The following is a 143,453-nucleotide window of genomic DNA, read 5'->3' on the forward strand; positions in this document are numbered from 1 at the left end:
TGTAGCTCTGCAGTCAGCTAGCTTAGGTGACATGTGATCCACCATCCCCTCCACCTCCCGATGTCAACTCATACTACGTCACTTTAGAAACGTTGATTCATGGTTTGCAGAAGTGTTCAATGTAAACATTTTCATCTGGTAACTGGGCTGCCTCTGGCACATCCAATATGCATTCATGGACAAATACAGTTCCCATAGTGTGCAATATAATAACTGTGTGCATGGTGAGTAGCTGTGAGTGCAATACGTTTCATTATTCCCAGATAGTGCAACAAAACAGTTAGGCATATAAAGGCAACTGTGCAATCTACTACAGCAGTTTGACATTTCCTCCTTTTTATTTGTCTTTGTTGTTAAATTTGATATAGAGTAGTAACTTCCTATTTCATATTGTATATTTTGGCACAATAATATTATTTTCATATCTTTAAGTGGCTCGGCAGCTGATTGGACATCCAACTGTCATTAAAGTGAAGTCAATGACTATAAAGCTCTCCTAAATGACCTGAATCCTGAATCAATAGTCAGGGAACTGTTGAGACAAACTGGCCGGCTGACCTGAGAGCAACTGGTTATTGGACACTTGACAAAAAAGCAATAGTCTGTGCAGCTGAATCATCATTGAATTACATGTTGGCTCATTATTACTGCTCAGCGTGCATTGATTCCCTCAACAGAAATAGAAGATAAACAGTGGAGGAAGAATACAATGAGATGAGAAGCTTTCATTCCAGAAAACAAAGACATTTTAATGCAATGTGTATTCAAGAGGTGATCACAAATGTTCTTTTCTGTTTTTTTATGATTATGTTTTTGAACATTTTATGCTTTATTAGAAAGAGAAATCAGAATAAAGAGAGAGATGGGAAACTCATAGCACTCACAGTTTTTTGATAAAAGTAGTACTTGCCAGCTGGCAGTCATATCAGTTTTTAAAATATTGGAACTATTTTCTCTTTGCACAGTTTTTTAAATTCATTTTTTTAAATAATTTAAGTGAACTGACCCTTTAACAGAATCTGTCAGTCCAGCAATTGTTATTGACGCCATGTAAAAGCGTCCTGGCTGCGTGTGTGTTGGTGATAAGGTGTGTGTGTGTGTGTGTGTGTGTGTGTTGTGAGTGTGGGAAGAGGTGGGTGTTGGTGTATAGAGGTTGGTGGGAGAGCAGACAGGGTGTCCGGCACCAAACCACCTCCCAAAATAAACTCAGTCCCTGCGTCTCGGTGTCTGTCCAGTGGCAGACCAGCGGGCTCCCACAGCTCCAGCTGCAGCAGCGGCAGCAGAGAGGAGTCAGGGGCCCGGCGGCCTGTCACAGGAACAACATGTCATCAGCTTCATCGCTCCCCTAATGGCTCTCCTCTAGACCAGAGACAGTGTGTTGCCCCACCAAGGCGGCAGTTTTCTCTGTACACACATACACAGACACGGGTACATAAACATTCATGCACGCACAAACACTCCTGCTGCACACTCCCAGCCACTTACAGGCCAGCACTGGAGAGACTAGGAGGCCCCCTTATGAAAACATGCAGCGGTGCTGGAGATAATGTCTAGCCAGACCTCTGGACTCACGCCAGGCTGCCCTCTTAATCTGACGTCCATAGGAATCTCTGCACAGAAACACTGCCAAGGGTTAGTAACGTTAGCCAGCTAAAATATTTATCTGTTTGGAGCTGATCCCGAGTTAAAGGCAAGGCAAGGCAAGGCAATTTTATTTATATAGCACCATTCATACACAAGGCAATTCAATGTGCTTTACAAGAGAAATACGTTAAGATAAAACATTAAAGGAACAATAGATCATTAAAAACAAAAGCTAAAAGCAAGAAAAACAGTGCAGAAAATGCATTTAAAAAGCAAACATAAAGCAAAAGCAACAGCAGACAAATATAAAAACAATAGCTACAGATTATCCTAACAATAAGTTACATATCTAGTTCACTGGTAAGCTGCAGTAAATAGTAATGTTTTAAGCCCTGATTTAAATGAGTTGACAGTTTCAGCCGACCTCAGATATTCTGGAAGTTTGTTCCACAGGCGAGGAGCATAGAAACTAAAGGCTGCTTCACCTTGTTTGGTTTTGATCCTGGGAACACTGAGTAAACCTGTTCCAGATGATCTGAGGGGTCTGGATGCTTCATAACGTACAAGTATATCAGAGATGTATTTAGGCCCGAGACCATTTAGTGCTTTATAGACAAGTAACAAGATTTTAAAGTCTATCCTTTGATACACAGGAAGCCAGTGCAGTGACTTAAGCACTGGTGTAATGTGCTCCACTCTCTTGGTGTTGGTAAGGACTCTGGCAGCAGCGTTCTGGACGAGCTGCAGTTGTCTGATTGATTTTTTACTCAGGCCTGTAAAGACACCGTTACAGTAGTCCAGCCTGCTGAAAATGAAAGCATGAACAAGTTTTTCTGTATCTTGTTTAGACAGAAATTCTTTTATTCTTGCTATGTTTTTAAGGTGGTAGTAGGCTGATTTAGTAATTGTCTTAATGTGACTATTGAAATTTAGGTCTGAGTCCAGAACTACACCAAGATTTCTGGCTTGATTTGTAGGTTGTAGTGTCATGGCATCAAGGTGAGCACTGACTATTGATCTTTGTTCTCTGGGGCCAAAAACAACTATCTCAGTTTTTTCTGTGTTTAGTTGTAGAAAAGGAACAGTTCAACAATTTGGGAAATACACTTATTCTCATTCTTGCAGACAGTTAAATGTATAGATCGATACCACTCTCAGATATAAGGACAGTATCAATCTTTTCATCTAAGGCCCTGTCTACACAGAAATTTTGGCAATGGATATTTTTCTCTACATTTTGGCCTCTTGTTCACACACAATCAGAGTTTTATTTCACTGCAATGGAAGTTTTTGTCTGTCATGCAAAGTTTTCAAACCCTGGTTACTTTGTGTTGACACGTTAAACAGAGCATTTGGGAAACATGATGTCATCTCATGACTGTTGTTGCTTTGTGTAACGAGCATGCATCAGAAACAAAAGCAAACATGGCATTTAAGTTTTGTTAGCCCTAGCCCTGTATTGTAGGGTGACGCTAAGCAGCAGCTCCTCCTCCTCAACCGTCCACACATATTAGTCATAATTCGATTTTGCCATATCATCTTCAGCTGTGTACCAGACAGATGTTTAATAAAGAGGTAAATATGCATAAATACAGAGATAATTAGTTACTATTCTTTTTGATGTTTGATTTGTTTATTGCACCAAAGTAAAATAAGCTCACTTCCATGGATGTATAAAGAGAATGGGATACAGTGTTGGAGGCGGTGCCCTCTTCATTCCAACAAATTCTCACTCCGACCTCGTCACATATCGATGTTTGGTCGTAACTTTCCATGTTGAGATACAACGTGCAAGGAATCCTGGGTGTGTTGGTTGCTGATGTCCTTGGCCACCGTGTCAAGTTCTGTCTGTTACATGCATTGTCTGTTTTCAAAATACACTTAGGGTTTCACAGGAAGTGTAGCATTTGCCTACAGTCTCTTTCAAAATAAACGCACTCATATGCATGTTGGTACAAAATCGCACATTGATGGGGGTTTTTTACCTTTAACAACAAATGCCCATAGTTACATTTTGCCAACCTATGCACATTGGTTGGGTTTAGGAAATAAAAACAAACCGGGTTTGGCTTTACAATCATATGGGAAGCGAACATTGGCCTCATGGGTTAAGGTTGGTCTGCTCGGACTTCCACCGCCTTTACTTTCATTGTTGTGCCACCGCGTTTCACCGTGACACTGCTGGACGCCATTAAACAATAATGACGTAAGGCTGCGTATCATGCTGATGTGAAAAGACAGCTTTTTTGTCAGGGTCTGACGCCAGAAGTCATCAACCAAGCGCCAGATTGTTTATTCCTATGACAGTTGCTCAGTGGCGCATGAACCCAAAGTAGTTTGACTCCACAGATTTAGAATTACCAGAATCTTCCGCATGGAGGGGCCCATAGAGCAGGGAGTTACCTCTGCCAGCCAAGTGACTGGTTTAGCGCATTGCTAACTTGAATGGTAATAATGAGGGATAATTGGGATTTAATCATGCATCTTTTTAGACTTTCACAATGTTTTCTGACCAAATATATCAAATTCTGATTGTGGACTTCTTTTTCTTAATTGAAGTCTATGGGGAGAAATCTTTTTGGCCCCATAGCATTACAAGATGAACTCTTGTACTTACATGGTTTAGCCACTATGTCAAATTGGCTTCAAATCCCAAAACAGTTTCCAGGGACTTGCTCACTGTGTGTGCTCAGAATCTTCTCTGTTTTTTGAAGTATCACTGTCGTAGCCTTTATCACCACTGACTGGCCTGGTGAGCTTGTGGAGTCTTTTTTTGTGTCCAAGTGAGGATGGAGATAAATGGAGGTTGTGTGGTCGGAATTTTTTTCAGATAGAAGTGGAAAATATCCATTTTCAAAAATATCTGTGTACATGTAGACTTTCTCCACAAGAAAGCAGATAACCATATTCCCCAAAATGTTAAACCATTCCTTTAAATACTCAATTACAACTAGCAGCAGGTTAGCCTAGCTTAGCATAAAGACCCGGAAACAGGGAGAAACAGCTAGTCTGGCTCTGCCCAAAGGTTAAAAAAGTATGCATGCTAGCACCACTAAAGTTCATTAAAAAGTACTGTCTTTTTTGTTTATTCAAACATAACCAACATAAATTTCAGATAGAACCAAGCTAGCTGTTTCCCTGTTTCTAAGTAGTGTTTGTGCTAAGTTAAGCTAACCAACTGCTAGCTTTATATTTAGTTTACAGGATGAAAAAGGTATCAATCTTTTTGTTTGACTCCAAGGAGGGAAGCATTGCATTACACACGCAAACAAATTTGACCGTGGGAGATGTATTTCTTAGTATATTTTCTGTGGTGCAAAGTTTAATCAATATTCAGTGTGGTTGCAAAATATTCACCCTGCATGCTTCTTCCAAATCTTGCTGCAATATTTCATCTCAACCTTCAGCAGAATGAACTTCACGCCTTCAGAGAGCGAAAGACGTCAAGAAGCTGCCTGAACTGCTTTCCTTGTTAACAGGTCTCAGTTCAGCAGCACACACCCATCCCTGTCTGCTGGACTTCTGGCACCAGAGAGGGCGTAATCAAGCCTCGCTCTGCCCTCTCACTCACAGTTCAGCTCTAATGCTCCACCATCCCTTTGAAACTGCACTCAGCTACCCTTTCAATGAATTTCCAAGCACTTTTTTTTTTTCACGGCCACATATTTATTTTCTTTCCCTCTCTTTGTGGGTCCGACTCTTCTCACGCTCACCACTGGAGCTAGGCGAGCCGCTGGCTGCACTAGTTAGCTCATTAATCACTCTTCTCCCCCCTCCGTTCTGAGAAACAGAGTCACTAATTAATGGAAAGCACTTTATGACAGAACACAGGGGTTTCCTGGAAATTAACCATTAATCTAGACTTCCATTAAAGGTCTAATAGCATGAGGTGGGCGGGGGATGGATGGGTTTGAGACGGTGGAAAAGGGTGATGACAGTAACACGACGCTAGAAACAACAGCTGTGTAAAAAAAAGTGTGTAAAAGCTCATTAATGTTAATGCAAGCATTAGCCAGGTTAACAACTGTGCAGGTTGATGGATGCTGCGACACCAGCGGTATGTTCAAAGACACATTTCAGATTACTCAGGTGCACTAATGCAGACTCCTGTTGACTATTTTGGGAGAGAAACTAGGATACCATGCAGCACAGGTCCTTTTCTAAACTCACAGAACATTGTATTTACATACCATGTGCCACAGACCATTAGACCATTAATCAGTATCACTGGATGCATCATGTTTCCTCATGTCTAACAGAGTCGCCGGAGATTGTTCAGCATAAATTCCCCACCATTTGATATCCCATTTCACTCTGAGGTTTTATAACATCCCTCCTTATCAACCAATTCATGGGACACACTGTTGCTAGAAAACACACTCGCTTTCAGGGCACAACATTGCACACAAGAATACATTTTGATGTCAGTTTGACAAACGGCTATTTTGGCAGAGTTTAGGACAGCAATGAGCTCAGAATTTAAGACCTCCTGTAAATCTGTTGGTCTAAGATTAAACTCAAAAATGGAAATGTAGCTAGAAGTATGCTCTGTAATATTTGTTCTGACACTGATGTTCCCCAAACCTGATTGCCAGAAGAAACATTGGCATTGTTCACCTCTGCAAACCACGGATATGTTACATTTGTGCATTATTACGTAGTGGAGGTTATGTTTCTTTCTTCATGTTTCAATTTGATGTTGTGACAAGGCTGTGTTTGGTAAGGTTTAAGCACCACTTGGTTATGGTTAAGGAAAGATCATGTTTTGGCTTGAAAACATGGGTTTGGGGGGCACAAGGCCCACTGGAAAAACAGGGGTATAAAACAACTGCTTTTTGTGTCACTATTCCAGCAGGAAACGCAGGGATGTCTCGGTAAAAACCGACCACTTCTGGTAGCCCTGTCACCACTGGAAAAACACAGACGGGTCAACACACAAAAAAAACACACACGTTTGAAGACAAGAAAAGCCGCTGGAATACAACAAGGAGTCAGTTAAACACAACCAGTTTTGTTGTTTGTTCAGTTCAGTTCAGTTCAGTTCAGTTCAGTTCAGACAACTTTATTAGTCCTCAAAGGACCAATTCAGTTCAAGCAGTCACTGTACAGTACATGAAATAATGACAACAACGACAATGACAACAAGAAGCAGACAGACAGGAGTACAATATTATGTCAGAGACAACTGATCAGTACATAGCTAAGGTTACAAAAAGGATTAAAAAGAGAGATAGTCACTGGCACTTATACCACTGCACACCAAATGGTGTGGAGTGGCACAATTGTTGGTCTGGTATAGTCGCTTCAATGTAGTTTTGAATCTAACTGAGGTCATTTGTGTCTCTTTGAGGTCATTTGTGTCTCTCTGAGGTAATTTTGTATCTCTGAGGTAATTTTTTCGTTTTACTGATGTACTTTTGTATCTGAGGTAATTTTGTGTCTTTTTTTTTGTCTCTTTGTAGTTGTTTGTGTCTCATTGAGGTAATTTTATGTCTCTTTGATCTAATTTGTGTCTTACTAAGGTTATTTTGTGTCTATGAGGTAATTTTGTGTCTCTATGAGATAGTTTTGCATCTCTTCAAGGTAATTTTGTGTCTTACTGAGGTAATTTTATGTCTCTTTGGGGTAATTTTGTGTCTCCTTGATGTAATTTTGTGTCTCTTTGAAGCAATATTATGTCTTACTGAGGTAATTTTGTGTCTTACTAAGGTAATTTTATGTCTTACTATAGTGACTGTGTGTCTCTTTGAGGCAATTTTGTGTCTTACATAGGTAATTTTCTGTCTGTGAGGTAATTTTGTGTCTTACTAAGGTAATTTTATGTCTTACTATAGTGACTGTGTGTCTCTTTGAGGCAATTTTGTGTCTTACATAGGTAATTTTCTGTCTGTGAGGTAATTTTGTGTCTTACTAAGGTAATTTTATGTCTTACTATAGTGACTGTGTGTCTCTTTGAGGCAATTTTGTGTCTTACATTGGTAATTTTCTGTCTGTGAGGTAATTTTGTGTCCTACTGAGGTAATTTGAGTCTCTTGAGATAATTGTGTGTCTCTTTGAGGCAGTTTTGTGTCTTACTAAGATAATTATATGTGTCTTTGGGGTAATTTTGTTGCCTACTAAGGTAATTTTGTCTCTCTCAGATTATTTTGTGTCCTACTATGGTAATTTTGTGTCTCTTTAAGTTAATTTTGTGTCTTACTAAGATAATTTTGAGTGTCTTTGAGGTAATTATATGTCTCTTTGAGATAATTTTGTTGTCTACTAAGGTAACTTTGTCTCTCTGAGATTATTCTGTGTCCTACTATGGTAATTTTGTGTCTCTTTGAGATAATTTTGTGTCTTACTAAGGTAATTTTGCAGACAGAAACAATGCCAACAGTTTCTTCAGGCGACTGGGCTGGTTTCCCAATAACTTTTCCTGTTTTCAGTATCTCTGAGGCAAAGGGGCAGGAAACCCACTGTCATCCAGTTATCCTACCATCTCTGTCTTTCTGAATCAGCATGCTCACTTTAATTTTGTAAACAATAAACAAATGCAAAATTGAAACCATGTTCATATGGAGTTCAATTCAGTCCATTCTGTAGCACCCTGTGCAAGTATCAAAATCACACACCAAAACCCTGCCCTGGGATCCTCACAAAACTGGGTCTGGTTTTGGTAAAGGCCAAGGTTGTATGACATGATATTTGCACGTTTGTTTAGTTTCACAGTATTGTATTTTGTTTAGACTTCCACTGGGGGGAACAGTATCTAAGAAAACGAGGAAGGAAACGGGATGAAAACAAAGGAAGAGGAAGGGAACCCAGTGTGATGGAGCCTGTCCCTCACTGATCCTGGATCAGCCGGAGTCAGGCGGACAGTGGCGCCACCGCTGCAACTAATGGCTGTGGTCGCTCACAGAGGACCTTTTATTTCTTTTTTTAAAATGAAGCACAAACAACCAAACAAAGTTATGCACAGAGGGAGAATTGATGTGGCCTGTTGTAGATGTTATCAAAACTTAAAATCAGTCACTGATACTCAATGAGGTCAAGTGCCCAGGAAGAATATGTGGATCAACATCATCGGCTCTTACAATTAATATCAGCTCCACAGACTTCATTAAACTGTTGTGTGCTGGAGACATTTAAGGAATGCATTTATTAGAGAGATTACAATAAAGAAATGTCAGGAAATAAGAAGAGACGGGGGGGGGGGGGGGGGTGGATGCAACAAAGTACCAGATTGGAAAAGATAGCATTGTGGTTCATGGTTGGCGCCTTCGAGGCCACCAGGGTACCACACCACTTTTGTGTGCTGCTTTTAGAGAAAGCAAACAACAACAACAACAACAAAAACTTAGGTACTGTGGCCAAAAATCATAGCCTTTAGTGACCCAGATACTGTATGCAGGGGCAAGGGCTTAGTTTAGTTTCAACACTGGGGGGGATATAATTGAAATGGGGGGTTTGGGGGTCCTCCAACAGAAAATTTTGAGCATCACACATTTAATTTGTGGCTTACTGGTGAATTTTTAGGCACTGATTTGTACCTTTTCTGTATCAGTTTATGGTGTAAATGTCTTAAATTTTGTCCAAATAAATCCCTCTGCTACTTTCATTTTTACTTGGGGGGGACAATTGCATATATTCTAAATATTAAGGGGGACGTGTTCAGGAGCAGGAGTTTCTGAATCTAAGCTGCAGCTCTTACTTACTTAAATGATCTATCTATCTATTAAATTGACTTCGTCTTGAGGCCTAAATCACAAAATAATCCAGACACACAGAGTATGTCTTATTAACTAACTTAGTTAACTACTTAACTTTTCTTAAACTCACCGTAATATGTGATGGCCCCTGTGCTCAGTTCCTTTGCCGTTGCTGTGGCTGTGCTTTCTCATTTCAGGGCTGTAGACCATGATTGAGTGCAATCAGCTGCATGGGACACACCTGGGTCCGATGTGCCCTATGCACATGAAAGAGAGCAGTAGTCAGATGTGGTGGGCACGCCTTCTTACCATACTTTTTTTTTTCCCCCATGTTTTTACAGGACAACACCCGTACAGCACATTTTCACTCCTCTGCTTTCTACGCTACTGATTCTACATATTTCACTTATCTATTTGCGTGACTTGTTTTGTTATTTTTTAGTTAATAAAATAACTTTATGTGTAGATTTTACTTGTGTGTCGCACACTTTTTGTTCAGCCTCAGAGCCAGACTGTGACAAATACTATGACATGTTATTTCATCCAGGTTCTTTTCACAGTAACAGAGTTTATGTTACTTTTCTTTTTTTATTTAACCCTTTTTTCTGTCTGTATTTAGTCATGTAATTAGTGACTTAATTTAACAGCTGACATTGTAATCAGGAGGTGAAGGGGATGGAGGATGGTGTGTCGCTCAGGCTACCAAGCTGCACACCACTGATGGATACCAGCAAACAACAAAACTGGTTAATGTTTTGGGGATTCACTGATATGTTTCCAGCAGCTTTTTAGGCTCCAAACGTGGGTGTGTTTTAGCAACCTGTCTGCAGGGACAGTGTGGATTGTGTTTCAGGATTGTGTCCCCCAAAGGTGGGTATTTTAGGCCAAAACATCATCTTTTCTAACTATAACCCAATAGGGTTTCTGCCAAACCTAACCACACATTAACCACAGCAATGTTGAAACATAGAGTTGCAACATATCGGCTAATTAATAACATGCAAATGTAGCATATCTGTGGTTTGCAGAAATGTTCAATGCCAACATTTTTTCTGGCAGTTGGGCTGCTTGATTATTTATTTATTTAATTAATTTTTAACACTTTGGGTCACCATAGCAATCAATAATTCAATTGGACCTTATTTCATTAAACCCTATAAAGCATCCAAACGTTTGCCGTCTGTTATGCTGCGAGTTACACACTGTCCTCTTTATGAAAGGTCATGAAGCGCTGATCCACTTTTACCAATGAACACTCAGACATTTGAAGGTTTGTGTTTTGACCCTGAGGACCGATTAAATTAGATGTGCTTTAGCAAATGTCTTGACCACATGTAGAGTTAGTTTGGAGAGAGTTTTGACACAGTGTGAGCAAGTTATTACAAACTCAGAGTGTGTAAGAATGTAACACGTTCCTAGGTGTACTACAGTGAATTATTTATGATCCATTTAGCTCCACAGCAGAACATTCATCATCAACTTGACATTTCTGCCGGTCTCCTGATTTGTTAGTTTGCCCTCGAATCACCTCGAATTCATGCATCCACAAACAAAGCACCTCATGCAGATGATGTTTCTCAAGTCAAGAATAACGTGAAGCTAGTTTTCTCAGTCTCTGACAGCAAAGTATTTCATCATGATATGGCAGCTGCCTGAGGTTTTTGAAGCCAGAAAATTTAAATGTATAAAACACGACTTTCATGCCTTCAACTTTGTAACCTTCCCAGTGAGGATTTGGCAGAAAACAGTGAGCAACTTAATACAAGCGACCTGACAAGGCTGAACTGAGATTGATGAGTGAAACAAACCTTGAGATCCTCAGGATGTTTCAGTCATGATGTTCATGCTTTTAGAGGCCAGGTTGAAATCAAGAGTTTATCTTTGCTGTACTGATGCCGCAGCTCTGGAGTGATCTCTATTTCATATCAGGTCTGCTGGCACAGCCTTTGTCTTTTAGTCTCAACATAAACCCCAAGGACTGACTGACTGACATGTATCTGTTTGTTGTTTGCATGATAGTGCTTTGTCATGTTACTTGATTTATCTGTTATTTGATTGCAGACAGAATGACAGGAAACACTGGATGAGACAGAGAGACGACAGGACGACCTGCAACGAGGGTTACTGGCAGGAGCATTGCATTTATATATCTTAATCATTAGACTTCCCATACACCTTGCTGACCTTGTATATTTTAGTTGCACGTTTCCTGTTGCATCCTTTCGAGCATATTTTATGTACTGCTCTGACTTTTTGTGGCAAAGTAATATTGTTATTGCACATTATTTCCCTTAATGAAGAAAGCATTCTGTACTTCTTTGTGCTATTTAAACCCATTTATTCTCATATTATAATGAATTAATTTGCCATTATGCTATCATTTTAAAATGTAAGAGCTTTAAATGAAATATTACATCTGTAGCCCAGTAAACCACAAGACTTCCAGGTCTGCTGCATGTTCAGTTGTCAGTAATCACGATTTTTGACATGCATCCCAGATATTGTCATTAGCTCACACATCTGATTTTTAATGTAATAGAAATGGTTTTAATTGGCATTCACACACAGGTCAAATGGCTCTGCAGTAGTCATGGGTATTTTTTGTCTTCGGCTCTGATTGGCATTGATGGGAACACAAAACCCCAGTGAATGTGTTAACTTAGGGCGTATTCACACCAGGATAGTCCGGGGACTCGGTTCGATTGGGCAGGAAATGCCGAAAAATTTCACACTCTCATTTGGTGCGGTTCATTTTCACACTGCACTTTTTAAAGTGGACCAAAGCACCTGGACAACGTCATGCAGTTACAACAGCTGCTTGTTTGGGGGCGGTATTGCCCGAAACGACCACTGACCAGGAAGAAAAAAAAGAATGAAAAAGAGATAACCCGGCTCATCGACTGGCCAGGACTGAAAACAGAAATCCATCCCCTTCAGCTGGCTTGGTCACCACAAAAACAATGGAGCATTTCCTCACTACTACGCGTCTGCCCACGAGATATTTTCCAACTTTTTCTTTATTTACCTCTGCTTCTCCCGGTTCATGCTGTTGGCTTTGTTTTTTTTCTACCCAAAATGCACTGCACTCGACATCACTTTCTCTCTTTGGTTTACTTCCTCTCTTTGGTTTGCTGGATAGTCCATTTGCATTTTCCACTGTAAGCGAACTGCACCAAGGTTCACTTGCAAGTGAACCGAGACCCCCAGTTTTCAAGCGGATCAGGGTTCGCTCGTTTGGTCCACACCAGAGTTCAAATGAGCGTTCGCACCACTTGAAATGAACCGAACTATCCGTGGAAGTGGACCAGGGTTCGTTTAAAGCAGACCATATAGCGCCAGTGTGAATGCATCCTTAAGCTCCTATTGGTGAGACACAGTAAGACGCCACCACAAAATACCGTCCGTCTCCACCAAAGCAGCGCTCAAACATCAATCCAAAATAGTTTGCACAGAGTTTGAAAGAGAGACTGAAAAAGTTAGACATATATCAAAAGAAGTAACCACCATGCTCCTCTCTACTGTTTACCTGTTCTCCGGCCTGTCCATGACATCAAATGTGACACACCAAAGAAAAAACCCACACAGAAAGGCTTACTGATCTGCTATAGAGCCGGAGTCTATAGCCTATTCTTAGTGGGTTTATCAACCCAGTCTCACTCCGAAGTTGTCAAAATCTGGCGTTTGGTTTGAGACTCCCGGCGTCAGACACAGACAAAAAAAAGGCGTCCTTTCATGTTCTATTATTGTGTAACAGTGCCCAGTGGCGTCAGGGGGAAACATGGTGGGACAACACTGAAAGTTAAGGTGGCAGAAGTCCAAAGGGACAGTGAACATTAATCAATATTTCAACTAATGTAAATGCACCCAAGTTAGCTGAAAGACTAACTTTGATCAACAGTCCCTTTGCCTGATGTTATCAGGCGTCCTAGAATAATTAAAGATGCAAAATACTATATGGACAATAGTTAAAAACATACAACACTGTGGTAAAAAGACATATGGGCCTATAATACCATTAAACAACATGAGTGGATAAAATAGAAAATGATACAGGAACAGTACAAGTACAGATATTTTAAAATTGATGTTTTATCAGTGTTGACATTGTTTGTTCTCAACGAGTCACTTCTTAACATTATACTTAAATGAATATGAATTTTGAACTCTTGAATATGATGGGGACTCTCTAGTTAATCATGGTACTGGCTTCCACTGATGTGATGCTCTGAAGAAAAAGACGGTGTGGCTAAACGCAGGTTTTCTAAGTGAGATTGTGCGGTCCCTCCAGTAGGTCTCTGGGTTCGGCTGAGGACACAGTTAATGTCCTCAGCCGAACCCAGAGACCTACTGAGTGACAGTGACAGTTTTGAGATGAAGCTAGTAACAAAGTGATATTATGTAGAATATTTAATTTCTGTCACCTTAGTTTAATATTAACACAAGACCTTCTAAACAAAGTGTGGCCTTACAGTGACGGTAACACTCTGGCAGTAGAGCTACACTTTAACTACAATATAAAGTGCACTGTGTTATTTTTAATTCATGTAACAGGCAGATGACAAGAGAGATCATTCTAGAGAAAGTGTTTATGTGCAGACACTCTTAAAATATGCTGTAGTCCAAAAGCAGAACATGCCCCATAAAAAACTCAGGAGCGTCTCCAAATTCTAATGAAATATCATAAATTAATCTGCTAATAGCTGCAGCACATTAACAGATGAGACGGATGGTTATATTGATTTGTCTTCAGTTTGCAGTCGGTGACAAACAGGAGCAGATGACCGGCTGGCAGCGAGACGTTAGACAGAGGTGACAATTTCTGAGGACGGTGGAGTATTTGTCACCAAGTCTGACACACACACACACACACACAAGTCAAATGCAGCAGGAATTCTTGACAGCTTCCTTTTAAGGCTGTGGTGGGAGCTGTGAACGCTGCCTGGTTGGGGTCGTCTTTAAAGGGGCAGCATTAAGGATTTAGTGGCATCTAGTGGTGAGGACTGCAGATTGTAACCAGCTGAAACTTCTCTTGGTTAGTCTTACATTTTTCTTTCATTGGCTGCTAACCAACGCAAACACACAAATGTTCCTATCTACAGCCAGTGTTTGATTTTTTCATTCAGGCCTACTGAAACATGGCGGTACCACATGGTGGACTCCATGGATGAGGATCCACTTCCTATGTAGATATAAACCATTCATTCTAAGGTAACGAAAGCATGAGTCTTACTTTCAGGTGATTATACACTACAGAAAACTCCTAATTATATTATATTTCTGTCAATATATCCCCTTAAATCCTACACACTGGATCTTTAAGCTAAAGGATGGTGCTTGGAATAGTGAGGCTTACTTGCTATTAGTGAGAAACAACATGTGGATCATAAATTAAAAATCTGTGTCTTGTACTAATACCAGCCGCTCCTCCGCTGCAACCCAAACTCTGAGCAGTGCTTGGGTCAGTTTAGTTTGAGTCAAAACAAGGTCGAAACAGAGCAGAGATTATAAACTCGGAGCGGACTACACTCACGGCTCTGCCAAACACACTCAGAGAGCTCTGATTCTGTTTATACAGTGGAGGCTAAATGTTCAAGGGAACACACTCGGCATCGCATGTAATTGCTTGTGATTCTCTCTCTTCACTTCAAAGGCAGGGAGCGCTGTAGTTCAAGGGTCAAAGGCTCGACTGTTGCCCAAATGCCCCCCAGTTTCCTGTTTTGTCTGGCTCTGTGAGTGTAAAGGGGTTTAAAATGTGAAGGCCAATGGAGCCAGTGGAGCCAATGAGACAAAAGGCTCCACTTCAACTGTCTGTCTCACGTTGAATGTTACTTGTTAAATTATAAGTATTTATCCTACTCTTGGGTGATTCTACAACTATTGTATTTGGTATCCCTGTCAGAAAAAGGAAAAACAAAAGCACATTTCTTATTTTTTATTTTTGCCACACTTACTTGAAACCAAAAGGAATGCAGAAAATTGAAATGATAGATCAATCATTATTTTTATTATATAAAAAGCATCCTCATATGTGCATCTTTTGCTATTTTCTTTGTCCCTAAGACAGATTTTTGACATACAACAATGCATGATTTTGAATTTAATAAACACATAGGCCTAAATATGCATTTTTAATGGCATGTATCTTGTGTTGTAAGAAATATTAGTATCTTATGTCTTTTTTCAAAATATAGATTCTTTATTTAACTAGGTAAACGTCTCATTGAGATTAAAAATCTCTTTTTCAAGAGCGACCTGGCCAACAGAGCATCCCTCAGTGCAGTTTGTTCGGGCAGGTGTGAACACAGCAATCGCACTTGGGTGTGCACCAAAACAACCAGACCGAGACCTTTTTGAAGAGGTGGTCTCGGACCGGTTACAAATGACAAATGATCTCTCGAGTCGAACCAACTGCAGTCACATGACACATTGTTTGGGTTAAACATGAGCATGTTACAGTCCTGGAGGATTATTAATGTGCACCTCCTCCTGTACTGCCTTAATATGCACATTCAGCACATCCAATGCACCAAAACATTGTTTTCTAGTTGGAGCTGCACCTCGTTTTCAAACTGTATGGTTTGACTAAAATGAACAATGACAGCAATATAGTCCACGATGAGCAGCGCTAAAATCAACCTGCGTAGTTGTCCCTCCATTGTGACATTAGAAAGTGTCACATTTATCTTGCAAGTGTACTCTTCTTCATCGTTTTGTTTACTTCCTGGGTTTTTCCCACATGGAAATTCTGACCAATCAAGAGCAGCTTTCTGGCACAAGGCATTTTATCTGGTCCGCTTGTAAATGCTGCTGTGAGAACACAAACCAACTCTAGGCAATTATGCAGCTTTGTAACAAAATCATTCAGGCACAATAGCATGCACTAGGGCCCATTGCATCTACCTTATGCTACTGCACTGACCTGTCCTTTGGGGTCACTGTCATTTCCACCACACTGTACAAAATGCCAATTCAGGAAGAGCACATGGCTGGGGGACAGTTAGCTCCATGAGGGGAACTGAAACAAGAAGAAAACAAGGTTGATTTTTGTAAAATCAAGAATATGATGATTGGCTGTCACTTCCAAACAGCTTATATTTCTTTTGAATCTACAATAAGAAGAAAAACAACATTTCATATTGTGTATTTTGTGAATATTTAATGCTCATGCTAAAACTGACATTAGCAAGCTAACATAAAACTTATTTTATGTGACAAAATGTCCACATCACTTTTGATGAAAAAGATAAGGTAATGGGGTGGCACGGTGGTGTGGTGGTTAGCACTGTCGCCTCACAGCAAGAGGGTTGCCGGTTCGATCCCGGGTGTGGGAGCCCTTCTGTGCGGAGTTTGCATGTTCCCCCCGTGTCAGCGTGGGTTCTCTCCGGGCACTCCGGCTTCCTCCCACAGTCCAAAGACTAGGTTAATTGAGCGTGAATGGTTGTTTGTCTCTACGATAGTCTGGCGACCTGTCCAGGGTGTACCCTGCCTCTCGCCTGATGTCAGCTGGGATAGGCTCCAGCCCCCCTGCGACCCTCAAGAGGATGAAGTGGTTAGAAGATGAATGAATGAAGATAAGGTAATGTAATGACAATGCCAGTGAATACCACTGAAATAATAATAATAACCACTGAATAATACTGAAATGTTTGTATCAATACATTTCTTTAAATATATGTCAGATTTTCTAAAAGTTTCCAGACTATAACAGACTGTAGTTGAAGAATTACCCTCTTGCAGGTATAATGGGTTTAAATGGCCGGGTTTTTTTTTTTTTTTACACACAAAGCCTGGAAAATGGAATGCAGCTTCAACTCCCTTATTTCATCTTGTCAGGATGAACCCTTTTTTACTGCCATGGTAAACAAGAACCTCTCTCTCCCACTCTTTTCCTTTTTTTTCCTCCATCTTAAATCAGCAGCCGAGACAGGGACTCTCACATGCAGCAAGTTATTTTAGGAGATACTTCTCTGTTTTGTGTTGCACCTCAAAGTAAGAGCAGAGACAATGTCGTGTTTGGGGGAAAAGAGAAAGTTTGCATGTGAAAAAGCTTAAACAAAAACCACCATGTGTCCTTTTTCCAGCCACAAGGTACATTGTTTTAAAGCTTTCACATGGGGAGTTTCTGAGTGGACATTTGGTTGAGATAAATATGTAAAATCAACGTTTCTGCACATCTTCCTATGGACAACAACACAGCTAGGAAACACAAAGTACATATGTGAGTTTTGAGGGGGTGGGGTTACATGCAAGTGAGTGGCCCCAGTGCTAAATTACACTGCAACATGGTCCCTCTCAAAGCCCACATCTGGGATTAGCCCTGACAACTGGATTCCGTGCTGCTCTAATTTTGGTTACTTTGTTTATAACCCTATAATAGAGACAGTACAGGACCACAGGGCAGGAATGAAGGAGGGCAGGACACAAAGTAAAAGCAGTCATTTTGAAAAAGCTTCTGGGGATTTAAGGAAGAGTATAAAGTTCAGTAAATAAAAAAAGAGCTGTTTGAATTCCTGTGTGTATTAAATTAAGGCAAACACTGTTAATACCTTGCTGTTTTCTTTCAACTGGATTCACACCATTGCAGTGATTCCTCTTCAAACCTGGAGCCTACAGGTTGCAGCTTGTTGAACATGCATGAAACAAAAATAAGAAATCTGTAATTATATTGGGAGCAGATGTGGGCTTTGCCAGCCCACTCACTGTCTTTGGAGTCTGAGCATGAACATAATCACTAAATACGCTTTGTCAACACTAGATAGAAAATATAAAGTCACTTAGCAGGCTTGATAAAAAACAACATTTTTTTCCCCCAAGGACGAGGCTCAACTCATCGGATGGAGACAGAGACGTTGAATGTAGCTGCGCACCAAGTGGCTGACATCTCTTCAGTATTTGGGGATTAAACTGTCATCTGAGCGCTGAGTTGTTAACTCTAATCTTAAATCTTTAATCTCAAATATGTGAGGAGTTTCAAGAGCCACTGAAAATAAAACAGGTGATGATGTTTGAAATGTTGCAGCCAGTAACTTTAATGTGATGTTCCACTTAATTTGTCTGACATGATTTGAACCTGAACATATTTGAACCTTATAAAGGAGGTAACATTAGATCTAAATTAGCCAGTCAACATTATTAATAGGTCTAAATGAGCATTCATTAATATGTTTTACTATGTGGCGGTCACTCTGCAGTGGGCTCTTTATGATTATTTGGAACTTTAACTTTGCAGAGTTGGCAGTGAAAGCAAATGAGGCTGTCCATATACTGTTAAATTCTCACTTCACCTCTGAGACTTTTACTTTTTTGGATTTCAAAACATAGCTAGCCTAGCGAGGAAGATTTAAGACAAGTCAAAACTCTTGAGGTTTGGCAAGAATAGGAGTAATAGGTGCCAGGCTGTGGAAGTTTGAAGCACATTTTTGTCGATGAAATATTTAAACATTTTTTTATTTTTGGTGCATAGGTGCATAATTTGTTTAGGCCTACAAGAATGAGCCACTGGGAGCCACTGGAGAGGGGCTAAAGAGCTGCATGTGGCTCCAGAGCTGCAGGTTGCCTACCCCTGCTCTATTTGGATTGAGAACTTCATCTAAAACACACTGGATTATGGTCATTTAAAACTATAGTAGTGCTGAAGCAATGGCTTAATTAGTTAATCAACAGAAAATTAGACAACAGTTATGATAACTATAATCATTTGTTTCAGTCATTTATCAAGAAAAATAAATATATCTGGATGTTGGACAAGCAGCAACGTCTGAGGCTGAAGAATAAAGCCAAAAACTGCAGTTCCCTGAATGGCCACTTGAGGCTGGCTCCAGAAGCGAGTCAATCCCCTCCCCTAGACCTCCATAGACCTACAGCCTTCAGTCACAGCCACAAAAAATGGTTTGATCTCTATAGCTAGTTTCAACATACATGACAACTGTGAAGGGGAGGAATTAATTTTTAACTCTGCCGCTTGAGTGACAAGCTGTCTGTGAGGTGTAGCTACAGTCTATGAATCAGCTCCACCCTTTCATCCAAATACGAGCACTTCTGGCTCCAAAAACCAAGATGGCAACAGCGGAAATGCTGAACTGGAGGCTTCAAAATGGGAGTGTACAAACCAATGGCTGATGTTGTGGTAGCTACGCCCATTATTTTATACAGTCTATGGCTACAGCCCCAAAATGGCTAAAATGTTAAAAGTTTAAACATTCAAGTGTCTTTTTGAATCACGTTGTACACATCTTTACATGGGTAAAAGCATGCAATCATGCCATCACCACTAATCCTGACGGCTCCTCATAAATGAAAGGAAAACCAGGACACCAAATCAATGCATAAACCAACTCTAACCTCTGCTGAAAAAGTGTACATGTCCATATAGATGAGCGGACTGTGCTATTGTTGCCAAACCAAAAAGATGGCCCCGATAGCAGTTTTCATAGGATTGTTTACACTTGAATAAAAATGCAAAAGATAAAATGACGTAATGATGTAAAAATAGTTAAGTGGTTAAGAAAAGCAAATAATTAACTAAGATCAATAGCTCAAGCAACAGAACTTAACTAAGTATCTTTTAAAAACATAACTATGATATGTTACAACTACTTATAGTTGCCTTTAGCGGAAAACATGGATGCTCCAGTGTGAACTGCCATGGCCTTAGCGGTACACTTGATTTTAACTTTGACTGTACATTCCTACTTGTGATTTAGGAGGCTAAAATTCCACATTTCTGTATCAAATTACATTATAACTTCTAGTAGTATGTAAGACCGAGCCATAAACAATTGTTTCCTATGCTCTAATGATTTAATTAGGACACTACAAGCACATTTTAGCCTCCTTTGGATAAAATGAAAATAATTGCTCAGTATTTTTAAGAAGCTTTGTGCACATCAGAGCCCACAAGTTGTGTGGACACAGATCTCAACATGGAGGAGGCTGAGCTGGTTGCTAACAGGTAAGAGTGCTAACTCCATAAACAGTGCTGATGGAGCTAACAGCATTAACCGAGGGAAACCTGTGGGTGGGTGCTACTCTTCTGCGACAATGCCATCCCGACATCAGCGGTAACCATGATATGAGCAAAAGACAGATCGGTGGTGATGACACACACACACACAGAGGTAGCGTGATTTCATTCTCTGCTCAGGACATCATTACTCCACTAAATCTTTACATAGCAAATAGTGGTTTGCTGCTAACCTTTGCACAACCTTTAAGTCATGCCTGAATGCCGAACATTAACAAAACTGACACACAGAAAAATCAAACTATTTGAAACACATGATCAACTCCATACACTGGAGGAAGATTTTTATTGCAAAAAGTTATTTTCCTATTAAAACGCCATTTATATCCAGTTGATTTTTATAAGACTCAACAGGTCACAAACAAAATCAGCTCTGTAATGAAGGCTCGCCGACGGATTCTGTTGCATGTGAAACATTTTGGAAAAATAAAATTAGATAAAAAATTAAGACATGCCATGAGAAAAGTGGCACTGACAGAATAAATTCAGCTGGCCATGGTTCTGACTCCGTTACGTCACTGGATCGTGTGGGTAAACAGGGGGGACGTTTGAGGTAAAACTGCAGGGGGCAGTGCCATGAGATTGTGCAACAGCAAAAAAACTTATATCTCTGCATGAGGCGGACAAATGACATTTGGACCATGACATTATCTAAACATGGAACATTTCGTATTTGTGATTTGGGGAGAAAATCGGATTACAGGAGAAAGCAGGAAGAAAACAAACATGGAAAACAAGATTCCACAGTATCAGATTATAATTGAGTTTAATTTAATAACAAAAATTTCTTCCTGAATAACTTATCAGTTCCTCGCTATCTGTATATTAGATTCTATAAAAATACTGCTCCGTCTGTCCTGCAGCATCAGAATCTCTTCATCTGTCTGCGCTCTTGTCTTCTCTGCTTTTTCTCATTCACTTCCTCTGGTGCCGACGGGCTTTCTGCCATAAACCAGGGGCCCAGGAAGTTCACCCACAGCAGGTGGAGGGCTCGGGCCGGGGCCTGACACACACACACAGGAGCAAATTATGAGACGTGAGGAAAGCAGAAAAGGAAAGGAATCAAGCAGAGAAGTAACAGCGATCTCATAGGAGTTATCAAAGACACAGAACATCATCTTACCAGCAGCCAAAGATACCAGAAATAAGAGGAGATTGTGCTGAGGACTTGTACTATGGCTGTGAGCAGGATGACGTCCTTCAGGTGCCTACAACCAGAACACACATGCAATAAATTATCACCAAAGAGTTGCATGTTTCTGCACACACACAAGAACTTTTTGCTCTTCAGCAAGGGTGTAGGTTTAGTTTCAGATGTTTGGGGACAAAATGAATTCAGTGGTTTTTGAACGAGACAAAAAAAAAAAATAAAAATGTGACTGGTATTTATTTTCATACTTTTAGATTAAAGGGTAACTTCAATTTTTTTTCAACCTGGATCCTATTTTCCCATGTTTTTGAGTCTAAGTGACTAATGAGAGCAAGTATTTTCAAAATTGGTCCGGTATTGAGCAAGACCACTGCAGCCAGGCAGCAGAACAGGCTGCAATGTAATGTTAATGGACAATTGTGCATCCTCACTGTACGTCCACTAAAGTGCTGTTTTTGACACTGACAGGCTCAAATTGTTTGAAGTGTCTGACAACATTATGGAAAGGAGCCCTGCAGAGACAGACCTCTTTGTTAAAATGTAAGATCCTACTTGTTTAATCAGATACAGCACTGAAATCGCTATTGTCAAACCCACCAGAATAAACAGTTATTTTATCATTGTAAAACATGCTTCATTCAGAGTCGGTGTAAACAACATAAAATTCACAATACTGCAACAATCACCAACTCTGGTTTGATTTAGTGCTGCACGATTTGGTAAAAATGTGCGATTGCGATTATGGTGGACAATATCGCGATTTGCGATTGCGATTACAATATAATTACAATAAAATGTCATAAATAAATGGTATCATGAGTCTTTTTGCTTGATGTTTCCCCTACATTATATTAGGGGGGCAGTGACCTGACATAGTTATTGTTATGGACAGACAGTGTGTCAGTGACCATCAACAGACTGAGCACAGTCAAACACGCTGCTCACACAGCAGCGCAGCACAGAACTGTACACACAGTGGAGCTAGCATATGTTGCGTTCAGGCGTTGTCACGTAAATGACAAATTCCAGCGCCATAGCACAACACAGCAGCATGTCAAGTGGGCCGAAACCTAGCAAAATTGCTCAATTTTTCATTTGTTATGGAGTCCATGATTTCCCTGTGACACTTACAAATGTTTGCTCAACTGTGCTTGGATGTTGTTTTATGAGGCTCTGGCGGCTTTCAGTTGTCTCATTGTCTTTAACGTTACACGGCTTGGCTTTCTCTCGCATGCACACTCTTCCTACTTTTCCCTGTGCTGTCTCAAGTGTTGATATAGATTGGTCGTGTTGCCGCGGGACGTGGCAACTTTAACTTTTACACTTACACAGCACGTCTTTCTGTTCAACGTCGCCGTACCTAAATCCAAAGTATCGCCATGTAACAGACGTTTTTTTCGCCACCAACTCAGCCTGTTCATGGTCGAGCTCATGCTCTTCTTCAGCGTCTGTGTTGGTCACTGTTGCACGCCGGCTGCATGCACCAGGATAGCTTGTGGGTGTGATGTCAACAAACTCCACACACTACAGGAGAGGCAGTCACGTTCACAGGCACACACGTTAACATTTATTTAACCTACATTAAATCGCAAATCGCAGCCTTTTATGCGGTTATGTAATCGCACAGCCTGACATCGCGATTGCGACTGCTATTAGATTAATCGTGCAGCACTAGTTTGATTTAAAACAAACCTGAATATAAGCCCACATGCATGCCCAAGTTGTTCAACATATTCACATTGTTTTCATAGACGGAGCTTCTCTTCCCAGTATATTAGAGTTCTGTATAGATGTGAGGCGTAACTTACTCTGCCATTCCCTGCTCCATGTTCAAGTCTATTCCTCCATCCAGTAGACTTCCATCCTCAGCAAACACTGGCTTGGCCATTGCAGACATGGAGCGGTAACTCCCGACATACACTGCTAGTGCGAACCCAAGCAGCAGCTACAGGAGGCAAACAAGGTGTTAGGTTCGGGTACATTAGAGCTGTGGATGGTGACATTTTAAATAATCTTGATTAAATACACTTACCCATGTCCAAAATGTCGACGAACTGTAGAAAACCATAAGATTTACTGCAGCATATATTGCCTGCGGAGGAAAAGCAGTATATTTGAAATGGGACTGGAAGACAAGACAGTATAATAGAGCTACAACAATTAGTCGATTAGTCAATTAATCCATCAACACAAAATTTGTTTGTTAATATATCAGTCATTCAGTCATTTTTCAAGCAAACACGCCAATGTTATTTCGTTCCAGGTTCTCAAATGTGGTGATTTGATTAAATGAGCCACTAACTTTTAATAAACTAAATAATTATACAATTACTCGATTAATGGAGAAAGTACTGGGCAGATTAATCAGTTATGAAAAGAACTGTTAGTTGCAGCCTTACATTATAATCCATCGTCTATACGATTTTTGTCAAAGTATTAATTTCTTTAATGTCTCTGGTAATATTAGGCCACTGCAAACCAATGAGTAGGACTGCATTATTTTTGTATGATGTGTCTTCATTGTTCAGGAAAAACACTGTTCACAATTGAATTTTGATAATTTACTGATTAAAAAAACGTATTTATTGTTATCACAATTAAAAATTATTAATAGAACTACACAACCAATACAGTCACGTGCCCTCAGGCCACAGATAAAGGTCACTCCAACTCAAGACCAAGTCGCCATATCGAGTTTTGTGCCTACTTTTATCAAACTCATTCATCCTTGAACTAACCTGTGAGCTTGTCCCGTATTTATTATTCATTTCTGAATATTTTTAGCATTATTAAGGGTGGACATCTTAACTTGCAATCTGCACAGTGTGATGTGAAATAATGTTTTATTGTTTGTCCGGTTGAATGTGTTGTGTATGCACTGATGTTTTTACACACATGCACAACTTTGTAACGGACTAACAAAGTTACTTTGATTTTATGTGATTTTGAATTTAAAAGTAAAACATTAAAACTAGATGTAAGGCATAAAGTAATGCAACACACCTGAATTATCAAGTGTAAAATTGGGTCTCACACACAAACATGACACAATACAGATTTGGGGCACCCAGTAGCTCTGTGATTAGAGCAGGCGTCTCATATGCAAAGGCAATTTCCTTGCCACAGCAGTTAGTTCGACTCCAACCTGCAGCCCTTTGCTGCATTTCATACCCCTCTTCTTTTTTCCCCTTTCACACTTAATACTGTCCCATCAATTAAAGGCAAAAGCCCCAAAAAAATTCTTAAAAGAAATTAAAAAAAAATACAGGTTTGAGGAACTGTAGTTTTTAAAACAATAAATAAACCTCGATCCAGTGAGAATAAGGTTAAAACAAACACATCAGTGAATGTAAATGTGAATCCATTCATTGGAGATGAGATGGACTACAGTGTCATTTAAACATTTATTTTGACTGAGACAACACACAAAAAGCCTTGAGGTTCTTACGTTAGCTCCGAGGATGACTCTGGTGTAGAACTTCAGTGTCGCCTCATTCTCCTCGTAGATCTGCTTCTTGCCCTTTGTGCCAACTTTACCTTTGGGCTGTTGGGCGAAACACAGAGACACAGTTCAGCATTATCAGGCATTCATGTGACGGTTTTAGCTCAATAACAGAAAGTGAGACCACACGTTACCCGCAAACCCGTAGATTTGTGACTTGTATGTGTCCTCACATTTTAGTATTTATTAATAAAAGACTTACAGCACATCAGAAATAAAAACCTATATAATCACATAACACTGAAAATAAAATCAATCAAAGTTGTATGAAGTAGTTGAGAAGTTGGTTCTCCCTTATTTACTTTCAGATCTAAGGTGCTTGAGTGCTAACACATGAACTACCCTGTAAACACTACACAGCTAAATCCCTTCAGTAAAGGTTATCGGGTTAGCTTTAAAACAATGCTGCATCTGTTGTGCTCCTGAATCTGCACAGGAAACATTTAGAGTGATGCTCTTCACTTATGGTTTTATTAAATTGTTAGAAGGGAAATGAAAGCAAATATTAACATGATCTCATTTCATTAAAATGGAAAATTGCACCTAAGTACATCTTGTAACTCTAGATCCACTTGGTTGTTTGAAAAAATGGACTGAATACAGTTTTATATGATTAAGTTTTCCAAATACATTTGAGAATCCTAACAACAGTACAACTTTATTTGTAAATCTGTTCCAGTGTATATTTACTGCGCTGCTTAGCTCTGTGCTGTTGGTCCTGTGTATTGTGTTTGTTGCTTGCATAGGTCTCATGGTAATCTAAGTTATTCTTGTTAAACCGCTTAACACTAATTCTTAATAGATAAATGTCCTGGAAGTGATGAAAAGCCTGCTCTCAGATCCTGTAAAATTGGTTCTTCTTCATTTGCTAAGATTCATGTCCTATTACTACTTGTCACTATCTCAGCGTCTTCTCTAGAGCCTTTGTGCTCCATTGTTTCTCAGGTTCCCTCGAATGGCGGCTGCACCTAGATTGTGGGTCGTGGTTGCTACGCTTGGATCACAGGTCGTGGTTGTGCTGCTGTCGTGGTCCTGCCTGATGCCGACGACTACCACTGTTATTATTAGTCATACTTCTACTATTATTATACTCATATGATTATTATTGTCACATACTATCATATATTAATAGATACACATAACATATATACTACCAAAATACTATCATTATTATTACAATATTGTACAACACCCACATTTTCCAGCATGCTGGACTGAGTAGTTTGTACTTTCTGTTCTATTAGGTAAATGTCATTTTTTGTTATTGTCTATGATGGTGTGTCTGCTCAGTACATGATGATTTATGCTAGTTATTGTCACTTGTGTGTTAATTTATAGTTTGCACCATTAGTGAGTTAGCTATCCCACTTCTGACACTATTGTGACAACTTCTACTTGTCCTATGTTAAGCAGAAGTTGTCACAATATTACTAAAATCAGTGTTATTGTAGCTTACTGTTTGCCGTGCATCTCTCCCTGTCTCTCCTTCTCTTAATGTATCATTTTGTCATATGGATTACTGTACATTTATTATATCTTTATTTGTAGAGCACTTTTCGAGCTGAAAGCACAGAGAGATCTGATCTGTTCTGTACGACATCTATTGCACATCTGTCCGTCCTTGAAGAGGGATCCCTCCTCAGTTGCTCTTCCTGAGTATTCTACCACTGTTTTCCCAATTAAAGGGTTTTTTGGGGGTTTTTCCTTATCTGCTGCAAAGGTCCAAGGACAGAAGGATGCCATACACTGTAAAGCCCTCTGACGCAAATTATATTTGTGATGTTGGGATTTATAAATAAAATTTAATGTAACTATAACTGTAATTCAGCTTTATCAAATATTATGTTTGTAGGGGGAAAAATCAGTATCACAAATCTGGTTTATTGCTGAGTAGACTTTCACATACTGGTACAAGGGCTTTGCTTTTGGGTATTAGTACATGACAGACACATGTCTGGAGAAAATTAATTAAACTGTAAAAGCAAGTGTTGTGAAAATCAAGGGACATAAACATAGAGGCAAATTAAAGTAGAAAATATTTAAAATACTATTTTAAAAAGTCTGTGAAATATATCGGAATAAAAATGCTGAGCTGTGCAGGTTTTATGAGTCTTAGATGTGTGTAGAAATTACAAAATATTGTCCAAGTTCATAGTATTAGATATAAAACAAATGTATGCAGTGTACGTAGATAATATAACCACATTACATGTATTTGTAGTTATTTATCCCTACACAGCTCAGTGTTTATCTGTTCTACAGCCAGTGGTGGTCTCACTGTATCTGAGAAGTGACTCAGTGAGTTGTTCCTGTCTCTGTCAGTGTGTCTCTGCTGCATGTGTGTGTTTGTCTCACCGCCATTCTGACCCGCTGCTGTTGTTCTCCTCCTCTGCCGCTTCTCTAACATCGACCTGTGACCCTCCGCCGCTTCTCTACGTTATTATTTATCACTGCATCAAATGAAGAGACTCACAAGTGTCCCTGCGGCGTCATTTCTTGTAACACATCAGCATTTGGTGCTTCTTCTGTTGGGGGACTCAATATATCCGGCGCACGAATATGACGACATCAACAGCCTCGTGTGGTGGTCGGTTGACAGTAAGCGGTACGTGAGAGTTGGTGACTGAGCACCATCTGCTGGTCAAGGAATGCAACTACCTACAGTCTTTACATGAGACTTTCTTATTGATGCACGATTTAAGATTTTAATATACTATTTAATATTTGTTAAACAGGCATAAGACTTCTGTTGGGGCCTAAAACCTGGCTAAAATAATGTATTTATTTGACTAGATTAGACTCAACTTTATTGTCATTGCACAGCAGGGGTGTAAATATAGACAGTGCAGGCAGTGTGATTGCACTGGGGCCCCTGGGGTGGAGGGGCCTGTAGAGAGAGTAGGCCCTTGCAAGTGATTCAGATTGCCACCTTGGAAATATACCTGTGTTCAAAGATGAATGACAAAAGAAGAATGTTACTGAATTAACAATTGTGCCATTTGCTATATATGTCCTCAAAAAGGCAAACTCATTTCTTTTTTTTAAATAGCCAGTAGCTATGTAAAACTAAATTATATGCTTTTTCTGAACTTTGAAAACTATAAAATTAAATTTATAATTTCGTACTTTCTTCAGATTTTTGTCATAATGGGTAATATTCATGTTGGTGTTGTCCAATGTCAATTCTCTATTTGTGTCTAGAGAATACATGTACGATAGCGTCTACTGGGGCCCGTCATAATAGTGTGCACTGGGGCCCGTTGTAACTTCCTTACACCACAGAGCACAGGTACTGAGAAAATGAAATGTAGTTTAGCATCTGACCAGAGGTGCAAATAGCAGTATTGTGCAGACTAGTATACAAATTTATAGTGGTAATATAAATAGCCTAATAAATAATAACTAACAGGTAGCTATGAATATGCTAGTAGGCAGCAAAGGTATATAAAGAAGTATTAATAAAAAAAACAAGTCTAAGCATTAAAGATTAGCCTACTTGTTGGATTATTAGTATTATTATTATTAGCCTAGATCAGTTGAAAGAACATCTTTAGGGGGTCTGGATTTAAGAATAACTTAAATTGATGTTTGTCCTCTTCCCATGGATGGATTACTGAATGGGCCCTCTAGGAACACTTCAAAAGTTCACTCTAATTACTGTAACATGCACCGACAAGGAAAATACTCAAAATGACCATCAAGAGATGCAAAGGAACTGCAAAGACACACAAAACAGCCACAAAAAGACAAAATGAGCTCAGATAGACACAAAAACCACAAAAAGATGCATAATGAAAAGCAAAACAACAACAAAGGGGCAAAAACCACAATGTCTGTGTCTTGCTCGTGGAGGAGTTGTGGTGGGGCCTTTTACAAATCTGTCCCCAAGGGCTTTTTGACTGAGTGTCTGTCTATGCCTCCTCTAGTGTCCTTGCTTTGCCTTTTTAGCTTAAAGTAATCAGAAATGGGCAAACTTACTTTTTCACTTGCAGACTTAGTGGGTTATTATAAAAACCTTTTTAAACTGATTATCAGCATTTATAACTGCATTTCTTCTGCACTCACTACTTGTGTAGCTTCACAGCTATGCAGTGAAACACACTTCCTTTACAGGCTGAAGACAGCAGTTGGCCTTTGAGATTTTTATTGGGAGTAATCATCAACCACTTAAAAATATATTGAAGAGCAAAGTGATTACAGAGACGGAAAAAAGATATTATAGCCTACCATAAACAAGAGTCACACCAAACATAATGTAGCCTGTTGAACTGGTACAACAAGGAAATAGGATTCATAGAAGTTTCATTTTTCTTCTTGTTATTTTTTTTTAAATTCTTTTAGAGCAGTGTCTAGGCCCCTTGTCACATTTCTGGTGTGTATGAGTTGATAAAAAAAAAATACCACTAATGAGAGACTTGATCTCTAAACTTCTCACATGGTTTAAAATAAAATCATTCAATATTGCACAAAAAGTAATAATTACAAAAAAATCAATAAAATGAATAGTCTACAGATTTGTGCAGGATATTTTTTTATTTTATTTTATTTTATCTATATATGGAGAAGATCTACTTTTTTCCACCAATGATTTTTTTTATTACAGCTCTGATAAAAGAAAAAGAAATGCAGATTAACAGTCAATACTATTTTATTTATTTATTTAACCATTATTTAATCAGGAAAAAAAAAACTCTTGACATTAGTAAATCTCTTTTTCCAGAGTGTCCCTTACCAAGACAGGCAGCAACATAAAGTTACAGACAGACAACATAGCACAAAAAAATATAATAATAATAATAATAATAATAAAAATACACAGCTCTAACACAAGCAAAATAAAACATCTAATGAGATTAATACAAGTACTAGCTGCTAAATACATTTTATATAAGGTATGTAAAGAGGGCTGGCAAAGAGACATCCGTTGGAACGCCCTGTTCCTGTATCTTTTTCGCGATAACCTATTTTGACCCTTCTCGGCTACCGTCGCCTGAACGGTCAGCCACTTTCCAAATAACAACATCGGTGGCTGCTGCTCGCTGAGCTTCTCGCCTCAGTGAAACTGTTATCAACGTATCGGTCGGCGAACACCGGCTCGTTTCACAGTTAATCAAATGACAGTACAGTGAGGAAGCGAGTCTCACTCTGTAACAGGTTAATGCTGCAAAATGGATTTTCTGCTCCAGGTGAAAATAGGCGCTCTGATCGGTTTGTTGCTCCTAACTCTTCTTTTTGGATTTATCCCTGCTCGAGTCAAATGGTTCAGAGACACAAACGGCACAGGTTGGTAAACATTATAACATACCTAGCTAACTTTAGCATTGGTGTTCTATATATCACTATTATATGCATATTTTAAAGAAGAGGGGACGTTAAAATCGCCTCCAATCTATGATAAACAATGTGGATCATGGCGAACAAATTCACTGTTTTACCTTCATTGGATGACTTGTTGCTTATTACACTTATGCCGAACTACAAAGGGAAAGCGACTGATTAATTTCCAGCTTTAATTACTGATATTTGGTATGAAACCGTTTGCAGACACTCAAATCAACCTTAAATTGCTTGAAGGTTTAATGGAGTTTGTTGCAGTGGTCCCGCCGAAGACGAGCGGAAGTTACAGGATCTCAGATAGCGGCTTCAGCAGCCGTCTGTCTCAATGAATCACATGTTTTAGCTGTAGATAGTGTTGTTAAGGCAATTAACGACTGTTGATGTTATCAACTGTGATTTAAAAGCCGTTAATTGAGCCATTACAGAGGGTGTGGTGGGTTTTAATCACTGATCATAAATCAAACACAGCCATCATTCTGTGTAAAAAAATGTTTTAATGTTTCTTTTGGTAGACTATTTGCATATGTGATGATCTAACATTGATTACTAATTACCGCCCCATTACATTGTCATTATCATTTATGCAAACCTAAATGTGTAGCCTAAGTTCAGTAATCCCCTTCTCCCTCTTGGAGTCACCTGACAGGGATGGAGCCCCAAAGACTTGTTGGCATGTGGTCACATGGTCACATTTAGTATGTAAAACAGTCAGAACAAGGACTTTCTTAAACGGAAGTGAAAGTATCCTTTTGTGTGTGTTAGTGCTCTGCTGAGTCATTTAGACGCCTATGCTTTCATACTCATGATGTAGCACATGATCCTTCAGCAGTTAGTTTAACCTTGGAAGGATGGCAGTGACTTCATCCATGTCTGAGATGTACCACTAATCACTTATAGGCCAATTCAGTAATAATGGTTTGTATTTTTTGTTGTGGATAGTAGAAGTTAAATAAAATGTAAAATGGCCCATTACTTCACAGAGAGACTCCTGATTTATAAATAGATTTTCTTCTGAGAAATGCAAGAAAGCAGAGAAAAACATAACTGAGGCTGACACCATTGTGTGTAAGTTCATGTTGAGACATAAGAGATGTTTTGTCTTTCCATTTGCAGAAACCCATCGCACAGTCCTGAGTCTGATCAGCTGTTTTGCTGGAGGCGTTTTCTTGGCAGCATGTCTGCTCGACATCATTCCAGATTATCTGTCAGACATCAACGCTGCGCTGGATTCTCAGAAGGTGGAGGTATGTCCACGTCTGGACTGGACTAAAAATGTTGTTGCCATTAGTCACCTCATATTTGAAGTAATTAAGATACTATGAAGCCATATGTCAGCATATTAATGAAAATATGATATTAAAGAATGCTTAAAAGCTTTATTACAGTAACCAGACAGAAATCTTTTTCTCATACCTCACAGGATTTGAATCTTAAATGCAACTTATTTGCTTTGCCACTGTCTCTAAAATGCATGGGCACACACGAGTAAACACATCAATGTATGTGCAGCATTGTCTGGTTCCAGTTCTGACTGTAACAGCATAATTTAATTATCACTAGTGCAACAAACATATAAAATATTTAAAAGAAAAATGGTTTTAAAGCCCTGACGAAGACCTGCAGTGGTCGAAATATTGGATCTTTTAATGATTTAGCCACTACAATAAAGGCTTTTTAATATTTCCTTCCTCGTTTTCCTATATTTTTTCAGCATGCCTGGATGGCCCTCCGGTCGTTCATAAAAAAATATAATTATTTTTGGTGTTATTGCTGTTTGCTGTCCCTATTTTTTTATATATATATTAAAAAGTGGTCTCTCAAAATGGGAGCCAATGGGAACTGTTACTGTTGAGCCCTGTATTTGTTGTATTTTTTTCTAATCTATTAATCATTTAGTCTGTAAAATGTAAGAAAGTAGTAAAAAATGCACATCTTAATTTCTTAGAGCCCAAGTTGACCCCTTCAGATGATTTATTTTGTATAACCAGTAGTCCAAAATCCAAAAGTGTTCAATTCACAATTATAGAAAACTGATAAAAAACAAAGCAACACATTTGAGGACCTGGAACCAGTTCAGTGTTTTTACTTGATTATCAAAAAAAAGCCAGACACTGGCAGACACTACAGAAACTTTGCAGTAACTGTATTCTTCAAAAATAAAACAGATTACAGTACAGTATGCACAGGATCAGTCATCAAAGAGGGGATGTCTAAAAATGTTACATCTAAAGCAAGTGCAGTAACTGTTTACAATCTCTGTGTCCTAATTCTTGACTTTCTTTTGGTATTGGTCTCGAACAGAGCAATTTCCCCCTCCCAGAATTCATCATGGCTGCCGGCTTCTTCACCGTCCTCATACTGGAGAGGCTTGTCCTGAACTGTCGGGAGAGGGCAGGGTCTCACGAGGAGAGGGCACCCCTCATACAGGACAACAGAAATGGACACGGCCATGGCACAAGCCCTGATCTGGAGAGCAGCAGCCACCATGTCCATGTTGACTTTCAGGCTCATTCCCCCTTTCGCTCCTTCATGCTCTTCCTCTCCCTCTCACTCCACTCGGTGTTCGAGGGTCTTGCTATCGGCCTGCAGAGCACTGACTCAAAGGTAAGAGGAGATTTTGCTTTGTGCATCAAAACTACTTTTGAAGTATTTTAAATCCAGCATTGTTGATATCCATATTTTCTCAGAAAAGTGCTGCACAAATAAAGTTGGAATCATATTCACAGCGCTCTCATGTTGCCAGAAGAAAGCAGCGTTTCAGTTTATAGCTTCAGGACGCTTTGACAGGAAAGGAATCTCGCTGTCATGAGAGTCAGATCTGTGTCTTCTGGTCACAAGACAGCCTGCAGTCCGAGAAAACTATCAGTGTTCCCTCAGGACTTTTCATCTACATGTAATTGTGTTATGTGTGTGTTCAGCTGGAAAAGTTCTCTGTTAAGACTGTGAGTAGATTGGTTGAATATAAAACACTAAAACAATGGGTCAAAGAACAGTAATATAGGTTAGAACAATCAAACAATAAACTATGAATGAGACATAATAAAGCAGACATCACTCAGATAAAACAAGTTGCAACCAAATTGCATATCTCTTTTAAAACATGGGAAGGAGGCAATGAGTAATGAAAGAAAAAATGATCAAAAAATTTACCAAGACATTAGAAAAAGAGAAAATTACAAGCAAGAAAATTAGTAAAAAAAAAAAAAGAAAGAAAGAAAGAAAGAAAGAAAGTTAAAAACAAACAATTAAGGAAATGACCAGGAAAGAGTGCTTAAAAATTAGAATAATTCTGGAAAATAATATTAAAATGTAATAATAATATAATAATTTAGAGTATAGTTTTCCCTAGCTTTTTCCCCCATAGTTTTTAAAAATAATTTTATTTGATTTATTTATTTAAAATATTTATTTATTTATTTTATGTTAGTTATTTATTTTTGCAGTTTCTTGGACATTTCTTACCAAGTTGCTTAGACACAGTTATCATGCTATAAACAGCATAGCAAAAATCTTCACATCTATATTATATTGTAGAATATATTGTCATATTGCCCTGTCCTATTTAACACAGCCTTTATATACAAAAACATTAACATTTGATATTATTTGGATTGTGGCGTGATGCGGGCACTATGCTGGATTGCTGTGGTGGAGAGGGAGCTGAGCTGGAAGGCGAAGCTTTCAATTTACTGGTCCATCTACATCCCAACCCTCACCTATGGTCATGAGCTCTGGGTAGTGGCGGAAAGAATTAGATCGCAGATACAAGCGGCCAAAATGAGTTTCCTCTGTGGGATGGCTGGGCTCAGCCTTAGAGATAGGGTGAGGAGCTCAAACATCTGGAGGGAGCTTGGAATAGAGCCGCTTCTCTGTCACATCAAAAGGAGTAGCTGAGGTGGTTCGGGCATATGATCAGGATGCCTCCAGGGCGCCTCCCATTAGATCTTTGTCTTCTCCAGGTATTAGAGATCTGCATCGCCATACTTGTCCACAAGAGCATCATAGTGTTCAGCCTGTCGGTGAAGTTGGTCCAGAGCGCAGTTGCTCCACTGTGGGTGGCTGCTTACATCGGAGTGTTCGCCATGATGTCGCCTATAGGCATCGCCATCGGCATCAGTGTGATGGAGGCTCAGCTGGAAGCTGGAGCGCTGGTCCAGGCCATCCTGGAGGGGCTTGCTGCAGGGACGTTTATCTACATCACCTTCCTGGAGATCCTCCCACACGAGCTCAACTCTCCCGGGAAGCAGCTTCTCAAGGTGCTCTTCATTCTGCTGGGCTTCAGCATCATGGCATCTCTGACGTTTATGGGCTGAGGCCGGTCGTCGTTTGTGACCTGGATGCTTTGTGGCAACTACCGCAGGTCACTAAGACTTGACTTTGTACAGAAAGACAATCTTTATCAGAAAAGAAGAAGGTTTACTGCTGCGCTGTTACACCCAACTCTGGAGTTTTTAATGTCAAAGGGTGCATGACAACGTTTTATTATGCTTCATATACTTTTAAAAAAGGAGGAGTTTGGATGATTTATGTATATGCCATTTCTTTTTAAGAGGATTTTATGTAAACAGGTACCATTTACTGCTATGCTAACTTTGAAGAATCATAGGGGAAAGAAGTGTCTTATCACTGAGTCCCCTCATTATCACTGAATGATGTTTTGAAACATGCTCTGGACCTGCAGAAAAAACAAACCAGAGCCACTGACCTTTGACACTATTGAGGAAACCACTGGAAACAAAGGGCCATGTTGTGTGTATATGATACCCTGTAAGCATGCCGGTATATCAGTAACTCCACATCTTTCATGTTTACATTTTATCTGAAGTCAAATGGGAAGCTTCTCTTTCCAAAAAGCACTCTTTGTGCCTTTTGTTGAAGTACTTTATACGGTACCTTCTTTACTACAGGCTCAGCTGCATGGCTGGCATATTTGAATTGTTATTCTTGTTGTTGATTCACTGGCATTTTAGTGCAATGCTTTTAGATATAGTTTCCGGAATTAGGCTGCTTTTATTTCTCATTATAAACTAGAATATCAATGTTTCATTCATTTGTCCAGTAAATTAGTGTAAATGTAAACTGACTTCCTGATGCCTTGAGAAGCTGCATGCTAAAACAAAGAATGGCAATGACGGGAAAAAATGTGGAACTTATTTTTACACTGTTTGCACTTTTCCAATCACGAATCAGTGACTGTGTTTACATGCACGCTAATATTTCACTGTTATTCTGAACATGACAGAATTCAGAATATGGTATGGATCATGTAAACAGCATATTCTGTTTGGATGTTTCGAATTACGGCTATTTCTGAATGAAACATTTTCCGATTAAGACTTGTATAAGACATGTAATGTGTGTCTCAGTTGGGGTTTTTACCGCAATTTGCAACACACAGCCTCTTGCCTGTTTATGGTCAGCTCTGTGTGTTTTCGTGGATACGGTGAGCACAAATCAAAAGTTTGCAAGGCTAGGGTAGAGATGCATGCCCACATTTCAGGTCAGAAGAAGAAACACTCCTACCTTTAAATATTATGAAAGTCTTTGATATGAACAGTTTTTTTATATGCACAAATATTGCAACACCTAACTTTTCAAGAAGGTGGTTGGTGGAATGAAAGAGGGAGACTGTGTTCACACGGTCAACCAGTGGAAAGATGCAAAATAGGACGAGCGACTCTAGCGCTTCCATTTTTTTTCATATTTTGATGTGATAAACAGCATGTTAGGGCCGTAGACCCTAAAACTGATTGACGTAGCCTCTATAACGACACCGAGGGTTGAAATTAGCTCCAGTCACCCGCCAAATGCTGGTAAAATAGGCAAGTCGCTGCTAGATTTGCCTCATTCACCAGCCAAAAAAAGACAATGGTAGTCTACTAAGTGGCTGGTAGAGTGTGGAATCCACCAGCCACAGTGGTAGGTGGAACAAAAAGTTAATTTTAAACCCTGCCGTCACCCATTAGTCTGTGGACTCCTTTGAGGCTTCAAGGTTTGGCACTTAGGCTGACGCCATCTTGTTTTTTTTTTTTTTTGGAGCCAGAAGTGACCATATTTGGGCGAGAGGCTGGCACTGTGGAGGAGCGAGGGATGGATCTGACTGAGAGGCTGAGGACACTAGAGGCAGACAGCCTGTCAGTCAAAGCAGCCCGCCCTTAATTATGTGTAACTCTAAGCCTTGATAAAATATAAATGCGTGAGTTATTAAAAAACATACACTCCCTGTACAGTTGTCATGAATGTTGAAATTTGCTATAGAGACCAGAACCTTTTTTGTACCAGGCTGTAAACATGTTTATTTCTGCTGTTAAATTGCATTTTAACATGGGAGTCTATGGGGATTAACTCAAGCAGCCATTCAAAAAACTTGTGTCGGCTTCATTTTTCAGCCCCAGAGGTTGCCGCTTGGTTATGGCACGTTAATTGAAATATGCACGGCTGCATGTAAACGAGAATATTAGTGGAATATTCATTTTCATTAGCCATGTAAACAGCTCAGTAGCAATACTGTGTTTTTCAGAATAAGGGCAAAAAAACTGAATATTTTGTGCATGTAAACATAGTCAATGATTATCTTCACAAATGGGAATTTGAATTAAACATGGCTTTAAAATGACTTTAAACAACCAACTGTTAAAACCAGCTGATCACTGTTGTTTACATGATGTTGACCTTTGTTCCAGTTTGTTCTGTTTTGACACATTATCTGTACTGCTTCTTTGAAACACTTTCTCCATGTATAGTGGTTTTATTTCTCAGTTTTGATTTCAGATGATACAGAAGCTTTTAATATCAGCACAAAGAGAGGTACAAGATAGAAATCAAACCAAGCAGGAAACCACAGTATGGCACATTGGGTACATTAATTCAGTCTTAAGCTATGGTGCAGGCCGAGAGCCAAAACTTGTATTGTACGTTGTCCACACGTGTTATATATGTAGAGTAAACAAAGCAGGTGTAAACTGAGGAATAAGTAAAAAACAATACATTTCAAACAGTATAGCAGGCAGTTAAAAAGGTCCAGTATCTGTGCTTTCAGCCTGCTTACACTCCAAATGAACCAGTATATCAAGTCCAAGTATGAAATCATAGTTGTAAATGGTGTCTTGTTCAGTTAGAAGTCAGTCATGTGAAGATCAGATTGTTTCCTCAGCAAATAGGAGGAAGTTGGAAGGTGTGAGTTGGTTGTCAAGAAAAACTTGTGCATGTCAGCAACAACAGTTTTGCCAGTGCCACTTCATCATATTTTGGGCAGATGTGGAAATTATCAACTTTTTTTTTGTTGTCAAAAGTCTGACTAAGACTAATGCAACTGATAACTGTTCCCAAAAGGAATGCCACAGCTTTCACTCCAGTGTTGTTAATGCATATTTTTGTTTTTGTTTGTTGTCAGAATACCACCTGGTGCATTATAATGTGTAAAAAATAATTTGTTCATACGCTACAGAAACATCAACTGTCTTTTTATATGTAAACCTACATATATTATTTTGTGCCTTATTAATTTCATGGGAGATGACTCTGTTGTTTGTTGTGTAAACTTGATCAGAGTAAAGATAAAAGAGGAATTTTCTGCCTGCTTGTTTGTGTTGTGCAAAAGTTGATTCTACTTGATGGAGCTGTTCTTTAAATACAACTTCAGTTTACTCTAATTACTCTCTCTGTAACAATATATACATATTCAAAGTATTTTAAACCAACATTTCCTGTATAATAACACACAATATAATCATTGGTGTCTATACAATATTAGATCATATAATTTACATGTTAAAACTATTACATTGATTCACTTAATTGCAGGTTATTTGTGTCTCAAAATAGCATGGTTAACTGCACATATCTGTTATATATAGTACACTATGTTTAATACTATGTCAGAAAAATCACACTTTAGGTAAATTAATCATGAATTGAAATGTACTAAATACACTAATATGTTCATAAGGGCAGTGTGTAATCACTGGGGATGAAATGTGTGATCAACCTTTAGGTGTTGGTGCCAGTGAACCTGTTGTCAGTGCACCATTTAAATTGATATTTCACAGATTTTACTTCCCTTACTCTACTTTCAAACCAAAATTTAAACTGAATTACAGTATTAACCCGCTGCTGAGTGTTTCTGATGAGGGTTTGTGGGGGCTTTGATTTCATGTGGCAGCAGATGACTGAAGCCACTAGGTGGGAGTGTTGATAGTCAGATTAATCGTCTGTCTCAATAAGGACAGTATTTCACAGAGGAAAGATTGGAGGACTAGAGTAATATTTTTAGTGACATATTACAGTTCACAATAACTTTTCAACCCTCACTTAATTTCTTCTTTTACGGGGAAATTAATTGAGGGTTGTGGCTGACTGGGACATCATTAATGATTCTTTTTCTTTCAATGTAAAACATTCTTCTGATTTTAAAGGGACAGTTCACCCAAAAATCAAAAAGACATAAATTTACTCTCACTTGTAGTGCTATTTATCAATCTAGATTGTTTTGTTGTGAGTTGCTGAGTGTTGGAGATAGAGATGTCTTCCTTCTGTCTGATATAATGGAACTAGATGGCACTAGATGGCTTGTGGTGCTCAAAGTGTCAAAAAAATGCATTTGAAAAACTTAACAGCAATGTCTCCTTCTAGAAATCATGACCCAGTTACTCAAGATGATCCACAGACCCTGTTGTGACCTGTTCAATGTAGGAATTTTTTTCTCTCCACCATACTACACCCACCAACCATATCACCACGCAGAGAGAAGCGTGCATCGACTGCTAGCTCACTTAGCACTATTGAGTTAGTCTGAAAAATGTCACATGGGACTGAGGGACTATTTCTCTGACAGCCCGTTATCCCCAAGACAAACACCCATTGCGCTGAAGTCCCCTTTCTGTGAAAATACACCCTGCAGTTAGTTTCAGTCTCCCAGTAACGTTTGAGCAAACAGTCCCAGGCGTTTTTCAGCGGTGTTTTTTCCGCCCTTTCGTGGTGTTTTTCACTGGCATTAAGCCATCAATATTGGATATTTTTACCATCCCTTTGCAGCATTTCTTAGCCACATTTGAGCCATCAATCCCAGGTGGTTTTACCAACCTTTTGCAGGTTTTTCCAGTACTGTTTGAGTCACCAAACCCAGGTGTATTTCATTGAACAGTCCCTGCTTTTCCAGCAACTTTGTGCCACCAAACGTGTGTTTGAACCCAAAACGTTACCATAACCAGGTGCTTTTTTTGTGCCCAAACCTAACCACACATTTACCACATTGGTGTTGACAAATGCAAGGTATTTGTGGTTTGATGAAATGTACAATGCAAACTTTTTTCTGGCAATTGGGCTGTCTAACTGCAGGGAGTGCGTATTTTCAGAGTGATGGGACTCTGGAGCTATGGGTGTTTGTTTTTGGGATAACCAGCTGTCGGAGAAATGCGCTTTCAGTCCAGTGGAACATTTTTCAAACTAATGGGGCTTCAGAATTTTGGGCTTACTGAACAATGAGCAGTCCCTGAGGGGGACGCCATGAATGTTTACTTCTGGTGCTGTCACAAGCACGAGCTGCTCGTCCATGAGTAGATGCATACTTCCTTCTGCACGGTGATACAGTTGGCGAGCAGTTGGGTATTTGAGTTTTTCAAATGTATTTTTTTGGCGCTTTTAGCACCACAAGCCGAATCTATCTAGTTCCATTATATCTAAGAGAAGGCATACATCTCTGCAACTCACACCAAAACAACCTAGACTGATAAATAGCACTACAGGAAAGAGGGAAAATTTATATTTTTGATTTAGTTGATTTAGTCCTTACTGTCTTCAGACTTCAGACTTTAGAAAGTCTGACACTAGTGGAAAAACTCAACAGAACTGTTGCAATAATTAAGTTATTTAATTTTTATTTAAATAGTGGTTTAGATTTGTAAATCTTTCTCTATTTCAATGCTGAGTGCTTATCAATCATCTGATGAATAAACCATGTATTTTGCACTGATCATTTTTGTATTCATACAGGCCTATTTGTTGGCTTGCAGGGTGACATAACTGGCAGAAATTCCTTCACATCAAAGACCTTAACTGTATACGAGAGGCTTGTATGAACATGTCTGATGTGATACATGGAGGCATTGTTAACCCCTGTTTGTGTTTGCGAGGGAATAGGAGGTCATTCATGAGCGTTCACTAATGAGAGGTGCTGCTGGAGGAACAATAGCAGCGTACAGTAAGTCTGCCAGCTCTGGATGACAGAGGCCTCAGTGTGTGGAGGAGGGCGACCCAGCAGAGCCTCCAGCTCCAGTGTGGGACGGACATTTCCTCTGTTCACCCACAGCTCATTAACCTCTTCTGTCAGCTCAGTGATGGCACTCAACTGTGTTCTCCCCTTTTGCTCCCTCAGACATGATGCAGATTACGTCCTATGAGACTACATGAGCTCTGCTTTTTCATGGCGCACAATGTCAAGAGGGAAGAGAAAAGTATGCAAGCCATGACTGGTCATTAAAAACTTTTCAGTTACATAAATAATGGAACACTCTGTGGAAGACATCTTGAAGGACAAAACAGCATGTCCTGCTGCGTCACTACTTTTAGATAAACCTTGATGATTCAGAATCATCACTGACATCTTGATACATAAAAAGGAAAAGAGAGTATACGCATAAATACATTAATAAAAATAAGTTTCTTACAAGTCTTATGGCTGCATGTGTTCCTGTAATGTTGTCCTTTTTCCCTCTCCTGTTGCCCTGCCCAGGTGTGCTGCATGGCCTAACAAGGTGCACCTGGCCAGGGGAAGAGACGTTTAAGCGCTCCTGCACAGCTGCAGGAGAGAGGCCTGTGGTGTGGGGACTGCTGGCCTTACTGCCTCTGAGACTGGGATTTTATTGACTTGTTTGCATGTCTTATGCTGATAAACCCATTAGGGGTGGCTGTGGCTCAGAGGTAAAGCAGGTTGTCCTCTAATGAGAAGATCAGTGGCTCGATCCCCAGCTCCTCCGATCTGCATGCCGATGTATCCATGGGCAAGATACTGAACCCCAAATTGCTCCCGATGGTTACTGAGTAGCAAGTGGCACCATGTACAGTAGCCTCGGCCACTAGTGTGTGAATGGGTGAATGTGACATAGCATAAAAGCACTACAGGTGGTTGGATGATTAAAAAGGCATTATACAAGTGCAGTCTATTTACCATTAATTTAAATGTTTTAAAGGTGTCTCCTGTGGTTGATTTGGGTCAATGGTGAAGTGTTGTTTGCTCTATAGGGCCACCTAAGGGAGGTGTGTAGTACTTACCAAAATGTAATGATAAACAAGAATGATCAATATAAGATTGTGAAATGTCAAAATCTAAATTAATCAAAAGCACAGTATGGAAATAGATCTATATATGTAAAGCCAAAGTAAAATTAATCAACAAGTAGGCTACAACACAGAACATGTGAATGAACCTTGAAAGTTGACAACTGTTCTAGCAGCATCACAAAGCACAGTGGTTCTCTGAGCTACATGCTAACATGCTTACAATAAACGCTAAATTGCCAGTGTTTATCAGATAATGTTTACCATGTTCACATCTTAGTTTAGCCTTTTATCATGTTAACATTTGTTATTAGCAAGCTACTAAACACAAAGTAAAGCTGAGGTTGATGGGAATGAGATCGATTGAAAAAATTAAGTTTTTCCCCTGATGATGGCGCTAGATGAAAATTAGGGGGCCGCTAAAACTGTTAAAATTCATGTTGAGGTGGACATGAATTTCTGTACCAAATTTCATGGCAAACTATCCATTAGTTGTTGAGACATCTCACTGAAAATCAAACCTGTGAATCTTCTGGTGACACTGGGGGAAAAGTCGGGGGATCACAAAAGTCAGAAGGAGTCATCCTCATCCTCAGTTCACCTAAGATTTTATAGACTATCTCAGTTTGTAGGTAGAAGACCAACTGGCCAACTATCACGCCATTGGCATGGCTCAGCCAGGTCTCACTCCCACTGACACCATTCAGTCAATGGTCCTTGGAGTCAGATATGGATGCACAATGCACCCTTTAGCATCTGTATGAGGCGGACCAGGCTATACCTAGTATAAAGAGCGAAAAAGACAACTTAAACTTGGTGGAGGGGAAGATGGATAGGTCCAGAAAGCACATGACTTTAAGGCAGCTCTGGCTCAGTATCCCTGGGCAAGATACTGACCCCCGAATTGTGTTAATGGTTACTGAGTAGCAGGTGGCACCTTGCATGGTAGTCTCTGCCACCAATGTGTGATTAGGTGAATGTGACACGTAGTGTTAGAGCGCTTTGAGTGGTAAGAAGACTAGAAAAGCACTATACAAGTGCAGCAGTCCATTTACCATTTACCCAGGAAGCAACTGGTGTTTGTGTCAACGTTATGGCTAAAAATGTACATCTCTGCAAGTAAAGCAAAAATGACATCAAAATTCTTCACTCCTATAACTAACAAAGAGGGAGGCAATGATGCACTAATGTCCAAAAATGAAAAGCAAACTTGATTTGATTCTCCATCACTGTAATTAATGAGTAAAAGAGACGCATGCTGTCTGATGTTGTGCAATCATGGATGAGTAATCTATAATCTGGGTCCCAAAACAAAGCGGTTCTCTCTGATGAGGATTTCAAAGAATGTGCAGAGAGGAATGTGTGATGTGAACGTGTGATTGTTTCACAAGTGGTCGTCTCTCTCATATGACATTTCCACAGGCACAACAGTATCAAGCTCTAATCCCACCTTTCATGTCACATGTGGTGGGTTAACTTCCAGTATGAACGGGTGACAGGAGCGATGTGTTAGAGACGACAGTGAGAAAAAGAAATTCTCTCATTTCATACAACATGATGTTTCAGAGGTAAATACCTAACCTACCTAACCATGAATAAGAAACACAAAAATCATGATAATTACAAATCTTCTTGTAGTTTTTTCTAATTTTGTTGTGTTTTCAGAAATGTCATTGCATTTTCTTTTGCTTTCTGTTTTGCTCATTTGTTTAAAATATTGGTGCAGCCCAGTTGCCAGAGGAGAATGTTGGCACTGTATGTTTCTTCAAACCACAGATATGTTCAGCCTGGTCTCATTTTTACATTTACTGGTCTCAGGACCACCGTACAACCAGTGATGGTCCTCACCGACACACCTCTCCTCCTCCATCCCAGCTCCCCCTTCATTTCACAATTTGCATGGTATAGATTAGCCACTCATTGTAATCCACTGTGTCATTTTAATCCTACTTTGAGTGACGTTTTCAATAACTCCTCCCCTCCTGATCCTCTGTCCTCTTGTTGTCTCCTCTGCCACTTCGTCTACTCCTCTCACCCCGTCTGCTTAAAGGTAAGTCTGCTCTGCTCTTTAGTCTAAATAAGCCTCAGATAGATCAGGAAATAAAGATGAATGATGAGCACTGTCAGTATTATACACTGTTTAGTCTGATTAATAAAAGATAGTTGATAAACAATAGTTGTATTCATTTGATATTGAATGACCTTTGATAACCAGTTTACTCTAATATATGAATGTGTCATAAAGTGTCTAAAATCAGTGTCTATACATTATATGTTTTGTTTATTGCACTGTTTGATGTACCTGTTGAAAGTCTTAACCCCCTCAATGGTGGATTAACACAGTCACATATTTTGTTGTATTTGGCTTTCTGCCACACAAAATTAATTTTTGTGCCAAATATGTTTTTTAAAATGTTGAATTTTTTTTTTAAACTTTCAATGATATACTCAATCAATAACACTGTGTACTTTGTCCAGCAAATGTTTTTAGATAGCAGTTATGAAGAGTACAGCTCGAGTCTGTGCTTCTCATGTATTCAAGTCACAGAAGTAAGCATCTGATTTAAAAAAAAAAAAATAAAAAAAAATCAATACCCAGTAACCCTTTAAAAACTCAGAAGGGTTTAAGGAAAAAAAAAACACTAACTGCTGTACTGAAGATATTTTCAAAATGCTAAAAGTCTATTCAAGCATTTGAAGGCTAAAATATTCAGTTTCTTTATGATAAAGTAGGACCCCTCAAAAACAAGATGACCAATCTCAAAGGCCTGTCCTAAATAAATACATTTGCATACTAGTGACAAAAAAAAATAAATAAATGAACAAAGAAATGAAAATAAATAAAAATTAAATAAGAAATAAATGTATTTTAATTCATTCATTCATAAAAATTAAATAAAAATTAAATAAATCTAAAAATAAATGAAAGTATTATGATGATGATGATGATTATTATTATATTATCATTTTTATTATATAAGTGTAAGTATAAGTGTTATTTTAAGTATTTTATTTTTTAAGCTCTTTTTTTGTACATAAGTTACACCTCTGTTTCCTAATCACATCAAAAACGGCATCAAGAAATTTTAGATTTGTATCAATTTGCACATATCACAGTTGTTTTGTGTTTTCAGTCGCACATTTCAAAAACGGGTCAAAACTCTTTTTTACTGTGCAGCAAGCAGATGAGTTTGAGCTGAGTTTGAGTTTATTAACATTCATACTCACAGTTAACAATGAAATAGATGCAGAATTTACATTTTTTGTATAAAGTAGAGCTATATCTTTACATGATTATACATACTAAAAAATTATATATAAAAAAACATGTACACACATGCACCAATACATCACACACTTACATACAACCAAGCATAAATGCAGTAAAAAAACAATATACAACACTGCAACAATATGCAACAGAAGAACCCCCAAAAACCTGAGCTATCTATCTTTTGTTTTATTCAGTTCTGTATTGTACAGTCTGACTGCTGTGGGCAGGGTTGCTGCGCTCCAACTCTTTGTTCTGCACTGGATGGTTAAAGACTCAATCAGATGTTTAACTATATTTCAGGCTTTTCCAAATACCATCAGGCATTTATTTTGAAGAAATTGAATGCTTAGCTCCGTGATTCAAATAAAATGGCAACACATGAGGAACAGATTCAGACTAGATTGGGTAATTCAGTTTTATAGGAGAGTGGTGGTGCTGCTCTGTTGCTGTATTGTTTTGGGGTCTTATGTAAGAGGATGTCTGCTCCACTGATGACTAAAGAAACCACTCTTCACGTTCAGTAGCTGCACATCACTGAACCAAAAGAAACCATATTTTCTACCCCCAGTTATGCAGATTTCATAATACACCAATAACTGTAACCAGTAACTATGTCTTCTTCTTAACAAAGTCTGACATGAACAGACTACATGTCTGGACGACTGTGAAAGAAAAGTTTGATGTGTTCATGTTCTGTTTGTGCCAACTCTCCTTTGTTCACAGTGTGTAGTGAAGCTGCTGTGAGACGCTGCAACCATGGCTGCTGTAAGTTTACTTTGCAAAGAATTAAGAGAGAAAAAGAGCACTTGAGCGTCACTTTGTTTCCGTTTGAGCCACTTTGTCAGAGTGTGGCCTCACCTCAGTGGTTGGTCCTGGGTTACAAGCACCAGGTCTTTGCAGTTTGACTGTCAGCGCATGATGCTGCTTAATGCTGTTATTGTGCCGGTAGATGCTGGCTCTGGGACGGATGCTTAAGCTGTTTTTAAGAAGTGGCTTTAGAAGTCCCTTCTGTAATCACGTGAAGCAGATTAAGCAGCCGTCCACTGGTATGCATCGTTTGGGGTCTGTTCCAGATTGGGTTGTTGGTTCATAATGTAAAAGTCATTGTAATAAGCTGCCAGTGAAGTACTCAAGCAGTAAAGCGTGAAACAGTGATGTAAAAAACAAATTTAAAGGAGGATTTCAGCTAAATTGGTTTGTTGGTTTATTTCTCAAGAGGAAAATCTGATGATTGATAATAACCTGCATACACTGATATGATGTTTTACATTGTAAAAGCTTTTCTTATTTATCCAGACTGGATGTTTCCGCATGGTGTCAGAGGAGGAGCAGGCCATGAGGTCTAAACTGGAGCATTTGACAGTGAAGGATCATGGGCCAGTGTTTGGGCCATGCCACAAACTGCCTGGACACACTGTGCAAAAGGTAAATACACATATATATGATGAGTTTAACTAAGAATGGTCTGATACTTTTATCCCTGCAGCCCCAACATCTGTCTGATGTGTCCCTGCTCCTGTGATTTTGAAAATGTGTTTCCTCTAGGCGAAGGATGAGCTGACTGAGACGGATGAGAGGCGAGCGTCGTCACTGAAGGACCTGCGGGGCATAATGAAGGAGAGAGCAGCAGAGGGAGACGATCTGGCCAAGCTGGTGCTGGAGCGCTTCGGGGACAAACCGGACTCTCTGCTGCTGCGATTCCTCAGAGCTCGCAAGTTTGAGGTTGTCAGAGCCCACGACCTCATGAAGGGTCAGTCATAGAAAAGACCATCTATTAGTCCATCCTTGATTTCAGTTTCATTTATATTGTAGAGACAAACTGAGGTATCAAAAGTGATATGATTGAGTTTCTGCAGACATTTTCCAGTAGCTGCAGTAATTGAGGGTGAGACCTCTTTTGTGCTCCTGGTTTGCATGAATCCTGCCCATCACTGAGACAGGGAGGCATGTGTTCATTAATTGGGGGCTTTGAGATGCTTCTGAGTTTCCCCTGACAAAGCCGTCCTTTGTGTTCCAAATAGGACAGCAAGTTTACTTTATTTGTGAACTCGCAGTGTTCTCCTGGGAACTTCACAGCACATGTGCTGATTGTGTCAGTCTGAGAGGAGACCAGATTATAAAAGAGGCTGATTTGACATTCCTATGAGAAGACAGACTTGGTTATGACTTGCTTATTGTTCATGTATGTATTTTGGACTTGACATGCTATTGTAAAAAAACACTCTAACTAAATCTCTGTCTCAAAAATAATCTAGACCAACACTGACAGAAATCACTTGGTCAGGTCCAATAAACTTTGCTTTAGTTTATTTTTTTGCTGAGTATTTGGTCATCATAGAGACAGAAGCAAAAGGAAACACACACATTTATGAGTCTATAGAAGCAGAACCTGTGAGTGTGAGAGGGGAATGTGAACTTGTTTCATGGGGTTAATTGCTGCTTGTGAGTAAAAACCCTGAACACACACACACATACATACACACACACACACACACACACACACAAGCACACAAGATGCACAGTCGTGTCATTGTGTTTGGGATGTCAACAACCTGCACTGATCACTGGTACTGTACACAAAAGGTTTGTGAGAACCATTAGTGGCCAATAAGAGAATGCAGCTGATCTCTCAGTTGTGTGTGTGTGTGTGTGTGTGTGTGTGTTAGGTTATGTGCGCTTCAGGAAGGAGTATCCCGAGCTGTTTGAGAACCTGACCCCAGAGGCAGTCCGCAGCACCATCGAGGCAGGTTACCCTGTGGTTCTGCCCAGCAGGGACAAATATGGCCGCGTCGTGCTGCTCTTCAACATTGAGAACTGGGACCTGGAGGAGATCACGTTTGATGAGGTAGCTGTGAAAAGACTTCAAAGAGCACAACTGCAAGAGGAAATAATTCAAGTGTTTGTTAAGAATGTGTGTGTGTGTGTGTGTGTGTGTGTAACAGATCTTAAGAGCGTACTGTGTGATCCTGGAGAAGCTGCTGGAGAATGAAGAAACCCAGATCAATGGCTTTGTGCTGATTGAGAATTTCAAGGGTTTCACCATGCAGCACGCCTCGGGAATAAAGCCGGCTGAGCTCAAGAAGATGGTGGACATGCTGCAGGTCAGAACTATGGAAGAGTGGTAGGGTCAGACATAAGAAAAAAGTTTTGTTTTTGTTTTTTTGTTTTTTTTTTACTTCTGCATCACGAGAATAAAGTTGAAATGTCGTGAATAAGATAGAAATGACAGACTAGTCAAAATCTTGAGTTCAGTTTAGGACCAGATGTTACAATTCCCTATGCACATACTAAAGACTGGGAGTGGGAGTAATAGTGCCATCTGGGGGCCCGAGTGGGAGCCAGAGGGTTAGATGGATAGAAAAGTAAGAAAGAGCTAAGACAGATAGAAAAGTAAGGAGCACAGGGAAGGCAGAGCCAAGGAGAGACATCTGTGTGGACTGAAGTCTCCCCCGCCGGATCAGGCCATACACTCTACTTCCTCCTACTCTCTCATTTTGATGAGGAAAGAGAGAAGAAACTAACAGGAGAAAAACTGCTGTTGCACATACTTGCGATTGTGGGTTAGAGTTGGAGCCATGCTGGCAGAAATGGGGTGGGGGTTTAGGGAGGGTAAAAGCTTCATTGTGGTCATCAGGTGGGTTCCCTCCTTTACTGGTGTTTTGATGATGGGTCCACGACACCTCGAGAGGACTCATCGGCAACACCTGGCGTCCCAGGTGTGGCCACCTCTGCTTTTACTCCCACGAACCCTTTGAGAATAAAGTAAAAATGAAAGGTATAAGATAAAATTGAGAGGATGAAAATAAAGTCAAAATATCAAGAATTAAGTCAAAACCTTGAGAATTAGGTTGAAATGTTGGCAATTAGGTAAAAATGTCAAAAATAAGGTCAAAATGACGAGAATGAGGTTGATGCATTGAGAATGTTAATAGTCAGTCGATAGCTGATATGTCAAGAAAGTAAATGTCGAAAATAAAGTTGAAATGTTGAAACATGTTGAAATTACAAGAATAAAGTCCAAATTTTAAGAGTAAGGTCGACATGTAAAAAATACAGAGGAAATGTCCGGAATAAGGTCCACATGTGGAGAATTTATTTAAAATGTTAAGAATAAGGTTAAAACATCAACAATAAAGTGAAATTGTTGAAAATAAGGCTCAAATGTTGCAAATAAAGTCTACATTTTGAGAATAAGGTCAAAATGTCACTAAGGTCACAATTTTGACAATAAAGTCAAAATGCCCCCAAAAAAAGTGCAAATGTTGGAAATTAAGTCGAAATGTCAAAACTAAAGTTGCAACGTCTAAAATAAAGTCAAATATGTTGAAAATAAAGTAAAAATGTTGAGATTAAATGTCAGTAATATCAAACTGTTGATAATGACATCAAAATGTCAAACTAAAGTCGAAATGTCGAGAATAAAGTCAATAATTTGAGAATACGGTCAATGTCAAGAATAAAGTCAAGATGTCTAAAACATTTTGCAAATAAGTTAAAATGTCGAGAATAAGGTGTGTATGAATGCAGCCACCTCCTCTAACTTTGTGGGGTTTCAGCACAATCCCTTCACTTATTATCAGACTGTGTTTATGAGCTAAAAGAGAAATAATTTCCTTGTTACTGAAACCAGTTCTGAAGGACAGTTTCACCACTTCATGGCATTTTTTAGAGGCAGCCACATGCGCTAACACTGATTGATTTATTGTCAAAAGTCTGACTTTTCAATCTTGAAATGTCAAGTTTATTAACATTTTAACTTCATTTCTGAAATCCAGTAAAAAAAAAAAAAAAACGCCTTATTCCTAATCTTCATTATTTTTTTCCTTTATGTTTGGCCCTAATACTCCTCCATAGAGAACAGATGCAAGAGGCTGAGAATGTTTTGATGTGCAACTACAAAACTGTTTTTCCAAATCCTTTGTGTGTTTGTGTGCAGGACTCTTTCCCTGCCCGCTTCAAGGCGGTCCACGTCACCCACCAGCCCTGGTACTTCACCACCACATACAACGTGGTCAAACCCTTCATGAAGAGCAAGCTGCTGGAGAGGGTACAGACAGAGAACTATCAACCCTTTAATCTAAACCACACATCGAGTTTTGTCCAAGTTGCATCAGTCATCCCCTCTGAATTCTCTTCATACCTCCCCTCAGGTCTTTGTCCACGGCGACGAGCTGGACAACTACTTCAAAGATTTCGACGCAGACATCCTGCCGACAGATTTTGATGGGAAAGCCTCTGTCGTAGACTGCCAGGCCATCGCCACCAAGCTTTTTGGCTCTGAAGACACTGCTCTCTGAAACACCAGTCCTCACATCTCAGACCCAAGAGTTATAGTGTCCTTATCCTAGATGCTTCTTTTGTGATCAGATCAGGTCTATTCTGAAGCTAGGTTGACGTTTTTTATTATTATCCAGGCAGTTCCTATGAGCAAAAAGAAATATCTAGAGTTAGGAGCAGGGGATGGTTTGGAAACAACTTAATATATGGTGATATAAATGGGAAGAAAAAGGATGTTTAGATATTACAGAGAGAATAATTGATGGGTAATGTGCACTGATATTCATTGTTACATAACAAGCAGAGGGAAAACAAGAGAGTTGATAATGTGATGATGTTGCTCACATCCAGAGTGACTCAGTTTGGTTTGTTCTTTGCCTTAAAGATGAATTTCACAGCATACAGAGCAGCCTCGTGCCTACGATCCTGTCAGTTGAGCGAGAACAGAAGGGTATCACAGTCTCAGGAGTTTGGGAATATATGAAGAGGGAAAACTGACAATGGATACGCCTGCATTTGATTATTGTCTTAGGAGCAGGAGCCTCCTGATGCAGTGCCATGGAACGAGTCTCAGCAGCCTTGTTTGAGTTGTGACTCTCAGATGCCTCCTGTACCACAAAGATCCACTCTGCAAGTTGCATTGGATTGGGAAATTTTTAAATAAATAGTTTTGTGTGTGTGTGTGTGTAGTTTTATATGAACTGTCATTTGTTTTCCTGTTATTTTAGCTAACATGACAGGTGTTTCATAAAGATAGATGACCAGTTAAACCAGGCTTACTTGATGAAGTCTGGTTTACTTTAAAACTCTCACACAACTCGTGCAGTATAATCCAAGTCTCATTTATTCAGTCTGATGCTCAGCACTTCCCAAACAGGCATTTTCACTAAAAAAAACCTTAGCACTGGAGTTTAGCTTCGAAGAGAGCATACACCAACCAGCCACAACATTAAAACCATTGACAAATGAATAAATGATGATCTTGGCTTAGTTGTTCAGAGGTAATCTTATCAGATTTTGCATATTGGATTAAATCAGATCTTGAAAATAGATTGTTCAAAAGTAAAAGGATTCTGAAATTGAATTAGATCACATAACCCAGTCTTGGTTCTTTATCTGGAACAAACAAATAGTATGTGTTGTTCAAAACTTTGTAATAGGATCAGTATTACCTTTGATCCAAAAAATCCTGATCCCACAGAAGGCTGGATTCAGGGTGGTTTTTCGGGAACAAAATGTGAAAAAAAAAACCCTTTAATTTGGTTAAATGTTTAAACACTTATTTAAATTTTGAACTTGATTTGTTTAACAGTTACTGTGATAAAACAGATTTTAAGCTAACTATTAACACAGTGGTTCCCAACTGATCCAGGTTTCTCCTTAATCATTAATTCAAGTCCACACAGGTCAATATATTCGGCATCATACTTGTGTTTGGCCATGTTGTCAAGCTAGTTTGTCGTCTCTGTTAAGTAACTGCCCGTTATTCACTCACTCTACAGCAGGAAACGACACTTTAAAATAGAGCTTGTGCCGTAAATTCATTGTACTTCAAAAAAAAGTGTGTTTTTTACAAACTTAACACGTTGGCAAGTCACTTACGTTCCACTCAGAATGGACCCGTGACCCACTTTTGGACCACGACCCACCAGTTGGGAACCACTGTATTAAACCTTTCCATACAGTGAAGTTTAAACAAAAGGATGTTGTCCCCATAAAGAAGTCTCCCAAATAGCTGTCAAAATCAAACAAATATTATGATCTCAAAGATCTCCGTTTTGTTGTATTTGGCAGCACCTATGGCAACAAGTGGTAACTGCAGTGTGTTTGATGGGAGACTGCTTACATCATGATATGGAGTCTCACTTAGAGCACTGGTTGATCCAGTCCAGGGTGATCCAGTCCAATGCTGCTTTGAAAAAACTGTACAAAAGCAAGATATATTAGCTGATCCTGGACAGCAAAACACAGGATTTTGAAATTAAAATTTTTGAACAAATGGGCCCTTGTTACTGTGCAATGCTCCAATGGGTGTCATTTGGTCGTGGTATTCTCGTGGATGCCACTTGACACACACCACCCACCCAAACACCGTTGCAATCCAAGTACCCCCTCTCATGTCAGTGCCCTCCCTGCAACACATGCATTCAGAGCAGTAGGATCTGCATTAATCACAGCCCTGTATCATGCTAGTGATATGTTGTTACATGGGAGTGGAAGAGTTGTATGAGTGATGACAGATTACAGTATTACACAACACATGTAAACTATCAAATAAAAATTAACACTATCACAAAACATAAAATCGTGATACTTAATGTACTGATATTTTCACACACCCCTACTTTGCTGTGGTTATGTCTGCTACCTAGCAGGAAATGTCTGCTGACCGGTTTGGTCATTTGCTTATGTACCATTATGTAAAGACATTAGTTCCTCCTGCGTAGTTCCTGCTTGGTGCATGTCTACAAACTGTATGACAGTCCTGCCATTGTGAGATGAACGGAAAAAATGCAAAGTGATCTTGATTAACCAATCACGTGAACAACAAACTGCAGTTCCTTAAAATCAGTCCAGAGGCCACGATTGGCCCCTTGCCTGGACCTCGGACATGCCTGTTCGACAACATTCAGGCTCAAAATCAACCTGTCAAGGAGAGAAAACGGGAAACATTTTTTCTTTTGAGAAAATAATTTATTTTGGAACACAATAACCATATTTCCTCGTATAATTAGATCACACACACCACTGGTTTTCCTCAACAAAAACACCCAGTGTTCAATGTGAGAGTACATCATGTTGTGTGACTATGTGTGCCCCTTCTTGTGTGTCCCTTAACCGTCTTTAAGGATCAAAATGTCTGTAAACATTAAATTAAAGCTGTATAATGTAGATTAATTCACTGCGGGCTCTCGGACACCTGCTTGTGCTGATAAAAATACTTTTGGAAAAACAACACTGAGCAATGTTCATCCCAATCCAATGTGTATTTCTTTTTCATCGACATTTAAAGTCACTCGAGATTTGTATATTTGAATTCTTCAGTTTCCAAATTAAACATGAGCCCACAATCTTAAAAGAAACAAGATGCTTGAGTCACTGGGGTTAGGTTAAATACACAGGAGCACATTCTCATATCAACACAGTAAAACAACATTTCAGATCCCACACTCCATGAAGAAAATTATCGTAATGTATATGACATGTTTTGGTCTAACACACTTTGACACTGTTTCCTGTCACATTAAAAAGATAAGAGAATCCCTCCTGGTTGGTTATTGCCTTTATTTGTTTTTAAACCTGTTCCCTCAAATATTCTAATATACACTATCTTTATATATTTCTTTAGCTTTTTCATTGTTAAAGTGAAGAAGTTTTGGTTTTTGTCAATCAGAGGTGGTGATATGACACAGGTACAGTATGTGTACTCATCAACACGCTCTGATGCATTTGCACAAGCAAATAACAAAAGAAATAACAATACAAAATACAAAAAAACACCCCAAATAACTGACTAGAAAAAAATACATCCAAAATAATACATCCAAACCTGCATTTTTGTGCAAAGTTGGGGTAGAGGCAAAAATCTTAAAAAGAACACAAATGGCTCTTACTGCAGATACTGGGTTGTGCTGGTGTCATCAATAGTCATCAGATTTTTTTATCTTACGAACCAGAATAAATCCAAACCACAGCGGATTTTGTTGAAATGAGAGCTGTGGACAGAGTGAACCATGAACCATGAATATTATCTCACTGCAGGTGAATGACAGGATGTCTGCAGTTGTAGTTTGGTCTCCTTGACAACAGATGGCGGCAGTGATCTGTGGTTTGAATGATGACTGCAAAGAAAGAAGGTGGCGGCTCAGACATACATATCTACACTTTTCAGTCTGGGATGCACCGAAACAAACACCAAACACTTTATGAAGTGGATCTAGAATCAGCCATGATGTCACTGAACCACATTAAATACAGTTTCGCTGTCAGTGTCACTGTAAAATTTTGTATCGCCACTTCCAATGTAATAAAATCAGTCATGGCAGACTGCTGACTTACTGCCACCGCAATCCCTCCTCTCATTTTATCTTACAGTACATCAAAATGATCGAGTAACACACAGTGAGGTGTACAGATTTAAAAGAGAGCACTGGAATTGGACTGGTGCTTGGTATTGGCAGATACCCTGAGCTGAGAGGGATAAAATTGGATCGGTGAATCCCTGTTTTCAATCTGAGCCGAGCCAGCATGGGTGAGATTAATACCTGGATTTCATAGTATTTGCAAGGAATAATCTCCACAAAAGGAGGTCAAATTTAAGCCAATTATATCTCAAAAACCAATGGATCCCTGTGAACCGAGGGGGTGAAACTGTCCTTGAGCCAAAGAACAACTGATTTAACTTCAGTGGTGATGAGAATCACACTTACAGTACTATATAACTCAAACTACTAGTTCCAATGTAAAGAATGATCTCTAATGCTCAGGATAATTATTCTATAAACGCTATAGAGTGGTGTAGAGATGTTGTTTATTTGTAGGCTGACAAATGATCTTGTAATACTCCAAAATCCACTGGGACTTTCCCAGTGGATTTTGGAGTACTGCAGAAAATAAAATCTGTGGCAAACAAACATTTATGACACTAAAAAAGTTTGTTCAGCCTGATATTCTTCACAGATGAACAGCACTTTTTTGTTTTTGAAGCATAAATGCAATCGCCACAGGTAAAAAGCTGACGTTAGGCTATAAAGGAATCACATCACTGTCGCATGACTTGATGTCGCCACCACAAGGAGGTTTTAAAGCCGTGGTCAGCATGATGATGTTCTCTAGTCTTAACCACTACTTGGCAACTGCCTTTTTTTTCCACATAAAGGCTTAAATTTTACAAGTAAGGTATTTACTGACGTATTTTATGTCATAGAAAAAAACATGAACGTCTCTTAAGCTTGTGTTAACCAAAAAGCTTATTTCAGGTATGTATGCAAAAACCCATTGACTCTGAGACGAGGTAACTGTGAGTGCTAAAATGCTAACTCATTTCCAGGTTTTAAGACTCATTCCCGCGGCACTGTATTAGTTGCAAACACTATCAAACCCAGGTCTTGTTAGACACAAAACTTTGACTGAAACAGCTTAATAAGATGCTTTGCTGTGCATCACTGCGTACCCCTTCATCATTTCAAACCACCCATTTGTCTCATCACAGTGTTCAGATAACTTGGCTGGAAATGCCTTGGAAGAACCTTCCTAAGCCCTTACAACAACATTCACAACAAGCTCTCAATTAAGATTCAGGTTTTGAAAAGTCCACAGGTCCCATTATTGCAGTATGATTTCATCAAGACACATCTCAGATAGACTTTAACAGCTTTAACGCCCAGCCCAGTCAAGAAAACAAGAAAAGCTTTTCAATGTAGTCTTCGCAACAGAAATATTCCCTTGTATTAGAATCCGTCTCTTCTTTCGTGCATGCAGTCTTCTCCATCTAATTTCACAATATAACAATCACCAGCATGATTACTAGTAGTACGACAACCCATTAAAATAATAAACATTTGGTTTAGCGTTGGTATCCTCAGCCCTCCTACTCATCACACCTCACAGCTCAGATTATAAAGAAGAAAACTCTAACAGGACCACGTCGACCAATCAGTCAGCTGCATCTTTAAAATTTGACACCATGGATTCATTTGCTGGATAATTATACTCAGATGTTTGCACCAAATAAGGGGTTAGAGGGTGGGGAGCCAGCATCCGTGCAGTAAGAAAAGGATATCAAAGTCTTGGCTGGACCTGCAGCTGATCACAGGCAGATGAAAGAGTAAGAGGGCTCAAAGACAACAGACAACACAGGGAACATTTGAGTCATCTAACTTTTGGTTATCATCCTCGCTCCCTCCAGTTCATCCTCTCGGTCACAAGGAGAGCTAAACCATCAATTATCTCCATACCTGCGCTTTGACTAATGAAGAGGGAAAACAAAGAAGGAAAATAAAGATTGTGCCAAACAGGGTGTAAAGTGCATTGAATCAAAGTGATAAAATGCAACCGTGGGAATGTGCACGGATCCCCTCTGGGACTGATCCCTGGTCATGTCTGGTAAGCACTGAAGTGTCAAACGCAAGTGCCAAGAGGATGTTATCAGCTGGAAATAATGTGTAAAATCCCACCGTAACACTTACTTTTTCTACTGTACATTTTCTACAAACAACAGAGCAACGGTTCACCCAAAAGAACAGACATTATAAGGGTCGACAGACCATGAACGGAGATCTGGATCACACCTACCAAACACAAAGATCACATGCTCTGTCACGGGTCTTTAACTCTCGGTCTACACAGGCGCGCACAAACATACACACTACATCTGTGAGTTACATACATACATACTACAAAGACGCTGTGTTGGTTAAGACAGCAGACTAGGCTATATGGCCTTGGCGGTGATAAGCAGTGAGCTTCTTACAGGTGCAGCAAATGGGCACCGACTGCAGCACAGTCCTTGATTACTGTAATAGGAGGCTTCTTGTGTGCTTGGACTACACTAAAGTGGTGCTCTCACTTTCCTTTAAACGCCAGCTTGACTTCATCTCTCCTCATATTTGGTCAACGCCTCCATGAACCAAGGATCATTGTTGTGTACATGAAGAGAAACAAAATGTTCCTGCTCTGAATTCAAAGTCTCCGCAACGAAAAAGAGCACAAAGGCAGTTAGTTGTTTTTGTTCCTTCACATACTGTAAGGTGATTGTGATTACAAAGAGGGAACTGTGGTGAAGGCGAGACGTGTTTGATCGGGATGTGTGGGTCGGGAGCGGTGAGTAGCACCAGAGGAGAAGGCAGAGAAGAGAGAGCAGTTTAAGGTTTAATTCAGGTGTCTCCTCTGTGCAGGGGCAGTGGTGTTGGAGAGGGTGGGAGGTGAGAAGGTAAAGGAGAGAGAGTGAGAGAGACACAGAAGTCAGAGGTTTACGCTTTCTCCTCAGCGCAGGAGCTCTCACTCAGGTGGCCACTTTGGCATGGCGGTTTCTGTTTCTCCCACTGGCACATGGCATTGGCATAACCCACAATCACTTTGTCCATCCAGGTGAGGGGCTGGGGGAAGAGCACTGCACCCTCGAAGAAGCCCAGGTGGCCTCCGTGTAGAGTCAGGGAAAAGATCACATTTGGCTTCTTTGCTAGAGGATGACACAGAAACACAGTAATTAGGCTTCTGTAGTCTGGACGGAGTGAAATCATCAGTATCTGGAAACCAACACTGGACACGTCCACATTTGGGTTTGCCAGGGATTATAACATGCCAGTTACAGATAGTGAGGGTGTTTGCATGGTCAAACAGATAAGAGCATGGCTCAAATTCTGGAAGGTGTGTTAAAGCTCACACTACCACAGCTGAGAGCTTGAGCCAATCAATAAAACTGGAGCGATTTGCAACAACTCATCTTCACAAAGCCTGGTCCTAACTGCTAAGTCAATTTTCGTTGAGACCAGTCTTTAGGGTAGCTCTTAAATCGGCTGCCCCAACCAAACTTTGGTCCAGTCTTAATTACACCTAGTCAAGGCATACATATTCATGTAAATGCCCAAGTATGGCTATTGCCTAACAGCGCCTGCACTGCTAGGATACATTGTTTTTTGTCATCAGTACTTTTTCTGTTCACCTTTCTCTTCTCAAACAAGCCAAAATAACACATCTAATACATCCTATGCCAATGTAAACACTGAGACAGAACACATGGAGTGCAGACAAGGTTGCGCAATTAAATGGCTGAGCGGTTGACGAAACTGACAAACAACACAAAAGGAAAAAATTTAATTAATAGGTTAACAAACACGGCACATAGAAAAAAACATCACTGGCAGATGAGTAGGTTATTAGTGTCACATGTCACAGGTCTAGATGACTCTTAGCAGTCTGAGCCTTTATCGTATCACCAGTGCTTAATTTGTAAAATTAGAAGTAGGGGAACACTTTGGGCCTCTGAGAGAGCAGTGTTCCCCCACTCCCAAAAGTGGGGGAACACTGCTTTTAAGTGGCACCCGAGCCGCCTCACTGCGCAACTCTGAATGGAATGGTTGTGACATCTAGTGTTGTCACGGTACCAAAATTGGGACCCACGGTACGATACCAGTGAAAGTATCAAGGTTCTGAGTAGTATCACGATACCACAGCAAAAATGAGGCAGATGTGCCTTTTGTCATTTATAAAAAGATAAATCACTTTTCTATAATACATCAATGATATTTCAATGGAATAAAGTACTTACTGGCTTATTCATACTTCAAAAACAGCATGAATAAGTGATTAACATAGGGGGGATCAAAATAAAATAAATAAATGAAATAAAAATCAACCAGCCACCCTCTTCCCTTGACAAGTAAAGAACAGTCCTTTCATAAGTAAAGAACAGTCCCTAAAGTGGGGTGAGGTTTGTGGACCGTTACCTGCCACAAAGAGAGAAATGTGAACGGCTCGTTTCTCCTCTGACACACCACATACCTGTGTGCCACCACAGCTCGGTTGTCCAGGTACTACTGGGCAGTCATGACGCCAACGAAAGAGGAAATTAGGCTACTGGACCTGGAGTCGGACTTCTCTGTCGCCAGTTTAACCCACAACCGGCAGGATTCGCCTTTTGTTTCTGCTGCTGGTTGAAATCTGTACTCGCACAGCGTGCTGAATGATTTATTTTGCTCGCACAAAACTATTTTTCATAGCAAATGTGAGTAAAATGCTCGCACGTAGAGCTCTGTGGAAAACAAATCACTGCCGACAAGCAAAAAGAAATAAATAATAACTTTCACTGCTCAAAGATACTCACATGTCTGGAAAACAAACCACTACAGCAGCATATTGAGTCCCAGGTGGCAAGGGCGCGCCGTTATTGGACAGCGCATGGACACTCACCCTCTTGTGATTGGACTTCAAACTTATCCCACAGTAGTGGTACGTGAGGCACTCTACCCTGCAACACTAGTGACATCAGCCAATACTGTATATAGTTTTTAGATGTGAAAAGTTCTAGACCCATGCAAATTAGTTCCGGAACGCACCAGGGCCTTTTCTGAAAATATCCTGGTATGCGTTCCAGTATGTTCCGGCTCAAATTAAGCACTGGGTATCACGTATGCAGAGGTCTCAGGGTCCGTGAACGGAGGAGATGTAATTCCCCTGCTTAGTATTATATTTCTACCAGTTTGGTGCTAGGATACATGATTAATAATCTCCCACTGTCTTGCTAATGTGTAGCTAATCATTTATCATTTTCAGCAGCAGCATCATTACGGAGCATCAGAGAAAAGAAAGGAAATTTTACAAACATTGGGATGCAAAAATTTATATGGTTGTACACAAGAGCTGTGTCTGTATTTAAGTGACAGCAGTTGGCAGGTGGAGCTCGACAGGTCACATGGAAGGAGAGAAAAAGTAAACAAACCTGGCTGTGGCTCACAGCTCATGGACAGACAGAGCGTTGTTAGCAGTGGTATTAAAGAGTAAGGATCACAAACAGCGGACCTAAGTGACATTTGCAGCTAAGTGTAAATGCAGCTAATCAGCTAGCTATCTAGCTTGGTAACTGACATTATCAGTGCACTTTTCACTGGTGAGCGTTTTTTTGGTCGCTCCTTTAACAAGCTGAGGTGAAGGACAAAACATGTGTTTATGTTTTTAAATTAGTGATATAAAAAGGAAACTTTTGCAAGAAAGCTAATGTGGGTTGTCGTTCTGAGTTTGTGGCTCGTGTTGTGCATCAGGCTGCTGATACAAACAAAATGGCCGAGATGCTCCTGATGAGGCATCAGATTTACACCTGGTCTGAGCAAGAAGCAGGCACAACCTTTGATGGTGCACCCACTGTAACTATCAGGTCCGACTTAGACTGCCAAGTCACGACTGACTTAGCTTAAAGGTATATTATGCAGGACTGTCAGTTACTGTTTGTGGACATGTTCATCAGCTAAAGTGGAAGTAAAAGCCAACCCCAGATTCACTCTTGTTTGGCGTTTCTCCTCGCTGTCTTTGTGTCTTATGGCGCTGTGCCTCTTGGATGCCTGCTGCTTACAGTCTGGCACCTGGTCACGACTTCATTATGAAGTCCTGAGCTCACCTGAGCGCTGTGGGGGTACACACCCATGAGCATCCCGAACACAGAGAATTAGAAAATACAGGCAGAGTCTCTGCAGAAAAATACACCACCACATACTTCTCCTGGGTCATAAACGATGATTGAGAGGGATTACTTAAGTCTATACATTGTTAGGGAAAATCCTGAACAGTATGCCTTTAATAGCAGGTGCAAGCCCTGTAAGTGTGAGCACTGAGGCTTAGGTCGGGGAAAAACAAAAACACTAATTCACTGTTAAATAAAAAAAAAACAGTTAACGATTTCCAACAATTAGGTTCTGAACAGTTAATGCAGTTCTTCCGTGATCTATAGGATATAAACATTTGAGTCAGGTTCGTCCTGACTGACAGGTCGATCAGGCTGTCACACTCAGCCTTTTGCCTACTTGAATTCCACAATATAACCAGAAGTATGTGAACACACCTGTTCATGCCTCTGTGTAAAAGACAAGTCAATATGGAAATGCTTTTTTTCAAGTTTGCAGTGGAAGAACTTGATTAGTCTGCAAAGAGCCCTGACCCTCAACTCCATAAAACTATTTTTAGGGTGAACTGGAGCACAGATATGCTGTGTCACCCAACATCATCTCTAACACTCTTGTGGCTGACTGGGACAAAATCACTGCATCCGAAATGTTGCTGAGAGGCTCCCAGAAGAGTGGAGGCTGTTGTAGCAGCACGGCAATGCGTCTAGTTCTGGAACAAGATATTCAACATTTACATATGGGTGTAATGTTCAGGTATCCACATATTTTTGACCATGTAAGTATAAACAACAGAGAGGACTGAGGGCTACACCTACATACCAGATCTTAAAACTCGCTAGGTGTTGACTGACGCAACACCTGTGTATTTCCACTGTCTATAAATATGGCAAAATGCAGCGAATCATACTGATGTTATTTGATTCGAAACACATAAACCCTGAGCTCAAAGTAGGTCACCTCCATCACACTGCAGACAAACCATTAATCTCTTTCTGATCGCTGTATAAACCTACGCAGAGTGTTATAGCTCTGGACGACCACGCAGAGTGGTCTCCTGAAAAGGATTGGCCTGGATCGCTTTATTCCTCTGCTCTTATCTGGGTTAGTGGGGTAGCCTGATGCGGTTGACTAGTGATTAAGATCCCACAGGGCTTTCACCAATGTGCATTGTTCATGACAGCTGCTGGGAGTGCTCGTCAGGACCCGGAGCCACCGTCTCACCAGGCACAGAGTGACAGGTGTGAACAGAACGGGCTGGAGAACGGCTCGTACTAAAAAAAGACCTTTAAACTTTGAGGACAAATCCATGGGCATGTCACTGTGCAACATTATTGTTTTAAGCTTCTTATCTGTATCACTGCATAAAACCTGTGCAGCAGTAATAGTTTTTAAACATTATCTAATACTGTACGACAGCCACATTCAATATATAAAAGCAATGAAGAAACAACAAGATATGAACTGACCAAATAGTAAGCTGTAAACTCATATCAGCAAACATATTTAATCCAAGCTAATTACACCATTACACCAACGCAGTGGGCGTATTTCTGTTGAGTCCCTAGTGTCTGAGTCACTGTATCACATTTTAGGGCAAAGGGCAGCTGATCCTCATTTCAGTAAGTGTTGCACTCAAGAGACAAATGAAGGATAGAGTCGCATATACTATACAGGACTCATCCACCCACCCAACTACGCACACACACCCTTAAATGAGGGGGTTTCTTTTTCCAAAATAGTGTAAGTGGTCAGTGAGTTTAAATATAGCACACGCTGAGGAGAAGCAAAGTGTAGACTGCTTCTTCTTGTTTATAAAATGAGGCTCAAACACTGCACAGTCTACTCAAGAATAAAATCTTTGGTGTTTAGAACCTGTGAAGGAGTTACACTGACACTCAGCTGTATGGGTGAGGGAGTGTTGCAGCTGCTGTAACACACCAAAAGACATCTCATGAACGTGACCTCTGTGCCACACCCTGTCCTGTTCAAGGTGCGGAGCCAACTCATGAGAGGGCCTTTTGAGACTGCAGACATGTTTTCTGAAAACTAAATCAGGGGTGTCAACTGCAGCCATTAGTCAAGGAGGACAAGCCTGTATTTAAAAACCAGTTGAGTCAATAGAGGATGAACTGCAAATATGATCTGCCTGCAGGTACCTGACAAACAATACAGAGCTGCACTGTACAAAGCGAAATACGGACATTATATTATTCTGTAAGTAAATATTTTTTGTCTGGGAAATCTGACATAATATATACTCCATATAATGGAGCAGTTGTCATTTTTCAGATTGCCAGTGTTAATCAAAATCAAATCATAGCAATCTTCAAAGATGTCTGTTTATTGCGAAGTGGGTTTTTAACATACAAGGAATTGACTTTGATGTATTGGTGCATAACAACAAACACAGTAGGAGAAAAGTCAAGAAATATAAATATAGAATAGAAAAATTAGAAATTTGACAAAATACTAACGAACAAACCCAGCCTCACAAACACTTGTCACTAGTCCAGTGACGCCACCCTACGACAACCACTTTATGAGTTATAAAAGGGGATGTGGCAAAATGCACGCCATCACACACACTTGACCTCCATGCCAAATTTAATCCTCCTAGGGCAAAAACTGTTGCCGCAAAAGGGTGGGGAAATTTTGTGGACCGACAACTGCTGGTCGCAGCTAAAAATATGAACCCTATATCTGCTTTAAAATGAAAGAGCAGAGCAGTTTTACAACAGAAGGAGTAGTTTTATGCAGACATGTGCAAAAGTTCACAGTATATAGTATATATAGAAAATGTGCACATTAATGTACAGAGAAATCAGTCTAAAGGATGTGCATTTGTGAAGCACATACTGACAGATGTGAAGATGTTCATAGTGTTGTGACGATATGAGTCAGTTCAGTGTATAGTTATGTACAACTTTTTTGTTTAGAATAACTTCAGTAACTCTAATGTGCAGCATATTCTCTCTTTTTACTTCACATTTTACATGTGGAAGCACATTCTGAGCTTTCCTGCTGCCAAAAGAGGACCGAGTTTACTCTGAACTGCTTGAATAGCATTTTCTTGCCACAGGAAACAGAACTACTTTTTCTTTTAGCGGAAATCTTTTTAAAACAAACTAATATGGGTATAGTTATTTTTATCCTGTTTCAAACTAAGACCCATATTGAGCTATGTCACAAAGGGTGCTTTCAGACCTAGAGTTGTCTTGCTTTGGTCCGAATCAGGGAATAATCTTGTACAAAGTTGTACAATTGCCTAGAGTTGGTTCGTGTTCTCATGGCAGCATTTACAAGCAGACCAGATAAAATGCTTTGTGCAAGAAAACTGCTCTTGATTGGTCAGAATTTCCATGTGGGAAAAATCCAGGAAGTAAACAAAACATTGAAGAAGAGTACACTTACAAGATAAATGTGACACTTTCTAATGTCACAATGGAGGGACAACTCCGCAGGTTGATTTTAACGCTGGTCATCGTGGACTATATTGCTGTCATTGTTCATTTTAGTCAAACCGTACAGTTTGAAAACGAGGCGCGGCTCCAACTAGAAAACAATGTTTTGATGCATTGGATGTGCTGAATGTGCATATTAAGGCAGTACAGGAGGAGGTGCACATTAATAATCCTCCAGGACTGTAACATGCTCATGTTTAACCCAAACAATGTGTGATGTGACTGCAGTTGGTTCAGATCCAGGTCAGAACACGTTCTCACCACAGACAAACCACACCAGAGTTCGCAGTTGTAACTGGACCAAGACCACCTCTTCAAGAAGGTCTCTGTCCGGTTGTTTTGGTGCACATCCAAGTGCAATTGCTGTGTTCACACCTGCTCAAACAAATCGCACTTAGAGAGGAAACAAACTTGAGTTCCATTGAACCAACCAAACAGGGCAGGTGTGAAAGCACCCTATGAGTTACTAGTTTGACTATGGGATCTACTGCAGCTACAGCATTGTTACAGCAAGCCCACCACCTCACTCGCCGTTCGCCCATGTCATTGACATGAGAGCAGAATCACATCAAATATGCAAAAATTCAGTGTTTATATTAACATGTAAATGACCAATAAGAGTGTAGTTTCTAGTTGCTGCAGTGAGCATGGTTAAAATAGCTGTTTTTTTTAACACCAGGGTTTAGTACTGCTGCTGTTGCTATGACGCATGCTGTTAGTTACCTGCTAGTGTGCGAGGGATGGTGAGCAGTGAGTCATGAACCAGAGGATCATCTGCAGAGTTCACTAGCAGCAGCGGCACATTTACCTGCAACATAAACAACATAAATCCATTCAGCAAACAAGAGAAAACACACAAAAGAGAAACATGAGATGAGATGATGATGGGTGTGTGCAAGCAGTTCTTACATTGTGAATATAATGTACACAACTCTCCTTCTCATAGTACTCTTTCAAAGAGCTGTGGCCATGGAATTTTCTGTTGAAACCCAAAAACAGGAAGTGTTGTCAAATAATCCCACGTAACGAATACATTACAGGTATTTCATATTCTCAGGGGATGAACACTACTGTAAAATAAAAAAAACACAACTCTGCAATCTACAACATCAAAACAACAGAGAGCTGTGACTTTCACTGGGAGAAATCTAAAATAATTTGTATCTCCACGTACCTCATGATGCTGTCGTCAATCTGCATGAGGGACGTCGCTGTGTACAGCCGACCAAGATCTAGATCTATCCTTTTAAATGGGCTTCCCCCAAACAGACTGTGCCTGTAATATACAAAAAATATATTGACACACACACACACACACACACACACACACACATTAATAAAACATGCTGAAATCAATGACTGGTCAGTGTGCAGTAAATTGCTCAACCACTAATGCAATGTAGTAAGGGGCTGCATTTAAATTACTAGGGTATGGGGGCGGCTGAATCATGTGTTTAACTCGTTTTAAAAAGCAAGACCCTCCTCAATGTTTATTAATATTTTATTTTGACCCTTTCTTCAACTTAGAAAAAAGCTACAATAGCCTCTGACCATTATCTCAAATAAATATGACAGGTTAAAGGTTCTGTCTGCAACATTCAGAGCACTGATAGAGCAGCAAACCACTATTTGCTACGTAAAGACACAGTGGAACAATGGCATCCTGAGTGAAGTCATGCTCCCTCTGTGTGTGCTGTAATCCAAGCTTTTCTTTTCTTTGTTGTGGTAAGCCAGTCCAGTCGCGTGTGCCTGTATGTGAGTCCCTGTTTGTGTGTCCCATTGGCTAGCTAATCGCTGCCACACTGCACTGCTCTCGGATGACAGTTACAACTAATATCAGGATGGCACCCTTGCTAGACATAGCACCCACCAGGTAATGCCGTCAACACTCTTCCCAATGTTAGCTCTATTTATTGAGTAAGCACTGTTTGCTATTAGCCACCGGCCAGCCACATCCATAGTGAGCTGTGTGCAGACTATTCCACTCCATCTAAATCTTAGATATGCTCTGAATGTTGCACACAGCTTCCTTCAGATGGTGTACCTTGTGCAAACTTAACCTGATCATTTAACTTTAACATGTCAACATAACACTTTTCATTATTTTAGGTTCTTTTTTTTTTTTTTTTTACAACAATGGGGTAAGAAAAATAAGTTAAAAGGCCCTCTCCTTCTCTCCCAAAAAAGTCAGACTAGCCTCCCTTCAGCAAGAGAGAAAACATACATAATCCTCAACCTTTTCTGAAATCCTCCCTTTCTCATTATTTTCATACAGTCCCTTACTTTTAAGTGCAACACTTATTAAGACCTAAACCATATTATTTTAGAGCAGAACTTAAGTGACTGTCTAAACCTGCACAGATTTTTTATGTATTCGTGGTGTGCCTTTAGAGTCCTGTTCAATCTCAAAATGAGTGTCACAGAAAACTCTTTGCTATATATACAAGGTGAGACAGTTTTATGGAGAAGCTCAGGGAACATTTGGAGAAATGACAAACCATGTTGTCTGTTATGTAACTTAAATTGTGAAGTTAGAGTTCTGCTTTTTGGCAAACACTAACAAACAACATGTGGACAGAACTTTACTGGAGGGGAAACTAAAACTTGTTTGACAGTGGTACCTGTGTGAGAGGATGATTTTCTTCATGTTGTCGGCCATGAGAAAGTTATAGAAGCGTCTGAACTGGTCCCACTGTAGGAATGTTTCCTGTGCCCTGAGAGAAAAAGATAAACACACAGGAAGTTAGCTTTGTGCAGCCTGTCTGCATTCCAACAACACACTAAATGTCCTGTGTAATCCTCTGGACAAAGAGTCACGCTGGTGGAGAGCAGCAATGGTGTCAGGCATTAGCATGCAGCTCACTGACAGAGACAGACTAAACCAACACAACAACTAAAGACATTTAACAAATAACTGACCATTAGATAGAATGCATTTTGTTTGCTTTTTGGCATCTCAGTGCCATTTGAAGTAAATTTCATCTATAAAAATAATTCAAAGTATGATTTTGAATTTAAAAACGAGGGAGAGCCACAGCTCTAAAGGAACGCAGGGAAAGAACTGCATCCAATTTCACAAAAGGCCAGTCTCTACAACACACATCCTTCTCCACTGCCTTCATCCAAACTTTAACAGACCCAGCCTGTCATCTCTGCCAAAAGACGCTGGCTGCATCTAAAGCACAGAAGGTGTGGCTCGGTCCAACATGAGCACAGGCGACAGAGTCTGCTCTACACCCACATGTACTGCTGGTGTAGAAACACCACCTTAATACATTTGTTTGTCCTGGGTGATTCAAAAATGTCAGACTATGTACACAAAATGTTTATTCTAAACATGTTGTCAAACAGCTGGTTCAGTTTGTTGCATTTCACTGGCAGACACTTGCTGCTCTTTATGCCCTTCTGATCAAATGAAAGGGATTCAAACAAAGACGCATATTATAGATGTAAACAGCCAGAACACACACAAGCCAGCCACACTGCAAAGTTAAAGCAAACTGTGGAAAAATGAGTGGATGAACCATGACTGAGCAGAAACAAACACTTTGAGAATGCCTCTCGGGACAAATTTTGAAAACATGTCTGTCTTGTTGCTTGTGTATAAATACAGATCTATCATTTATTAATTCATTCACTTTTTGTAACTGCTTATCCAGTTAGGGGGCATGGGGGGGCTGGAGCCTATCCAAACTGATACTGGGCAAGAGGTGGGGTACACACTGGACAGTTGCCAGACTATCACATGGCTGCTATCTACCAGTTAACATAAAGACAAACCTAATCATCATGACATTGCACTAATAACAACAATCACTGACGGGCAGAAATAAAACAATTTATTTCAACTGCAGTGATATGTAAAAATCAGCAAACTTGTTTTTTTTCTGTCGTCATTTTCAGGTGTAACTGTAACTTTTTAAGATATATAGTTAAACAAAGTGGTCTGACCTATCTGATATTTCTGCTGTGCTCATTTTATGCATCATGTTGCTTTGCTAGCATCTTTGATAAACCACATCTACGGACTTGGAAGTTAAACAATGCACTGTTGTGGGCAGGAGTCGCAGCAAAACGTATTTTAGCCATCTAAAAATCAATATCAGTTTCGCTGTCCACTGTATTTGGAATATATTCTCCACTTCACCTTACACACTAACCAATCAAGGCAGCAGACCCGTGTCTCTTATGTTCAGCAAAGTAAAATTGCTGTTTTTGTCAGTGGAGTCTGGTGGCTTTGAGGTAATGGCTTAGCATACACTTTAACTGCTATTGACATTTTTTGGTGGGTATTTTTAGGTGGCTAAAACTCACCAATTCTCAAGCAGCACCATTTCATTTTATGTACATGACATGGGTGTTTTCAACCTGGAAGTTATTGTAAGCAAACACTGATACGGTCCATAGTAAACAGACTAGCTGACTGATTAAACAGCTGACAATAGATGCTTGGTAGTCTTGAGGCTCAACGTGTGATTATAATGCAAGCACTCATCATTTTGTAGCATTACGCTGAGCTTCATTTATATTTAGAAACGTGTGAACATCAAGTACCAGTGTTATTAAGGGGCTTTGATGATACAATGCATTTTAATTAAGAGATGAGAGGATGACGACCCACCTGAGAGCGCTGTACCCCTGACAGACGCTGACACAACACAGCACTCGCTCCTGGTTTGTCCTGTTCTCGCCCAGGAACTTACAGACAATGTTTCCGCCCAGGCTGAATCCCACCACGATCAGCTGGGTCTGAGGATACGTCCGCTTGATGTAGCCGACCATGGCTGCAAACTCCCATGTGCAACCTGTGAGGGAAACAGTGCTTGAGTTACCAATCAATACGCAACACCTCTGTAGGACAGGGTGTCTATTCTCTGCTCAGCAGCTCCAGCTGAAGGTGCCTTTGGCTCGGGGCATTAAATTCGTGTCTCTTTCAGACTCTTTAAATAAGCTCAGGTCTTAAATGTCTTTTTCTCTCTAATTCTGGGAGCTTTAGGTTCACCCACCAGCTCTTATAGCCTTTTAGCTTTTACCTTGAAATGATTTATAAAGATTTGCCTACATTAAACACCTTAAAATACCTTTAACTAAACCAGATTACATCCAAGTGAACTTAAGGTGGAACCAAAGGATATTTTGTGAACTGCTTTGAATTAATGTTTCAGATGCATTCACTGCTGTGAGAACGGCTTCTGACCAGAGCTTCTTAAGCCTCAACCTCAAACCAGACAATTGGATGAGAGCAGCAGACTGAGCCAAAGATAATGATGCAGTATTTCCAATCATCAGACCAAATCAAATCCTGTTTACCATCTTCAGAAACTGACTTATCATTTCTAGCTACTCTGATTATGAAAAGGTCATACTGATGTGACAGCAGAGTGAAACTTAAGTCCACTCCTTGGCCTCACCATAGGTAAACATGCGTGGAGAGGTGAGCTCGATGTTGGGAAGAGCTCCCAGGTGGTTCAGCACGGCACAGCGATAACCTTCCTTCTGGGCATGATCCACAAAGGTTCGGATGTAATGCTTCTCACTATGGTTACCAATACCAGGGCATATCACCATGGTGATGTCATCTGGTGAAACAGGCAGAACGATCAAGAAGATATTAGCACAGTCATTCTGAACAACACGCCATTAGATTAGAAAGGAGCAAGGCAAAGCACTGCAGTTGATTTAATATAAAAGGTAAGGCTTTTTATCTGTCATATATAGCCTTAGCAAAACAGAACAGACAGACATAGCAACGCTTTTTTTTTTTTTTTTTTTTAAAGGAATCAATTGTCATGTGAGTCTTAAGCTTTCTGATAGGATCACAAGACCAGAGTTAAGAGGGTGGGGTCAGGGTTCAGCTGAGATATTCAAAGAAAGGAATCCACCTTTAAAACCGTCCTCACACAACTGCACTGCAAACATGTTATGCCTCATTTAAAGATCAAATCACCTCAAGTCAAGAAGAAATGTGAAGTGCCTTTTAAACCCTTTGAGATCACATCCCGTGACATTTTGTGCACCTACTGAACAATATATGCCAAGAAATTACAAAAAAAGAAATCAGTTTCTTTATATTCTGATATCAAAATTCAAGCATGTTTTCTTCCTGTACAACAAAATATGGTGTGTGTTTATATAAGCGAGTACAAACCAATTTCAACCTATATAATATTACGACTGTCACCTATAAATCAATCAGAAACTTTTAGCTGCACAGAGCTAGTTTGCTACTTAGCTAGCTAGCAATGTCAGTGTGTCTTCATTCCCCCAAAATACAGCGAATACTATCTTGCTAGCGGGAGTTTATTCACTTAAGGAAAAGGGGTATCTGTGACAGCTGCAGATTATGTGCAAGGGATTTTACAGTGGACTGCTTCAGCAAGTAACGTTAACGCAACATGAAGCATACAGACTTTGTTAGTCTCTCCCTGATAGATACTACTGTATTGTCAGGGTTACACTGTCGGGGCCTCGCTGTTATGCCACTCCAGCTTTTCAACGATCAAACTTGTTTTCATTTCCAAAACAATGTGACTGAGGTCTGATTTTCAGTCCACTGTAGCCAGGCCCCAAAGAACACTGCTCAGCCTTGCAGCCAGTTTTTCCCTATGTTGCAGTGTAAAAATCCCTGTCGGCCCAAAGAGCATTTTTCCCATAGACCACACTTACAGAAGAGAAGTCTGTAAAACTGTTGACAGGACACCTCGAACTGCGAACAAGGTCAATTTTGACTCTTTCTATTATGAATTTTTGATCCATGGAGGTTTATTAATTGTAAAACTTCCCTCAAGCAGAGAAAAGTGTTGTAAAAACCAATGAAGTCATTACAATGCAAAGCCAATGAGCCGAGCAGTAACTCACAGGCAAGGCCAACAGTAGAAACAATAGGCCCGTTTCCACCGCAGGAACTTCGGGGTAATTTTACGGGGCCGGGGCCGTTGGTGCGTGTCTCCACCGCAGGAACCACCCCCGAAGGACAGAGTTCCGGAACTTTTACGGGGGCTAAACAAGCCCCTGCCTTGGGTTAGGTACTCAGAACGGCCCCGAAAGACTCCCGGCTGGGGCTTGTGGATTACTTGGTGCTGATTGGATATACTCAAGGAGGGATGTGACGTCAACAGAAAGCAACAAAATAGCCAGCATTTTTAAAACTCAGCAGACGAGGATTAGCTCGTTCATATAGCTTCCTCCATCATGTAAAAAAACTCACTAAATGGCCCGTGAAAAAAATATTCTTTCCAGCGGATATCTTAGTTACAACATGATTGAGCTAGCAAAGCAGTTTTGTGTTGCTATGTGTGGTATTTATTCAGTTTTGGGAAATCACAATGTCTAGAACGCATCAGTGGCTGCCGCTGACAGGGACAGCTAACAGCAGGCTAACATCAGGACGTCATCTGTTAAAAGCCTCCCGTTGTCGGATACGACATGAAACTACTCCAGTTAGCTCAATCATGTTGTAACTAAGACATCCGCTGGATTTTTTTTTTTTTCACGGGCCATTTAGTGAGTTATTACAGACACCGCTAAGGGCTATCAGCTAACGGCGTCCCTACGTCACCCCGGTAAATGGTCGCGCAACAATTACGTCACATCCAGAGCCCGTAACTTTACAGAAACCTTCCTCCTACTCCGCTCTCTCAGTGGAGACACGGCGGTTGAGAGGGCCGAGCGAGAGCACGTTCCTGTAGTAGTTCCTGCCCCCCAAATAGTACCAGGAACTTCTTCAGTGGAAACGGGCCTAGTAAACCCAGAAGCTAGAGACATTTTTTAGATGCACCAGGCGAGCAATTCTGTTGGAATGAATAGCCACCATTTTGGGATCCTGTATCTACGTTTTATTATACATATAGCTGTAGCTCTGCTAAACTCTAAACCTGTCCATTTTCAGTGGTCAAATCAAATGCTAAGAATTTGATTATAATCCCTCTTGTGACTGTACATGGATCAAATATTCCAATTCACTGGAAAATACATCACAGTACAGGAGCTAAAGACGCTCTGACTTCCATTTCACTACCGCTCAGCCATTTGATTTACTGTAAACTTAACTGGAAAACTTTAATATTTAAAGATCGATATAATACCGCTAATAAATTTACATCAGCTGCCTGTTTTCAATATTTCTCAAGTCAACACCCTCTATCCATGACCCTCAAATTGGATAAGTAAGAACTCTATCAGAAACAACAAAATGTGAGAACCCTTAGGAGGATCAGCAGAGGTTGGATCCCTCCTCCAGGACAGGTTACAGAAAAGCAGCTGTAGTAGAATCACAACAATATAAAGAAATTGATTTATAATATACAACTAAGAAATACACAATATTACACAACTATGTTTGGCATGGCTGTAAAAAGCCACCTGGCCATCATCTAATATGTATCATCCAAATAGCAGCAACCAACAAAACATAATTAAATAAACACTTAATAAAATGCATCACCTCCTGTTCGATGGTCTCCCACTGGCTCAAAGAGGTCAAAGGTCGCAGTGGCCCCGTCCTGCATGGGTAAGTACTTCCTGACTCCACTGGGATGAGGTGAGCTCACCCTGCCAAGCTTACCGTACAGCGCTGTCTGGAGGTGACCGCTCTTGCCCCACAGTAAGGGAGGAATGTACCTGGAAAACACAAATATTGAACTTTGCTATTAAATTTGATCTGGAAACATGAGCTCGTTCTACAGAGGCACTCAAACACAGCACAAGGTTAGTGCCCAGAAAGACAGTAAGACAATGCTATCCTCAGCAGACAGACACATTTGCATGCGTGGTTTATGACACAGACATGAACATACTGGCACATGGTTTGCATACATACTGCTGCAGCAAGATTGCTCCATACCCCTGACAGACATCAATGTTTAACGTCAGGTTGTTTAATGTTTTGTTAAGTTATGCTGAGCTTCTACTTGAGCTCCAGTTACACCTCTGTAGGAGTTAGCTGTAGGAGTCAAGTCTTTGGATTACGTAATATTTCTTTCAAATATTGTGCCTTATGCTGGGCACTATCATGAATCACCATCTTTTTTACATGCTGAGACAAAAAGCATGTGAACAACTTGACAGGAAAAACCCCTTTATGGTGCTTTTGTTATTGGCTGTCTATCCAATCATGTAAAGGAAAGCCATGTCAATGCAATATTGTCACCATGGCTGATGAGAACTGAAGGAATTACAGCCCAAACGACCATTTGTCTGCTTTTCATGAAATGTCGCCACCATTAATTAATGTTCAGTTCATGTAACACTGTCATTCATATAGAGTGACTCTATTAAATAGGGATTTAGGATCATTTTAGTTCACAACTTTAGTTAAAGACAAATCAGGCTCCATCTACAGACACAAACTTTTACCAGTACAAATCCGACTTGCCCGGTATTTGCAAGAAATGACACGTTAGCAAATATTTCAGTGCCTCTTTCTCACTTTTCTTACATTATATAACATCTGAAATCTTGTCAACAATAAGGTGAGGAGTGGGCCATCTTGGAGGCGCGGAGGTAAGACAAACAACATCAGCATGACTATGAACTAAAGCACAGATGCAACATGGACACTAGTTATATATACCTTGCATAGACCAAAAAAGATGTACAATAAGTAGCAGCAGAGAGCAGGAAGCTTCAATTACATCAACAGTTACACAAGCCCTTCACACATGCGTTGCCTCATCTCTTACTGTGCCTCCTAATAATTACTGCACCTTGAAAACACGCTCTTACATAAGACACCTGTCAATCAGAAAGCAGTAGTACTTCCATTTGGTGATAATGTAATCACTTCCAGCACGCACTGTAAGGTGAAGCTTAACCACAGTTTTCTAGAAGGTACTCTACAGGCTTAATCAATGACTACTGGAAGAGGATAACCTCGTTGTTGTAATGTGGATAGGAGGATAAGCATGCTGCCAGGTTAGTCCAGTTCATCAACGGGAGACAACACACAACTTAAAACACAAACAGCTTCTCTGATGGTGTTTTTTCTTTCTAAACGATATGGTTTTAAAAAAATCCCCATTAACAGGCCCAATTACTAACTTTTTGACAATGCATATTACAGCAATGTACATGCAAGGGCTTTGGTTTTGTTTCCACACTGTGGAGGACAAATATGCAACAGGGGTTTGGAGGTTCTCTACCAAGAAACCTGAGCCGCAAAAGGGTTCATTTCTTCCATTCTGGTGAACTTTATTCACCATTTTGAGAGTTTTCTGCATCAATTTATGGTGTAAATGTCTTTAATTTCGTCAAAATAAAAGTCTTCTGCTACTTTAATTTCTTAATAGGGTGGACAAATGCACATGTGCTAAATACTGAGGGGGACATTTCCCCTGCCCCCCTACGTGTATACTGTATGTATAACTAAATCCATTGCTCACTTTTTATCCACTGCTCATAATTATTATTATTATTTATTGCTGTTTCTTGTATTTTTTGTACTTTTTCTGCATACCTAGTTTTTTAAGTTTTTAAATATTGAAATCTTTAATTTGACTCTTTACCCTTGACTGCTGTAACACTGGAATTTCTCAATTGTGGGATCAATAAAGGTGTATCTTATCTTATCTTAATTGAGGAGCATTTGTGTCCCTCCACTGATCATGTGCAATTTACAAATATCACTGATGTAAGCAAACCTTGTATTAAACTTGCATGATTAAATAATTAATTTGTTATTGAGTCTTCGTTTCTTGGGAGTGACAGCAAGAGTCTTTTGTTTGCCTTTGAATCTCAGAATCTGTTTTTAGAAACTGGTAAACACAGAGATGTGAGCTGCTGTCCCTCATAACTATTAGGTAACGGGAAAAGGAAACAGATGTGTCAGTGTGGTTTGATGAAGCAAATATGTGAAGTCCAGATCAAAGTCCAGAAGTAAAGTCACAGGCAACCTTTATTGTTCTCATTTATCTTTTCATTTCCCTCTTGACTCTTGTTTTTGTTGGACTCTATTTCAATCTGCTGAGGCTTATCTCTTTGTCAGATCCAAATGATGAAGGCAAAATAAGTTCCTGTAGAAAATAAAAATTAAGCTAACACCAAGATGTACCTCAAGAAAAAGTTATTTGTTCTGTATTGTCCTCTCTGTGAGCCAACACCCCTGTGTGCATGTTCCCAAACACAGTTGAACAAAATCGCTGTTGACTCTGTTAACCTCACACCACCCCTCCTATGTTATGCGTTGTGTAATTGATCTCTGTTATACAACACCACCGCAGGGTCACGAACGTGACTTCTCAGCAACACAGATAATGCCAATATCAACAATGCTGACAGGATCCAGGGCCATGTTCTTCAAATGTAGCTTAACTAATTCAGGCTAACAAGCTGATATCAGGTAAACTAATCCTGTTTATTCTCATCCAGTTAATTTGGTTCTTTGAAGGCAGATTGAGGGTTTATTTGTAATTGCTGGATGAAGTCATCTTGGGTGACAGTGTACTCTTATTTTGAAATAAAGGCAAAATAAGGGTATTTTAAGTTCAATACATTTAAGTTATCATATGACAAATTCCTATTTTAATGTCAAATTAGATACCACTCTACTGGTATTTTTTTTATCTAAATTTCTGTTTCGTTCTTTTTTCCTTTCCAAACTTTTATTTATTTTATTATTTGGATTTTTTTAAGTATAGTTCAATTTTCTATTTTATATCACTGTGATCTTACAATGACCTGTATGTTCTCATCAAAAATCGTTATTATATCAACACTTTTTCATTATGAATCTAAGAAAGGAAGTCATTCATATCTGAAAATGACTTCATGTGGTTCATAGTTCACTGTCTGGGTCATGATGATCCAGAAAACTGTCAATAAGCCTGCCCTTTTGCAGGTTTGGATTCAAGGACTTGTTGTGATTATGACAGTCTTAGATAAAAATTAAGCCAGCTTCAAAGAACAAAAAAATCCATACTCATGTCAAATCATCAAGTCAACATTCTAAACTAGATAACTTCATTAGCCACGTAAGAAAAACAGGGCCCAGGACTTGAATTATCTCAGTTAAACTTCACAGAGGGGCATACATGTCTGTGAGCAAAATACAGTTGTTCAGGAGGGAGTGGTAACAAGCCAGACACAAATGTAAACATCAGTGTGGCCTTATGATTCACTGACACTGCAGGTGAAAGGCAAAGGGCTTGGTAACAATCGGTTATATAAGCAGACACTCGTGATGAAGGCTTAAAGAAAAACACCCTACAGAGCTGAAAGTGTTGCAACACCAGCAGACCACAGGACATGGACAGAGACACTCATTCAGGAAGAACAATTAAGTTTGTAATTTGCTTAAAAGACAGGTCAAGGGTTTTCCACAGCCTACAGGACATTAGAGCCCAGCTGCTAACCTGGTTTAGCCTCCACAGTGAGGACCTGCCTCCCAGTGACCCACACCAATAACCACTGGTTTGCATCGCTTATCATTACCCCAGATGGAAGATTCAAATTATAACTGACATCAGAGTTGGCCTGAGAGGGAGACTCGGATCATCATATATGCAAATGTTTCTGCTCTGCGGTGAACGAGTCTATATTTGTAATGCAAGTGTGACAAACTCAGTCTACCTTTGGGATAATCCTAAAAACACAGCCTGGTGTTTAATTCATGCTAGAGCTGACGGTGAAGCCAGACATCTCTGGTACAGACACACTCAGGAACACTGATGACAGATGGGACCCCCGCCAGACAAACTGCTACCTTCACTCCCAGCCCCAGATGGCCAACAAGCAGCGCCATTTCCATGGCAATGCCTTGAGTGACAGACACAGAGCTGAGAACGGCAACTCACTCTTTGGTCAGCTGAGGACAGGACTTGAGAAGGAAGCGGTTGAGCGGCGTGTCCTGGTAGGTAATGTCTGGGGGTGCGGTGGGGCTCTTGAGGTTCAAGCAGCGGACGATGATGTAGAGCACCGTGGCCACCGCTGCCAGCTTCATGCCGTCGAACATTGCTGGCAGCTCCGGAGAGATGGTGTGCACATCTGACTCGTGGGAGTTCATGATTATTCTGAAAAGCAAAAACAATGGCCCACACTTGTTTGAATGTTTTCCCTTGTGAAACACAAATGAACCTAAATTTCAAATTTCAGTAATAATTATGTTTACAAATACACAACCAACGAGTTAAGAACTGCATTCTTAAAAGAAACTTGTGCCCCTTAAGTATTAATTTAATAAAAAGCATCCCTGACTTGTACATAATAATTTTTTCTGAGTTTCTGGTAACTGGGATTAGGTCAGAGATGGAATAAAGCACAGACATGGAGAAGAGACATATCTGATGATGTCAGACTGACCTAAATATTCCTCTTGGTGCCCAAGGCGCTGCAGCGACAGATCTGTGGGAATATAGAGTGAGGGCAACTCGGTCAGATAAAGCAATAACTTATTTAATACACTCACTTTAATTACATTACAGCTTATGAAGTGCCAATAGAAAGTCTCACGACGGAGAAGAAAGGGGTGCTGACATTACTTTAAATAAGTCATTACATTTAGCAGAAACGCTGCGCACATTGCTTCTAAAGCAATGCACCAATGCAGCTGTACCTTGACATATTTACTTAAAATTTACATATGTTCAAAACAAAGTCATCTGAGCTGTGAAATAACAGAAAAAAACAGGAACTGTAAAGAATCAAAAAGGCCAGAAACCACAAAAAGGAGAAGTTGCCATACAGGATTTCACAAAAATAGATGACAGTGTTTCCATTGTTATGATCAGGTAGTTGCCATAAAAAATGCTGTAATTGTATGTGTCTTTAACTTACTATTTATCCTGACGTAGGCCTTCTTGTTCCTAACGTCTGAAAACGTGAAGAGGCAAAGTCACAGTGATGTGGTCAAACCTGAAGAGAGAAACAGAAAATGCATTTAGCCCATGATTAATAGTAAACAACCAGCATTATTTTCCACTTAAAAGTATCATCCACATCCGCATTGTTATGATGCCTTTTCAGTGTCTTGTCACAATCTGACTCTCGATAAAACGCACCATTTAGCATGCATAGAAGGAAAAGTATTATCTATCTTGTTTCAGTGTTATCATGTCTTCACGGCATTCTCATTCACTGATAAACTTCCGGCTGTTCTGTATGACAATTGCTCTGTGCTGAGAGAAACTATTTAACATTGATCAACAGATACCTGTGTGTGTGTTTCTTTAACTTCAGATCCAGGAAGACTGTCATTGAAGTTTTGGAGAGATTAGGGCAGATTATATCAGATTGTATTCTTAATACGCCCGTCCATGGTTTCCTGAGTTCTATCCACCTTTGTAGTCACACAGACCTCTTGATTAGCGAAGCCCACAACCCATTGTTTTAAGCTAGCCTTGATGTAATGTTATAAAACCTTGTTCTGATGTTAATCTTCAGAGAGAAGTCTACATCATTTGCTGTGAACCTCCACTGAATAAACTCATCTGAACCAGCCAAAGAATTCGACCTGAATTATTTTTTCATCCACACATCACCACAGTAATTCACTTGATTATGGATTCTGGTATTGGATATGATCAAATCAGAAAACTTTATTTGCCATTTGTACACCTGTACGCAAACACTCAGAGTCAAGTCAGAAATACACAGGTGACAAATAGTAAAAGATAAACTGTACACAAACAGGTATACAAAGTACAAATTGTATAGTAAATACAAGAATTTAAACTCCACCCGCAGGCCATTCAGAAAGATATTTCACATCACTGGTATTGCAAATGGATTCATTTTTAGTCATCAAGTAAAACACTATTTTAAGTTTCAAATGTGATCAGTTATTTGCTTTTCTCCATTCAAGTCATTCTAATTTTAATAACTTGTTCAGCTCAATCATAAAACTCCAAGACATTCAGTCTGTCTGATTGTATTATCTCTTAACACCAGTGTCATTAACCTCATATCACCTGATGTGGTATCACAGGCAGGTATATCTATCTGCCAACATGTTTCTATTCCTATAAAGCCATAAAGTGTTTGTTGGATTCTGCCAGTCTTGTAAATAATCACATATATCATGTTAATAATAACACATAATACACATGTCAGAGTACTTGATAGTGTTTGCTCCATTTACCACAGAGAGGAAGCTACCACTGCTCTCATACAATTTGATTTCAAGATAATTATCTGCCAAATTTAGCCTCTGTCTTCTATAAGTAATGGATTTATACAAACACCATCTGTAAACACAACTCAGCTCCATGCAACCATGGTGCCACAATGATCATACATACAATTAGGGTTAATTAAATAACCATCCACACACAGCTAATACCCGTGTCATCCACTGTAAACACATCCAGTGTGTAAGGTAACTATATCTGGCAGTTGTGTTAGCTAATGCCTGGAGAAAGCGTGTGTATTTTAAAGCCACGCCGTGTCACTTAATAAAACGATCCTCTCTGGCATCAGAGCAGCTGCTAACATTAGCTCTTCCTTCTTTGTCACGACTCACAACAAGACAGTGAGGAGTTTACAGACACAAGGGCGCACACTGACGTTAGTTCCCAATAGCTAGCTAACATGGCGAGAAAATGGTTCTAAATAGGCGCATTTCTAAACGCGAAAAAATAAGAAGTTACCCTGTGCATCTGTGTTATGTTTGTCTGGGAGCAGGCCAACAATCCCTGCCGCATCTTCGCTCACCCTGCTGGTCCAGAAAATGAAAACCATGTCGCCTTTTTGACGAGTTTGCTGGCCACCCTGAATATTTTTGCGCAGTAACTTCACGTTAAATCAGTATACAGACAAAAAGGCAGCACAGTTAGACCTGTTTTCTACTTAAAAAATACTGCTATGTAGCCTGTATCAACAAGCACAGCATCAGAGAGAGCCCAACGGTCCATTTCTCTGCCGTTAATTATCGGTCTAATGAGGTAGCATCCTCCGAGCAGCGATACCAAACCACACAGCAGCAGCATCTTTAGCTCACTTACCTCGGCTAAAGAAGAGATGAATCGCCTCCTTGCTGCTCAAAAGCGACACCTCTTATTTTATATTCGTGGCATGTCGTTTGTTTGTTGTGTTTGTGTTGCTTTGTGTGCCTTTAAACCATAGCTGCTGGATGTGTGGGACGCCCTCTGGTTCACAGAGCGGAAGCTAGCCACACTAGCTGAACCAGCAACAGCAGCACTGACATGTCCTGGAAGAATCTGGAATTAGCATACCGGCTCTCTCATTGGTTAATATAACTATGACGTACCGAGATAGCTCAACTGTCACGCCCCTTACATGAGAATGTCATTTTCACATCTTCACATTTCTTTTGTTTTTTAATATATCCTTTGTTCATATCATATCTTTTTGTATTATAACATGTTTCCTTTTTTATGACAGTGTCTAAGAGATAAATGTTGCAGTGCTTTACCGGAAACTGAACACATTTTTAACAAGTCTTTTCCTGAACGTGACAGAAACGTGAGCTGAAATATGTTACACAACACAGACCTCCATGTGATTGCATCTGCCAGCAGGTAATGTCATATTTTTTGGCTTGCAAAAATATCTTTAGAATTTTTTAATCAAAAAAAAAAAAAAAAAAAAAAAAAAAAAAAACAGCTGATGTTTAATTCACACTTCCTCATATATTTTAAAAGAAACAGGCCTCCACATACATTTTAAGATATGGCAATTAGGTGGGAAAAAAACTTTAACCGGCATTCTGATCCTGCCTTTTACTTAGACATCCTTCCTCTTCTCTTTTAAAATTGAGCCTATTTGGGATTAGGTAATGGGGAGGATTGTGATTTGATTTCAAGCTTTGTTCCCCATCATACATGTGCTTTACGTTTAGTACCTATTGTGAATATGCTTTGTGTAATTCTGTTAAAACTGTATATAAAATATTCTTGATTTAAAAAGAAAACGATTGATATAGCACCTTTCAAAACACAGTTACAAAGTACTTTACAATAAAACTTAACACGTTTAAAACACAAGACTGAAACAAACTAAAATGTCATGAAATGTCACCAAGGTCAAAGATAAAATAAAAGAAGGCCATATGAGAATTGAAATCACTGAGACAGCAATTAAATAGACACCCAAGATAAAGATGTGTAAAGTATACTGCTGTTTAGCTAGATATTTAATTCATCATAGCTTTAAAGACACCAATTAGTCTTAAACGCTCTATGGCCATAAGTAAAGTCCTACTTGGACAAACTCGAGAACATGCAGCTCCTGTTGCCATTACAGTACCCTATAATATCCACCTGACGGCGACAGAGTTGAACAGATTCTCTAATGAGGCTCTTGATCTGGGTGATGTAGCCTCAAGTTTTACCCTAACACCACCACACCAATACGCAAATGCCAATTATCTAGGATCTACTAGAGCAAATATTAATGAGCCAGCAGATTCGTGTGGTTCCCAGGCCAGTTTAATCGTGCATAGGTTCCCTAAGAAAATAGAAAAACAATGCAATTTCTTTATGTCTACACTCTCAGAGCATAGGTCTATATGCTACCCATATAGCCTGCAGTTGGCTATATGGCCTAAATATGTCTATTTATAACCGTCATAAACCCTTCTGCCAAAAAATGTGACATTAGAGTTAAATTCCTACAGCTGGCAACAAGATGAACCATACCTGTGCAGCTTCATTATAATATAATAACTAGTCTAACAGTTATAAACTTTCAAATTATATTTCTTTCCATTTAATCCAAAGTTATTATATCCTAATGTGTGGCATTAGTAATCCTTCCCTAACCAAAGGAATTAGTGGCTCCAGAGCTGTGCCTGCCTGCTGTGTTTCTAAATAGTTGGCAAGGGTAAAATGCAGAGTTTTCCCACGGGGATTAATGCAAAGTACCAAACTGTTAAATCCCCCCAATTTTCACGCTTCTCTTCCAGATTGGATGTTGGGAGTGGGTGGGATCTCACCGATAAAGCTGTAGGTGAAACATTACAATAATTCAATGAATGTGAGTTTAAATGTCATTATGAGATGCAGGTATTTTCATATTGCGCAAAATATAGATAGACAGGGGCTAATTCAAATTCCTTATACCCTGCAGTATAGGGGAGAAGTGGTGCCTTCAAATGCTTATGATAAAACAGGCAATTTAATAACTCAATTGTTTATCGTGCGTTAAGATGGGAAATGACAACTAGTCTAATTAGACTGTGTGATCGATTGCAATGACTTTAATTTTTGATCCCCAGTTACTAGATCTTAGTTATATTAAGGAGAAATAACTTAGTGCATGAAGACTGTAAGTGGTGTTTGATTAGGTTAAGATATTTAAACTTATACAAGTAAAAAAAATATGGAAAATAAAATAAAATAAGGCCAAAAATAAACATCCAAGCTAAACTGAATTTAAAGGTTTTGTTTCAAGTTGTAAGAATGACCAAAAATGCAAGGCACCTTTAGGCTAAATTAAAGAGTAAAAATAAAGAAATGCACAAAGATCAAACAATAACATGAATTAAGATGCTGGGAAACATCTTACTGTCTCAGTCTGTTTACTGACCTGGCCTCGAGCTCCCCGCCCCTACAACGTCACATGTCCTTAACTCGGGTATTATCGAAAAATCCAGCTCTCTCATTCATCACCTCGTCCTTCCTTAAAATCCCAGTAGGGATTCCGATATTTCCCACAGCACGTAAAGGCAGCATTGGTGAGAAGTTTAGAGACGCCGCGTCGCTCCGAACAAACAACTCAGTGCGGAACAAACAAAAAAAGTGAGGGTAAACAAATATGAAACGTCCCGGAAATGTATTAACAGCGACTTTAACAACATGTATTCTTCTACTTTGCGTGTGTTCAGTCAGAGGTAAGTGTTTTTCTTTTTAAACCACCTACATAAATCTGGTTAATCGCTTTCATACAGAACTCCTGTTGTTTGTTTGTGTTGTTGACAGGTTTCTACTTCTAGCAACAGACTTCATTCATTTTCTTTCCATACAGTCCATAAAGTGACTTTGACACAGAAATATGTCACATAGTCTTATTTTCCGTACCACTTTCTTCCTACGCTGTCAGTTTACCCTTTAGTTCACAGGGCTATTGGCTTTATTGAGTCTTGAAGTCTGGTTTTGTTTTTCCTACTGTGTGTCATTGTCTCTTGGTGGTGGGAAAAGAGTGGGCTTTAATAAATGACAAAAAGGGGAGCTGTTTAACATAATAATTATAATATTCTCTATCATTTCTCATCACTAAATCATCTTTGAATTGACTTCAGTGTTCAGTCATGAAAATATGTTTTCCCCTGCAAAAAGTCAGTATGTAATTTGTAAATCCTTTATTCCAACATGGCAATTTTTTATTGTCATGGTAGAACAGGTCATTAAATGTGAGACCACCCTGTTATTACACGAGACTCTGTCATTACTATTTTACACACTGATTATACTGTAAGAGACAGGTTTGACAAAGAAGTGTCACTTGCAGTAGTGAAATGTAATGATTTATCTCTAGGGGGATTTCCTGTAAACAATAGATTTGTACACATTTTATTTGTGCTTATATTTTAATATATTACTGTCCCTGAGGACGTCTCTGTGGTCACACCAAGAGGAAGTGCAGATGGGGAGGAGAATAACACCATATGTGCTCCTGTCTGGAGCCAACCTGAACCAGCTGTCCACTCACCTAACTTTAATGCAACCTGGAAATGTGCCCCCATTTGGGAGCACTTAAAATGCCTCGATTCAGATGTGTTTTATGACAGTATGTGAGGGTCATTCGTCTGCTGCCATGATGTTCATCAGGGTCTATTTTGGTTTGCTCATAGTTACCCACCTGTCAGTCAGGTGTGCTGCGTGTCCTGAGCTTCTCGGGAGCTGCTGCACCGTCATGTTGTGTAACTGCTCATTCCTGAGAGAGCTGCATGCATCTGTGCAACCTGGCTAATCCTGCAAGCTCTTAATCCTGCACGTAGAGACATTCTGTTGTCAATGCCGGCTGTATGAAAGCAGATTTTCCATTAGAATATACCTGTTACCAAATATTATTTTCAGTACCTATGCAGTAGGAAACACTAACTGTTATTGTGACTTCCTTTCTTGCTCATAAAGACACCATTCCTTAAATACAGAGCTGTAAAAGACAAACTAATTACATTCCAACACTTATTTGTAGGACACTTAGCCTACAAGGATTTTGTCTCCACACCAATTTTATGAAACCATATAAAACACATTCTTCTGCATAAATTGTTCCCTCTTGTGAATTGAGTCGTCTGCCAAAACACTCAGATTTGTTCTCAAGCTTAAACATGTCACTTCCATAGCAAAGCCAGTCTGCCAAGTTCCTCAAGGTGTGACTGTCAGATGAGTTTTGGTATGAAACTGTTTGAGTATAGACTCAATGTCATGAATCTGAGCCTCATTGATGAGGCATAGAAAGGGAAAGTCTGCAGTATTTACACATGTCCTACAGGTTTTTACCTCATAGACGCCAAAAACAAAAAACATCAAAGTCCAGTAGTTCCACCTGGTACTGCCCAGAGCTTTAATGACGACTCTGACGTGGCATCTAGTGACTCAGCTGGCTGGTCAAAAACATAAAAACACAAAGATTATAAATTAAGGTTTTGTAGTTTTGACAGTTCCAGTGTGACTCATAAATCTGTGTCCTGCCGCTCCCACTTGAGGGCAATGCCATCATTTTCCTTATCCAGCCAGGATCTGTGACTCAGCACTTTGGGCCTCACAGCTGAAGCCGCGGCACCACTGGTGTTTCAGATGCTCCAGTGACAAAGAGGAAACACAGATCTCTCCTTTTCTCTGTTCAGTAGAGATTCTGATTAAAACTCAGTGTGTTGGTTGAGCTCTAAGAGATCAAACAGTGGCACAAATGTAACCCAAACTCAGCACTTTATTTTAACAGTATCACTGTGATATTAAAGAGTCACCCAACCAATTTTACACGACATTCCTTTCCTGTTTTTGTCACAGAGTGTACTGTTCAGCCTGTGAGATGCCTGTTAATGTCATCAGGATCATTTTGGCAGAAAAGTTTTTTAGCAGAAAACAAACTGGAGATGTGGAGTTTGACATGGCTATTAACCAGGGCTGAACTGAATTATGAGAAGCTTTTTTTTAAAATCAGTCTCTTGTAAATACCCCAACTTGATGAGAACGCAATTCTAAATTGCAAGACGGCACCTTCTAAAGGAGCTGTATATGACATCCAGAGCATTAACATTGCAGCAAAGCACTATTTGATTGTTCTTTGTTGTGGTAAGCTCTGCATGCATGTTAGTGCATGTGAGTCCCTGTGTGTGTAGACTGTAAAAATAATGGACGTATCTATCATGACATCACCTGTTGGTTTGTGGACTCCAGTTGTGAAGCATTGAGTTTGGCATCTCTGCCGTCGCCATTTTGTTTTTTTAGAGCCAGAAGTGACCATATTTGAGAGGCTGGCACTGTGGTGGAGTGAGAGGTGGATCTGACTAAGAAACAGAGAACACTAGTGGCAGACAGCCTGTCACTAATACCAGCCAGCCTTTATCATGTGTAACTTCAAGCCTTAATAAAAGTTCCAGCTTTAAATGTGTTTATTTCTGCTGTAAAGTTGGGCATATTGAAATGACTATCTATGGTCTTGAACTGACTTCTGGAGCCAGCCTTGAATGGCTGTCCAGAGAACTGCAGCTTTTGGCGCTTCTGTGTTGGCTTCATTTTTTAGTCCAAGGGGTTGCCAGACCTCATTGTCTCCACAGTTTCCAGACAGTTGCTTTCCTTCTTTGAGTTAGTTGCTAATTGTTAACAGCTGCTTTTTAAATCTCCTTGTGTTGTGTTGCACACAGAACTTGTTGTCAAGACGTCACACAAATCCAGTCCTGCTGGTTGTCCCTTTTAAAAAGAGGTCACTGTTGCTAGTTCTGTTGCTGGCTTAAAGGCGAGACAACTCTGTTCCCCCTATTCTGCGATTGCACCTTTTATGCAGAACAGTGAGCCAGCTAACAGTGCAACATTTCTGCCTTGTACAGGCAGTGTAAAGGGGCCACTAATAGCTCCGTCAGCACTGTTGCCATTGTTAGCACCGTTAGCTGCTAGCTGCCGGTGCAGCCATCTCCATGTTGAGAGCTGTGTGCAGACATTCCCAGCTCAGACTCTGAATCACAGATATGCTCTTACAGCTACTTTAAATGTTTTTCCTGAATAATTTTCTTATGATACTCTTTGTTTTCGGCCCAATCCAACTTTATTTTCCTCTACTACACATACTGAATTGATTTGCAAAACCAGAATTACTTGTGACAACGTCCAGAGAAGGAGTGGGAGCTTGTTCTGTTCAGCTGAGGCTTAGACCTTAGATGGGTTGACAGTGATAACATAACAAGATCAGGAGGCTATTAGTTTACCCATTCAAGAAACAGCATAATACTCAAAACATGTGTTGTAGCTGCACTGTACTGTTGGCAGTGAAGAAACTGATGTCTGGTATCCATGGTAACAGGTTACATTCACCACCATTGGACAACAAAATGGGTTAAATGTGAATTCCATTGGCAGAGCAATTTTTTTCACTGTGTTAAGGTGTTGTAAGATTGATTTTTCATAGCTGTTGGATTGATTTTATAATTTCCACTTCCTGTTTTTCTCATTTCCTCAGGTGACTACTGTGAAGTGAACGTTTGCCTTAACGGAGGAACATGTGTGACAGGGATAGGAGAGGATCCATTCATCTGCATCTGTGTGGATGGTTTCGGTGGAGACACCTGCAACCTGACAGAGATAGGTACGGAAAAGTGCAACATATTGGAGGATAGGCACAGTTAATCATACACTTCAAACTCATCTCTTTTTTTCCTCCTTCGCTCAGCACCCTGCAGTCCTAACCCCTGCAAGAACGATGGGTCGTGCGAGATCATCGCTCCGACCAGACGGGGAGATGTTTTCAATGAGTACGTCTGCAAGTGCCAGCCCGGCTTCGAGGGAGTGCACTGCCAGATCAGTAAGTTACATGAGCTGCTTCTCTGACCTTGAACACTTGAAGAGCTAGACAACATAAATATATCAGAATTTTACCATCAGTCGAGTGCATACTTGTACACTGATATTGTGCTACTTATTTAGTGTTGACATAAAGGATCCATCATTCAGGGAAGGTTGTATGGCCTAGATAAAAGGCACAGCAACTAGATATAACAAAAAAAATGAATGAAAAAGCGAACAAATGGGAAAGTCAAGTCAAATTTTGTCTGACAGGCAGTGTAATACAAGTAGCAGAGTAGGCTCCACGTTCAGCAGATTTCTCTGTAAGTGTGAACACATGAGGTTTTTCCATCCTGTCATAGCCCCGGCGCTAGAGGAGATGTGTAGTCAGCTCAGCAGTTCCATGAAAGGGCCTCATTCAGCGGGCTCTGCGGTCATTCTGTTTGGCTAATTAGTGAAAGACCACTCCAAGTCTCTTAGCATGCAGACGCCCTCCACGCAGGTTCAACACTGCATCTGTTTGTGCTCGGGCTCCACCAGATCAGATGAAGAATTTGATAAGAGTGATTTCCATCATATCCTCTTAATGTAATGACTAGGAATTTTTGCTAAAGTTCACGTTTATCTGTGGAGGAAAGACTTAGAAAAGGGAGCAAATGGAGGATTTTTTTTCCCCAAGTGTGAATCTGATTATCATAATTCTCTGAACTCTGACTGACACCCATAATATGGAACTAAAATAACTATAAGCTTTGTGTATATGACTACTGTAAGCTAAACTTAATTCATACTATTACTGAAGAGGCATTTTTTGTGAATGAACAGCTCTCCCACTCGAAGCCCACAGCCTGACCACCAATTGCAGTCTTCATGCAGTCTGGTCGTCTACTCCCAAAACATTTTCTAATTTTGAGTCAGTCAGACGTCAAAGGCCGGGCTGGTGTCGAGGTACAGAAATCGGGTGGAACCTGTCGCATACATCATGTACTGTCAGTGGTGGAATGTAACTAAGTACATATATTCAATTATTGAAGTACAAACCTGACGCACTTGTACAGATATTGTTCCTTTTACCCCACTACATTTGTCTGACAGCTTTAGTTACTTTTCAGATTACAATCAGTCAGATCACTGAAGTAAAAGTACCCATGAATGTAAGTCCAGAGTCTTAGGTAAAAAAAACACCTACATATTGTTACATGTCAGTAGTAATTGTAGATCATTTCATTGTTTCAGAGCGCTATTTCCACTAGTTTTAAAACAAAGCTTCCAACAAACAGAGAGTTTGTTTACAACAATAAACGCATGATTTTAGCTGTATTTTAACTTATGTAGAGTTTATTTTGGTCTGCAGTGATCGCTGACAGTGTTGCTTGCACTCTGATTCCATGGCTGCAGCTCAAAATAACATGAGACAACTGTGTGATGAGAACTAGGGGGAAAAAACAATATTTTATCTGACAAATACTTCACACACTGTTAACTGGCTCCCTTTATTATATAACCAAACGATATCCTGGGTAAGATGAGCTAGCTTGCAGGCCTCTGGATTGGCCATTATTGATTTTCTTGATCAACTGAAGGATGGCATGTTCCTTTGTGTGTTGAGAAAATTCTCCCACTTAAACTTTTATAAACTTTTTAAAAACCCTCTTGGATCAGCTTGAAAATGTACAAAGGCAAATACAGGTTTTGTTTCTCTGACACTATGAAAAGCTGACTTTTAAGAGATACATGGTTTTCAGAGGACAGCCATGCTATAAACATATGATCATCTCATAAAATATGATGCATTGCTGAAACAACTTGAGTATATAAAGAGCTAAAATGAGCAGTTAAATGTAGCATTAAAGGGATAGTTCAGGACCTTTGAAGTAGGGCTGTATGAGATACTTATCTATAGTCAGTGTATTTCACAGAGTAGATGGCGGTCGGCGTACTCCCTGTTTGCAGAAACAGACAGGACTATCACCCATGAAGCTCACTTCTGCATTGCTGTGGATGAGGGTTAACAGCAAAACATATTTTAGTCACTTCTTCCACCACTGTGTACAGTAAATCCAGACATAACATCACAGTTAGAACTAATGCAGTGATAGTGGTTAAATAGTATTGCAGAGGTTATTAAGGTAAAGTTACTCTGTAGTCGTCTCAGATCAAATCAGTGAGGCTTTCCTGCCCCTCCTCTTGGTAGGATCACCTGTTTCTCAGTGTTATTAGCTGCGTCGTGCCCCTGTTGTCACAGCCAAAGAGGCATTTGTTTCTAAGATGTGACAATCCTCTTAGTGTTAACGGGAACAAGAATTAAAGCGAACCATGTGGCATTACGTCAACCTGTCATCTGCTTTAGTTCTGAAGTCTGGTAGAGCTAAAAAGACCGGTGACATGAGGCTGGACAAACATTACATTTAATGTGTGTTTTTGCTGTGGAATTTATTTTGTAGTTTGTACAGAGTTAAACTTAGTCAGACTTTAACTCATAATCATCAGATTAATATGTTTTCTTCTGTATCAAGAGCAGTCCAGGTGACTGTTGTCTGTACTGCTATAAACCAAAGTAGCAGGACTTTTCATGACACAGATGCACCAGAATGGAAACAAAAAGGCTACAGGCTAAAAACACAGAGGTGTAAAGTAGGTTAAAGTTAAATACTCAGACATTCAGCAGAGGATAAATTCAGTGTATTGTTGACAGTCAATGCAGCATAAAGCTGACTGATGTTCCACAGGTGGTGTTTTACCTTGTGATCAGAAATTAAAACAGGGCCCAGCATGACTTGATGGAATACAGTAAATGTATTTTAATCTTGACCTCCTCCCATTGCATGCACACACAAAGATAATAATGCAGAAGGGCCGCATGGGCTGTTATGACTTTGTTTGTTTGTTTTGTCAGTAGCTTCCTTTTCTTTGGTCTCCAGCCATTATAAACACAACCTACAACTCCAGTTTAAAACAAAAGCATGTAATATGGGCCAATGAAATTGTGACTTGTACTTTTTCACAAAAGTCCAGCTCTATTTCTATTTTTATTTTCCAATGACAATTAACCGTTACATATTTAGACTCAGTTCAGGAGTTTAGGATTACTTTTTTTTTATTTAAGTGGGGTCCAAATATATTTTATGATTAGATTAATTCAGGTACATGGTTAAAAAAAATTGTCAGCTAAGATTTTGTGTATATATTAGATATAGAAAACATATTAATGCAAATAAATGAATAAAAAGTAGCAGATTAGATAACAACTTCCAGTATCAGCAGACTTTTGTGACGTAAACAGATACAGATTGAAGCTCTGTGTTACAGCCAATATGTGCATACATATATTGGTAGATTTAGTTGGCTTGTTGTGTTCAGCTGTGGGTTTCAAGTGGACTGACTTGGAGGAATCAGCAGGGAACGGAGATACATACACACAATACATGCAGTAGATTCAGGTTAACTTCATAAGCATACATTAAGATCCAGTTAAAATCACAAATTTTCCCAGAGAGAACTACTATCTTTGACCAGACCATCATGTATATATACACAAAGATACACATTAAAAGAGCTCCTCTAGTAACAGCACTGCTGGTTTTCTGTCTTATTAGTTACCTGCAGTCACCCCGTGTCCTTGAAAGACCCCAGCTATTTATAGAAAACCACAGTGACCGTGAGGTCTGTTATGTTATTTGGTCTAATGTCTAAATAGTGTTTTAGGGCAATAGGGCAAGGTATGTGCAATAAAGCTACAGCCTGCACTTTTTCGGTACCTGCTTCAATAGCAATGACTTATTATGGTTTAGGTATTATTTTTCTTATGTGAATCTGATTGTATGAGTTTCTCTAACCATTTGATTCAGCATCCCTCTGTGAAAATATTTCAGTCCTTTTTAAGATGAATGAAAAGAAAATAACATGCATATATCCCACTAATCTAGCTAAACATCTTATATCATAGCTCGACAGGCTGTGTGAGCATGCCACCTTGTGGAGTTCGGTGAGCATTACATCTGCAGCATTCAGAGGGGGATACAGGAAATTATCCAGACTTGCATTGTTGCCATGGCTACTGTGAAGGAAAGGAAGGCTTTTATCTGTAAAACTGGATTTTTAATAGCAGGAGAGAAGGCTGGAAAACCTCACATATTACATTCATTGTCAAATCTCACTATCAGCTGAAATATAAATTGCATTCTTAATAGCCCAGTTTGTACGTTTGTCCTTTGTGGATTTTAGAGCTATTATTATTATTATTCACTTCCCACAATACACAGTTAGTTTGTGGGCTAACTACTGGTCAAACTCCATGGATATAGCCTCCCAAAATCTCATGTAACTGTTCACATTTATCAAGTAATGACACAAAATACAATTATCGACTATGACCATTCACCTCTAACCTGCTGTGCCCTGTAAACTGGCTGCCAAGAGTTTCCCGTCTCTACATCGTCGCCCTCAGGGGCATTTCTGTCATCATGTTCGATTTAAGAGAAACTACTTGTCAACACCTGTATGTTGGAGACACAGTGAGGCTATTGTGGCCCTCCACCTGCCGCAGCCTTGCTGTGGGCAGGTGTGCCCCACGTCTCTAACAATCAGCTTTTTTGTAATTCCTTATTAAAGTTAGTCTGAGGAGTTGAAAATGATTCAGAGAGTGGTTATCTTTTTCAGATGTGAACGATTGTGCCAACCAGCCCTGTAAGAATGGAGGGATGTGCCGAGATCTCGATGGAGACTACACCTGCCAGTGCCCCTCGCCATATGTGGGAAAGCAGTGCCAGCTACGTACGTTCACCAACCACCATATCATATTTCACACAGTTGTCTCAGATATGTATACGCTTATGTATTTTGCTCTTCCTCAAAAACCTTTTTCAATAAGTTCTGAAAAATTGTAAACAACATCAAATATTGTGTTTCTGGAATTGGCCAAAAGACAAAATATTATGTGTGTATAAAATGTAATAATTACTATTTCAAAGAGTGGTTGTTCTTTTAAGTTAAAAGACTTGGAAAATACAAAATAAAACACCTAAACTGAAACAAGATTTAGCACCACAATAAATCTTTGTTTTTTCAGTGGATGGTCAACAAAAAAAATAGCTGTAATTTTTGTTGTTTAAACTGTAGAGACTCACCATTAAAGTGCTTTCACCCTTGATAACATCTGAATGGCTGTGTGTCCCAGGTTGCATTTCTCTGCTGGGGATGGAGGGAGGAGCAATCGTGGAGTCCCAGATTTCAGCTTCCTCGGTGCACTACGGCATTCTGGGTCTTCAGCGCTGGGGTCCGGAGTTGGCTCGACTCAACAACCAAGGCATCGTCAACGCCTGGACATCAGCCGTCCACGACAGGAACCCCTGGATCGAGGTAAGAGAGAAGTGAACACTTTCAAATCCTGAGAGCTGATGAATAACAACTGTGAAGCCAACTAATGACTGGTTAACTGGTTAACAACAGATTAACATGCAGAAGAAGATGCGTCTGACGGGCATCATCACTCAGGGGGCCAGTCGCATGGGCACGTCTGAGTACATCAAGGCCTTCAAGGTGGCGAGCAGCTTTGATGGAACCCTTTATACCACTTACAGAGCGGATGGACAACGAAGAGACATGGTAAGTGAACTTAAAGGAACAGTGTGTAAGATTTAGGGGGATTTAGTGGCATCTAGTGGTGAGGATTGCAGATTACAACCAGCTGAAACTTCTCCTGGTTGGAATTCTTTCTGTGTTCATTGTTCAGGGGTTTTTAACTGGGAGCAGAATTATCCGCAGAGGTCTCCTTCTCTTCAAAACAAACAAACCTGGTGATTTAAACCGGTAAAAACACTGAAAAAACCTGAATTTTTCGATGTTCTCGTCGTGGATGGGCCTCTAGCTACGGTGGTTGCCACAAAAACATGAATGGCCCTATCTAGAGCCAGTGTTTGGTTTGTTCATTCTTGGCTACTGTAGAAACATGGCAGTGCAACATGCCAATCTCTATTGACAAGGATCCGCTCCCTGCGTAGATATAAAGTGCTCATTCTGAGGAAACGAAAACACAATGATTCTTATTTCCAGCTGATTATACACTAAAGAAAACACACTTATTATATAATTTTCAATTTCTGCCAATGCATCCTCCTAAATCTTAAACACTGGACTTTTAAATATATATATTATTTATTTATGTACTAGCAGCGAGCGTCTTTTCCTTCACATAACTCACCTGTTTTTTTCATGTCTATGTGCTGCAGGTTTTTGTGGGCAACACAGATAACGACAGCACAAAGACCAACCTCTTTGACCCTCCCATCGTGGCCCAGTACATCCGTATCATCCCTGTGATCTGTCGCAGGGCCTGCACACTGCGCATGGAGCTGGTGGGCTGTGAACTCAATGGTAAACACACAGAAAAGACAAATTTTAACGCACACAGCAAGCTCAGAAGCTTGCCAGATAATGATGGTGGATAGAAAAACAAATTTAAAGTCAATACAAAAGGATGAATGACCTACAGTCAGTTCAAGTCAAGCAAGCCATAGCCTCTGTGAACTCAGGCAGAAAAAATTGTATAAATATGTACAAATTCCTGAAGCGGGGAAAAGTGAGGAAAGTCTTTTGTTTAGCTTTCCTTCTGTCTCCTGTTTTACTGTGTTGATTTCTTCTTGCTGTGGTTACCGGGTTTATTTCAACTGCATAACATGGCCTCCATCCAGCCGTGGTTAGATAGAAAATGCATAGCATAAACAGCATTCTGTGGTTAGACCTCAACGTGCAGCAATAAAAGCAGTGATTTATAGCAATCATGCAAAGACAGAAACACAAATTTGTGGGTGTTTTTCCTTTGTCTTCTTTGAACATAATAGCCAAAATGTTTGCACAGAAACATGGTGAATGTTTACACACACTGCATATTTAGCTTTATACACTTTATTGCATGCATTCTTCTGCTCTGTGTGCCTCTTTCTGTTCCTTCCTCTTGGTCATTCATGGGTGTGAAAATCTTTTAAATCAGCCTTTCAAATATTTCTAATGATCTTTAAATGGATGATGGGTGAAGTTAATTTCTTTGGGTGTATTCTTCTCTTCTTTCCTCTTCCCTTTCTGTCGCTTTGGTCTCCCCTCCCTCCGTCCTCCTGTCTGCTTTCGATTCACAGTTTATTCAAACACGGCAGGTTGCTCAGAGCCTCTGGGAATGAAGTCTCGCCTCATCTCAGATGGGCAGCTTTCAGCCTCCAGCTCTTTCCGCACGTGGGGCATCGATACCTTCACGTGGCACCCTCAGTTCGCCCGACTGGATAAGCAGGGAAAGACAAACGCCTGGTCTCCTGCACACAGCAACCGCTCAGAGTGGATCCAGGTGAGGGGCCACCCTCAGCTGTAACATGTTTTTATTGGTAAATATGTCTGTTGTAGAAAGCTGTGTTTAACAGTGTGACTCTTTGTTTCTTCACCAGGTTGATCTCGAGAAGACAAAGCGCCTCACAGGCATCATCACTCAGGGGGCCAAGGACTTCGGGGTGGTGCAGTTTGTGTCCGTGTTTAAAGTTGCTTACAGTAACGATGGAGAGACGTGGAGTATGGTGAAGGAGGAGAACACTGGCAATGATAAGGTCAGACTTGTGTGAATACATTCTCTAACACAGTATACTGTATATGTCTGAGTAAATGAGTCTCAATTAAATGCAGAGCTTTTAAAAAGGCCCTTAGAGTGTGGAATAATACAGAAACCCTGTGAGGCAAGTGAGAGAAAAAAATCCATTTTCCAAATCTGATGTAAATTGTTGGAATTGTTTGTTAAATTGCCTTTTTCCAACCTGTGGGACTTGAACCAGCAACCCCATCTCAAGTCCCTATGGTTTGAGCTACTGCCACCCTAAAACTGAGCCGCTGCCGCTGCCGCTGCCGCCCTCATCAGCACAGGAGAGAAAGAAACTATTAAGATCAGACTCAGAAAATGGATCACCTTTTTTCCTGAATTTACTCTCTAAACTTTTGCAGTAGTTTACAATAACTTAATACTTTTTTTCTGAAGTGTTTTACATCACCCCACTCTTTAAAAAGCAACACACAAAGCCTAAAGTTTTTGAAAAAGAAGTTTAAAATGCCAGCTTCCCTTCCTGTTCTCTTTCTCTCCATGACTGACACATATTTTATGTCTCTTCCTGAAAGACCCGTTTTCCTCATCACAGCCTCTTTCTCTGAGAGCACTTGGACATGTCTGGCTGCACTCAGATGATCCAATAAAACTGGAAAACAAACTGTGATGTTTTTACTGAGCACAGGGCTCACGTGGTGTCTTGACATAATGCATGTTAGCCAGGCTTTGTCTTTATGCTCTGAGCATCTGGGTGGGGCTGTTAGGATCTGAGTTGTAAGGTTGTCAGAAGCCCCTGATGACAACTGGTCAGTAACACGTGGCGAATGTATTTACCAATTACCTGTATCACCTTTGAACGTGTTTATACACAGCAGCTTCTGCTCAAGAAATAATTAACACAACTTTAACATTTATTTACAGCTTTTCCAAGGCAACGTGGACAACAACACCCACAAGAAGAATGTATTCGAGCCTCCATTCTACGCCCGATACGTCCGAGTCGTCCCCTGGGAATGGCACGAGCGCATCACTCTACGCATGGAGCTGCTGGGCTGCGATGACTAATAAACTCATCACTCACTCATCTAACAGTGCTCCATCCTCATCTGATCGCTCCATCTCCCCAAACCGCAGCAGAGCAACGGATCTGGAACAGAATCATCTGTTCTGCACATCTGTTTGTTCCTCTGGATGAAGATCCTGTCGGCTGCTTGGACTGTAACACTTGTAGCACTTTCTGACTTTTTATGTTTATGTTAATAACATTGTTTTACACTGCTCATAAAGAATCTTCTATGAAGTATCAATGATTTGAATTTTAATAGCTTCGGATATAAACAAAAGTTGTTTAGATTTGCTTTTAGCCCGTATTATAGTCCATATTTGCTCCGTCTAAGAATTCAAATTAAAGTCTGGACACTTGATAACAGTGCTCTTCGCCTCCTCCAGTTGTGCTCAAGCTAAATTGCAGGTATACAACTTTTTCAGTCCTTTCTTTGCAATCCCACACAGGTCAACAGCCCTGCTATTTTTTGTGGTTTTAACAGTCTGCAGACGACAGATGACAAACACCCAACTGTTACTGGAGCACAAACTAGCATTACGACGCAGGGCCTGCGCAATATTTAGCATATTTTGACATCTCAAACTATCCTGGAAGAGATAATAAGTAGCTTTAAACTGCAGCACACTGATCTGTTAAATGATGGACTTACAAACTGTAGAGCTTATTGCACGAAGAGATTCATGTGACATTGGATGTTTACACATTTTAGCAGTTTCTTCCACGTCATCCTTACAATTAATTTAATTGTAATTTAATCCTTTTTACAACAAATGTGAAAAGAAAGATGTGTAGAAAATAAGCATTGTTTTACATTCTTTTTTATTATCATTATTCATTGTTGGTCTTGAACTGAGATCATTTATTAAATGTTAAAAAAGAAATCTTTGTGTGTGTTTCTTACCAGTTAAGAGATAGAAAACATGTCTTTGTTGTGCTTTACTATGAGCTGATAACAGTCTATATCCCACAATAGTCTTATCTGATCAGACACTGTCCCTGTAGCTGCTGGTGTTTGGTTTCTGCATGAACACACTGGTCCAAAAAGTAGATCTTCTTCAGGAGCATATTGCTGCCACAAGCTAACATCAAAGGAAGGATCTGTATATTTAACTTATAGCTCTCTGAATAAAAGAGAATTAAACTCAAATGTTTTGAAGAAGAACCTGCTGTAAGTTATCTTCTGCTTTCTTACATGAAGAACAAACTGCCCCACCCACACCGAGATGTTGTGAGTCTTCTCCATGCTGGACTTCCAGGCCTGCTGTTTACAAGAGTAATTACACCTTTTTAGATACTCATCTCCCTGCTAAGCTCACCGTCCTGGTATGTTTGGCCCCTGGCGACTGCCTTCATGTCTATGAGATGAATACAGTGGACTATGGAGTGTCTCTAACACGTCTGTCCTCACTGTGTGTGTCTGTGCATTTTGTATGTGGATGTGTGTTTTATGTATGTTTTACCAGAGCATTGTAAAAGATTACAGTGCTCACAGGAAAACACATCTACCAGCTGGAGTGATGGAGTGATGGAGTGATAGAGTGATGGAGTGATAGAGTGCGGATGCTCTGCAACAAACATCTGCTTTCTGAGAGTTAAGGAGGGAGGCAAAGTTTTCTCCCAAGATATTGGTCCAAGATCAGAAATAAGTCATTCAAAGAGCCATAAGAGTGGCAGAGTGTCTAAGTTCAAGGTCTTTTGCAGATTATCCCATGTATAAGGAGCACTGTAAGAGAATGACATTCTTCCTAGTTCACTTCTGATGAAGGGAATGTGAAGCCTGTTCTGTGAGCGAGTACCAAGATTATGTGAGGTCTGAGCTTTATAAATGAACAAATACCAATGCTGTTCCCGCCTCACAGCCAAATGTGGCCTGCCAACCTTTCAGTAAAGGTGGCAGTGATGGGTGCTGTAAGAATCTCCTGTAATGAACATTAGAGCTCAGTGGTGGACAACGTGCTGTGATTTCAGTGTAGAGACAGCAGCTTTTCTGTGTATAACATCATTTGATAAAATAATATTTATACTATTAAGATGTAAGTCTTAATCATATCTAACAATCATAATCTTTTCAGACTAAGGTCCCTGAAGCAAAATCCTATCAAATGTTGGGCTGTGACAATTTAGGGTAACTGAGTAGCAGTGTACCTTCTATCATTGTGTATATGTATTTTATTTTAATAGTAATGTTGAAGTCCTATGACTTATTTTCTGTTTTTCTACCTGTGAAGATATTTGTGACTGAATTGTTAAAATGATGTTCCGAGCCTTTGTTTGATATTGAAAACCCTAAAATAAAGTTGTTGTTTTTTTTTTTAAAAAATCAATGGTTGGTAGAATAAATAACATGGTGTTGAGTTTGAGATTCAACTTTTCAGTTAAATAATTTGTCTTTTAAATCTGTGAATTTTTGGTAATTTTGCAAAAAACCAATCTGGGAAACTGGTAAAATTAACATTGAAAGAAAAATTAAAAAAAAAAAAAAATAATACAATCAAACAAAGCTACACCAGAAGTTTTTTATTTTTAATTTGCATTGGTCGACTTAAACTATAAATGTACATTACTGATAAACTGAAGTGGGAACTCCTCTACTTGGCACCTCCGTCTCCCTTCACTCACTGGCTGCATGGTAGCAGGTAGCCTGACAGCAGCAGCTCTGCTACTCTTAAGTGAAAAGTTATTAACTGTGACCATAGAGCTGCACCTGACTGATTATCGACAAAGAGGAGACCAAATTTGTTATTGATGCTTCGTATTCTTTGACAAGGATCCCACTGAGTGCATCAGAGCTCCTGGACACACAGATGATTTCTTTCCAGCAGCATCAAAGATTTCCCTTCGAGAGGTTTTAAATTACGCAGGCAGAATATCGAAGTGTTAACGGTAAGTGAAGAAAATACGTATCTAAAAAATGACTGGGCGTCAAATAAGTTCTGTAATCTTTATAACGCGAATCACCTTATTAGTCTAAAGAGCATCTGAATTCACTGTACGATTTTTAAATTGACTTTTTTTTGTTCTCACCTGGCGTCAAAGTGAGATATGTTCCTTAAATTTAATCAACAACTGTCATATTTTTCTTGAGGCTGGGTAATTCGACATACTGGAGCAAAGTGTGTGATGTGTGTGATTTTGGTGAAGTGGATAATGAGCCCCATGTTGTTTGATACTGTACAAAATATGATTTAAGAGGATTCATGTGTCATGAAATGGCTCGGCTATATTGTGGTGCTCAGATTAGCAAACGCTGGAATAATTTTGTGGCAAAAGCCTAGAAAGGAAGGCAAGATACATGTTTAATTGGGCTCGAATATATCTTGATGTTTCAGTGCTGCACAGTAAATGTCTCTGTGAGTGATCCAGCTTTCTTACACAATGATGATCTAGTTATTTAGGATGCGTTTGTGGCTTTGCTAGGCCTACGTTGGATTCTAGTTCTGGCTTGCCCATGGGCCAGGCATAATTGTTTGCATGACAAACTAAAAAAAGATATTTATCCATTGTTACGGGCACGTATACAATATGCTAAAGATACTAAATATACCATTTACTGAAATGGCTGCAGCCTAAATACAATCTATAACCTATAAATCTGTACCTGTATTTCACTGTCTTAAAAGCGCACCAAAGTTGTCCAAATTATCAAAGTCCTGTTCAATAGACAGAGCTCATTAACATGGTGTCATGCTGCCCTCTACCGGCCATGCCCTGCTACAACTCCCAGAGGTGCAAATTCACAGGGTTGTGTGTTAATTGAAAACTCTTGCAAAAATAATGCAGTCATACAAAAGTAATTACTCCACTGTGCTTTGAGGCACTAACGAGCCAACCAGATTTCTCTCCACAGGCTTTGGGGATTGCACAGAGAGCATTTAAGGATCAGGATTCATCCTCACAGCCAGAATGATGATGTGTTGTCTACAAACTCTGCTGCTGCTGTTGCTGAGGCTCTCGGGCTTGGCCCTGACTGCCCCTACAACACAGAACAATTTCTTCTACCATGACTTCCTCAGTGGAAATGGCAACAAAGAACGTATGCACATGATAAATAAAATAATGTCCGATATAACCCAGGTGTTTTTATCTGGCTTCAGGTCACTGATGTAAGGTTTGTATTTTCTACAGTTCATTTCAGTGGTGTGGAGCTCCATGTGGACTCTGCTCAGCCCTCAGTATCTGCAGTCAGAGGGGGCAGTGCCACCATGCCATGCAGGTTTTGGTATGAGCCTGAGCTGAGCTCGCAAAGAGATGTGCGGGTTAAGTGGTCCTGGCTGCCTGCTGCTGGGGGACATGAGACAGACGTGCTGGTGGCTTTGGGCTCTCGCTGTCACAGTTTTGGGGCCTTCAGGTTGTAACGGATTATATACAATGTTTTTGATGTTTGTATGAATTTGTTTGTCTTTTATTAGTTGCCAGTATGTCTGTTATCTGTTGTTCAGTGGTCGTGTGCAGCTCAGACAGGATTTCCCAGGAGATGCTGCACTTGTGATGACTGACCTCCAGCTGAATGACACAGGCCGTTACCGCTGTGAGGTGGTGGACGGAGTGGAGGACAAGAGCTCTTCAGTTTATCTGGAGTTACGAGGTACAATATGTCCGCCTACACTGATACCATGACTTCTATTCTCAGAGACAAGGGTCCAAACTTTTCACATTTCATGGATGGATGGATGAAGTTATTTCACTTTGAGTGCATTTTGTGTCTCTCTGTGGTTGTTTTGCACCTCTTTGTAGTTATTTTGAGTCCCTTGAAGGTCCTTTTTTGTCCGTAATTTTGAGACAAGTTTTCTATTTGCAGTCATTTCATGTCTCCTTTGTGCCTCTTTGAGGTCATTTTGTGTGTTATTGAGTCTCTTTTAGGTAATTTTGTATCTTTTTTGGTTGTTTTGTGTCTCTCTGTAGTTGATTATGTCTTTTAGTGGTTTTTTGATGTGTCTCTTTGAACTTCCTTAGTAATCCTTTGTGGTCTTCCTGTGTCTCTTCCTGGTTGGTACATGGTAATTTAAGTGACATTTTGCAGGTGAAGGCCAAGAGGGTCCTCACACTTTGGGCCCCTGAGCTGGACTTGTGCACACTAGGCCTGTTCAGTAATCCATCCATGCAGCTAACATATTCCAGTCTTCTCTGGAATAGAGATGTGTTCATGTCTTGCATTATTAGAAGTATTATTCTTATCACTGAGAGTGTGTGTAGTAATAGTAGAAGCAGAAGTACTTGAGTATAAAATTTTGTAAAAAGTAGGGGCTCTTTTAGCCGTAGTTGTATTTCATTATTATAAGGCTTTTTTCACAGCAGACATTTTGGCTCATCATAGACAAAGCACAGGTGTTACTTACAGCATTAACAATGTCCCTGCTGTGTTCAAGCGTCCCAGTGAGTAACCTCTGAAGCCCACGTACCTTTGTGTAACACTGTCTAATTAATTCATCCACCCAGGTGTGGTGTTTCCCTACCAGCACCCTCGTGGTCATTATCAGCTCAGCTTTCTGGGAGCCCAGCAGGCCTGTGAGGAGCAGGGCTCCACGCTGGCCACCTTCACACAGCTCTTCCAGTCCTGGAAAGAGGGTCTTAATTGGTGCAGTGCAGGCTGGCTGGCTGACGGAACAGTCCAGTACCCCATCACCCGGCCTAGAGTGCCCTGTGGGGGGCATGGCCTCGCCCCAGGTGTCCGGAGCTACGGCAGGCGGCACCTGCAGCTTCATCACTATGATGTCTTCTGCTTCTCCTCTTCGCTGAGAGGTGAGGTGGTGTGAGACCAACAATGTCACAGGTTCAAAATCTGGTCCTGAAGGAGGGGTTTTTCACAGCAGAGTTTGACTTCCAATAACAGGGAGAGCACAGGAGTTAACAATAATATTAACGAGGGCTTTATTTGAGTGTCTCAGTGGGCCCTGACAGTGTGACAGTGAGCACAATGTTTTCTAATGTCTGTCTGAAACACTAAAATGTGTCAGAACCTGCAGAAAGTTCTCTAAATATCACAATAAACATGTTTTGTTAAAGGTAAAGTCTACTATCTTCAGCCCTCTCACAAGATGAATCTGACTGAGGCTCAGCAGGCGTGTCAGGAGGACGGAGCCGAGGTCGCCAAAGTCGGGCAGCTCTATGCTGCCTGGAAACTCACAGGCCTGGACCGCTGTGACGCTGGCTGGCTGGCAGATGGAAGTGTTCGGTACCCCATCACCAGGCCACGGAGAAACTGTGGTCCCTCTGAGCCCGGGGTGCGCAGCTTTGGCTTCCCACCTCCTCAGCACAAGCATGGAGTCTACTGTTACAAGTCCGCTGATGAATGAATCTAGGTAACCGTCAAAAAATGTTTCCTCATGAGCTGCTTCATATGTTAATATGGAAACTGAAGATGATGAACACAAGAGGTAAGCAGGAAAACATGCCACAAAGTTATATTCAGGCTACTTCTTCAGACATGCCCCATTTTTTTCTTGTGGTTTTATTCCCTATTTTTCTATTAATATGTTCTGTGTGAAATTCTCTTGTTGGACGTGTAATGCCTTTATTACGATGTTGACTCACTGTTGATGCTATAAGCTATTGAAATTACTCTGCAGACTTGAGTTGAGATAATTCTGTTTCTCAAAAAAATCTACTGTATAACCATGTACCTCAAGTGATTTTCACATCACTCAATTTTTACATAATTAGAAATCTAACTTGTATAACAAAGCTTTTCCTGAACATTAAAACCTTTGCACAGAAGATTCATGTTTCTGTCTCTACTAACAGAAATTGAACACCCACATTTACACAACTTGCAGGAACTTTATTTGCATAACAGGAACAATTCATATTATAACATGACCAACGGCAGCTTGGTTTATTTTGTGCATTCGGATAAACTGGCCCGAGTATTATTAATACTCAGGACTTCTGCTATGCATCTGTCTGAGGTAGGTTTTGGTTATTCTTTATTAACCATACAGTACATATTTATGTCTTACAGTGTCAGTTACAGTGTCTTAAGTCTTAACAAAATGTGTTAACTATTCCCTTTTATACAAAACATTTTCATATGTAACTCTTCTGTTCATAACTACTTTAAAGCATAATAAGTGTTTTCATACAGATTAATGCTCCATAAAAAGAAAAAAGAAATAACAAATCACAGAAAGCACCTGTTGGCAGCAGAGTGGACTAAATATTCATCCAGTGTAAGTTGTTGTCCTTTAGTCCAGTCCAACCTTCACACTGTCACATTTAAAGGCATGCTATGCAGGATGTGTCGCTTACTGTTTGTAAACACATCATTCAACTTCCTCGGCTCAATGAGACGATAGGCTGTATGAATGTGACTGAGAGAGCAGCAGTGATCACGAATGAAGAAAGAGAAAGGGATAATGAGAACAAAGCAGTGAATCAGGGAAATAAAACATTTTCTGTTTCACGGCAGTTAAGATTCTAAAATACAAATTGACACACCATCACCTCTGCACAACCCTGCAGAAAGGTGCTGCATTGTGTGTGAATTCACCTGAAGCACATGCTTCATCCTGTCCACTTGGCCATCCCAGCTGTGTGTGCATCTAAACTTCACCCTTGATCAAACAGACAAACAGAGGTGCAGCTCGCATCCACAGAGCAGAGGAGATGAAGACAGCAGTGTCACCTGGCTGCTTCTCCTTTACAGAATTCCAAACCATGTCTGGGAGCTACACACCACTACCCAAACGCTGACACCCAGAAACTTCCCAAACAAACCAAAATAAGAAGAAAATAAGAATATACAGGCAGAGGGCAGCTTCTCTGCAGATACAGACACCGCCACACACTGCCAGTGGGTCAAAAGTGATGCTTGCGAGGGATTACTTTTGTGTGAGTCTATATATTGCTGTTTCTTGGGAAGTTCTACTGCATAGTTACTTTAAAGACACTTCTAACATGTATATAAAATCTATATGTATATCAAATAAACCAGAGGCCCCTGTCACAAAGGCGATTTGTGAACACTGCTTATGGGCAAGACATTTCAAAAATGATTGCTGTTAACAGACTCCAGGTGAATTTGCTAGTCCTCTTGAGGTTTTGCATGCCAAAGTATGGGTCATATGTGTGACTTTTTTTTTTTTTTAATAATAAAATATTCAGTCATGTTGCAAATCACCTCTTGCATGCTGCAAATTTGGTGAAACAGGTCCCAGAAGGCAACGGATTGTCTCAACTGAGTGAGTAGTCACCATGTTCCCTAAGATGTAGAGGGCTAGTACAAAGATATCATCAAAAATATTCCATGGTTTGTCCCCCCCTAAAAAAGGCATATTAAAGTAAAGATACCAAAACTCTGCTCCTTACAATTCTTTGAATAAAACATGTAATAAGCAGTAACAGTGTGAGTGTGAGTGTGTAAACCTTTTCCTACTCAAACTCAGCTTCAAAGAGGAGCCTCTCAATTTTCATCCTGACCTCTGACTTTTTCTGAGGAGACAACTTTTTAAACAGTTTCACAAGGCTCATGAAGTAGTACTCATCACAGTCCTGTGGTTTTTCAATGTTTGTCTGTACAGTTCGGTCACATTTAGAAGAGTCGACGATGGGAGTCGCTAACTTGCTGCTGCTGCTCGCTCCTTGGCTGTTTGGGTCATCTGAATCCAAGATGATGGCTATGTCTTCACTGTCGTTGTCGCTGCCATCGCTACTGTCATCATTGCTCTCCTGTTCAAAGATAATGCAGTTTGTGACTGATAACACTTCAAATATTGACTAAATGTGGTTACAGATATTTTCCTAGATTTCGTCCATCCACACTAACATTCAAAGATTATGTTTTATAGGCAAATAAGATACATAAGTAATGTAATTTTAGTAGCCACTGAATATGTTATATTGACATTTAAACACCACTGAATTGAAGCATTGAAACATTTTACTTTGAAACTTTTACCACAAGACAACACAAATCACTAAAGGTGTTAACAGTGCATTATACATGATAACAGCCTTACTATGACAAATGAAGGGATGTCATCCCGTCCAGAGGTCAGCGATGGGGCAATCATTCCTTCAGTTTCGACTCTTTGTGTCGTGGCCGTCTGTACTAGTTGAGGTAATTTTTCAGTTCTCCCCTTGCCGCAGGATGATAGATGACGAGTGAAATCACTTGTCCTTATCAGCGTGGCTGTGCAGTACAAACAGTGGTAATGTGGCTGGTTTCTGCACCCCAGTGCACATTTGTGGATTGTGTACTCTGAAATATGAATAACATATCTAATTATGAATGAACAGGCGATGAATCATTTTGCTGAAATAGAAAATAGAAAAACTTTACCTCCAACAGTAATGGCTCTCTTCAGATGCTTGGTCAGATGAATCCTAGCTCTGGAGGGTTTGGTGGGTTTGAAAAAGGATGGTAAACAAAACGGACAATGATATTTGGCAGGAAAGCAGCAATTGTTGCATCGTTGCAGAGCTGGCAGGGAGCATCCTTTCTGGATAGACACATGAACCTGGAACAGATAAGTAAGTCATTAGAAACAAAACCGCCTCAGAGGCATCCACTGTCCATTAACTACTTATGAGGAATGACGAATAAGAGTCATGTCTGCTTTTCTTAGGAGTGAAATACAGCACAGTTAAAATGCAAGTGATTTAAACTGGAAACTAGGAGTGTGCCATATCATCTAGTTCACGATAATATAAGTATATTTTTGATATGATATGAAAAACTCATATCGTGATACTCATGATAGTTAGACTTGTTGGCATATTGACGTCATACTGTTACCCACGGCAACAACCAGCATGGCTGAAAGTGAATGTATTACTGACTCTGCGGTGGTTTCAAAAAGAGGAGCAGCTTCAGTAGTGTGGAATAAACTGTGGAGTCCTGAGTGTTTCATGAACAGCCCCGGACTTCTCAGACTCTTTCAGCGAGTTACTGCTCAAAGCAGCTCCCCCGGCAACAACACAGCATCTCCCCCTCTCCTCTCTCATCGCGCACACATAGGAGTCGGTGTCTCAGGTGATTTTGTCATAAACCTTTGGTGATGTAAACCTACATGAAAAAAACTACATATGTGAAGGTGCAACAGTTTTTTAAATATAAAAGTAACGCACACCAAGAATTATATTGGGGTGCTGATTACTGGCAATAGACTTAATTGTAGAAAACAAGTGTTGCACACTCTGGCTCCATATGCATTTTCTTTTTTCTATTTTGATGACGTTTCAGCCTTTGGGCCTTCTTCAAGATCAACTAACATGACATAGCAGCATAACAGCCTGTCACAGGTTACAGCGTGATGATTAGAGGAGAAATGGCAGAGCATAAAGGTCCAGGTGGAAAAAACAACCAACTCAATCATGTAGGATTTTACTAAAAGAAAGAAACCACCTGTTGATTTATATATATATAGATCCCAGGGTACATATTTAGTATTTGGGAGCTGTTTAAATGTGTAATTTGAGGTGTTTTTTTTTTAACCTATTAATATTGTATACAGAATCTGAATATCACTCTGAGTTACTGTTGTTTAATTCTTACTAAATATTAGAAGACATTCTATTAGGCTGACATATAAAACTATATCAATTATTTTGTTGCAAGTGTATGTTCTTAAATTAATAATACTTTTTTTTTTTTTACTAATTTGTCATATAGTCAAGAATATCGTTATCGCAGAAATACACTGACATATCATGATATTAATTTGGGATGATGTAAATGTCTGCAAAAGAACAATATGAGCTAGCTACTATTTTAAACATTACTAATTAACACAGTCAGCGCAAACAAACTAATGCACGGATTTAATTTTTAAATGGCCATTTGTTAGCTCGGTTAGCCGTGCTAACTTTAAATGCTTAACGTTAGCCGTAAAAAGTATTTCACTTTGATACCTCTAAAGGGTAAAGTTATCTCTCCGGATCTCCAAAAATGACTTTTCAGTTTGGAGTAAAATTTCTGCTTTAACACAAAGTTAACAGATGTTATTATGATTAACGTTAGCACTAGTTAGTTTGCTACATACGAGATAAAGCTAGCTAGACAATTAGCTAACAGTAAGACTACTCTGAGGTAATTAGTCTACTACATGGCTGTAAAATTAAATAACACAGCGCTCACAAATTATGTGATTTAATATGATTGCAAATAGTTCATAACAGTTGTCGTTTATTCATGTTTTAGCTTACTTGAAGGTGTAGATCCTTGTTCATCTTTCGCGCAGAAAAGTTCAAAGCATCTACCAAGCTCTGTTGCTGTCTTCTTCTTCTTCTTCTTCTTCTTCTTCTTCCTTGTTGGCGGGTGCACAGTTAGCATACAGGCGCATTACCGCCGCCAACTGGACAGCTAGGGAAATAAACTGTTAATTGCTAAAACTTTCAATGGAAAAGCAGTTACGCCTCCAAATGTATGTTATATAATACCCTCACTACTCTCATTTATCTTGTGTTTTTCCTCTTTGTAACGTTAGTCCTAAATGTATGTTTGTATGATATTTACTGCACTTCTTGTTAAACGTTCTTGTTCTTTATTGTCATACACTCACGTGCTGCTCTTTGTTAATGCATGTGACAAAAAAAGACTTTGGTAATGCTTCTGTTCCTAATGCAGTGACTCAGAGAGGGAAGAGGTTTAAGAGACTTTCATTATTTAATTCCTGTGTTTTTTCCATGTGCAAAGCTGCTCTCTCCATCTTAAAAGACTCTGACAAAGGAAAAATACAGAACATAAACCAAAACTAAAGAATATCAAATAAAATATCTTGATACTGCGAACATCATTATGCCATTCAAATCCTGACACTTTTATAAATCTAAATGAAAATACACGTTATAATAGCCTACATACATCATTGTCATGCCAAACCAATATGTTGGCAAAGATAGCTACACACAATAAAAGCAATGTTAAAATGAAGTCTGAACATTTTTTACACACGCAATATTCTCTTCTTTTTCTTTCTCTTTTTATTATTCCATTACATGTCATTGCCATCAAGCATATGTTACTGAAAAGTTATAAATAAAGTTTTTTATCATGTTCTAATGAGATTTCAAGCTCAGGACAGAAAAAAGACATAAACAACATAGCATGAAGGCACATGAGTCCAACTGTCCTTGGATCTAAATGGAGACCTGGCCAAGAGGACGTACTGTACATGACCTTAACTTCTCAAAGTAAGGTTTCATCACAGCCAGCAGATGGCAGTCAGATGTTTGGATGCTTCAAGTCAACAATGAGAGTAGAACAAAATGTGCAGTAACTATTAAACTGTACTAACTCACTCTGTTATATCACAACACCCTTGAGTGACTTGAGGTTTTATGTCCTAATCAACAACTTGATTTGACACGATCCACCAACTGTATAACACAGCCAAATTGGACAGTATATGTCCTCAATTTTCACAAGTTTAGTGTGAGTAAGTTACAGTCATGCAGAAAGTTTTGCCATTATGGAAAGACAATCAGATTAAATGAGAAGAATGTAGGATGATGGAAATGTGACTGCCAAAAAATCTGAGCTGAAATGTGATGTTTAAACACTGAGGGGGGAAAAAGCAGAGGAGAACAGAGTGTACAGTCACTGCAGTATGTTCACAGACCCCGCAGTATCTCTCAGGTTTATGAGACATTCATATGTGGGACAGTGTAATATTTGCTCTGCAGCTGATTCAGCATCTCAGGTCTTCATGTCAGGAAAAACAGCGAGAAAATCTCCACTTATAAAACCAGTCACAGCTGAACGGTCACTGAATTTCAGTACGGGCAAGGGTAAGTTCATATGGGTAAGTTCATATGGGCTATTACGATAAGCAGATTACACAAAATGGCCATACAGACAGACTGAACAGCTGCATTAGCAGTGAGCAAGTGTCATGTGAAGTGTTGATGCAACATTGAGTCATAATACACATGAATAAGACTGTACAATGGAGCCACAACAACTGGAAAAGGAAGCAGATTCATCCTCCGACCTCCACACCCACGACTGAAAGTGTGTGACACAATATTTGTGTGAGTGGAAACACTAATAAGGTTTATTTAAGGCTTATTGAAGTCAATGCAACTTATCACGGGGGAAAAAAGTTACATGGAAAAAGAAAGGAGCAGACTGCGTCATTTTATAGCTACATATACACATGTTAAATGACACCACATCTCACAAGACGGCAACCAAATAAAAGCGTGTGATGAGATGTGATCATTTCACTGCCAAATATATTAAATAAAATGTTGACATTTAGTTAGTTTTAGAACATAAAGCTCATCTTATTACTGTTTTATACTTTTACATTCCACTATATTTCAGAAAGGATACTTTTTAGGTTGACAGCTAAAGCACTGAAACACTGCTTCCACAGTGATGCATGAGCACTAACAGAATATAATAACTATATAACATGAAAAAAAACTGACAGAAGCCATTTCTTTGCATTTGTTCTTTTACTTTTGATATGTTTACATACTTTGATAACATATACTTCCTGAAGTACATTCTGAATGCATAAGGTAAAGGAGTACTCCTTCCACCATGTGATACATCAAAAATTCCTTTTGTGATATTCAAGATGTTCAGTACGAACCATCAGACACTGCTAAGCTATAAATGTGCTAAACAACACTGTTTGGTTCAAACTTAAAGGACACCTCTAATATGATGCATGCTATAACTGAAATAGAGGGTAATAGAACTGCAAGCATGAATGGATTACTAAACAGGCAGATTACCGGGCACAGAGCAGAGGGCCCAAAGTGTCAGGGGTATTCATTCATTAATTGCTTATCCTATTCAAGGTCATGGGGTGCTGTTGTGAGCGAGAGGCAGGGTACACCCTAAACAAGTTGCCAGACAGTCACAGGGGTGACTGGACGGCTGTGGCTCGGGAGGTACAGCAGGTTGTCCACCAAGCAGAAGGTGGGCAATTTGATCTCCAGCTCCTCCAGTCCGCATGTTTAAGCACCTCAGGCAAGATACCAAACCCCAAATTGGTCCTGGTGTATGAATGTAGTGCTTTGTATGGTAGCCTTGGCCACCAGTGTATACATTTATGTTAATGGGTAAATGTGACAAGTAGTGTGAAAGTGCTTTGAGCGGTCAAACAACTAGGAAAGTGATATACAAGTGCAAGTCCATGCAAGTCTACTACATATAGAGACAGACAACCATTTACAAAGTATATTCACACTTATGAGCAATCTATAGTCATCAGTTAACCTGACCTGCATGTCTTTGGACTGTGGGAGGAAGCAGGAGTACCCCGGAGTAAACCCACGGGGAAAACATGCAAACTCCACATAGAAGGGTCCCACCTGTAAAATGTTGCTCAAACTAACACCGACCAGGAAAAAAGATGTCCAAGAACGATAAAAAAAGATGCAAATGAACTGCAAAGAGATACAATATAACTACAAAAAGGGGCAAAACAACTCCAAGGAGACACAAAACATCCAAAATCTGTGTGTCTGTGTAGGACAGGTGGTGGGGCCTTTTGCATATCTGGCCCAGTTGCCCCTTTCTCTCTCTTATAATCCGCCCATGGCTGCAAGTGTAAAGCCGACAGTGCATGCGTGGTAAATTAATGATCGCATCATGGGAGTGAACAAAAACGAGGTTTCACAGAAAAGAGCTTTATCACCAAAATGTAGTAATTGCATGGAAAACATGATCGGGCCTGAGGTGTCACACTTCCATTTCCAAGTATTTCTCAGTCACATGTAGAAGGTGACAGAACTGTCACTGTATCACATATAAGTCAAATGAGAAGGCGGAAAATGTCTATCTGGCCTCTGAACCAAGATGATATTAACCGTTTTATTTTGATTTAATTATTAATCTCAGCTTGGCCCCCCTCGAAACATTTACTGGATTCAGTCCATGAATATGGAAGTTTTTATATTGTTCTAAACTTGAATAAATCCAAGAAAATCTCCTCCAAATTGGCAGAATGAACGTCAAACTATGAATAGAAATCTTACAAACTGAATTCCACTTGACTTGGCGACTTCCTCTTCATAGCTGAGGTTCTCGAGGGTGCAAACCCCAACATAAGTAATATTTTGGTGCAACCTCAGGAAACTGTGTCATGGAGTTGGTTGGGAAGTTTCTAAACAAAACAGAGAGAGGTCAGCAGCAGGCTGGTGAAATAAACACCACAGCAATGTGAGTGAGTCAAGAGATGTTATCCTTTGTCTTTTGTCTCTCTGATTCAGACACTGGGCTTATGATCTGTTCTCTGTGACAGCACTGGGAGCCTTATCATTGTATGTTATGTGTGCATTGCATTGTGGTTAGGTGAGCAGCTGATAACACTGCTGAATGCAATGAGGCTAAAATGGAAAATGAATAAAGGGGGGGATGTACTGACAGGTCATCTGCACCATGCACACAATGCAAAGTTGACCTATAATTAACATGTGGCTGTTAAGGTCTCAGTGGTAAAAAGAGGCCCTGTCTTCCTATAGATTATATAACTGAAACACCACCAACAATGATCTGCATATATACTCCCGTTTTGGTTTTTGCAACTTCCTCTGTCTCACTGTCTCATATGTTTTCACAGAATGTTCCTTCTATGTGGACAGAGGGACAATATTCTGCATCGAGAGGATGGAGGTCTTGTCTATTGTAGTCTTTTCCTAGGTCATTTCTCAAAGGTGCAGTGCTGGGTAAAACTCAAGTAAAAGTGAAACCAACATAATTTAAAACACCAGAAATACTATATATTCAAAATACGTAAGGTTAAGATCTTTTGCCACAGTACTGAGTATGAAAATTGAGAGTAGCTTTGAGGAGTGGTCCCTGTTACCGCTTTAAATGATGTATGGTGGGTGATTTAACTACAGCAATGGGCTACATAATTTCTTATAAACCATTCAGCCATTTAAGAACAACATTTCTGTCTTAAATACAGTATTAAAGCTGTAATAAAAGTATAGTTTTGCAAAATGAAAATACTTTGGTTAATGCCCTGTGGCTCAAAATGGTAACTTATTGATTAAAGGGATGTATTTAGTTGGCCTAATTTTGTCTTGCTGAGATTATGTAAGTCTTAAAAATGATGGCATATCTTCCTTTAGGTGACATAAGCAGTGTCCTAGGGGGCCACCCAGAGGCTGTGGGGCACCAAAAGCCCCCATCCTGACCCCACCCCCCAAAAAAGTGCATTTAGGGAAAAAAAAAAAAAAAGAATATAGAGCATGCTGAGGTTTGGGGTGTGGTCGTCATGGCAACGCAGTTCACCTTAATGTTTTTATTAGTGAGTGATGATCACAGTCAGAACATGCAAGAGTATTGTTGGGTATGGTGAAGGAGGAAGAGGAGGAAAGGAAAAAGGAGGAAGAAGAAGAAGAAGAAGAAATTTGCCAATTAGCACTTTATTATTGGTTATTTATAATGTTTTTTTTTAGCTAAGTTGTTTATTTGTGTTGATTTCTTATTAGCCCGTTTTCACGTTTGTAATAAATCTAATATGGCGGCTTTTAATAATAATAAAAATGGGGGGTAGGGAGACATGGTAAGCTTGCATAGGGCACCAAATGAGTTAGGAAAACTCACATTAAATTAAATATGATGCCATTTGCTATAAAATGCAAACCCATCTCTGTCATGATTTTCATTTCTATTCTTTCCATTTCTTTTCTCCTCTTTACTGAGTAAAACAGTAGCAATCTATTACGAAGTTAAACACTTATTCTACATAAACTAAAAAAAATGAAAACTAACAAAAAACTATATTTGTATTCATCCTTGCAGCTAGTATATAACATATTCAAGCTGAGTACATCTGCAAGCCCAGCAAGCAGTCATGACTTTTAAAAATAAAAGCAGCAGTTTAAAGGACAAGAGAGAAACAAACAAGGGGAAAGTAGCAAAGAATCCTAAATTAGATTCCTGTGGCATTTTTATAAACAGTTGGCAGTGGTGTGTGTCTGCGTGTGTGTGTGTGTGTGTGTGTGTGTGTGTGTGTGTGTGTGTGTGTGGTTACTACCTTACGCCACTGGTGGTGGAAGAAGTATTCATCAGTACCACTGTAAAACAATTAATTACTTTTAAAAGATGTGCATTCAAGAGCTTAGTAAATTAAAAGTATATAACTAGTGAAATAGTTTATGTAGGCCTACCTCTTACCAGCTCATTTCTTTCTGTATAGATTGTATACTTATCTATTTTAGATATAGATATACTTATCTACCTATGTATTTCTGTCCTTGCACTGCTGCAACAGCCAAATTTCCCCCACTGGGGTTCAATAAAGGTGTATCTTATCTTAATGGTAAAGTGACAATAAAGTGACTGTTGATAATGCAATTGTAAACTGGCACGCGGGAAAAAACACACCCCCACTTTCTGTTCTGATAGAAAATGAAGGTTTTGGTAAAAAAAAAATAGAACTTAACTTGTGCGTCTTTTCTATTTTTTTGCATTAAAAATTAAGATTACATCATGGGTTATGGTTAGAAGGTGAAGGATGGGAGGAGGGAGGAGGCGGGAGGCGGGAGGGAGCTGCGGTAACAGCCGCTCCTGATTGGTTGCTGTAGATTTCTCGTGCAGCTCGAGGTGTTTAAATAGCCAATCACGTCGCCTGTGTTCAGTATGTGTAGCAGCTACAGCGAACATTCGGTCCTCTGTCGGTGGAAGACCGCGTCCGAGTGACACCATCGTCTCTGCTCTCTCACTCAACATAAGTGCCATGGAGGAATCGAGTAGTTGACGTTTCCTGTTGCAACCTTCTCTTTTTAAGCTTTCTTCCCGTCTGATCATCGTGATCCTGACACCGGTTAACTGACGTTTTGACTTCTCAGCGACTTTTCCCACCACGAGCTTTGACCAACCGACATCATGAAGTACATCATCGGCATCGGCGGGTGAGTTCCAACGGATGAATGAACGGCGGCTAAGCTATGCTAAGCTAAGCTAGCTAACCGATGCTGCTAGGCCTTGAAAGGCCGGTACACGTGGAGGAGAGGGTGGTCATAATGACACGCGACAAAACGTCGCTTCTTTTTCTTTGTCGTAGAGCTGTTCACTTACCAAATATATCTGTTTTCATTCATAGTTTGTGTAATAATTCAGTAGCTAAACAAAGCTAAAGCTAACGGTTACTGGCATGTGATAGAGACAAGTAAACCTGCAATGTGTTAGCTGACCCACCCTTTTTTTCACAATGAATTAACACATGCCTAAAATGCCACTAAACATGTAAAATTTGAGTTAACTTGAGACTATCATAGCAATGTCTGTTAACGGTAGTTTTGTTACAAAATGAAGTGAAAATGAATGGCATGTAAAGGGTAATTACATATATTTAATAATGCATTATCTGAAAACTGATAATGTATAACTGCTGTATTATTTGGGCATGTTAGACACTATATTCAATGTGACTGTCCAATCTTTAGGGTTGTCAGCTTTACAACTTTTCAAGTGGGTGTCCTTGTCCTCCATTCATTGCCCTTTTTATTGCTTTGTTCCATTCAGCGTAACCAACGGAGGGAAAACCACCCTCACCAACCGACTGATCAAGAACCTGCCCAACTGTTGTGTGGTTCACCAGGATGACTTCTTCAAGGTGAGCCACGTACACATATCTCTCATTGAATTTTGGATATAGTTAACCAAAGGGATTGCTCTGAGTAACACAAGTTGGTGGGGTGTTAACACTTTGCTGCCTGTGTTGCTAGATACAGTTTGACCTAGTGACTAAAAACACACTATCAGAGCCTTCCATATAGCAGAGTGTAGTGGAATGTACCTTGGTACATCTTATCAATGTATGTTTCAGCCCCAAGATCAGATTGAAGTTGGTGAAGATGGCTTTAAGCAGTACGATGGTAAGCCTGGGTTTTTAATGAAAGGATTTGAGTGCGTGTTTGTATGTGTGTGTTTGCTCCAGCTGTGGTGTTGCTTCATTTGTTACCTGCATGCAATATAGACAAACTTTATCCCAGATCGTGTGTTTCCTAACATGCTATTCTGCAATTTTCTATACGCTTCTCCTTTTCCTTCCATCCTCCCTCTTTGCTTTGCTCTCCAGTCATCACTGCCCTGGACATGGACGCCATGATGAGTACGATCTATGCATGGTTGGACAACCCAGTGAAGTTTGAGAAGTCTCATGGCGTCAATAACACCCTGGATACTGAGATCGTCCCAAAGTCTGAACACAAGGAGGAGGAGGAGACTCACATCCTTATTGTGGAGGGCTTTCTGCTTTACACCTACGGGTAAGCACATGTGTTCATTCTGTTTCTGTTGGTTGTTTCTCACTGTAAAAGAAATGGGAACCAGTAAACGTTGAAATTAATTGATCTCTTCCCTTGCAGACCTTTGATCGACGTGCTCAACCAACGCTACTTTATTTCCATCCCATACCAAGAATGCAAAAAGAGGAGGTGGTACGTACCTCAGTGTTCAGACACTGTTCTTAACCGGTTGTTACAGTCTAGTCTGCTGTTTTATTACCTTTTTTTTATAATTGGTGTTGTGTCTCTCTGCAGCTCTAGGAACTACACGGTGCCAGACCCCCCCGGCCTCTTTGACGGCCACGTCTGGCCCATGTATTTGAAACACAAGAACATCATGGAGGCTTCAGATGTTGACGTCTGTAAGTGTGTTTTTACGGGTTGTTTTGTATCATCACTTTTTCATATTTTGAAGTTTAACATCTCATTAATTTAACTGTATGTTTGCTATTACAGTGCAGCTAGATGGAACCAAGTCAAAGGAACAGCTGTTCAACTTTGTCTACGGTGACATCCTGAATAAAATCCAGAAGTCTCTCTAACAAACAAAGGTACACAAATCATCCAGCTGTCCTGTCACAAAAATCCTTGTGTCCAAGTGTGAGTTTCTGATTGTGTTTTTCTGTGTTCCAGGTCATACGATCGGCTAAAAGGAGCATGTACTCAGCCTGCAAGCAGAACACCGCCTTGCCTTAAGTTTCTACCTGGCAGCTCATTCAGCTGACTGCTATGATTTTTTTGTAAATGTTTAACTGATGGCATCAAAATGCTGGCATGTTTTTATATCTACCATATTTATTGCTTTGTTACAGCCCACACTCCAGAGAGAGTTGATGGATATGTTCAGAGGATAGTTGCACTTATGTCAATAAATGATCCTCCTGTCAACTCTGTGCTCTTCTGATTATTTTTAAAAGGATCAGCTCTTCCACTGAAGGTTCAACAAAGTTGAAACCCTACAAAATATAACTAAGATATTGTGAAGTGTTCACGTGTGTGAAGCCCACATTTGTGAATTGAAGTTTATAAATATAGTTCCCCTTTTCAGCACTTGCAGCCCTGGGTGGCTGCTAAGTTAAGCACTGTGAGCAGACTGCGTTCACTTATCTTGTTCCCAGGCAGCAGTTGGTGCGAGTGATAAGTGGAGTCACAAGGTAACCTCGTGACCTCAGGTTTAGAACACAACCCTTTATCTAAAGGCAGACACACTTTCGCTAGAAGTTTACCCTTCAGATGAAGCCACTTCAGAGGCACCTTCATTGGTTTTACAGAGCGATAACATTGTGCAATAGTACTCATCATGAGTTGAAGTAAATGCATGACTTGCATAACATCCTACAGTGTTACTGGACCAAGATGATAAAGTACATGCAGTACATGATGTATTTAAGTATTCCACAAACATAGTAAAAGCCTGATTGGTGTAAACAAGGTCAAGTTCAGGAGATTTCTAAGCAGGAAAATAGCATCACTGGATACAAACAGACCATCACTTGGAGAAAGTGGAAAGAAACATGATGGACAACCTGATTTCACTCCCACACCAATACTTTTTTAATGTCTTATGAGGTGTGGTTTAATCCCATATGCAAAGACATTTATTTCAAAAGATGCTTTCTTCCAGTTGCAATAAATAAGCTCCACCATTTTGTCAGATTCTCCATGAAGCTGCGGTAAGCCTGGCTGCAAACACTGCCTAATGCATGGGCGTAGGATTCAACAATGGAGACATAAAATTTAAAGCATCAAACACTTAATTTCCTGCACTCTGGTGAGTTTTTTACAAACCAATTTGTGCCTTTTGTGCACCAATTTATGGCGTCAGTGTAATTTGTCCAAACAAAAGTCCTCTGCTACTTTCATGTTTTTATTGGTGGGGACAAATGTACATGTCTTAAATATTGACAGGGACGTGTCCCCTGCATCCTGCCTGAAATCTTCATCTATAGCTGAATGTGTTTTTACTGCAGGGACACATAATGTCTATATATTGCTGCTGTTTTATGTATATATGTGTGGTCAATGTAATACAATATGTTAATGTAATAAAAAGCTAAAGACTTCATTTTCATCTGCATAAGTAAAGAAGGTTTTTAACCAACACACCACATGTCAGCTAGTGCATTAATGCAGTGCTATAATAAAGCATTAGGCCAGTGAATTAATACTTAATTGAAAAAGGATACATTAAATGTGTAGGCTATCAACAAAAGACAAAGCATGCATGATATTAAAGTTAAATAAAGCGGTAAAATGATGAAAAGTACTAAAAATACATGCATGTGCGTCAGTAAAGCATTTATTTTTCCTCAATGGAAAAATACTGCGATGAAATCTAAATTAAAACATCCACAAAAGTTATGGGTGTGTCACGCCCCTCCAAGGGAGTGAAATATGTTTCACACTGGCCTTTTTTTTCACTCTGCCGTGAAAGCACACGTTACGTAATCTTACTATGGACATGTATGGATGGAAAAGGAAGTAGGTCAGCGCTGTAAGTTGAGGAAGAAAACTCTTGGCCTACATACGAGAAGTCGTTTTTTCCCTCTCTGTAGTTCTGCATGCGACTGTTGTGTGTATAATCAAGGATAGTTACAGCTTTCCCCGAGTTATGTATTCATTATAGTATTAAAAGATCCAACCGTGCTGTTTTTTTAATTCAACTAACCTGCCTTTGAAAACAAACCACATAATGTTTTCAGATCTATTGCCTGAAATCTTTTTCCATTAAACAGTCACTGTTTTCCCGCTGATGTGTCATTCTGGAATAAAACAATCCTAAAATGTTGATATTACACCGACAAATGGCAGTCTGACACAGAGAGCATGTGTTGCATTATTCACAGAGCACAAAGCAGCCCTTATGGGTTTCTCTAGCTCCAGACAAACGGCATGAGTATTGACACATCAGTGTTTCTGCAGCATCTGCACACACACACACACACACACACACACACACACACATGGGCAGACAGTGAACATCTGTCTTAAAAGCATGTTTTTTCAATGCACGTTTGAGTTGTTAAGTTACAGTTTATTATTGGGGTTTCATTGTCATTTTTATGCCCTCAAACGACTTCTCAAGTCCTCCTCCACCCATTTCTCCTCTGATACATTTCAACATACCTGCTGCATGTGTTGTCACACACATAAAGGTTCACATCTGCCATGACCTTCCAGCTAATTGTTGTGATCACTTAACCAGAGGCTTCATATATTCATTCATCTGCTCTGAAACACAACCACAGGCTGAGTAATGTATATGTAATTGTAACTGCAAAGTATTCACTGTTGGCTGCTGCTCAAGTTTAAGTTATGTAACTTTACTTCATGGGCTGTTGTGTGGATTGAGTTTGAATAGTTCAGACCACCAGTGCATTCAAATGTACTGGGGGAGAGAGATACTGAGTGGGAGATCCTGTTACAATGCTATCCATCTTGAGAATTTCCTGCAGCCTACTTTAGTTCGGAGCAGCACAAACAACAAAATATTTCATCCTGTTTGTCAGTGTTATTATTTAGCTTGGATCAAACTTTTCAAGGCAGAAACTTTCACTTTGTGGTGTTTATTTTCCATGATATATGATTTTTTTATGCTTAAAAACCAGGTGATCTGTGTGCTGACGTCCCCACGTGGCTCAGCATTTTAACAGTGACTCATAATGTACTTAACTTCGACGCCTGAAATCATTTGGAGACGGTGTTAATTCCCTCAAAGGGTAGCTAACTCATTTTAAAATGGGTGTTACTTCACAACATGTGCAAGCTGGTCAGTCTGGACTTGAATGTGAGAGATAAACAGTTATGTAAGCTTGACTGCTGCGGGCACGGCCTTCCTTGGAAAAAAAGAAAACATTGCACTGAAGCATGGCTGCAGGCTTTATTGACTTCAACTTCAGTTATACTTTCTTTTCTTCCAGTAAAGTGAGTAGTTGTTTGCAGAAACTAGGTTACAGTTAACTCACTGTCCTCATGCAGATACAATAATTCATAGATGAATAGCACTGTGGTGATAGAGGACATCGTTTTCTGACACCCGTGCTTTCTGGACTACAACAAACCCTGCAGTTTTCTAAACCACACCAGCCACCACACTGGCATGAGAGCTGCAGTATGGGTCTTGTTTGTGTATGTGAGCAAGTGTCTGCCTGTCTTACTGTCTGCATGAGTGAGTGTACGTGTGTCTGCGTCGCTCCCGTCTCTCCCCCCTACACACCTCTCCACAGTGCATCCAAAAAGCAGAGGAAGCAACAGTCTGCTGTGGTCGACTCAAATAGACCATATAAACAACACTATAAATCCTCCCTTCAGACCTCTAACTCCATACAGTTAAGGTTTGGATTATCACATATCCACCTCACGCAGGTCAGACGGGACACGGCATTGCAACCACTAACCATCCTGGCGGCAGAGGTGACTGCATCTCTGTGGCCGTCTTGTCTGAAAACAATTTCTTTGTCTCACTCATGGCCTTGCAGTGCGTCCTTTAACATATTCCCTGTTTTCTTCTGTTACACAACCAAGGAAAACAAGAACAGGGCGCATTCACTTAATCAAATCATGCTTTCCCTCGACCACTATGGAACCACGCCGCTCTTCAAAGCCTCCTTTTTCAGCCTATTTCTATATTTACTGCTTTTATTACAGTCTAAGAGGAGCCCATGAAACCAGCCATTGGTGCCATAAAAGCTTTTGTGACCCTGGGGGATGTTGTGAGGGGACTTATTTTGAAAACGTGACCCTCTAAAGCTGGCACAGCAGCATGCTCCTCAGGGTTAACACTGCACCTGTGGGGCTGACGTGAGGACAGCCTTTCACCTACTGTGGTTCACCAGCTCCGTCTGTGTTTACGCTGAGTGGAACTGGCCTGACCACAGTGCAGACACAACAAGACACACACAGGGCATTAGACACTTAAATTGTACACACTGCACTGCATTTGCTGCAGCACATGGGTGGTGGATGAAAACATTTAGTTATGGGTCACAGTGCATTTGACTGAAATAAAGTTACATAAGTATTATAAGGTCAGTGTACTGAAGTGTTAGGAGTACACATACAGTGTTTACATGTTTACATACTACTGATCCATTAACATATAAAAAACAATTTAAAACTCCATCAGCTCCGGAAGCTCCAGGCTCACTGTCAACAGGTTTGTACTTATTTAATTTAAAATGTGTTTGCATCACTAAAGCCTAATATGAACTGACATGATAAGGGCTTTAATGTGGCGCCTGCTTTATTACAATTTAATGTCTATTTTGGGATTGTACAAATAAATACACAAAAGCATATTAAACAAACTCAAAGTTTTCCTTGTGAGGAGCAAAATCACATTTTAAGACCTTTTTTATTCCAGTTTTGTTCTTCAAGTCACCAAGTACATTTACTTTAATACTGTTTGTAGGTATTTTCATACTTTGCCACCTTAAACTATGACAGCCCGCTTCATTTCAGAGTGAAATATTGTACTTTTTACAGGACTACTTTTATTTAACAGCTGTGGTTAACCAAGGTTTCTGGCATTGCATTATGACCATATGCTGATTTGCATTTTTGTAGAGGTATTTTTAGTGTATGATGCTATTTATTTATTTTTTTGTGTTTCTTATTGCTACGTTGGGTATAATGTTGATTGGTCTATGTACTATGTTGTATGTTGTATTTCTGTGACTGCAGAATGGTTGTAGGGCCCAAGACAAATTCCCAGGCTGTGGGACAATAAAGTTAATCTTGATCTTGATTTTGATCTTGAGGTGTGGACTCAGTCACATGACTTGGGCTCGAGTCAGACATGAGTCACAAATTTGATGACTTTAGACTAAACTTGAAGAATTCAAAAGACTTGCAGCTCAATTGACTTTAACACTGATGACTCATGACTTCACCTGGACTTGAAAATGCTCGATACCTTCCCAGAAACCCACATATTAAATGCATGTTATTTAAAAAGTCTGCCACAAATCACTTAATATCTCTTCCTTTCCTGAATCAACTAACATTTACGCAATTAACACTAGCAAATCGACACTTAATTTTCACCAGATCCACTTTTTTTGAACCAATCCTACGTCATCCAGTGATGCTACAGAACCACGAAGAACCAACATTACGTTACTTACCAAATAGAAAAAAAGTGATACCAAAGATACTTAAGTTTGCACACAAAAACTTGGATGTCAACAAAAAACAAACTGCAGTGTGCAAAACGTGCAGGTTAAAAATTACAGACGGAAATGCATCTTCTAATAAACTTGTTTTAACAAAATAAATACAACACTTAAAAAACATTTTTAACTTTTGTGAATTTAATTTACACTCTTATTAAAATGGCATTACACTGAGTGAAGAGACTTGTTTGAGGCTTGAAACTCGAAGTTTAGGACTTGTAATTTGACTCTGGACATGTCTGCCTTAACTTGGTACTTGACTTGAGACTTATTTGTGACCTGCAAAACAATGACCTGAACCCACCTCTGATGGTGAGTAGTTATTTTCCAGATAAAGATTTTACATATAAGCATACAGTACCCTTGAGTTTATAAAATGCAATGCACCATTTAAGATGAAACCAGTGGTTTCATAGTTGTTTGCTGTTTCACCACAGAGACATTTTCCCTCTGGTTGTCTCAGGTGGTTCTGTTTAAATAAAAGTTTGAAGTTGATGATCTAGTAGGATTTTCTTTTTTCTTCTTTCCCAACCAACTGATCATCCCACAATCCTTCAGGTCTATCATGTGACCTGCTGGAGGGACTGGACTCATAGGTTAGGAACCACTGAAGTATAATAAAAATAACTGTAAATAAAATACTTAAAACTGGAGCCAGCCTAAAGCCCTGTGATAGACTGGCGACCTGTCCAGGGTGTACCCCACCTCTGGCCCAATGTCAGCTGGGATCGGCTAATAATGCACAGGTGAGATGGAAAAACCCTGGGGCTTGTAAAAGCAACCAAACTAATAAAATCAAAGACAGCTGTTCATGCTTATCACCAATTAACAAACAGACAAATAAAATAAAAAAAAAATAAATAAAAAAAAATCCAAACAAGTTATGGTAAAGAGCCAAAAACACCACGGAAGAAAATTAAATAAATAAAATTTCCAAACAGGACATGCCAGAAATAATAATAAAATAAAAATTTAAAAAATAAATAAGAACAAGAATTACAATAACTTAAATATGTATCTCTCTCTCTCTCTCTCTCTCTCTATATATATATATATATATATATATATATGTATACAGTACAGGCCAAAAGTTTGGACACACCTTCTCATTCAATGCGTTTTCTTTATTTTCATGACTATTTACATTGTAGATTCTCACTGAAGGCATCAAAACTATGAATGAACACATGTGGAGTTATGTACTTAACAAAAAAAGGTGAAATAACTGAAAACATGTTTTATATTCTAGTTTCTTCAAAATAGCCACCCTTTGCTCTGATTACTGCTTTGCACACTCTTGGCATTCTCTCGATGAGCTTCAAGAGGTAGTCACCTGAAATGGTTTCCACTTCACAGGTGTGCCTTATCAGGGTTAATTAGTGGAATTTCTTGCTTTATCAATGGGGTTGGGACCATCAGTTGTGTTGTGCAGAAGTCAGGTTAATACACAGCCGACAGCCCTATTGGACAACTGTTAAAATTCATATTATGGCAAGAACCAATCAGCTAACTAAAGAAAAACGAGTGGCCATCATTACTTTAAGAAATGAAGGTCAGTCAGTCCGGAAAATTGCAAAAACTTTAAATGTGTCCCCAAGTGGAGTCGCAAAAACCATCAAGCGCTACAACGAAACTGGCACACATGAGGACCGACCCAGGAAAGGAAGACCAAGAGTCACCTCTGCTTCTGAGGATAAGTTCATCCGAGTCACCAGCCTCAGTAATCGCAAGTTAACAGCAGCTCAGATCAGAGACCAGATGAATGCCACACAGAGTTCTAGCAGCAGACCCATCTCTAGAACAACTGTTAAGAGGAGACTGCGCCAATCAGGCCTTCATGGTCAAATAGCTGCTAGGAAACCACTGCTAAGGAGAAGCAACAAGCAGAAGAGATTTGTTTGGGCCAAGAAACACAAGGAATGGACATTAGACCAGTGGAAATCTGTGCTTTGGTCTGATGAGTCCAAATTTGAGATCTTTGGTTCCAACCGCCGTGTCTTTGTGAGACGCAGAAAAGGTGAACGGATGGATTCCACATGCCTGGTTCCCACTGTGAAGCATGGAGGAGAAGGTGTGATGGTGTGGGGGTGTTTTGCTGGTGACACTGTTGGGGATTTATTCAAAATTGAAGGCACACTGAACCAGCATGGCTACCACAGCATCCTGCAGCGACATGCCATCCCATCCGGTTTGCGTTTAGTTGGACGATCATTTATTTTTCAACAGGACAATGACCCCAAACACACCTCCAGGCTGTGTAAGGGCTATTTGACCAAGAAGGAGAGTGATGGAGTGCTGCGGCAGATGACCTGGCCTCCACAGTCACCGGACCTGAACCCAATCGAGATGGTTTGGGGTGAGCTGGACCGCAGAGTGAAGGCAAAGGGGCCAACAAGTGCTAAACACCTCTGGGAACTCCTTCAAGACTGTTGGAAAACCATTTCAGGTGACTACCTCTTGAAGCTCATGGAGAGAATGCCAAGAGTGTGCAAAGCAGTAATCAGAGCAAAGGGTGGCTATTTTGAAGAAACTAGAATATAAAACATGTTTTCAGTTATTTCACCTTTTTTTGTTAAGTACATAACTCCACATGTGTTCATTCATAGTTTTGATGCCTTCAGTGAGAATCTACAATGTAAATAGTCATGAAAATAAAGAAAACGCATTGAATGAGAAGGTGTGTCCAAACTTTTGGCCTGTACTGTATATATACACACACACACACACACACACACACATATATATATATATATATATATATATATATATATATATATATACACACATATATATATATAGATATATATTTATCGTAAGTGCTAATATCGTAGGCAACTGCGATATTAGCACTTACGATTACCATGACCTGGATGACTGAGAATCTTCACCGACTATATATATATTTATATTTATATTTACTACTACAAACTCATTTACATACAGCTGTACTCTTTTAAGAGCAGTTGTTTAGAATCTTGTCTAAAAATCAAAAATGAGAATTTGCCTCTAATAGTTCCGTACACATATTTACATTGTCTTTAACTTACAGAAAGAAAAGGATTTGAATACGTCTTTCACTGGCTTTCATTTTGCATATCCCTAAATTAATCTCACTCTGTGGCAGTGTCAAGACAAAGCTAATTTAATGTATTTATTACTTGTATTACTGTATGTACTGTCAGTACATGGTATTTTAAAGGTTGATCATATGTTTTGTGTATGAAATCATTATCTGTAAAGCAACTGTGTGTAACTGTCTGTATAATATGTCCCTCTGAAATATACGGGACTAGAAGTACCATAAAATAATAACAGTGAAGTAAATTACAGTAAAAATATCTCAACTGTACTCGGGTTGATATATTTGGTTTCCATCAATGTATAATATCAAACTAAATGTAAATTATTGTTTTGGGAAGATGTGGTGGTTACACTGTAAACTCCTCTGCTTAAATATGTACTCTGTACCATCTGTTGAGTCACAAAGACCTAAATGTAATTACTAATGTCCTCCATGCCCACTTATCCAGACTTGCGTATGTAGAGTTATATAAGACCTGGTTGAGAAGGGAAAGTAACCTCACTCACTGTCACCACACCACAAAGAGATATGTTTTCCAGAGCCTTCGACCCAGCTCTTCACATGGTACACAGTGTGCACGAATACTACCACACCAGCCAAATGGTAAAACCTAAGGGAAATAATAACATGATGCAACCATCCAACCATCAGTGTGGGCCCGATGACCATATCCTGTTATGGTGGGTCTGGGTGAGGCCTGGTGCTGCCAGTCTGAAGCAGACCACAGCCTCCCACACCTCTCCCGTCTGAATCACTGTTTACTGAGACAGGAAGGCCGTCCGCTATACAACATCATCATCTGCTGCTGCTCCATGTCTGTGACTCGCTTGTGGCTTTGGCGAAGGGGGTTTGTGTTTTCCCCGACGGCCAAGTTTCTAAAAGCAGAGACAAGTTAAAACCAAATGCTTGGAGGAGGAGAGCCCAGCCTCGGAAACCACTGCTCCTCTGAGCTGTCTACCTCTGAAGCCTCAGTCGCCCCCTCCTCCTGGAAAAACAGAGCGCAATTCAATCAGAGGATTAACTAATGAAGAGCAGATCCTGTTAGAGGTTCAGTTAAATATCACACAGTGTGAAAACTCAGTCATTTTAAAGTGATTAAATATGATAAAGCAACTGATAGTTCAGGAAAAAGCCAAGCAAAGATTTTTAAATAAGTGTTTCATGAATGTGTGGATCACTATGGCTTTGTAAAAATCATTTGTTCAGTTTTTAATATTGCCCTGTGATTGGTGACTCTGGGCCATCCAAAGTCTTTCTGGGGCCCTGAGAAGAACTTTATTTTCTCCCACTGTTCATTCACAAATTCAAATCACCAAAAATCACAAAAATACAGGAATAAAATTAGATCTTCTCCTAGATCATGCATGGTATCGTACTTAGGCAATATGACAGGAGGTGCTAAGAGAAGACAAAATACCTACTGAAAATCTTGTTGGAGCCACCAACACAAGATGAATGGTTGAAAATTGTGAATGAAATATATGATATGGAGCTGTTAACCCACAGGATGAGGACTCAAGAGGAGTGATGTTGAGAGAAATGGGAGAAATGGACAATGTTTGCACGTCAATGACAAGATGAGAGATTGAGTCACTGAGTCACAGGGATGAATAGCTTTTGAGAGACAGGGCGATCCGGACCTTTTTATTTATTTGTATACTTATTTTTGTTTGTGTTTTGTTTTGTATTCTTTTTTGTCCATCTTTTTCTAACCTTTTGTAACAGCAATAAAAAATAAAGTGTTAAAAAAAATGGGGTCTTCTTGTTTCGTGCTCGTTTCTGGGAAATAAAACACATAAAAAGTGCTTTATTGAAGGCACAGTTCAGCCCAAAATCAAAAATACATATTTTTCCTCTTACCTGTAGTGCTTTTTTATCAGTCTACATTGGCTTGGTGTGAATTGCCGAGTGTTTGGAAATGTCTGCCTTCTCTTCAATATAATGGAACTAGATGTCACTCAGCTTGTAGTGCTCAAAGCGCCAAAAAAATACATTTGTAAAACAGCAATGTCTCTTTCCAGAAATCATGACCCAGTTACTCAAGATAATCCACAGACCTTGTTGTGAGCAGTTTCATGTAGGACCTATTTTCTTCCTACCGAACTGCCAACTGTATCACTGTGCCGAAGGAAGTGTGCGTCTACTCATGGACTAACACATTTCACTCCGATTTTGTCATATATCAACATTTGGTCATGGACCTTCCACATCACAACGATGTGAAAGGTCCATGAGTGGGTTGGTTGTTGTGGTTCTGGGACACTGTGTCAAGTTCTACCTGTAACATGCATTGTCTTCTTTCAAAATACACTTCCGTTTTCACAGGAAAATAAGGCGTTTTTTTCCTTCAACAACAAAACACATGATTGGGTTTAGGAAAAAAGAACTGGGTTTGGCTTTATAATCTTACTGGACGTGAACACCGTTCCCCCTGTTGAAAGTCAGTGTTTGTGGGACCCACCTACCCTACTTAGACTTTCACTGCCTTAACTTTCATTGTTGTCCCGCTGTGTTTCCCTCTGACACCACAGATTGCCATTAAACTATAACGGCAACCCGCCGCAGATCACGGCAACATTAGAGGATGGCTTTTGTCGTCAGTGTTTGACACCGCAAGTCACTGCCCAAGTGCCAGATTTCGATGACTTCGGAGTGAGACCGGTTAGGACGAGACGCTTGTGCTCATGACAGAGTGAGATGTAAACATTAATGGCGTCCTCCTTGGCTGAGCTGTTATGTTAGCTAGCTCAGCACTGCTAGGTGAGCTAGCAGTAGATGCACGCTTCCTTCTGCGCAGGGATACGATAAGCTGGTGTAGTTCAGTAGAAAGAAAAGAGTCCCTACATGAAACTGCTCACAACAAGGTCTGTGGATTATCTTGTATAACTGGGTCATGATTTTTGGAAAGAGACATTGCTGTTGAGTTTTTCAAAAGTATTTCTTGACGCTTTGAACATCACAAACCGAGTGCCATCTAGCTACAGTCAGGTCCATAATTATTTGGACAATGATACAGTTGTCATCATTTTGGCTCTGTACACCACCACAATGGGTTTTAAATGAAACAATGAATACCTGCTTAAAGTGCAGACTCTCAGCTTTCATTTAAGGCTTTTTTCAAAAATGTAGTATGAACCGTGTAGGAATGACAACCATTTCTTCACACAGTCCCCCGACTTTAAGGGCTCATAAGTATTTGGACAAATTAACATAATCATCAATTAAACAGTCAGTTTTAATACTTGGTTGCAAATCCTTTACAGTCAATGACTGCCTGAAGTGTTGGACACATAGGCATCATCAGATGCTGGGTTTCTTCCCTGGTGATGCTCTGTCAGCCCTTTACTGCAGCCGTCTGCACTTCCTGCTTGTGTTTTGGGTGTTTTGTCCTCAGTTTTGGCTTCAGCAAGAGAAACGCATGCTCAATTGGATTCAGGTCAGATGATATGACTTGACCATTGCAGAACATTCCACTTCTTTGCCTTAAAAATGTCTTTGGTTGCTTTTGCAATATGCTTCAGGTCATTGTCCAACTGCACTGTGAAGCATCGTCCAATGAGTTTTGAAGCATTTGGTTGAATCTGAGCAGATAATGTAGCCCCAAACACTTCAGCTTTCATCCTGCTGCTCTTGTCAGCAGTCACATCATCAATAAATACAAGAGAACCAGTTCCACTGGCAGCCATACATGGCCATGACATAACAGTACCTCCACCATGCTTCACTGATGAGGTGGTGTGCTTTGGATCATGAGCAGTTCCTTCCCTTCTTCCTTCTCTTGTCTTCCCATCATTCTGGTAGTTGATCTTTGTTTTATCGGTCCATAGTATGCTGTTCCACAACTGTACAGGCTTTTTAGATGGTTTTTGACAAACTCTAATCTGGCCTTCCATTTTTAAGGCTAACCAATGGTTTGCATCTTGTGATAAACCCTCTGTATTTATTCTAGTGAAGTCTTGTCTTGCTTACAAGAGCAGCAGGATGAAAGCTGAAGTGTTTGGGGCACCATTATCTGTTCAGATTCAACCAAATGCTTCAAAACTCATTGTACGATGCTTCACAGTGCAGATGGACATTGACCTGAAGCATATTGCAAAAGCAACCAAAGACATTTTTAAGGCAAAGAAGTGGAATGTTCTGCAATGGCCAAGTCATATCATCTGACCTGAATCCAATTGAGCATGCGTTTCTCTTGCTGAAGCCAAAACTGAGGGCAAAACACCCAAAACACAAGCAGGAAGTGCAGACGGCTGCAGTAAAGGGCTGGTAGAGCATCACCAGGGAAGAAACCCAGTATCTGATGATGCCTATGTGTCCAACACTTCAGACAGTCATTGACTGTAAAGGATTTGCAACCAAGTATTAAAACTGACTGTTTAATTGATGATTATGTTAGTTTGTCCAAATACTTATGAGCCCTTAAAGTTGGGGGACTGTGTGAAGAAATGGTTGTAATTCCTACACGGTTCATACTACATTTTTGAAAAATGAAAGCTGAGAGTCTGCACTTTAAGCAGGTATTCATTGTTTCATTTAAAACCCATTGTGGTGGTGTACAGAGCCAAAATGATGACAACTGTATCATTGTCCAAATAATTATGGACCTGACTGTATATTATACTGGAGAAAAGGCAGACATCTCTACGGCTGATATTTCCAAAGCTCAGCAACTAACACCAAAACTATTTAGACTGATAAATAGAGCTACGAGGAACAAATCCATATTTTTAATTTAGATGTGACCTGCCTCTTAAAGTAAAAAAAAAAGATCATTAATAACTGATTCAATATTATTACACCTGCAAGATCTCTCTTTTTGTTTATAGGCATATTTTTGCCTCCAACGAACCCTTGACCGACTTCGATATGTGACAGAGTTGAGCAAAACGTCTTTCCTTTTTGGTCTTGGCATCACACTGACCCAGTTTCAGAAAAATGAAGAAAAACAACAGCAATCAGGTCGCAAAGGCATTTGTATATGGAGCCACTGTATTTAGATATACACAGAAAAAATGTCAAACAAACCCAAAGTCAAGGTACTGAAAACTATATTCAAAGTGTGGTTTCCACTGCACTGCCTCACTTTCATCAGCTGGAATCGAGTTGCCCCTCTCCCTGAGCCTGGACCCCTCCATGGCCACACTGTGGTGCAGTTTCTGCTCCAAGAAGGACTGGGCGGGGGTGGACCGAGCCATGTTGGTTTTGACTGAGTTTCCTGCTGTAGTAGTAAGTATAAAATTAGAGTTTATGTGAATAGGAGGGGGGTAGGACAGACACATGGTTGTGGTGGGATGGAGAGGAATGTAACCTACTTTTCTGTCAACAAATGTCTGTTTGTACAGCTGGTACATGATAATAGTGGATAAAGTGTGCGTGAAAAGAGACAATGTTGGTTGAAAACATCCAGTGTTTACCAATTCAGTGACAATTTGAGGTTTATGGGAGAAAACTGAGGCTGTATTGGGAACCAACTGGAGCCAGTAAATCAGCATCAGTCCTGGTGCTCTCTTCTTTTTTATAAAATTGCAGTTAACTACATTCATCTGGCATCCAAGCTGATCAGGTGATCAGAAACAAGTTTACAGCCTAGATGTTAAACTGTGTGCGATACATTAAAGACAAAGACTCTGCAGGATTTTATTTTAACTTAAGATTACACTGGATGAACTCACTGAAAAGATCTTCCTCTGTGCTAATCAGTAACACCAGGTGGTGCAGAAATGCTGAAGCCAAAACCTGCAGAAACTCCACAGAGCACATTTTATCATCACAGCTTGAACTCTGGTGAAATAAAGTCTGGTCTCTGCTGACACCTGCTGGACTGAGATACTTACTACAGTTTATAGTATCAATCAAGCACACGAGGCTGAAAAGAGGAAGTTTACACCATGTTCTAGATATGGAGACATTACCCCTCCTAGTAAAAATTGCCTGAACAACCAGCACTGAAGGAACTCTAACCAGGAGAAGTTTCAGCTGATGGCAGTCTGCAATCCCGATGTCACTAAATCTCCCTAAATCCTACATAGTGCTCTAGGGGAGCTCTTTTCTATCATTGGGTAAACTGATGACCCCTGACAAAGTGACATCTACTATGGATATTTCATATTATAATAAATGTATAACAATAACAGCATAGAACAACTGATAAACTGTACAAAATAATAGAAAACACCATAACCGCAGGAGGCAATGCGGCTGAATTTTGAGTAAATCATTTCCTGTGAATACTGCATTAGAGATGAGTTTTCAGTGTTCAAATTCAGTGTTTTCTTCTCCCTGACATTTAGTCATTGTTCTACTGGCTCTTTGGTTGTTAAAACTGTGTATTTTTCTGATGCAGGATGAGGCTGTTGAGCAGAGAGTGAAGGCTCTGTAGTTACAACTTGTGTTCAGTTCTTCACCGTGTCGCTATCCATTTACAATTTTTCAAAGTTTATTCTTTAATAAAAACCTAAACTTTAGAAATAATAATTTAATTTCTTCCCCACAGAGATACTGACATAAGCTGACTTTACACGGTCTAAAAAAGTTTCTCACACCCCTTAAAAAGAAGGCCTTACCACCCCACGGTGGAGCTTTGGCGACTCCTAGTGGGGGTCAGGAACCAGGGCTGTAGTGCCCAGCTAAGAAGATACTGAAACCAGAAAGATTAAAAATGTAAGTCACTTTACAACAAACCAGCTTTTGTAGCTTTAATTATTAATTGTACAAACAGTGGAGTTCCAGGCGTTAAGTAGTGCATAGAAGCCTCTTGAAAGGTCTGTTAAACAAATGTACACATGCTGTGTATGATGGGGGCAGAGTTTGGTAAATATTATCATCCATCCTCACATCATCTGGACCCCACAAATACAGTCAGTTAAGTTTAGTGCAGACCTATTTGATTTTAAACAACATACCTGTTTTATAACATTCAACACTAATGAGGCATGAAGCCCCGCAACGACATACAGTATATCAACACTTTTTCTTCAAGAAAAGACAACAAATGCACTGATTCTCCTCCCGGTCATTGTCTGATGGCTGCAAAAGTGTCTTTGAGTGATTTCTTCCACTCTCGGGGAAGTGCTCGAGTTTGTGTTTGTCACCAGAGGTTGATAGTGGGAAGTACCAGCATTTGATTTAGTCCATGTCTTTGGTTTGTGGTGATCTTGGCAATGTCCAACATAAAGGATCATACCTGACCTTTTGCACGTTTTAGCCCATTTACTCAGAGTCACACATACTGTCTATAAAGTGAACCATTTCCCAAAGCATATAACTCTCCTTGTATTAGTCTTAAAAATTTTCTTAATGGATTTTTGTTAATCTATTTCTTTCACTAAACATGGTTTTACACTTTACTTTACACAACTCACGTCCCTAAAGTCAAGCATGTTCTGCCAGAAACACAGAATGATAATTACAGGAGTTTACAGTCTATTCTGTAATACTGCTGGAGACTAGGATGAACCAAATGTTGAGAGTCAATCTCAGTCCTATTTTAACAACTTCATACCATTTCTTTGCAGAAGCTGCCCCCTAAAACTTTTTTAAAGTATTTCAGTAGCCAACAGGTGAACCTAGACTCAAGTTGATTTCTAACACCTCCAATTGAAATAGTCTGTACATAAAATAAAATACTGAGACATGAAAGCAGCTTGAGATGGTACACACTGTCCCAAATGCCCCAAAAATCATCTTTAAAAAAACACATCTAAAATACTTTAGCTTTGGAAAACGGTCCGCAGTAATGCAACATATAGCTGACAAATAATAAATAGGCTAAGGCATGCAAAAAGCACCTGTATGGTCCATTAATACAGCAGACATACTTGGGGATGATCCTAAGTTCTTTTCGCAGGTTTGGCAATAAGCTGCCTCTCCCTCTCCAGCTCCTTCTCACGTTGCTGCTCCTTCTCCAGCGCCTCCTTCTGCTTCTGCTGCTGCAGCTTCAGAGCTCTTTTCTGAGAGAGAACAAAAGTCAACATTTGATCAGTGTAGGCTTTGTTTAAAGGGAAACGTCTATATTTTTTCAACCTGGACATTATTTTCCCACGTTTTTATGTCAAAGAGACTAATGGAGAAAGAAATCGGTCCAGTACTGAGCGAGACGGCTGTAATTTACAGCCATTAAAAGTGCTTGTTTTGCCACTGACAGGCTCAGATTCTTACTTTAAGTGTCTGACAACATTATGGAAAAGACCCTATGGAGAAAGAGAAATGACACATATTTTTCATTATATTTTGCTGGTTTGTTTGTTATTGTGACCAAGTCTTGCTCAAGGAGAGGGCTTGTTTTGAAATCTCAATAAAAGTGACTTGGAGTTGGAGATAGGAGTGTTGGCAAGAGGTTGCTGGAGTGCAGAAAGTGTACCTTAGTGTTATCTAAAAGATTTTCAGTGTCATGGCTGAATATTTAGCTAATTTTGACAATATGGGAAAGTCAGAACAAGACTTCTCCTTCCCTTCTCGATCCGGGTAATGACTGAAGGAATGAGGTCACGGATACAAGCAGCCAAAATGAGCTTCCTCAGAAGGGTGGCTGGGCTCAGCCTTAGAGATAGGGTGAGGAGCTCGGACATCCAGACGGAGCTCGGACTAGAGCCACTGCTCCTTCGCGTCAAAAGGGGTCAGTTGAGGTGGTTTGGGCATCTGATCAGGATGCCCCCTGGGCGTCTCTCCTTAGAGGTGTTCCGGGTACGTCCCACTGGCAGGAGGCCCCGGGGCAGACCCAGAACACGCTGGAGGGATTACATATCTCATCTAGCCTGGGAAAGCCTCGGGATCCCCCAGGAGGAACTGGAAAGCGTTGCTGGGGAGAGGGACGTCTGGAATGCTAGGATCTATGCGGCCCGACATCGGATAAGCGGCTGAAAATGGATGGATGGGTGGACTTCTTCTTGAGCGTGTCTTGGTTACACACAATTAAAAAAACACTTCATCAATGAAAAGTAAAGAAAAACATTTAATTTCTCTGTAGGGTCTTTTCTGTGAAGTTGACAGACACTTATAATAAAAATCTGAGCCTGTCAGTGGCAAAAACAAGCACTTTTAGTGGATATAAACTGATGGTGCACAATTGTCTGTACAGATTACACTGCAACCTGTTTCACTGCTGCAGCGTTTTCTCTAAATACTGAACCAATGTAAAAAAAAAAAAAAATGTTGTCTCTATTAGCCACTTGGACACAAAAATATGGAAAATAGTTCCAGTTAAAAAATACAGCAATTTCCCTTTATCCTTTTATTCAAGCATCCATCCATCAATATTTGCTACTGAACTTTGAGCATAACGTCACTTATACAAATGCTTTGACAACACTTGTGTTAAAGAGCAGTACCTTTAATTTAGTTGTCTTCTCATGGAGCATAATCATCTCTTTCCTTATGTTCACTAGTTTGCTGTGGTAAACCTTCGCCTCTGTAAACTAAAGACAGTAAATTGAGTTAGAAATCATTCTTGTGGGCTGGTGTACATAATACAGGCAACAATAAGTGTGTAAAAATGAGATTATAATTCAGTTCAAACATACCAGTGAATTGAGGTCCAGTAAGGCATTACAATCTCTGAACTTGTTGACTTCCTGGTCCAGTGTGTCTAACAGGACCAGCTGATTTTGTCTGGTTGAGACAAAAATGAAGAGGAAGAAATCAAGTGCGTTTTTTTTTTCATCAAGTCAATGGGTAATAAAAAAAATGAATATATGCTAATAATTACGACAGGATGTTAAGAAGTATTTCACAGAGTTTGTAAAATACAGTTCAGGTTGTTTGTTATGACTTGATACATACAAGTGAACACCAGCATGTTGATAAGTTAAGATACTCAGCACCACCAGCATTAAAGCAGCTGGTCAACCCATCCATCCAGTCCTTCCAGTGCCTCCCATTTGACTACTGCATACCAGTGTCTGTGTATATCAATGTATCTGAACTACACAACTGACTGCTGTGCAGGCAAAGACAGCTCGTTTTTAGAGACATTTCACTTATCTTCTTATCAACTTATCGTTCACATACCACAAAACAGAAGTTTGTAATGGAAGATTTTTTTTTAAAGAATAGTTTATCACTGCTCACTTTCTAGTCAGCACCCACGTCCCACACATCATCACTGCATAACCTTTCTCCAGCCACGTCAAGAGCCGTGTCATTCTTGAAAGCACTCTTTCATTCAAACCATACATAAAAAATATTACCCGGGCTGCATTCTTCCACCTCCGCAACATTTCCAGACTCTGCCCATTACTGTCCCAGTCCAGCAGTGATGTCTTGGTCCATGCCTTTGCCACATCTCGTATTGACTATTGTAATGCAGTACTCCCTGACCCTCACACCAAACTCATTAACAGGCTTAATGAGTTTACAACTACACTGGGTCTCTGTTCAGTAACAGATTAATTACAAAAACCCAACGCTCACCTTCAAAGCGCTCCACAACCTAGCCCCCACCTGTCTCTCTGACTTCCTCCAGGAGTGCGCCCTCTCCCGCTCCCTGCACTCTTCTTCTGCTGGTCTCCTGACCATTCCCACCTCACGCCTCAGCACCATGGGTGCCAGGGCTTTCAGCTGCACTGCCCCCAGGCTCTGGAACTCCCTACCTCCACACATTCGACAGTCCAACAGCATAACATCCTTCAAATCCCATCCCAAAACCCATCTGTCCAAACTGGCTTATGCACTTTGTCAGTGTCAGAGCTAATCTAATTAATTTTAGACATACTAAACACTAACTGCCTCTATTCGCTGAGGTCTTTATGCACTCAATGACTTTCTTGCAGTCATCTCAATGTGCTACAAGCTGGTCCCAGGCAGGTGTGACAACAAGAAGCTATCATCATTGTACCATCATTCAAAAATATAACTTACTGATCTTTGACAGCTTTCTTTCTTTTGCAGATATGTGACTAATATATGAGTTAATTCATGGTCTTGCGCCACCACCACCACCACCACCACCACTTAAATCTATTTGTGTCATTCTGCAGGGACAATGCTAGGAAGAACAGGGCATCAGCCAGAGGTGACTGCTCAGCTAAATTTAGAAAAACTGCTTTTGGAGAATCAGCACTTTCAGTCACAGAGGCAGATATATGGAGCTCAGTTCTTACACATATCAGAAAATGCAGAAATTTCAGTATTTTCAAAGAACACTTGAAACATGTCTCAAGACAAACCAATCATGTGATCACTGATCTAAACCTTTGTCAGGAATCGACTGTTTGCCAAGACTATATGATGTGTATTTTGTATGATGTTTTATACGTGATGTACTATATGTAAGATCTGTTTTGCTTGCACATTGTTTTGCTTTTAATTGCCTATATTGTTCTGTCTGTATTGTCTTTTTAATTTTCCTGCCAGGGGGCCACAGGTGCAAAACCTAAATCACTAACTCAGGCTCATCAGTTATGTTGTGCATGGCCCTTGTTAAACAAGCTAATAGACTACACTAAACTAATATTCAAACGGCAAATCAAGAGGTAATTTACAGGTAAGTTTGCATGGCTCCAAAGCCTATTATAAGTTTAGTCAGATTCCTTTAGCGCGGCATGGTTTTTGGTTTATATAACTCCTTAATCCCATGGAGTTTTCCACAGAGGCAAAAACTCAAATCCTGCAGGGGCTTATTCACCAGCGGACCGAACAAATCAGTGCAGTTTGAACCTGTTGGAAGAAATCCTTTGGAATATAACCACCATAAACTGGCTGTATCATGGCACATATTTCCCTTCCCTTTACTGATCTTTTCTATTTCCCTACCACTTCTATAGTTTATGCCATCTGCCGAAGAAAAAAGTGCTGATTAAGATTGTGTGGTGACATTATACTGATGACAAGGCACTGAGAAATACTGCAATATCCATCGAGTGTTGGATGTAATGAAACCCCAAGTAAGGAAATACTCACGTGAGCTCTTGGAAGGCTCGTTTAGAGTTCTGTAGATCTGGTAGGTAGTGAGAGAGTAATCCCTCTGTGAGTTTTTCCACTGCTTTCTGATCCACAAACGCGTTCTCTACAGGGACTGAGCTCTCCAGAAGCAGTGATTCCTGCTGTGACAACTGGAGATCTGTCAAATATTTAACAAAAAATGTGCAGAGCATTAAGAGACCATTCTATGCATGAACCAATTGTAACATGTGATAGGAATAGACAGACATTTTGTTGTGCAATTTGTTCATGAACACACTTAAACTAATCTGTTGGGTTCTGCACAGTGATGAACTGTCTGCAATAGTACTGTGGAAAATTGCTCATCTAATCTTGTATCTCACAGTTGCTGCTCTGAAATACTAGCTTTAACCACTGCTTCAAGAAATCCGTCCCCTGAGTTACATAAGATTGACTGCTTGTGCTGATAATGCAGTGACCTCCTAAAATATTCTGCAATGTCACCTAAAATCAAAACATTTATACCTCTTTATAATTCCATGGCTGTTCACAATAACCATCCTCTGCTTGTCTGTGACTACACCTGTACCTTTTTTACTGTCTAGTATTCTATTTTATTAATGACTCCATCTGTTCCTGTTGTTTGTTTCACGGTATGAGTGGATTTTACTCATAAAGGTGAGTCTACTCATCATGGTACCACTCAGCCTGGGCAAACAGTTGCGTAAGTTCCTATGTGACTTTTTTTTTTTTAATAAATTCTGTGAAAATAACCCTGATGAAATCTTAAAGGTAATCTCCATCTGGGCTTAAACTAACTTTAACTAAAAGTCTGCCTGACAAACTGGAGGTGTGAAGGTTATAATGTAGGTGTTAATACGTCAGGGAGAGTATACTGCGGCTTTCTTGTCATACAGGAAAGATGGTAAAGATAAGAAAAAAAAATCCCATGTTTACAACTTGTGGGTGTTTATGTCATTAGACGACTTGATATGATTGCAGAGTTGGTTGAGTAAGGGTTTAAAAAACTGGATTGACAATGTAACACTGTATCGATGAAATTTGGGTTTAATTACCTCGAGAAACAGAGTTTGGCTAATGTGAGGGAAACATGTTTGGTTGGTTTGTCAGGCACTTCTGTCTTATTATGCACCAAGCTGAATATATCAGAAGAAAATTCTGAGTCATAATCATGACTTGGACATTGACATGAACACTATTTGCAAGTCAGGAACTGGTAATTACGATACCGAATATCACATGAACACGGCACAAACAAAGATGCCTTTGACTTGCATTATCGGAAGTGCAGGATCCATTGTTGAGACTAAAGAGACTAACGGCCAGGATGTCACACTGTCACTCAGATTGGAACGTAGTGCCAACCTGCTCTGTACAAAAGGTTAAATAGATACATAAATAAACTGCATGTCTAACCTTTAATTGTTAACATTGTTTTGATACTCACCGTCCCTTCCTTAGGGACTGTTTGTTACTTATGAAGGGGTAGGTGGTGCTACAAAACATGGGAGGCATGTCAAATAGTTTTATAAGCACTGGGGAAAGACTTGTGGGGTTTTTTGGCTCAGGGAAGTGGCATACAACTTTAAATGGTTGTATTTTATGTTTATTTTAAATATCCTCTGAATCCCAAAACCCACTGGTGGGTTTAAAAGGCATGTTGTCTTTAAAAGTCTCCAGAATTACACCACTTATCACAGCCAGAAACTGTAAACACAGAAATTATCGTTGTTTCTTTTTCAATTTCTGAAGGTAGCTGAACACATCATGCACAATGACGCTTCCGTCAGTAAATCTAAGTGAAACTAGTAAACTAGTGATAAAAATTCTCACTTAAAACTTCACCAAAAACATTAAATTCTGTGCTACCACATATATGACAACAGTGAAAAACCAAAGCTTTTTTCAACTCCAGGATTTCATTTTCAACTTTCAAACACCAAAGGGTAAGTTTTCAAAATCCAATGACATCTGCTGTGCCGAGTTACTGATATTATTCTGGAAGCTACTGCCACTGTTGTATAAAATATACTGAACAAAAATATAAATGCAACACTTTTGTTTTTGCTCCCATTTTTCATGAGCTGAACTCAAAGATCTAAAACATTTTCTATACACACAAAAGACCATTTCCCACAAATATTGTTCACAAATCTGTCTAAAATCTGTGTTAGTGAGCACTTCTCCTTTGCCGAGATAATCCATCCCACCTCACAGGTGTGGCATATCAAGATGCTACACGCAATGCCACACACGCTGTCTGCCATCTGCCCTGAACAGTGAAAACCGGGATTCATCCATGAAGAGAACACCTCTCCAACGTGCCAGACGCTATCAAATGTGAGCATTTGCCCACTCAAGTCAGTTACAACGACGAACTGCAGTCAGGTCGAGACCCCGATGAGGACGACGAGCATGCAGATGAGCTTCCCTGAGACAGTTTCTGACAGTTTGTGCAGAAATTCTTTGGTTATGCAAACCGATTGTTGCAGCAGCTGTCCGGGTGGCTGGTCTCAGACGATCTTGGAGGTGTACATGCTGGATGTGGAGGTCCTGGGCTGGTGTGGTTACACGTGGTTTGCGGTTGTGAGGCCGGTTGGATGTACTGCCAAATTGTCTGAAAGGCCTTTGGAGACGGCTTATGGTAGAGAAATGAACATTCAATTCATGGGCAACAGCTCTGGTGGACATTCCTGCAGTCAGCATGCCAGTTGCACGCTCCCTCAAAACTTGCAACATCTGTGGCATTGTACTGTGTGATAAAACTGAACATTTCAGAGTGGCCTTTTATTGTGGCCAGCCTAAGGCACACCTGTGCAATATTCATGCTGTCTAATCAGCATCTTGATATGCCACACCTGTGAGGTGGGATGGATTATCTCGGCAAAGGAGAAGTGCTCACTAACACAGATTTAGACAGATTTGTGAACAATATTTGAGGGAAATGGTCTTTTGTGTATATAGAAAATGTTTTAGATCTTTGAGTTCAGCTCATGAAAAATGGGAGCAAAAACAAAAGTGTTGCGTTTATATTTTTGTTCAGTGTATATGGCAGCACGGTGGTGCAGTGGTTAGCATTGTTGCCTCATAGAGGGTTCCTGGTTTGAATCCCAGAGTGGGGGAGCACTTTTGTGCAGCATTTTCATGTTCTCCTTGTGTCAGTGTGGGTTTTCCCCGGGTACTCCGACTTCCTCCCACAGTCCAAAGACATGCAGGTTAACTGGTGACCCTAAATTGGCCGTAGGTGTGAATGTGAGCATGAATGGTTGTCTGTCTCTATGTGTCAGCCATGTGATAGTCTGGTGACCTGTCCAGGGTGTACCCTGCCTCTCACCCAATGTCAGCTGGGATAGGCTCCAGCCCCTCTGCGACCCCTAACAGAAAAAGCTATTACGGAAAAGGAGTGAATCAATGAATAAGAAAAATATGGTTATTTATGGTGGAGGGAGGGTAATGCAATTTCCCCCATCACTCAGTGGGGCTCAAGGAAAAGCAATTGTAGCTTAGGGGAGAAAAGTGAGAGTCAAGATATAAAAAAAAATATAAATTATAAAAAATTAAGCGTGCACTCTGAATCACATACTTTTTCTTTTTACTTTTAGTGGGTACTGCAGATAACCTTAAAAAGTATGTGCTGTTGCATGCAGTATGCACACAATCGAGACATACTACTTCCTCATAACATTACACCCTGAATTTTGATCCTCTTGCTTTTATATCTGTTACCATGGAGATAAAACAAATGCTGCTTACTGAGTTCACCAGAGACGGAGATTAACCCAGAGAGCTCTGCTGTTTTTTTGTTTACTTAAACAATCATGATTCCTGTTATTACTACTGGTCATCAGTAACATGAATGTGCTGTCATCCATCATTGGGACTTCTGACAACTGTCAATCAGCTGTCATCTGTTTGTGGCTCAGTGGATGTTATGTCTTGTCCACAACGCAGAGGATTGTGGGTCAGAATAGCCAGAAAAGCATGCTGGCTTGCATACAGCAAACTTGGACTGGATGTAGTAGAACATCCTGGTATTTTTGGCATACTGCATTTGACATACTATGTATTAGGACATACTAAATCTTGTTCTGGCATACTATTTAGTATGGTAGTATGGGTACTGGACCTTAAAGAAAGTCACACCCTCGCCACCCTCCTCCTCTGACAAGTGAAGAACACTCCCTTACACCACCCACAAGTTAGTGGTGGTCACTTACAAGTGAATGAGGATGCATGAGCTGGATTCAGGTAATCTATACTGATGTTCATGCAGCCTGGTCATTGCAGGCCAAACAGATGTACACAGCAGAGAGCAGGTTAAACACACACACCTTCACTGCTTGGAGGTTCACTCTGGAGCGAAGGTCCTTCATCCTCCATCTCTTCTACCTCCATGTGCAACGACTCTGTTGACCCAGACTGCTTTAAATAGCCTAAAAAAGCATTCACCAAGAAACCAGACAGATTTTTGTCAGACGGAAATTATCAGCCATTAGTTATTTATCACGACATCACAGCATCTGACTGCTGAGGAAGTATTTTAGCTAGCTCACTGAGCTGCTTCGTAATGTGTTCAACGTGACACATTAGCACCCAGACACCATGTAAACACTTCACTTCACTCTGTAACATCTTACCTGTTTGACTCTCTATTCAACAGCAATTAGAGGTGTGAAGAGTTGAGTTATTTCGACCAAAAGCAGAGGACACAGCAGGGAAAGATTTTGGATTTGTTGCTGCGTCTAGGAAAAAAAAAGTCATGTGACGCTCACGTCATCACGTGACTGCGGGCGTAACCAAACTTGCTAGTGTTGCTTCCGAGTGCGGAGATAGTCTTACGGCTCTGATGTTTACACCAGTATTACCATGACAGTTTTTAATCCACTGACAAAATAAGTTAGTACAGCGGTGAAGTAACACTATAAGGTAAGTTCGGCTCATATTTCTTAACAAACTACCACATTACGAGGGTTGTCTGTGTGTCGCGAGCTGAAATGACAAGATAGCTAACCTTTACTAGCTAGCTTGTCACTGTTTAGCCCAAGGCTTTTTTTTCAAGAGGACCCAAAGTTTATCAGCTCATGTGGGGAATGTGAGCAAGTCAATGATGTGCCTTTAACGCATTAAGTCACCAGCTTGAGTTGAATAACCGCTGGCATCTTGGGTTGATGAAATTGCTGAGTTATCCTGGCGTGTAACTGGGATCTCTGGTGTCACTTTCGTTTCTTTGTCTCCTCCAGCTGCTAAAATGAAGTAGAAATGAAGTATTTCAACCCACAACGATGTGAATGATTACTTCGGAGGACACTAACCTACACACGGAGCTCACATAATTATTAAAGATGTCAGGTGGGAACCTATTGGGCAAGGTGCGGTCCGCCTTCAGGAGGGAGCGGAGCGACTGGGACCTGAGCGACACGGCGCCCTTTGACTTCTCCGACGAGCTGGTGGACGATGACACCCCCAGATTTAACAAGCTGAAGGTGGTGGTGTCCGGGGAGATGTCGGACTACTCCGCCGGAGCTCCGTCCAACGGGGTGGCGGTGAACACGCTGGTGGTGGCGGATGATGATGACTCCCTGCTTGACTCCTCTTCCAGCCTGGGCAGCCCGGGGTTGAACATGGACCCCTGTGACAACTGCGCCAAGAAGAGGGAGATGATCAAGCACAAGAGAGTGATGAAGAGGCTGATCATTGCAGCTTTGCTCTATTTTCTTTTCATGATAGGTGAAATTATAGGTAAGCATGTGCAGAGTGAACCCCACGCTACCTGATTATTTTATTACTGCTTGATATCACAGGAGACTTTATGAGCACCATTTCACAGAGAGGTGGAGGACAAACTGACTTTGAAGATGTGTTTATACAAGGCCAATAAAAACAACGTAGTGATGCAATATCTTACAATAAACAAACAGAGTGAGGCATTGTTGGTTCCTTTCACTTATCAACAGTTAAGTGAGTTTAGAAAATGAACTCTCATGCCCCCGAAAAGTGGGTTTCCAGCAATGTTTTATTGTGTAAGTGGGCCATCTAGCCTGAAATAAAGACCGCTAACTCATAAAACATTAACTTTTAGGAGAACGGAGCAGAGTTGCTGTTTCACACAGGGATTTTGTATTTTTAATGAGTGTAGCTATTGTTTTTGAGTGTACTTTGTTCACCTCTATTGGTGGAAGGAGGAACGTTAGAGACAGATATCTCCAAACCTGGGTGTACAACCCAAGACTATCTGCATGCCTAACGATCTCTAGAGACGAGAAAATATTTCTGATGTACTTTTGGCTGAATTTAGCCCAGGTGATATAATGCACATTAAAATGAGTGGCATAGACATGTAAAAGGCCTCACACCTCTCCTACATAGGACTAGAAACACATGCAGACACTTTGTGGTGATTTTGCCTCTTTTTTTGTCATCATTTTGTGTCTCTTTTGGTTGTTTTGCCCCTTTTGTAGTAATTTTGTGTCTCTCTGTAGTTCCTTCACATCTCTTGTGGTCTTTTCGTGCCTCTTTCTTGTTGTTTCATGCTAATTCCAGTGACATATTTTAGGTGAAGTGTAGTGGGGGCCCTTGAACCTGTGCCTTGTAGGTCTGTTCAGTTATCCATCCATGCACATTAACACATTTTCTCCTCAGTTGAATCCTAACCCATTGAATGCAGTTTCAAAAAGAGTAAGCTTTGTAGTATTTGGTTCAGGGCTGTTTTATAGACTTGAATCAGGGGCTGTGCAGGTGTTCGTATTATCAGGTCCATCACCTGTATCTCACAGCTATCACATAGTTGCTGCAGTTTCTGTCTGTCTGGTTGGAAAGCAGCCAGAGGCCGCTGTGATTGATTATACACATCAAATCGCCATTTCAACCTCTTAAAGCCCGTCCTGCTGACTTGCTTGTGCTAAAAAATCTCTTAAATTATTGATTTATCTTTATAAAGTGCTAACGTCTTTTACTAATGTTTGGATACATTTTTTTGGTTGAAAATTATTACACCAAAAATAAAACCATGGCCCAAACATAAGAGTGCTACATGAGATAGAGGGCTTTTGCTTTCGTTATGAGTCTGTGTTTTCTATAAAACAAAAAGTGGTGACTGAGCCTTAGCGTCTTTATTGTAGCGTGCGACAGTTCCACTTTTTAAATTAGATTTCATTTTCTCAGGGTCACATAAGATCGTATGCTGTGTTTTTGTCCCTGTTTTCAAAATTCAATTATTTACAGAGCAAATTATCACAAAAAAAAGAAAAACCTTTGAATATACCTGCGGCTTTTTTAAGTTTACAACATACCAAGAAATCTAATCATGTGCTTTGCTGTCGATGTACATCTGCATGGAGCCAGCACCCAACAAAACTTATATCTCAAAATCTGTGCTTGCACAGAAATCTCAGATAGATCTCAGCAGATGTCATTGTTATTGTTCACCTTGTCTTTTACTTTCAGGTGGTTACATATCAAACAGCTTAGCCATTATGACCGATGCTGTGCACATGCTAACAGACGTGGTGGGCATTTTGTTTTCCCTACTGGCTCTCTGGCTCTCCACCAAGCCACCCACCAGGAGGTTCACTTTCGGACTGCATCGCCTTGGTAAGCCTCTGAGCTCAGACGCCTGCACACTTCCTCTTTCCACATCCCCTCTCTCTCCACTTCTGTATGAATGAGACAAACGGATACTTGTGGTTTTGATGCAGATGAATCATGTTCAAAGGAGAAAGTGTGTGTTCAGCAGTGTTCAAGCAAGATCAGATTTCAAAATGTGATACTTCTAGGTATAAGTAGATAAATTTAGGTCACTTCACCCATTACCTATATGAATATTTGTCATTTCCTTACAACACCACAGTGTTTCTAGTTTCCACCAACGGAGTTTACCTGTTA

General features: G+C 40.0%; 10 protein-coding genes across 12 annotated transcripts in view; 6 read left to right on the plus strand and 4 right to left on the minus strand.

Annotated features, from left to right (window-relative positions):
* Positions 1-20,565: 20,565 nt before the first annotated feature.
* On the minus strand, positions 20,566-27,498 carry tmem208 (transmembrane protein 208). Its single transcript, XM_033618326.2, has 6 exons — positions 27,306-27,498; positions 24,897-24,992; positions 23,481-23,540; positions 23,257-23,393; positions 21,422-21,506; positions 20,566-21,301 (listed from the first exon to the last, which is right to left on the minus strand). Exons 1-6 carry the CDS (start codon positions 27,309-27,311, stop codon positions 21,164-21,166), a joined length of 522 nt encoding a protein of 173 aa, XP_033474217.1. The 5' UTR covers positions 27,312-27,498; the 3' UTR covers positions 20,566-21,163.
* Positions 27,499-29,940: 2,442 nt separating this feature from the next.
* Positions 29,941-40,951, plus strand: slc39a1 (solute carrier family 39 member 1). The gene is made up of 4 exons (XM_033628234.2): positions 29,941-30,233; positions 31,401-31,531; positions 32,589-32,891; positions 34,247-40,951. The coding sequence occupies exons 1-4, from the start codon at positions 30,119-30,121 to the stop codon at positions 34,598-34,600; spliced, it is 903 nt and encodes a 300-aa protein (XP_033484125.1). The 5' UTR covers positions 29,941-30,118; the 3' UTR covers positions 34,601-40,951.
* Positions 40,952-43,540: 2,589 nt separating this feature from the next.
* LOC117259381 (retinaldehyde-binding protein 1-like) lies at positions 43,541-50,791 on the plus strand. The gene is made up of 8 exons (XM_033631086.2): positions 43,541-43,611; positions 45,559-45,600; positions 46,132-46,260; positions 46,381-46,585; positions 47,502-47,680; positions 47,778-47,936; positions 49,772-49,882; positions 49,986-50,791. The coding sequence occupies exons 2-8, from the start codon at positions 45,592-45,594 to the stop codon at positions 50,130-50,132; spliced, it is 939 nt and encodes a 312-aa protein (XP_033486977.1). The 5' UTR covers positions 43,541-43,611; positions 45,559-45,591; the 3' UTR covers positions 50,133-50,791.
* Positions 50,792-55,844: 5,053 nt separating this feature from the next.
* Positions 55,845-79,774, minus strand: LOC117258536 (monoacylglycerol lipase ABHD2). Its single transcript, XM_033629947.2, has 12 exons — positions 79,621-79,774; positions 77,456-77,533; positions 76,982-77,023; positions 76,477-76,692; positions 72,132-72,307; positions 69,100-69,267; positions 68,310-68,493; positions 66,310-66,402; positions 64,863-64,964; positions 64,598-64,667; positions 64,412-64,496; positions 55,845-57,292 (listed from the first exon to the last, which is right to left on the minus strand). Exons 4-12 carry the CDS (start codon positions 76,683-76,685, stop codon positions 57,084-57,086), a joined length of 1,296 nt encoding a protein of 431 aa, XP_033485838.1. The 5' UTR covers positions 76,686-76,692; positions 76,982-77,023; positions 77,456-77,533; positions 79,621-79,774; the 3' UTR covers positions 55,845-57,083.
* Positions 79,775-82,250: 2,476 nt separating this feature from the next.
* LOC117261907 (lactadherin-like) lies at positions 82,251-96,103 on the plus strand. Of its 2 annotated transcripts, none has more exons than XM_033634601.2 (10): positions 82,251-82,469; positions 86,261-86,386; positions 86,471-86,602; positions 91,243-91,356; positions 91,760-91,941; positions 92,032-92,187; positions 92,811-92,955; positions 93,732-93,916; positions 94,014-94,169; positions 95,078-96,103. In XM_033634601.2, the coding sequence occupies exons 1-10, from the start codon at positions 82,394-82,396 to the stop codon at positions 95,219-95,221; spliced, it is 1,416 nt and encodes a 471-aa protein (XP_033490492.1). In that variant the 5' UTR covers positions 82,251-82,393; the 3' UTR covers positions 95,222-96,103. The 2 variants fall into 2 exon arrangements, with proteins under 2 accessions (XP_033490492.1, XP_033490424.1); XM_033634533.2 differs by having other exon boundaries at positions 82,252-82,469; positions 93,714-93,916.
* A 3,137-nt stretch (positions 96,104-99,240) lies between these two features.
* LOC117259217 (hyaluronan and proteoglycan link protein 3-like) lies at positions 99,241-101,873 on the plus strand. The gene is made up of 5 exons (XM_078162739.1): positions 99,241-99,255; positions 99,317-99,570; positions 99,662-99,807; positions 100,659-100,961; positions 101,226-101,873. Exons 1-5 carry the CDS (start codon positions 99,241-99,243, stop codon positions 101,513-101,515), a joined length of 1,008 nt encoding a protein of 335 aa, XP_078018865.1. The 3' UTR covers positions 101,516-101,873.
* A 106-nt stretch (positions 101,874-101,979) lies between these two features.
* Positions 101,980-106,483, minus strand: LOC117251109 (uncharacterized). The gene is made up of 4 exons (XM_033617101.2): positions 106,365-106,483; positions 104,500-104,677; positions 104,177-104,418; positions 101,980-103,886 (listed from the first exon to the last, which is right to left on the minus strand). The coding sequence occupies exons 1-4, from the start codon at positions 106,386-106,388 to the stop codon at positions 103,590-103,592; spliced, it is 741 nt and encodes a 246-aa protein (XP_033472992.2). The 5' UTR covers positions 106,389-106,483; the 3' UTR covers positions 101,980-103,589.
* Positions 106,484-112,767: 6,284 nt separating this feature from the next.
* Positions 112,768-115,307, plus strand: mibp2 (muscle-specific beta 1 integrin binding protein 2). Of its 2 annotated transcripts, XM_033624101.2 has the most exons (8): positions 112,768-113,042; positions 113,656-113,746; positions 113,960-114,008; positions 114,212-114,401; positions 114,501-114,572; positions 114,675-114,781; positions 114,876-114,970; positions 115,053-115,307. In XM_033624101.2, the coding sequence occupies exons 1-7, from the start codon at positions 113,017-113,019 to the stop codon at positions 114,959-114,961; spliced, it is 621 nt and encodes a 206-aa protein (XP_033479992.1). In that variant the 5' UTR covers positions 112,768-113,016; the 3' UTR covers positions 114,962-114,970; positions 115,053-115,307. The 2 variants fall into 2 exon arrangements, with proteins under 2 accessions (XP_033479992.1, XP_033480076.1); XM_033624185.2 differs by lacking the exon at positions 113,960-114,008 and having other exon boundaries at positions 112,793-113,042.
* Positions 115,308-130,355: 15,048 nt separating this feature from the next.
* bloc1s6 (biogenesis of lysosomal organelles complex-1, subunit 6, pallidin) lies at positions 130,356-140,344 on the minus strand. Its single transcript, XM_033620577.2, has 6 exons — positions 140,210-140,344; positions 139,904-140,005; positions 135,570-135,729; positions 133,193-133,280; positions 133,001-133,087; positions 130,356-131,623 (listed from the first exon to the last, which is right to left on the minus strand). Exons 2-6 carry the CDS (start codon positions 139,965-139,967, stop codon positions 131,504-131,506), a joined length of 519 nt encoding a protein of 172 aa, XP_033476468.2. The 5' UTR covers positions 139,968-140,005; positions 140,210-140,344; the 3' UTR covers positions 130,356-131,503.
* A 16-nt stretch (positions 140,345-140,360) lies between these two features.
* slc30a4 (solute carrier family 30 member 4) overlaps positions 140,361-143,453 on the plus strand; it is a 10,487-nt gene continuing 7,394 nt past the window's right edge. Inside the window, exons 1-3 of the mRNA XM_033620556.2 lie at positions 140,361-140,498; positions 140,813-141,311; positions 143,016-143,162. Coding sequence (XP_033476447.1) covers positions 140,915-141,311; positions 143,016-143,162 — 544 coding nt within the window. The 5' untranslated portion in view covers positions 140,361-140,498; positions 140,813-140,914. The remainder of the gene's footprint in view (positions 140,499-140,812; positions 141,312-143,015; positions 143,163-143,453) is intronic.

The sequence above is a fragment of the Epinephelus lanceolatus genome, chromosome 2, assembly GCF_041903045.1.
Source record: "Epinephelus lanceolatus isolate andai-2023 chromosome 2, ASM4190304v1, whole genome shotgun sequence".
Taxonomy (NCBI): domain Eukaryota; kingdom Metazoa; phylum Chordata; class Actinopteri; order Perciformes; family Serranidae; genus Epinephelus; species Epinephelus lanceolatus.

Excerpts from the sequence above, each read along its gene's own strand:
- LOC117251109 (XM_033617101.2), bottom strand. The coding sequence starts at position 106,388 with ATGAACAAGGATCTACACCTTCAA. Across the intron at positions 104,419-104,499 it reads GAGAGCCATTACTGTTGGAG|AGTACACAATCCACAAATGT; the intron begins GTAAAGTTTTTC and ends TTCATATTTCAG. Across the intron at positions 103,887-104,176 it reads ACATCCCTTCATTTGTCATA|GAGAGCAATGATGACAGTAG; the intron begins GTAAGGCTGTTA and ends ATCTTTGAACAG.
- mibp2 (XM_033624101.2), top strand. The coding sequence starts at position 113,017 with ATGAAGTACATCATCGGCATCGGCGG. Across the intron at positions 113,043-113,655 it reads TACATCATCGGCATCGGCGG|CGTAACCAACGGAGGGAAAA; the intron begins GTGAGTTCCAAC and ends TGTTCCATTCAG. Across the intron at positions 113,747-113,959 it reads ACCAGGATGACTTCTTCAAG|CCCCAAGATCAGATTGAAGT; the intron begins GTGAGCCACGTA and ends TGTATGTTTCAG.
- bloc1s6 (XM_033620577.2), bottom strand. The coding sequence starts at position 139,967 with ATGGAGGTAGAAGAGATGGAGGATGAAGGACCTTCGCTCCAGAGTGAA. Across the intron at positions 133,088-133,192 it reads TACTGGACCTCAATTCACTG|TTTACAGAGGCGAAGGTTTA; the intron begins GTATGTTTGAAC and ends TACTGTCTTTAG. Across the intron at positions 131,624-133,000 it reads AGAAGACAACTAAATTAAAG|AAAAGAGCTCTGAAGCTGCA; the intron begins GTACTGCTCTTT and ends GTTCTCTCTCAG.
- slc39a1 (XM_033628234.2), top strand. The coding sequence starts at position 30,119 with ATGGATTTTCTGCTCCAGGTGAAAATAGGCGCTCTGATCGGTTTGTTG. Across the intron at positions 30,234-31,400 it reads CAGAGACACAAACGGCACAG|AAACCCATCGCACAGTCCTG; the intron begins GTTGGTAAACAT and ends TTCCATTTGCAG. Across the intron at positions 31,532-32,588 it reads TGGATTCTCAGAAGGTGGAG|AGCAATTTCCCCCTCCCAGA; the intron begins GTATGTCCACGT and ends GGTCTCGAACAG.
- LOC117258536 (XM_033629947.2), bottom strand. The coding sequence starts at position 76,685 with ATGAACTCCCACGAGTCAGATGTGCACACCATCTCTCCGGAGCTGCCA. Across the intron at positions 64,668-64,862 it reads ATTGACGACAGCATCATGAG|AAAATTCCATGGCCACAGCT; the intron begins GTACGTGGAGAT and ends GGGTTTCAACAG. Across the intron at positions 64,497-64,597 it reads GTGTACATTATATTCACAAT|GTAAATGTGCCGCTGCTGCT; the intron begins GTAAGAACTGCT and ends TTTATGTTGCAG.
- tmem208 (XM_033618326.2), bottom strand. Across the intron at positions 23,394-23,480 it reads CGTCGACATTTTGGACATGG|CTGCTGCTTGGGTTCGCACT; the intron begins GTAAGTGTATTT and ends TGCCTCCTGTAG. Across the intron at positions 21,302-21,421 it reads TCTGGTATCTTTGGCTGCTG|GCCCCGGCCCGAGCCCTCCA; the intron begins GTAAGATGATGT and ends TGTGTGTGTCAG.
- LOC117259217 (XM_078162739.1), top strand. Across the intron at positions 99,808-100,658 it reads AGTTTATCTGGAGTTACGAG|GTGTGGTGTTTCCCTACCAG; the intron begins GTACAATATGTC and ends TCATCCACCCAG. Across the intron at positions 100,962-101,225 it reads CTTCTCCTCTTCGCTGAGAG|GTAAAGTCTACTATCTTCAG; the intron begins GTGAGGTGGTGT and ends GTTTTGTTAAAG.
- LOC117259381 (XM_033631086.2), top strand. Across the intron at positions 47,681-47,777 it reads AGGAGATCACGTTTGATGAG|ATCTTAAGAGCGTACTGTGT; the intron begins GTAGCTGTGAAA and ends TGTGTGTAACAG. Across the intron at positions 49,883-49,985 it reads AGAGCAAGCTGCTGGAGAGG|GTCTTTGTCCACGGCGACGA; the intron begins GTACAGACAGAG and ends ACCTCCCCTCAG.
- LOC117261907 (XM_033634533.2), top strand. The coding sequence starts at position 82,394 with ATGAAACGTCCCGGAAATGTATTAACAGCGACTTTAACAACATGTATT. Across the intron at positions 91,942-92,031 it reads ACAGGAACCCCTGGATCGAG|ATTAACATGCAGAAGAAGAT; the intron begins GTAAGAGAGAAG and ends GGTTAACAACAG. Across the intron at positions 94,170-95,077 it reads AGAACACTGGCAATGATAAG|CTTTTCCAAGGCAACGTGGA; the intron begins GTCAGACTTGTG and ends ATTTATTTACAG.